Genomic DNA, 144,179 nt, shown 5'->3' with positions numbered 1-144,179 from the left:
CACAGGGAGAGTGTCCATGTTTGAGCCTTGCCCCATCTACAGACACATTAAAGCTGGATTCAGCTGACATGCCCTTAACTAAGTAGTATATCCAGTGTATTTAATACATTTAGCCTTTCCATTAATTTTGGTGTTTGCCAAACTCACTGAGCTAGGTTTGTGAAGAAAAGACGCAACACTTGCATCAAATTTCCAAATTTTCAAATGTTCAAATTTTAACTGACTGCATGGGTAGGGGGTAAAAGGCATGTTGCAGGGCTTTATCTCCCTCTGCTCGTCATGCCTCTGCATTGAGGGGAATCGTCTCCACTTGGTTTACGTTACCCCGCCTCCTGTTTGTACATTATCTCATCTGTTAGTTTTGCACATACCCGTATGTGCTGCTTGCATAGCTTACATTTTACATTGCACCCACACAGCTGGACTTTGTCACAAGGCCCATTCAGGTTAACCACTGCATTCAAAGCAATAACAGCACCATCCTTTCAGGAAATTTAACAGACCACCCAGAAGTCCTGAATGGCTTTGGTTTCATTTGGTATATTTCAGTCTCTGAAAATATTGCTTCAAATACAGTTGGCTGCATGGCAATCAAATCTGTTCCCAATTCAAGCAGTGTCCAGTACTGTTACAACATTGTTTCATCAGTGTTGGATCCAAACTGAATTTCTTATGAATGAAAAATACTTATTCACAAGCTTTCCAGAGACCAGCGCTCACCCATTCAGCAACATGACCTCTGAGCTTACCAAACCAAGGGTCTGTATCAGGGATGCCCTGCGACAGGACTACAGAGCTTTTTATAAGCATCTCTAGGGATTGTCTAATGGCTTTGATGGTTTGCTGTGGATTTCCTCTGTAATTCCCCTGTTTGTGGGACGCAGGTGTGGAACGTGAGATCAGGATTCTGCCTCTAATTTGAGTGTCGTCTGAGAAAGTGCTTCTGGAGAGCATTGTAAGAAGAAGTAACACGCTTGTCTCAGATGCATTCATATCTTGTCAGGCTGGACCTGGCGTCTAATTTCCACTGTTTGGCAAAAATCTGTCTTCCACACTTCATATCATTCAATGTAACCTTTACTATTATGCTGAGCTCTTGACTGGGGAATAATTCTGCTCATGGTTTACAAGAATGGATTTTTATTGCGCTTGCACTCATGGTATATTTTAAATTGTTTACAACTTGGTAAATATTTTAATTCAGCTTGCTGTTTTGTGGGGGCAGCGTAAACTCTGCAAGCATTAACATATGTGCATCATTGTGGAGTCATGCCTCCTTCGTTTCAGTAAGTGAGTGAAATGATCCCTTTATCCCTAGCAAACAAAGGCCCTACCAAACTTCCAGCCATCATTAGCAGCATGATTTCAGAGGCACTTGCATGATCAATTATGGTTAAGTAACCTGTATTGCACTTTGTAAGATAAGATTTTATATTTGTAGTAATCAATCAAATTCAGCCAGTTTCCTACTATTAGAGTTCAGCTGCAGTCTTTTTTCATTCCCAGTTTTTAACTTTATTAATGAGAGGCCTTGAATGTTCTATATACTTTTTATGTTCTTAATGTGACTACAAGCATGTTAGAGTTTTTAGATCAGTGCTACCTATAGAGGAACAATGACATTGTATTAAATACAGTGATTTTGACCTGACCAGATGAGTGAAAGTAATATACAGAGCAAAGTAAACCAGAGTCCTGCTGTATGGAAAATAAAGTATTCAAAAGATTAACCTTCAACAATGTCAGCCAAACACTATTTGGAGTCTCTTCCTCTGGAAAAATGTGTTGCTCTGTGGTAAATTCCACGGGCTGTTTTTGCAGTCTAAATATTTTCCATTGTTGAGTACACTGCTCAGCTGGAGATCTCAATGAGTTACAACCAAATGCATCTCAGAGTTTAGCAATACACACTCAAAGTGCACTCAATAGTTGACTGGCATTGCAAGGAAAAGCCTTTGATGGCTTTTCAGATTTTGGTTTGTCATCCCAAAGTTGCCCCGTCTTTGTCCCATAAATGACATCTGTGGTTCAACAACTGGACAAGCAATCATTCTCAAAATATTCTCTTAATTATCAAATTAGACAGAAAGTCAACACAGGATCTCCTGCAAATCACATATCACTGTATTTGTGAAAATTGGATTTGAAAATAAATACAGCAATACGTCCTCTAGGTTTCATGTCCCCTAATGAGAAATTCCCTCAAGGTGCTTTTTAAGGTTCCTCCCTCAGCAGTTCCCATAAGGTTTTGAATGTAAATCACTGTGATACATTGTATAGATTATGGGCTGATATTTACAGCAACTATAATGACTAATAGGAACTTTTCACACACTTCCTGGAAGCTATCATGAATGAAGAACCAGTGTGCACATAACATTTTGCACATTATGAATAATGGAATATCCAACATTCTGGGACATTCAGTAAAACATCTCCTTATGGAGCTTATGGAAGTTTCTGGAAGAATGACACAGCTTGATTGATCATTGTCCAGTGCCATATCTATAAATGGAACTTATGGTCATTCTCAGGAATCATTAAACCCAAGGAAAGGCTATCAGCTTAGAGTGTGCTTGGTTTGTCCAAACATTTTCTCTAGGTTTAATTGTGAGGCAGTATATCAAGAGATGAAATAACATTTATTTAATCAATGTAAGTAAAAAAAAAAGAATTGAACATTTGAGGAAACAGCACGATATGCTTGTTAATAATGGCATGCTCATGAACATTGCTCCATAATAATTTTCATTTGTTGTCAAACTCAGAATTTGACAATGACTGAAGGCCTCAATCATCATTATTGCTATGAGCAAAATCATTTCAACATTTTCATCAAGTTAAATCAGTCCACTTTTAAGAATTCCTTCCTGTTTTGTCAGTGCCTAATCTAGTGTGTGAGTCCCTTTTACTTTGCCCTTACTGTGTGATCATTCTTCCTCTGAGTGATAGTCAGTCTGTGAAGGGTGACTTTGACAGCAGCACCTTACTTTCAAATTAAGCATTCCAATTAGCGCTTTCAGTAAATCCTACTCCAAAAAGAGCCCACTGAACTGTACCATATGCAGTCATGAATATTCATGCTATTAAACAGGTGGGCCTCTCAGCTCTCCCCTTCATCACAAAGCACAGTCAACTCAACATTCCCTTTCAGCCTTTTCTCTGAAGACTCGCACGCTGACAAAGGCACACAAAGCAAAACTTCAGGGGAAAAAAACCATACTACATGAAATCAAAGCTTATTTCACTTCAGATGAACATAAAAGTAAACTTGCTGAACTCAGGAGGCTCTGCTGAGGTGAATACTTCTGTAATGTGTCCTTAGTTTTGTTCCCTTCTAAGTATCTCTTGCCTTTTACAACAATGGACTTGGTTGTACCGGTAGTTAAGCACCAATGCTTCAGTAAATGTCAAGCTGTATAAATGGGTGCTTAAACTCTCAACTATGAAAGTCACTCTGGAAAATGACTTCTGCTAAGCAAATAAAGAATGTGATAACAATGTAGTGAATTGCTGTGGCTAGAAGGATGCTGGCCACACAAATTCTGTTAAAAGTATATGACTGTTACCATGGTGAACCACCAATGTGCTTGCAGTGTCTTTCTTTTGTAGCTGTCAATACCAGCAGTAAACCAGAAAAACACACAAAAAAAAAAACAGGAAAATGTCACTCAACATCCCATACCTGCTGCCATACAAGTTAAGTTTCCTTGCAGCAGTGTTCTCTTCACAGTATATGACATGGTAATCTGCCCCTAATAGAATGCAGGACTGCTCCAAATCACGTGAGGTGTTAGTGCAGTGTCAGACTCAGTGTCTCCACCATCAGCAGCCCTCCACATGGATGGTCCCCCCCATTCTCTTATGTGGAGAGCATATCCAGGGGGTGTAACAGATAGGACAAAAGCACACACACCTAGTAAAAGCTTGAAGAGTACACTGCTTAGAAAGGTCTTCTTTCCACACAGTGCCCTATCCCAACTGCTGCGAAACACTCCAGGTATGGTGAGAGGGAATGTAATTGCAAGCACAGTGGATGCGCGAGGAAAAAGGGGAAACAGTGTGCAAAGTCTCAGGTTTCACACAGTAACCACTTTACCACGTACTCTTATGCAGAGACAAAATAGTTATTACACCTACTGCAAACCCGAAAGCACAAAATGCACCAACACCTGTCTTCTTAATGCATACACGAGTCCATATGCTTAGACATGCAGATAGATTTACCACATTGCACTTTGTGTACATTTTGTGTAACTGATTTAATCAAATGTGACACTTTTATTTCTTATAAATCATGTTTTGTCCATTTCAGTATCCACAGAAAGCCATAATCCTGTGTAAGAAAAAGTAAGCCTTGCTTATATTTGTTAGTCAGAATCAGTGGCGTTGTTAGGTCCGATCATTCAGGGCTATAGCCCCAAATATTTTAAGCCTAGCCCCGAATATTTTCGCTTTTGAAAAATGAGGTGTTTATAGCAAAACATCAGACAGTGTAACAGAGTGGAACTTGACTTGCAGCATCCAAAGGTGTGATGATATTTATTTATTATAAAGGTAGATATAACCTCCCCAACCTACCGATGCCGATCTCTCTTCAAAAAAAGACAAGCCCCAGGAAAACTTGACTTGACTTGATCTTTTCAAGAGCTAGAAACGCCCCTTGTCAGAATTCAGGAGAAAGTGCATTTTGGTTCAATCATGGCCCAATGGTCAAATGCTGTCTAATGAAACGGATTCCAGTGACAGACATCAGGGGCATCACTCTATGGGAGTCTCAGTTGGACCAAAAGCGATATCAACTACTTATGTAATCCCAGGCTATCCCCCTTTAGAGGGTTGTCCTTTCACTCTCAGAAGTACTGTATCAATGCTTACTGTATTACTGTCTCATTAAATCAGTGGAAGATTCAAGAATTTATGCTCAGCAGTAGGTATGGAAACCTAGGAGAGCAGTGAACACTCTGAAGGAAAATCCAGAATTACACAAACCATTTAACATATAAATCTCAGAGGCTGCTCTGTAAAGTAGCTTGTGGGGATTAGGATTTTGTTGAATGTTGTGTCATACATACTGCCTGGGCAGTTAGTGATGTCAGCTCTTCGCAGCTTTCTGACGAATGCTCACTCACCCCTTACACAGGCACACATCTGTGATTTCCCAACAATGCACCAGCTGCACTGAACCAATCTGACTCACAGCAACATTCATGGGAGGCCAAATAAAACCTCATATGGCAAGAAATGCATGCAGTTTGAATGTGTCGTAAATAAATTTGTTTTGATCGCACACTGGTTGGCCAGAAAAGTGCTGTCCCAGGAGATGCGTGTCGGTGAGTAGAGGTTGTATAACTAGCTCTGTGTGCTCAGGAGCTCCTTGCAGTCATCTGAGGGCATGAATCGAAGAATAAATGGTAGAATATGAGGGATGTTTATGGCTTTGGCCTGTCTTTCCATCTTGGCTTTGTTGCTGATCCCTCTCATATTGGCAACCTCAACCTATACAATTTACAGCCTTGTGCTGATCTTAGACAGGTATCATGCTTTTGTCATTTTATGCACAATTTAACCTCATTTGAATAATCCCAATGGATTTAAACAGGCATATGACTGGTTCTCCCACTATGCATGGACTAGCCATAGTAAAAAAGTGTTTACCTAGAAAAGACAGATCTCTCTCTGTAGGCTAGGGTTGGGTAAAGGAGCGGGTAGACAGAGCCTGAGGCTGCTGTCTGAAACCTGATTCCTCGGATCACAATTAATCATAATACATGTTTCATCAGGACATATATGCCTTGACACATAAACAGTTTCAGAAAGACACCATAAGGTCCATTCTAACAAGATGCAATGGGAGGATTTGCTGCAGAGCCCTGTCAAAAAGAAATGACACAGCAACTCGGAATGATTACCCCAGCAAATCAAGGGAGTGTTTGGACAGCACTATTGTTGATCATGGGGTTGCAAACTGCCAGGATTGGGAAGGAATCAAATGAAGAGTTTCCAACTGCCAGACTGGCTTTCTGATACTTTCAACACTTCTGTCAGTCTAAGCCAGAATAATTTAATAAAACATTTTTCCAAAGAAGGACTTTCTTTCACTGTAATGCCCTTCATCTGTATCTTTAAATAAGGAAATTAGGCCTACTAAATAAGTGTCTGAAATAAATAAGTGTCTAAATAAGTGTCTAAGTCTACTAAATAAGTGTCTACTACTTTATGGGTATCAAGCACCATTTGGCAATTGCTGAAAACTGATAACAAATGTGCACGCAAAAGAAAAAGACAGAACATATATTTCCTTATTCAAAGAGAAGGGTAAAATGCATTATGCTTGGATTGAATCTGGCCTTAAGGCACTGTGTTGTAGACAACACACTACATTAGACTCTAAGAGGGTGCTTCTGCCCGCTGCATGTACATTCCAGCTTCCATATGCAAAAGCCATATGTACAGGAAAAAATCAAGAGGTGGAAGGAAGGAGAGCACTGGCTCTTTATCCATTTTATATTACAGAAGAAACAATAGGCCTTCCATGTCAGAAATGTTTATGTTGAACCCCCCATCCCCACCCCTTGCTTGAAGTCAAATAAAAAAAAAAATCTGTTTCTAATTAGCATCCTTGTGCTCACAGCTGGAAGGTGTGACTAATTTTGACATCAGAGCCTTACAGCTGATTCGCTGCAAATGAGAGTAAGCTGACACGGCAACCCATCTGTTACTTGACAAAGTGACCCTCTGACAGACCCACACGTGGCGTGCACAACAAATGATTTACAGCTACAATGACAAGCTGATTCACCTGTCAGATCTCAGAGGAAGTGCTCAAAGCCTCCCCCTGATTTTAATACAAATGCTTTAAAGGGAACCTGGAACACATGGAAGATGGATCACACAACATATCCCAGAGGAATAGTCTTATTCAAGTGTTACAGGATTACTTTGGATGTAAAGATGCTTCCTGTCTTTTACATCTGTATTGATATCTGTGTAATCAAAGTGTACATGCTTTTTCATCATTGTTTTCAAAAAAGAACATATTAACACTACTATGTAAGGCACACAAGGGGCTATTTAATCATAAATATATTCTTGGGGGAAAAAAAATGTAGCTCCACGTACCATGCATGTGTAAATCTGATGTGTAAAGGCCTCTGACTTCGGTGTGCTTGGAATGTTTGACTTAATGCTTTCTATGTGTGCACTTTGAAATGACTCTTGACTGCTTCCAGGAAACTTTGTTAACTGTGTTTATGAAGTTCCACGTCTATAAGGTATTTGTATGGAAAAGTAGTGAATTTCAGAGAATAGTTCTAACTAGTTTTTCATAGGGTGCTGTTCACTCAATCATTATCAGGAAGGAGTTTTTCTAGTACAGTACTGTTAACAAAACAGGTGTTCCTGGTGGTATACTGGTTATATGTGTGTACAATATAAACACAACTGAAGCAGTACACAGGCAGCTTCCCTGCACAGTGTAAGCTCTGATTTCATCCATTTTTGGTAGTGTGTGTATAAGACAAGACTTTCTTGTTCCAGGGTCATATCCCTTGAGTGTTTCTAAATTTTCAGTGGTTGCATTCAATTAGTGTGAGATTGGAATAATCAGTCTGCTGCCTAATGAGATTCAATGTTTGACAGTTGGGTCAGATTTACTTTAATGAGAGAATCATCTTCCGAGCCAATCTGAGGGGTAACTGCCTTCTAATGTGCTCCGAGGCACCTCAATATTCCTCATGATCTCCTGACAGCAAGGTGAAATGGATGAGCTGCCCCAGACCACTTTTTTACTGCATAATATTGCGATTTTCTGAATGTTTCAATGAATAAATCCTCTTAATGAGGTGTCTATGGTAAAATAGCTGGTTAGTGCACAGTTCTCCCCAAAATCAACTGGAAACACAAGGAATTGCCGCTGTGAATAGAAGTGGGGATGAGTATCCCCCCCCACCTCTAGTTCCCCAATATATTCATTTCTCTAATTGAGTTAAAAAAAAAAAAAAAACATTAATTGTATTAATTGATTAATTGTCGTGTCACAACAACTGGAAAATTTAGAATAAAAGTTCAATTTGGATCACTGGATCATTAAAAAACACGCAAGCACAATCAACTTGAACCTAAGCCTTAAACATGCACCTGCTCCCCGGGAAAAGGAAAAAAAAATAGACATTAAATCGTTTTTTGGAGTAAAAGTAAGTAGGCCTACGTTAGATGATAGTGATAGGCGTTTATTTAGCGACCTGTTTCACGTTAGTCATCTTTGAATAATTTGGCAACAACGATAGCTAGCTAGTTTCTGTACTGTTGAAACTACTATACGTTAAATAAAGTTTGATTTCAGGATACGTTGAACTCATGTTAAACGATGACCGCAAGCACAGTAAACTCACACAGTAAACAGGTTTTTATTTTCGAAGATAACTCAGGGCTCTCGCTCGTTGACACAGCAGATTAACTGGGACGACCCAGATAGCTACAGCAGTCATTTAAAAAGCACTGGGCTATAACAAAAAAAAAACAAAACCTTGAGTTCACGAGGTAACCGCCTTTGCAAATCAAGGACGTAGGAAGTATTCTGGGCTACCCGCTGCCCGCTATTTTCGGTATCAAATTCTCTATAGCCTACTACTGAACAGTAGTCTGTATGAGTATGTTGCAAGTTTTAACAAATAACGTTAGCTTGTTACTTACTTCGCTGACAATTGATGAACACGATAACGTTAGCTAGCTATAAAGTTAGTATCAGCTAGCTAGCTAGTAATACCGGTGGGAGAATTATATGACCAACTTTGTGAAGAAAACTTCACCACAGTATTCAGTCGACATTTTAAATTTTAGAAATTGCAGACGAGTAAATGTTTTAATTAAGTTAAACCAAAAAATGTACACACAGTTTGTACTGTACTTCCATACTGTTATTCAAGGCCACAGATTTTCATCAACGTTGCACCTGTTTTCCCTGGCTATACATTGAGGGAAAACCTGTGTGCTGTGTGTAGTCCATATTTGGCAGTCTTCTGCTGTGATTGGACGGCATGCACCATTCATTATATCTATATATATAAGTGTGACATTTGGTTATGTGGATTAGTGTCATACACTTTCCATCTCCAGGAGGAAAATAACTCTTCTTATATATATAGGTCTAATGAGACACATCCCAATGTTGGGTGACACACCTTCGTGTTGGGCATACTCTGCCCCAGATGTGCATCTCCTATGTCCAGATGAGCTTAGTAGTAACAGAGGTGTGCAGCTCTTCTTGAAAGCACTTAAACGGTGTTTACACACGCATATCTTCTTATTTCAAGCCATCCTGATATTGTATTATTCTTCAGTCAAGATATATGCTCCTTTAAGGACTGGGATTACGTATACAGACATAAAATTCATAGCAAGTTGTGCCCCCCAATATCAAACTCTCTCCTACGCCTTTGCATAGGACTTTACAATACCCCAAGATGGCTCACTGTTGCTATATCCTTGTTATACTTGCATTTGGATTGCTCTGAAATAATGAAGCATAAACTGGTTACAGAATCTGTTCAAACGTCTACTCATACAGGATTAAATTACCTGTGGCTCCTGTGGCTTATTTGTTTTTAACTGAAATCAGTAAATTTTGTGATTGCTTTCAATTTCTGCCTATACCATCCTTGTAATTTTCACTAACATCTGAAAGTTTTTTTTCCCCAAAAGAACAACATGCGTTTTGTTCATTATCAACATCCTCATGGATTTTACTAAGTGCAATTGCATTATAAACCTGTCATTATAGAGGAAGATAACAGTTAGTGTGGTATAAAGTAGGTTTCCCACAATTTGTAAACATAATGATCGGGTTGTTCAATGCATTTCGTCTGTTTGTGAAGACATTCACAATGCATTGCAGCTTGTCATTTATGAGGTGCTGTTTCTTATTGTTGTGAATGTTAATGGCACTGCAATTACAGTCTAACTGTAATGTCAAATGGAGGCCTCCATCCACCAAGGTAAGCCACTAACACCCATGTAACATGATTACTTGAGAAGGGATTTACTTCTCCATTAGCAGGAATTAATATGCCCTTTCAGTCAGCCATAGCACTGTCAGAACAGCAAAATTGCTTAGTCTTTGACTTCCAAATCAAAATATTCAACAATATCAAGCCAAACAAGTAGTAATTAAGTACTAACAACTACTAATTAACTAACTAACTTAATTAACTGTTAGCGCACTCTCAACACTCTCAACTACAAGCAAAGGTAAGTAAAAGTGAACAAGAAAAACTAAATTAAAGTAAAGTAAATTAATACATTTCATGTACAATAAACAGGCAGTCTTTGAATCTCTATACATGGGAGTGTAATGCAATGCCATATGGAAAAAGATTTTTGTAGGAAAAAGGGGGAAGGAATTGGATGGTTCATTGATTGAGAGATAGGGTGTTTGAACATGGTTAATGTTCCTTGAAACCTGAAAGGGGAGGTGCTGAGAGGAGTAAAGGACCACCCAGATCACCAGGGCTACACAGCTGCTGGGTGTTAGACATTCACTGCTCTAGTTTGCAAGACAGATCAGCACTCCGCCTCAAAGTATGAATTCACAAAGACGGGGTGAGTGGTGAGTGGGGCTTTGTACCAGCCAGCTGGTTAGGCCACAGCTGAATTTCTGAAAAATATATACCAACCAGCATGGGTTGGTATACCCATGGGTCCACCCCAATGTCACAACAGAGATGACAGTGAGCATTAAACATTTTTAGAGGAGTAAAGTCCATCTATCTCACCTGCCTTTTCAAGAGCAAACAATTGCAGCTTAACAGCTCCCACTTTGCCTATTTACCCACTGGACATCAGCTTTTTTAAGATAAGCTCTCTGCAAAGCCACTTTCAAGCTCAATATGCATGAACTGGGAAAATGAACCCTTATCTTGCAGCAGGGTTATATGAGCAAATAAATCTCCACTGAAACAAATAGAAATGTACTGGCCTCATTAGCAGTGGAATGAGCACTTAAAGGCTATTCCCCCTATATGGCATATCTTTCCAATCAAGGGCTGGGGTCCAATGTCTCCACTGGGGCCTGTAAACTTAAAAAAGCCTAGAGTGAATTCAGACCTGTGAACATTAGAGCGCAAGAGTGTTTATAAATGCTTGCAGAACACCTTGTGTTTGTATTTTTGCACAGATAAACAACCCTAAAAGCCTAAACAACCATTTCAGCTTTATTTATTGAGAGTTTGTATCCCTCATGGCCCCTTTCTTGACCCTATTCATTGTGGGGTTGGGGAGATAACAACCTTTTGACCTTGGTTTGTTTTAAAATGGAACTCAGTGATTACAAAAAGCATTCTCCGTTAATCAATCCTGTATGACCACACGGTGACATACATGTACCATACATGTTATGATATTCTGCTCAAGCCTCCATGAGTCCTGATGTGAGTATATCTGTGTGAGTGTTCAGGATGTCTATCTGGATTTTACAGTGGAGATGATGCAGTCTATTTTAAACTTCCTCACACTTGCATTTGACAATGTTAGCACATAGCTTCAGGACATGTTTAAAACATGTGACAGAAGGCTATTAATAACATATACTCACTAAAGGCAAGTAATTCCTCATTTTATATGAGAATGCTACTCCTTCAATAGTATAATCCCGTGCAATAGATTACAGTGAAATCCAAGGTCAATGTTTTGCTGTTAATGTGTTCAAGGTAAAATAAAGGTTCAGATACCCATGATTATATGTTTACTGTAATGTAGCTCTTATTTTTAGTTATTTTGATGGTAGAATTAGATTAAGGCTCAGGAAAGCTTCTGCAAGTGATTATGGATTGCAGGTGAGGGGCAACACAAAATTAACAACCATGATTTTGTTACCATGGTGTGTTTCGACTTATCAAAATGAAATAAAAGTGCCTTCATGTAAAACTGTATTAGTTTTTTTATGGAAGCTTGTTATCTAAACCTGTCACACCAAGCAAAAACACAGCTAACAAATACTGTATTTTGGCATATTCAACAAAGGCCTTTTCTCTTGGTGTTTTCCCCTGTTATTATCAGGGACGGTGCACTCAGTCTAAAACAGTAACTTTTTAGCAACGTGCTAAGCCCAAAACAGTCGAGACTGTTGTCTGGCTGACAGTCTGATTGTAGCCTAAAAGTGACAGTTTGTGGGTGTAATATAACACATTCTTATCACAGTAGAGTAGGCTAGTTCTTCGCCTATGATCAGTCTCAGAAGTTGGATATGCACCTCTCATTTCAGGGGGGGGCAGCAACCTTGTCGGCAATTGTGAGGAATGTTGTAAAGGTGCAAGGCTTCTGCACCTGGGTTTTCTCTCAGACCAAACGCAGGGCACAGGATCTCTTTTCACATGAAGAATACAAAAGATGGGAATTACCCCTGGCCCTGAAACTCTATCTGAACTCAGAGGGAAAAGAATTTCTTTGTCTTCCACAGCCATGAAAATATTCCTGTTTTTTGGTACACGCTGTGAAAGGACATATCAATGTTTGTTGTATCACAGGTGCAGCATGTTATCTGAATGCACAGCTCTGCAATGTAAAAAGAAAAAGATTCTGTGGGAGTTTCTTTTCCTGACACTGTTTTTCTTTCCTCAAGGGAAAGAGAGAAAAGGCTCCTGTTGTCATTGCAAGGGCCACTTTGATCTAGACAGTGGGTACTGGCAGGCTAGGCACTGTATCTGATGACAGATGCAGTCTGTCCCTGTGCCAGGTGCACAGTTCTCTTCTCTAAAGCCATAGCTGTCTCTGCAGTCAGAGCTGGGAGACCATGCTGGATCTCTCTCCTTCCTAACAAACACCCCCTTCTCAATTTGAGCATGAAAGTAACTCCACACGGAAGAATTTACTCCAACCATGTCAGAATTGTTCACATTTTGACAATTGATGGCACCTGCGCATTGACGAATGATTTGTTTCACACAAATCAGCTGACAGATTGTTCAGCCTATATTAGGCTGAAATTTCCATATTATGTAATGTTGCATAAGAGCACAATGAATTGTTAATGTTATGCTTAGGAATTCTTATTCTGATGGGAAGCCCAGGTGTAGGACTAGAATTTGCTGCTGGCAGGAGATCTGGAAGATTCTCCTATCAAGGCAGAGTATCATTAAAATAACTAATATTCCTGCACTGAGAAGAGGAAAAAAAGACAGCTGATGGATTTTACATTGTTGATGCGCATGTGATCCCTGGAAGTAAACCAGAAAGCTAGAAGAAAACCAACAACAGAGGCTATCTCCTTGTGTGGCCATGAACCACAACATATAATAACTACATGAACAATACGTAAGGCATTATCAGCCTCCAATCTACAAATCCCACAAATCTCATGACAAAGACAATGGTTCCAGTAATTCCGTCTACCACAGACTTGGCAGTACCGTACTATAAATCCTTCCTGAAATCGTTTTCTTAAATGGAGAAAAATGGCTTTGCTTATTCTGGAGAATATGAAGTGACATAAAATATTATTGCACACTCAAGTCTAGATTGTTCTTTTACCTGCTTTATCAGGGTAGGGACAGCAGTTGTTCTGTGTTAGGAAACACTGTGCAACCATGGAAACTCATCCCAAACAATTAACACTTTTAACCAAATGAACAATAAGTGTTAATTTAAGGAAGAAAAGAAGCTAAGCACTTTTCATTGGACTCTGCAGTGACAGTCATGATTTAAGTGTTTAGCCATCGGGCAACTCTGAAGCAACATGCCAGAAGGCTGTTCGTGCCTTGATCAAAATGCCAATTTAAGTCAGGTAAAGGTATTTTGGGTGCAGCTTCCTGGAGTTTCCCCAAGCATCTTAATGTAACAGGGGATTTCAAACTATGCCTCCCCAGGTGTTACCTTTCCAGATCAATATTTGAAAGGAATTTAATATACCTGCCTCATGCAAAGGGGGCAGGTACTTCCCTTCTTTCCCTTCTTAGCACAAATTATTAATTTCTTAAAGCATGGCATCTGAAACACATGGGAATAAAGACACAATCTTGTCCTGGTTGCATTTTTAAAGTGCTCACAAGCAATTGCAAAGCCAACTTCCTCCAATCTGAATTTCTGAATTCTGGTTAACTCACTGCCTTTTAACAAAATGCAGACAGGTAAATTTTAATGGTGAAATCATTTTAGCAATTTTCTGTACCTATTGTAAAGGCCATTCTATACATTTTAGTACAGAGACAGAGCTTGCCAGAATACGAATGACAGGTTTCAGGGAGAGGGAAGCAGAGCAGCTAAGTATGAAACATTGAAATGTGCAGTATAGCTCTTTTTGAAATAATACATTACTATAACTCTACAATATGTTTATTGGCTGTCCAACTAACAGATGTTTTACTCTGCATTATCCTTATAAATGAGTTAACATATACAGGACAGGGACAGATTCACATTGTTTAAAAAAAAGAAAAATAATTGGTCTAAAAGAACGCAACATATTGTATTGGCCAACTTCCTCACAGGGAGCTGAATTACTATGGGGTGAATAAATTAAACTTGCACTGTGAAAACCTCTGACTCTCATGTCTTGCTCCCATATGCTTGGTGGCCCATGGATGTTTTGCAAAGGACCAGGGATCTCACCTAGCGAATCACCTTGAGCGGGGAAGGGGACCTGAAATCTAATTGCTTACCCAGCCGTTGTTGCCTTCCACCATCCACATCTACATCCACAATGCTGAAGACAAAGAGTGCCCACGTCCTACCTTTCCTTTAATCGTATGTTTTATCTTGGTCGTTTTTTTTGCAATTGACTCCACTTGGCTCCACTTTCTATAACTTGTAAAATGTCTTTTTAATCCTATATAAAGGGAGATAGGGCAAACAATATGTAATAGGAGTCTCTTGACTAAAGAATTTGTCTTATGGGGGAACTTGAACCACGTGTATATTTCACTGATTTCTCCTACACCTAAATCAGATCTTTTTCTACAAATACCTGCTTACATTTCCACCCACACCATTGTAAACCTCTTGTTTAAACCAGGTCATAAATCACTTCACAGACAGTTGTATATCTTCAGATATAATCAGGTCAAAGACTGCAAGATCAGGATATGCTTGTTGGCTCAGTGAGCAAACATGAAAACTGTAGACATACCTTCAGTTCCTGTCAACAAAATTTTTCATTTCTGAAAGTTTTTCCCCTTTGTGTATTGGCTGACACATGCAGGTCTCAGCTGTCAAAAGCCCACCATGACACCTGGCTTCCAGCCTTATAGGGAAACTTTTCAAATGATTGCTTGATGTTTTTTTTTTCATTGTTTTGCCTTATTTGCTGTGTAACACAGGTCTGAAAAGTGCTCTAGTGTTGATGTATTGCGGTTTCACTTCAACTGTTCCACCTATCTGCTCTGCTCTGCCATCGGAGTCGATGCACCAATTAAAGGGACCCCTGCTGAGGTGGTGGCTTTCACCGTACAGATAAGGTTCCACCCGCACACACATACTATGTTTCACTGATCTCACGTTTCATACCACTGCTGTCATCTGCAAACTGAATTTAAAAGCTCTGCATCTGCAACTTAATTCTAAAGTTGGAAAACATTTTACATTTCTTTCTTTTTTCTTGGTGAATTAAAGAGTCCTTCGGTGATTGGGTGCTGAAGCTGGTGCATTGAAGTTATGATGCAGTCATGACAGATTGATTGTGTTTGCAGGTGCCAACCAGAGGGCAGTGCAGGGTTTCAGTGAAAATTCACTTGCAGGCCTGAATATTAATTTGAGTGGACTGTTAATGTTCAAGAATCATGGCAGGGGAATGTGTTTCCTTTTCCAAAAGCAGCTGAGGGTACGCTTGCCACTGTGCTGCCTCCTCGCAGAACACTGTGCCACTAGCGCCGAGGAACATCTGTCTTCCTCAGTCTCCCATCATGAAAACACTCAAAGCTGCAACAAGCATTCTGTCACAGTGTCTTTTTGCCTGTCTGTCCAAACATCTCACCCCTCCATGCAAGATTTCCCCAAACACAGATGGTTAAAGTAAATCCAGACAGGAATCTGTATAAAGCTGTGAGTGCGCGCACATTAAGTCACCGTCCTGCAACGTTTCACTCTGTGCATGACTGAAGACTATGTTTATTTTGGACCTGGGTTTCACAGACTGATTTCCTTAGACCTGCTGTTCCTGCTCTCCTATGGCACACCCATGCAGAACATCTGCATTCATAATGCCTCCCAGATAATTATGCCTATCAACACATAATCCGCTCCACAGATTGCTGTTTTCTTTCCAAACAGTAAGTTTCCAGCCTTTATCTAAATATTCCTGAGCAGCCTCTGAAATGTGGCTGTGTATTTCTGAAACACATTGCTTATGTTGAGCAATACACATTCTGACATAAGATGGCTGACAGGACCACGGCAAACGGCAGCCTTGTTGCCACAGTTACTCGTTTCCCCTTGGTGAGAGTCACACAGAGAAACAGAAATAACAAGCCTAATCTGCGGTACTCTGCGACTCCAAACCCTCCACCCCCGGCCCTAGTGGGACATCCACACACATCCACAAATAAATAATGTTTCTGTTTTTCTTCTTTCTTCTTTGTGTGTCTACATGGAGTTTCGGGACGCAAGGTTTATCCCACATGCTGTTAAGTGAATAACTATGAGGCACAGAATTATGATGGAAAAAATCCACTGGTGGGCTGGGTCATTCCTAAAGCAATAGTTTTGTATAGTCCTTGTCAGTTACAAGTTACATGTCTGATAACTTTTGAGTATGCCCAGTGGTCACATCCTGTGCTCATATTTGACTTGACTCAAACCAATTTTCCATTCCTGTGTGTTTCATAGTTATTTCAATTTAAATGCATCAGTAAGCTGTCTGAAGGATACCTGTGTGTATCACAGGAGTGTGTGTAAATGGCTTTGGAATGAGCACCCCCCCCCCAGTGTGATCCCTCTACATAAATTGCTAGATTTGAACTCTTCTGTTGACTGAACAACCCTACATTCATAGGATTATGAGGGATACCCACCTGTGCATACAAAAGCAATTGTTTAGCAAGCAACTATTGCAGTATTGAGAAAATGGGCCTTTGTCTGCTGGCTGGGCTTCTCCCTGAAAAGCTAGGTAAGCAAATTGGAGTGATTAGCTCTCTGAGCCCAAGACCCAGCTCCCTGGCCTATGGAACTAATCTTTAGTAACATTCACACTGGGCTAGTTTTCCAGCTGTCCCCAGGCTATTGTACCTGATATCTCAATCTCCATAAGCGCCAACACCTGGATTACCTCACGGGTGCTCCTTTAAGCGATGGGGTTTAGACACTCTACTTTAACCAAGAGATGCAATGTCATAAATAATTAACTAAGGCCTATTATTTTCTGTTTCTCATCATTACCAACACTTGATTGTTACTTAGATGGCTTGTTATGACTGTAGCTGGTGTTGAACTCCTACATCAGAGGAACACACACCTGTGAAGTGTTGAGTGTAAGAAGGATTTTCACATATGCTGCAGTGCATATGTGGTTTTGCAACTTCAGAGACTATTTTTTAAAAAAACAAGAGCTTTACTGAAAACCATGGCAGGATTAAACACACCTAGAGATGACAATCAAAACCCTTACACATACACACACAGGTTTACAGGACATCACTCAAACAATTATAGCAGGATGATCTCAAGACTCCCCTAGAGATAACTCACTCTCAAAGCAGGAGGAGAAGATTACAGTCTCTTTATATAATAATGAATGGTGACTTTCTGTTGCCAAGAGGCCAGCGTACATGATGTAAATTTGCATTGCAGTTGCTTAGCAGATATTCTTAACGTAGAGACATACAGAAGAGTACAGTCTTTACATGTTATCCATTCATACAGCTGAATATTTACAGAGGCATTGTAGGTTGAATGCCTTGTCCAAGGGTAGAATAGAGTCCTACCAGGGAATCAAACCAACAGCCTCTGGGTTACAAGCCCTGTTTCATACCTCTATGCCACACAGCTTCCCAGCTTCAGACAAAACAAATTACTCTATTGTGTAATTTCTGGAAATAACTGCTGTGATATACCAGCATTGCATTTCAGGAAGACCTCAAATCCAGCGCATCTCCATCTACCTCTGTAGGACAGCCCCACCACCTGGCTATTGATGAGACTGCAACCCAGGAGGACACATTCCACTCCACCTTGTACAATTGTGTGCAGCTGTTGTGTGAGAGGTACATACATAAGCTATTCAAAATGAACACAGTTAGAGATAAACATGTGTTTGGAAAGAAGAAATAAAAATAGAATCTCTAATGGGTGAAATAGTTGTATTGGGTGAAAAGACCCCATGTAGAGCTGATACACCTGAAGACAAAGAAGTAAAGTGCTGAAAATATCTCATCAAAAAGAAAGAGTTTATGGTATTTGTGTAGTGAATTAAAATACATAATTAAAAATCAGCATACACATTTCTACGAACCTCAGTCAAAACCTACTACTTTATTTCTGCTTACTTGTACGCACAGCACACATATTTAATATTCAGACCTTTAGTTAGTGTGTGTTTAATGAATATGATAGTCTTTCCGAGCAAAAAAGACAGACAAAGTCACATACAAAGAGTTAATAAGCCAGCAAGCTGCAGTGATGGTACAAGATAAACACACCTGTCTTGTTCTGCCAGTAGGCCCTCATGACAGTACAAGACATTCATTTTCAATACCCCCATCCTTTGAAGTTGACATTATCTTTTGTGAAGCACATAATTCAATTCTCTCTAGTCTTTCCGCAAGCCATACAGATGGGCATTTATGGGCTGTATTAAACCTATCAGCCTATGAAACTACAGAGTGAGTATTTGTTTGGTTCAAGGCCAGCGCTGGTTAGCCTTTGAAAGTCATGAATTGGATCCAGCTCAGAGGGACAGTAGCCTTTTGTGGCTCCGTCAGCCTGGAATTTATGATGAACAAGCCTTATCCAATCATTTCATTGCACTTTCTTTTTATTGTTTCCCGTGACACATCCTTTAAACGCACCCACATTCACACACTCTTATCATGGATTTATCCTCCCGGGCTGTAAAGGACAGTATGTGAGATTATACATGTCTTTTCACTGTGAGAATGTAAAAAATATGAGGCTTCCTTTATATACCCTTGATGGATCTGGTAGAGTTTAAAGGAAGGGGAGTTTTCTGTGGAACCCACAATTTGACGTTATAGGGAAAAAATGAAGCAGTTGGAAAGAATTTCCACAAGAATGTTTTTATACATTATATAATTCTCCCTCTGATCTTAGTAACTGGTCATTATTAATGAGCTATGTCGATTAAAAACAGATAAATAAAGAAATGGCAGAAATCAGCATATTAGCTGCTAATTGCCCTCCCTTGTACAACCTTTTTTATTTTTCACTTGAGGAGCAGGTAGTAATTTCATAACAATGGTCATCAGTCTTACTGGAGTTGAGCGTGACTGGATCATTTGACTGTGGTCTGAGTATACTCAGACCTGACATGTTTCCAGAGGCCAGCCCTCCACAGCTGTCATTACAAATTCAACATGAGCACTGCACATCCTCCATTGGTTGTTTGGTTGGTTGTCTATTGGTCAGGAGTGACAATATCCATCAGGACCTCAGCGAGTAATTGAATGTTAGGAGTCCCATGTCAGAATTCACCTTTTCATTTATAGCCATTATTGCGTAGCTGTTACATACTGTATGTTGGACAGTATTTGCAATGTTTTGGACTAACTGATTCAGAGAAGTTGTCCATTAGCAAGCCCTATTCCAATCCAAAAAACTAACTAAATACTGCACTATAAACAATCAACTATTACAGTTTCCATGTGGAGGGCTTCCCTGCCCCAGATTGTATCTTCTAGTGCTTTTTTAGATCACCAAATATCTGTAGTTTAGTCTACTACTCAGGGATGAGTGGTTTGTAGCTTGTTACATTTTAAATGTAGTTTCCTCAACATTGCAAAAATGTAATGGAAGTGCTTTGCTTTTGTATAACATTTTTGTTATCTACTGTTCTGATCACTGCTGAAAGGATCCTAAAGTTATTCCCTGAAAAATTAAAGGTCCAATTAGTCTAAAAGGTCAAAATATGTACTCGATGGTAAATGACAATTGGTAAGAAAGTACTGACACCAACTCACTCAAACACTTAAAGTGTCATTATATAATGAAATGCAATGGGAATGTACTATTTACTGCAGCCCACAACAGCTGAATAAAGGTTTCATTGGTTTCTTATGTTGATCATCATGAAAACAGAGGAACCAACTTGTTTGACTTTAAAAGTCAAAGTCCTCCACCTTCAGCTCTTTCTTGATACCATTCTTGTGGTCAGTCACAAGGAAAACAGTATTATTTACTGACTGACAACAGCATCTTGATTTTTGGAGACACATAAGCACCCCCCCCCCCCCTTAAAAGGTTAAAGGTTGAACCCCATGCTTGAGGCTATTCAGGACATTGTTCTTGTGCTTTACAGTCAATTAATACTCCATAAATATTTGGACAGATCTGAACTCAGTGCAAACACGGCATGAGGTACTGAAAGGCAGATGAGAGGCATGAATGCATTCAGAGTGCAACAATCTGTCAAGGTACTCCCAATGTTTTTATTCGATCATCATTCACTGAAACACAGGCAAGTGGCCTAAAGGTATTCCACTTTTTCTACTCTTTAAGAATGTGGTGTAGGGACGGAAAACACAGCACTTCTCCAAGATTCTGAACTTGAACTGCACCCAGTAAACTCCAACAGTTTAAGTGGGTTGTATTTAAATGTAACCTACTATACAGCTCAAGTCATATAATATTAAATCAATTTCCATAATGGACTGGTAAGTTTCATACAATTTAAATATTTTGTAATATTTTTTAGATGTTTTAGAATGCAATTTGAAAACGTATCAATGCTGACAAAATCATACAAGAGATTGTTGAAACAGTTTGGCAAAATGATGACACTTCAATTATACCAGTACCCAAGAAGTCAACCATGTCTTGCCTCAATGACTACCGGCCTGTAGCACTCACACCCATCGTCATAACATGCTTTGAGAGGCTGGTACTGAGGCACATGAAGGCCCATCTCTCGGACCATCTGGACCCATTGCAGTTTGCCTACCGCTCCAACCGGACAATTGATGATGCCATCACTACAGCCCTCCACCTCACCCTCTCCCACCTGGACAGAAAGGACAATTATGCCTGAATGCTGTTCATAGACTTTAGTTCAGCATTCAACACAATCATTCTGCAGAGGCTGGTAGGGAAGCTGAGCCTACTGGGCATGAACACCTCTGTTACGCTGTTACTGGATCATGGACTTCCTGACTGACAGGCCTCAGTCTGTCAGTATAGGAAAGAACACCTCCAGGGTCATCAAGCTGAGCACCGGTGCCCCTCAGGGCTGTTTGCTGAGCCCACTGTTGTTCACCCTGCTGACACATGACTGTGCTGCCCAGCACAGCTCTAATCACATCATCAAGTTTGCAGATGACATGACAGCGGTGGGGCTCATCAGCAACAATGATGAGTCCACTTACAGAGCAGAGGTCAGTCGACTGGTGGACTGGTGTCGAGACAACAATCTATCTCTTAACGTTGCGAAAACTAAAGAGATGATTGTTGACTTCAAGAGGAGCCCTGTTGTTTACACTCCCATGCTGCCATGGAGATAGTCGACAGTGTCAAGTTCCTGGGAGTGTACATTGCGAAGGACCTCACCTGGACACTCAACACCACCACCATGACTAAAAAGGCCCAGCAACGTCAGGCTCCTCAACTCCTCGTTGCCCTCTCCTCCATTCCTGCACCTGCACAAGAACGGACCCACACCCCTGGAGCACAGCATGCCCCTGCCAAATCCCCTGGACTGAGAACCCCAAATTCAAAATGCGCACAGCCACTTTAAAAAGTGTAATCTGTTTACATATTTATATATATTTACTTGCACTCTTCTGCCTGCCATTTTACAATGCGATGTCATGTTATTTTTTCTATTTATTGTGTTGTTATTGTCTATTTATTGTGTTGTGTATTTATTCTGATTGATTCAATGTAGCACCATGGGTCCCAGGGAATTGTTATTTCAACCCTACTGTATACTGCATATGGATGGGCTGACAATAAAATCCCACTGACTCTGACTGACTCAAGTGACTCCAGCACAGAGATGCAGAGATGCTAAGTAACAGTTTTTTCTCATTTTACATAGAATAGAGACCTATAAACACCCATTGTGAGTAAAAAGAAAAGCAACCCTTGTTTGTCACTGCTAGTTTGCTGAGTCTGCCTAAACATTTATTGCAACAGTGCTGTTGGACAGATTTACAAGACAACTGTCACGTCTAACTTATCCAGTAGTTCCAGGCGACATGCTGAACGGGCATTTTTCCCTCCCTCACCACACACTCTTCCTTAATTGAAACAATTTATTAGAGACACATTATGCTGTATTGTCAAAGAGGCTACTGTGGGCATGAAGTGTGCAAGTCAACAAGAAATTTCATAAAGGGGAAGTAAGCTAGAGTACTGATTATATTGATTCTAATTGTTAAATACCCTCATTACATCAGCAGATGTTTATTACAAGATTAGGGACAAATAGGGAAACTAGTTATCAAATTTTTAACTACATCATTATAAACAGCAGCTCCTTGCATACAAGCTAATGAAAGCATTTTAGTATTTCTTATTATAAACCAAAGGCAGATGGAAGATGTTCTGTAAAGGACAGATTCCTGCAGGCTTCAGCAACTTGCACTGCTTTCTCTGGATGTAGACGGCTCTCTCTTGCTGACTAATAGATGCAATACAGTCAATAGTCTGGCTCTTACAGTGAGATCTTGGATCAGGCGTGCATGTCAGTGATGGTGACCCAACAGGAGCTGGGAAATCACACTGGTGTCAGGTGTGTTTTTAATGGAGGTTATTCATATTAAAAGCGATAGAGTGTTTAGGGGTAGAATTTGGACATGCCTCCCATATATATTATGGTGGTATATATATTATATATTATAACACAACCCAGGGTGGAGATGGGTGTGCTCCTTGGAGTTATGCAACCCAAGAGACAGCTACATAGTTTTAAAACACCAAAAATAATTAATAAAGGTGAAAAAGGATCAAAAGAAGATTATTACAGAAAATAGCTATACCACAACACAAAATAAAGTAAAAAAAAAAAAAAAAAGCAAATTACTATCCCTGTCAGACAACTTCAGCTTTAAGGAAGCTACAATTTTATCCCAGATCGTAATCTTACACCTGGCTGGTCACCAACTTCACAGGTTTTTGCTTCATAACAGAAAACGGTCCTCCTTCCTTCTTCTCCCTGAGTGCACACAGAGAGCACTTTATGCCAGAGCTGAATGCTTTTCCTTGACCCCAAATGAGAGTCATTTCCTTCCCCAGGAGCAGGTAACTGATACAAGTGGCCAGCAGATGGCACCATTTCAATCACACCTCACTAAGTCTGCCTTCATATTGTAATTCAAACTGTATTCAAATGTAAAGAGCTCCTTATGTACATGTTGGTGAAGGTGCTGATTGTGATTCTACAGGTGTATATTTTCAAAGTGTGGAGAGACGTAGTCTGATGCTATGCGTTGATGTAGCCAATTACCAAACCGTAAACCCTTCATTTCCCCCAAATTTGAATTTGATTCTAACTAATTATTCTGGAACTACCATCAAATGCTGATTCTTTTCACTGGTACCAACCTAGCTGGCTGACTAGAATGAACACAACAATTTTCAATGGCAGCAGATAATCACCAATCATGGCTGTGTATCAATGAAGTGCCTACAGTTTAATCTATGCCAGATTTAATTTAATGGACAAATGTGAGTAGGGAAGATTCCAGAGTGAAGTGTACCTTCATGTTATCATGATAATTTCTGTTCTTGCATATTCTACCGACATTCAATTTGTCTAAAGCCCATAAATGTGATTTGGCTTAATAGAGGTCAATGACTGACGCACAGTGAAACTGAGGTTCAGATGTACTCTATTCCAGTGTGCTTTGTCCTTTTGTCCCATGAATTTAAGCAATGTTCTTCAATGTTTCTAATCAGCTTTGACCCCTGACATGGGTTATTAGCCCACAGAAGTTCAATGGAGCTGTTTCGCAGAATGATCTTGTAACACCTCACTAGATGAGCATGTAGGGTTGGATTTGTGAGTAGTCCTTTTTCAGTAAAATATCACACAGTACCAGTATTGCTTAAATGAAGGAAATGATTCTTTTCTCAAAGTCATAGAAAATGTACATTTAGATAAGGTGAGACTGAATGTGGGCCTACGAGTAACTAGAGTAACTAAACTTTCACTCTTACACTTTTTGAATGGCATATGTGGTAAATTTTGTAATATTACTGGGAGAATAGCATTGACATGACATCTACTTACCTATTTGCAAATTCAGAGTAACTAGCATACCATTTCATTAACAAGTCATCATTTTATCACGGTGTTAGCTGTGGCTGTTCCTGCACACAGAGGCAGAGTCCCATTCAGGACTAAACCTAAAGCCCTCCAGACTAACATATGGTTCTCTCTGCTCCACGCAGTGTTTGTGTATTTACGGTAGAAAAGCACTTGGCAACTAATTTTCATACATGTCATGGAGGTCTAAAGAGAACTGTAAAATCTGGAGAAATGTATCTCCTACAGCAAAGAGGATGGTTAAGCTCTCTTCCTGTGTTTCCTGTGTCTTAAAGTTTGGAGCAAAACCCCTGCAACAAAAATAAACAGAGTCCTTTCTGAAAAATGCACACAGGCCCTTTCATGTGTAAAATGTTAAAGTATTCAAATATAGGCGTGTATTACAAAACTGCTGCAGGGACAATGCAATAAATCATTTTAATGCCCCAGCAGAGAAAGTTGATGACATATTTATGTCATGAGCCACAGGAACACCAAAGTGTACTCTGTGGTAATGAGGTCGGAGGAAATAACTAATAAAGGGACTGAGTGGAAAGCCAACAAGTTCATCTTAATGTCACTTTTGTCACATTCAGGTTTCCTGCCAAACAAAACAGTCCAAAAACTCTGAGAAGGACCAGGAGCTGAAGAAACTATGAGCAAATGGGAAACTTACATGAGAACACCAGATTTTGATTTTATTTTTTTTATTCTTTTCCCCAGCAAATATATTTATTCTGCATAGTGATTATATGAGGTGTTCCTGTGTATTGCACCCATCAATAGTACATAAGTTGTGTTATACTTACTTCATTGTTAGTGTTATAGGGTTAGGGTTAAGGTTAGAAATACATGGATTGTGTATTACAGTATGGATAGCTAACGTTGCACCAAGATAATATGTGCCATTCCAAATGAACTCTTAATCAGATTTTACTCTGCTCTTATCTAGCCTACACATTGAGTTTTACATCACTGAACGGTAGTGTTGTCCCCCGTCCAGGATCTTCCGGGACTATCCCAGGAAAAAAAAGAAATTTCATTCCACGACGCAAAATGTCCCGGAATCTGATGGTATACATTTTTACTGGGTATAAAACGTTAGAGAGATTGAATCGAATCTTTTCCACGGTCAAATATACATTTTTACATATCTTAAAATAGCATATTCTACGGAGATAAGATGCGCCAATGCTTATGTTCTAATTAAACGCTGGAGGTAGCTAGTCAGTCAGTGAGACAAACTGAATGTAGCAAGCTAATGGACGGCGAGTGTAAGATGAATGAAAAGGACGGCGCAGAAAACCCGACAAAAAGTTAAACGCTTTGTGTCTTACAACAAAAAGTGGGAGAAAATCGAGTTATTCAGCATGGCTGAAGCCCTCTCCCCAGTGGAGAGCCATGCGAACAGTGAGAAACGCAGGCGATTTGTGGGCGAAAGGAGAAAACACCTGGCGATCTTTACATTTACGACCAAACGAAGGAGTCCAGAGGAGGACAAAATCACTGTCGGTGGTGTTAAGGTCAGTTCTGAATTTTTTTCGGATTCGAACATTGCCTCCAAAATGGCCTGTGGGAGAACAAAAAGTGAAGCGATCGTGCAAAATGTACTGGCTCCTTTCAGTCAAGCAAATTTAGCTGAGAACTTCAAAGCAGCTGTATTTGTTGGCGTCTGTCCAAACTAGGGTTGCCAACTTCCTGAAACGGAAATAAGGAACGGGGGGACTGAGGAGCTCCAACTACTGTGAACCTATAACAAATATAACGGGTCTTACTGCATTACCCTTCAGTAGTAGACTTACTGTAGGCTACCTAAAGATGGCATTTAGTCCTATCCATACCATACATAATCACATCAAGGAAAATCTGTAATGGCCTCAACCATTTACCAGACATGTATCTATAGGCCCATGTATTAAGACAAGCAAACACACAAACCTGAATTTGATCAGTTTTGTATTTTTGAGCGATAGGCATACGTATGTAACATATTATCATTCAAGAATTTTACTTGGGCTGTGCAAAACAACAGTTTAACATATATTACTTAATCATTCTTTAGAATAAAACAGAACTGTATTTTAAGAAAAACAATATATATAAAAACTACATTTGATGGACTCTGATAAGCTTCTTGAATCCCTCATTTTCGACAATATGCAATTACATTTGTGATGTCTTTTCGTTTTTTTTTTTTTTTTTTTTTTTGTCGTAAGGCACGGTGCTGGAAAATGCTGATACGATTGCTGCTGGGTAGTTGCAGTGGGTACTGGCCTGGTGCTTGTCGAGGGTTGTCCACTAACAACACTCGTTTGGGACTGTAATTTCTTACTTTCTGCGTGTTCTAACGGGTGATATTGTTCCAAATGATGAAACAGGTTTGTGGTGTTGCCTGTCTTTGGTGGCACGTGCCTTCCGCACAGTTTGCAGTGCTCTGTTTTTTTTTTTGGATTGTAAATAGCCAAAATATCTCCGGACTAGTGAAGCTGAGTGACCTTTCTTGTTGATGATGTCTTCGTCCTTCGAACTGGTAATGGGCACTGCTTTTTCTTCGGTGTCGCTCATTTCGCTTATTCCGTTCCAACCACAAGCCTGTGAGCCACTTGTGTCTGTAAACAAAACCATGTGCTGGCCTGGATTTATTCCTCTCACCGTGCAACCTAACTTGCGCAATGCATACTTCTATTCCTGCGACATGATTGGCAGCTCGTGATTCATGCTTGCTATCTAAGAACGGAAAGTAATTATACCGAACTTTTGTTATATTTCTATCCAGGAAAATTATATCGCGATAATTATTGTCAGCGTTTTATCGCCCAGCCCTACTTTTGAATAAAACAGACTTGGTATTATGAAAGAATTTCAATCATTAGCACTATCAGGCGTATCGTAGCAACGCTGACATCACGGGGAAATGCGTGAAAGCTTAAATAGGGCTGATTTTGTTTGCTGTTTGTACACAAAGGTACACAACACCACCCCTTGCTTCTCGACTGTGCCATTGTCGATTCGCTAATAATAGGGAAGATGGCTAACCGGAAGTAGAGATACCCCCTGTTGGCTTAGACCGGAAGGTCGCCCTCTTTACGTGAAAAGGGGCCCAGAAGATTCTTTTGTTTGGGTAGTGGAACACAGAGTCATGTAGAGAGACGCGTCAACGGAAGTCGAAAATGCTTGATCGTCACGCACGTAGACTTCAGATAGTTCTTGGCGGGCAATTTGAATGCGTAAATACAGAGAGAACTGCGATTTTTGGTAGTTAGTAGTCAATAAATGCATTGATTTACAATATTTATATAGCACATCGACATGTGTATGTAGTTACATCAATATGTTTTTTTTTTCGGTACTATTTGAGGATTAGTATGAACAGCATATTTTAGGCTAACGTTACCTTGGTGAAAGAGCGTGTTGCTTTGAATTGTTTTATTATTATTATTATTATTATTAATAATAATAATAATAATAATAATAATATATTCTTAAACCTGTTTGGTACTCAAGAGCAATCATATCTTAATGTTTACTGATATATTTAGAGGGAGGGGAAGGGAAGGAATGTTTCAAAATTCAGATCAGATTAGTTTTATAACATTTGTTTAATTGATAGTGGTTTCTGTAATCCCATGGTAACTGAGGGCCTAAGTAATCTTAATGACCTAATGACTAATGTAATCTTTATGACTTTTAGATAGGACAGAAGGAAACCGACAGGTGACTATCAATGATTGTCATGAATTCATTAAATACATCTCTAATAAACTCAAACATGAATAACATGTCAAGCAGTTTGTCTGTGCCCTTTCCTCTGTGTTGTCCTTGCATATAGTCTCCACCATGGTTTGCTGTGCTGCATGGGGATGCTCCAATCGTTCGGGGAAAGGAGTAGGAATGTACAGTTTCCCCACTGACACGGAGAGGAGAAAAAATGGTGGGCTCAAGTCAACAGGAGCAATCTTACTATCACTAAAAATTACAACAACAAAAAATATGTGAGGTAATCATATTAATAGGCTGTTCAGGGTTATGTGTTGCTAACTTTATCCAGTATCCTAGCCTAATCTGTTATCTAACGTTCCCTAATCTACTAATTTAGTGGGGGATAATCCACTAACATGCTTTAATGTTAATTTGATTCAGATGTGATTATAATATACAATCTGATCTGAATCTTTAACGTCTTACCCTTTAAAAGTGCATCACAAATGGTTTATTCGGCTGCAACTCTGCTGCGCTGCTAGTATTTGCTGCTAACTTCCGAGAACTATTGAGAGGCTCCACGATACGCCGTTGCTGTAAAACAAAATGGTCCATTGGAGCGAACGGAGTTGACGCGACACATGGCTCTGGTGGAACATAACATGACAGACAGGCTGAGGGAGAGCAGCAGGGTTTCCTTCGATCTCATACAAATCGCCCTGTCTTAATAGTCTAACCCAGTGGTTCTCAACTCCGGTCCCGAGGACCCACTGCCCAGCATGTTTTAGATGCCTCCCTGCTCCAACACACCTGATTCAAATGATCAGCTTGTTATCAAGCAGCTGCAACAGTTAATACCCAGTTGATCATTTGAATCAGGTGTGGTGGAGCAGGGAGGCATCTAAAACATGCTGAGCAGTGGGTCCCCAGGACCGGAGTTGAGAACCACAGGACAGGTAATATGCTATTCATCTCCCATAGATTTACACTGAATTGATTCTCAAAAATACAGAACAAAGCGCATGCAGTGTCAGTTCAATATGGAACAATATGTCTTTTAGTTTCCAATTATGGGATGATTCCATATTTTACGGGACGGTTGGCAACCCTCCAGATTCATCAAATTCTGGAAATGTTAAACTCTTTCCCTACACCGTGCAATATTTCAAAGTGACCGAGTGCGCGGCCTATTGGATTTTCACGATAATTTAGACGAGACAAGTTGTACAATATATAAAGAACATGATGTTGAAGCTTGAAGATCTACAGCTAGTTTTCCTGCTCTGCTAAGAAGGCTGAAGTCTTGAAGGAATTATACAACTTCACCTCAACCCAGTACAGGGAAATACTGAGACATGTGCCCACCCGCTGGCTTTCTCTACTTCAGCCATCCAGCGGATTTTTGAATGTTAGCCTGCACTGAAGTCCTACTTCCTGTAAACAACAAGGGCTATTATGTTAAAAAAATGTATTCATTTGGTACATTCTGAAGGCATTGAAAGAAGTATCATATCAAAATTAAAGCACAAAGCATAAACCTTCTACTGTGATTATAAATAATGTCAGGAATAAAGAGTTGTTGTTACCCAATGTTTATACTTAGATTTATCAACCAACGTTTACGTTACTTACAGAGCAAACTAATTCTCTGATAGTATTAATTTAGGAATATTTAACCCTCTATGGTACCATGTTGCCTCCAGGCAACATAGACTACTTTACCTTGTTGAAAGAAAATGAGACATCCCTTACACTTCTCGGTCCACCTTAAGAGCTGGACACCCCAGTATTAACCAATGAAAATGCAAAAAATTGGTCACATGCTCCACAGGTGGCCATTTTGCTTCCTCTTTCAGCACATGCGCACGTCGCACGGCACCATATTTCCTCTCACAAAAAATGTTTTTTTCACCAATTTCTGTCCAGTTTCTCATCTACAAAAAATCTGACCATCCTTCATTGGTAAGTAAAGCTGTATTTTCAAGCATTTTACATTATATTTACAATTATAAAAATTACAAAAAACTGCATGTTGCCCTGAGGCAACATTGTACCGTAATTAAATCACGTAAGGCCAGACCAGGCATAATGGGTTAGGATGCAAGTACATTACATTTGTAAGGGATGGAGTTTGAATTATCTATATGTATTTTCCAGGAATAAGATTTTCTACTGCATATATAAGAATATGTAATTCACATACTATATATTTGCACATTTTAATGCAGGAGATGAATCCACAAGTTCTCTATGGCAAGTCAAAAAGATCTACAGCACAGGTGGCACTGCCAGTTGATGGCAGTGAGGATGAGGTGTCATATAGTGATGAGAAAGATGAGGTGATAGTGGCAATCCTGCAGAGAGAGGGTGAGAGTGAGGATGATGATGAGGATGAAAATGGAGGTACTGCAGTACTAGAAAATCAACAGGAATGGAGAGGGAGACTACCAAAGGCAACTGATGTGAAACATCCTGCTGAATACTTCAGAAGCCTTCTCACAAACAGCTGCATCAACAATATAGTGCAGCGGTCCAACCTCTGTGCCATTCAGTGTGATCCCAGCAAACCACTTCAGATCACCACTGATGAAATTGAGCAATTCACAGGCATTTGTTTTTACATGTCAATTTTTGGGCTTCCAGGAACCTGAATGTACTGGCAGTCAGCAACAAGGGTTGACTGTGTTGCAAACACCATGGCCTTGCATCGTTGGGAGGCCATCAAGCACAACCTTCACCTTTCTGACAACTCAAAACAAGCTCCTGTTGGAGACCCAGGTTATGACAAGCTGTATAAGGTGCGTCCACTTCTTACATCCCTCTTGGAGAAGTTTTAAACAATCCCAATGGATGAAAATCTATGCGCGGATGAACAAATTGTCCCATTCAAGGGAAAAAACCCAATGAAGCAATACAACCCCAAGAAGCCGAAACGCTGGGGTTACAAAATTGTTGTTCTTTCTGACAACAGTGGCATAGTCTACAAATTTGAGGTGTATACTGGGGAAATCTCCCCCTGTAATGGCCTACCTGACATAGGAGCAGGTGGCAACATAGTGCTGTCCCTCTCACGCATCATCCCAGACAACATCTCCCACAAGCTTTTCTTTGACAACTGGTTCTCCAGTGTTGACCTCCAGATGCTTCTGGAGAAAAGGAAAATCCACTGTGTGGGCATCGTGAGAATGAATCGTCTGTCCGGATGCAGTTTTTCTGAAGATGCAGACATGAAAAAGAGAGGGAGAGGAACCTTTGAAGAAAAGGAGACACTGCTTAATGGGGTTCCTCTCAGGGCAGTAAAGTGGTATGACAACAGGTCAGTCACTCTCCTTTCTACCTTTGCATCAGCAAATCCAACTACCACTGCAATGAGATAGGACAAGAAAAAGAAGACCACAGTCCAGGGGAAATGTCTAAGCATTGTCACCACATACAACAAAGGGATGGGAGGGGTTGATCTTCTTGGCTCACTCATTGCCTTCTACAGAACAAAGATAAGATCCAAAAAGTGGTACCACAGGATTGTGTTCCACATGTTGGATCTCACCGTTGTTGAGGCCTGGCTCCTTTACCAGAGAGACTGTAGAGACTGTGGTATCCCCAAAAAGGATGTGTGCAGCTTGGCAAAATTCAAAGCTGAGGTTGCAAGCTGTTTCTGCATGGAGAAAAAGGCCACCTTGAAGAGAAGGGGGAGACCATCATTGGACGAACCAGCTGAAAAGAGGCCTAAACCATCTGCAGAAGCACGACCAGCAGCGCCGGTGCGTTTTGATCAGACAGGTCACTGGCCTGTTTGGGTGGAACAAAAAGGGAGATGCAAATACCCAGCTTGTTCAGGAATTGTAAAAGTGCAGTGCTCAAAATGTGCTACCTACCTGTGTTTCTGTGTTGAGAGGAATTGCTTCCTCAAGTTTCACAAGCAGTGAGGTGCCAAACAGAGGAAGGAGATTGTGTTGTTTATGCGGGTGCTTGTGTGTTCATGCGGATGCTTTTGTGTGTGTATGGGCATGCTTGTGAATGTAAGGAGAAGGTAATGGTGCTATTTACTGTTTTAGTTGTAAACAGAAGTCATTATAATGATGTGATAATATTGATTGATTGATATGTGATGAATTGATAATATGATCGCTTTGAAATATTTTTGTTCCACAATGGTACAGTGTTGAATGAGAGCAATGGCTGAATACAATATCTGTCTTATTGTGAAATATGTCATCTGTTATGCTTAAAAAAAACAAATAAATCTGTTTGTGTTTAGTTGAAGAAATATATGTGAAATATGCTTCATTTCTTTGTATGAAAACATCAAATGTTTAATTTTGTCCATTATGGTACAATGTTGCTTTGAGGCAACAAACTTTAAAAAAATAAACAAAATTTAAAATAATGAAAATGTATACTGATTTTGTTAAAGTGTCCAATTTTAAGCAAGAAAAACATTTCAAATATTTTTTAGCCACTGATATCATAATGCGTACCATAGAGGGTTAAGCTGAAATGTTCTATAACCCAAAACGTTTTTGTTGTTGTTGTTTTGTTTTAATAAAACAAGTTAACTAAAATTGATGAAGGCCAGACACCACCTTTTTAATGGTCATGGATGGTGTTTTAAACGTCAGTTGTTCAGAATATTTAATAAAAAGTAAACGACTGATTTAAAAAATAAATAAATAACCGATTTGTGTATCTACATGGGTTGCTAAGAGCTGGAATTTGAACCGGAACACAAAATTTTTATAGGTAGCAACAGACGTTAGCTCGAACGTTTTTTTTTTCTTTGCTTTAAATTTTAGTCATTGCTGCTTATCTTGCGCAATATAACTACCTAGGCGTTTATTAAAACGATTAGAGAGAACATGGCTTCAAAATGAGAAAGTTGGCGATCGCGGTGTTTCTTTCATTCGTCTTTGGAATAATTCTTGCTGCACCTCTACAGGAGAGGTAAATTTGCCAGGTATCTTGGTTGCTAATGTTACATGAAGCGCCTTACTGTTGTACTAAAGCGCTGTTCGTTGGCATTATTGGATTGGTTAACTGTAAATAGCTAATGCTCTGACAAATATCAAAACTAGCTCATTATGGGATTGTTAAATTGCAATTGCCAAAATGGCATGTTGCAATCTTTGAGCACAATCGTTGACTAACTCGGTTTCAGTGTAGACTACGGACTGAGTTACATTACATCGCTTAAATTGAAACCATGATCATTTGAAGATGTGGAGAGAGCGGTCAACATTCAGGTATTCCTGGCTGTTTACATAACAGACTGTTTGTAGAGCAGCATAACTCGGGGCATTCTTTTTCTTAATTTCTTAACTAGAGATGTTAATGAGATGAAGTTACTGTTCGATCCAGGCCTTCGAAAGGAACATATCAGCATGATCGACGGTAGGCAATTTTTTTTTTTCACAAGCGTACACACTAACTTTTGATATACAGTGTAAGACTTTAATATACTTTTTTTGTGGAGTGTCCAGAAGTAGTCAGCACTGTTACAAAATATATTCTACTGGATACTGGAATATTGTTATCCACTCTGAGAAAACATTGTAGAGAAGTACTATCCTAAAGTAATTGAGAAAATCTGTACTGATCCATGTAGGCCTTCTAGATAATTTTATCATTTGTTTTGTTGTAAAAGTCTTAACTGAATACAGTCATAATTATTTAAGCTGAATAAGGCTATGGGATGAATATTTTCATATAGTTTAGGAGGAACTCATTGCTGCCCACATTATCAAATCATATAGTCACACCCATTGTACCTACACCCATGGTACAGTAAGAACCAGTGTATCATGGTCAGAACCAACCGTTCTTTTGGTGGTTTCTCTTTTTTACTTAAAAAATAAGAGTAGAAGAGTTAATTTGAAGAGTTATTTTAAATGAGCAATGTTTTCCAGACTACGGTGTGAGGCCTATCCCACCTAAGATTCCACCCTCCCTCCTACAAGGACAAGGCACCTACAAGCCTAACCTGGAAGAGGAGTACTATTAATCCTTCAATGAAATGAGACCTGCATTTTAGTTCAAATGTAAAAGTGAAGCTCTGCTGAAAATATGGTGTTAAGACTCTCCATTTGCACTCTAGAATATACATCGGTGCCATGCTATGTAAAAATAACGACAGGATGCACATATTGCTGCTTTCGAATATTTTAAATAAAATTCACACTTCAAAAACAAAACAAAAATAATTTCACATACTACAGTATGAATTGTAGTGTAATGCTGTAATAAATTTTAATTTTATTCTTTGCTATTTTGTGAGTTATGGGTGGGCTTTTTTATGTAACCTAATGAACACAAATTAAATGTCTCCCATTAGTCTTATTCAGTTTTGCTGGGAAATGGATCAAAGAAATCATGGTTTTCTAGGCTTAAGGACTGGAGATTTTCCATCATCTTATTCCTGTCTGAATAATGGCTATGTTACAGCATGTGCAAGATATAATGCTAAAGTTAGGGCTAATAAAATGACCATTTCTGTGGGGATGCAGCCATTTCAGTTTCTGTGCAGTTACAACTAAAATAATGTAAAACAAATTAAACAAATTCAGACTTCTTTCTGGATAGAGAGCATTCCAATGTTCACCCCAGACATCTGTCTGGGCACCTGGGCTCTTGAAGAATATTTATTAGGACTAATGGTCACAGTAAATAGCAAGTTGATTCAAGTCCTTTACCAGAATATAGAGCCAGGAAGACAATAGCCAATAGGAATATCATTTAGGTGATGCTACCACCTAGATATAAGACTCTTTTGCTATGGCCTTGTGTCTTTTAGCATAGTTACCAGTCTTAATGAAGATTGCATGCCCTATAGCTGAGATAGCAGCCATTTCAGTAGCACTACTGAACAAACTTCAGGGATCTTGAGTGGAGGAAATACATGAAGATGAATGGAGGCCAGCATGCCTGTGTTCCTCCTTGTGCATGTATGAGACTCAGCTGTCCCAAAACATCAGTGGACGTCAACGAACTTGTGCCCTGTTGCGCATATTGTTTAAATGCACTTTTCTTGCTTTGATTATTGCAAATTATGCTAATTTGTTTTGTAGATGCCCTTATACTGGGCAAATTAAAAGATAGTTTGAGTGTCGTCAGGCACGGCGACCTACGAGCCATTCACAATGAAAAGTTTAAAACCCACTGTACAGTGTAATGCTTTTTCCATTGTACAGAGGAAAATATCATCTTTAAAACAAATGCTTTCCAAAAATTCCCTCTGAAAACTTTGTTGACTATTACAGTCTGTGAAACAATATAGTGGATTACAGGTGTTTTAATGCTTTGTAACCCACAGTGAGTTTGAGCAACAAGTTCTGCAGCAAAGCAGTGTCTTTCCTCTCCTTGTAGTGAAGACACCTCTGAGTTCCACTGAACACTGGTTTTAGGCACACTTTGAGATAATTCATTCACCAACAGCATTTGTTTCAGTCCTCACAGCCTCTTAATAAACAAAATCTCTATATACACACAGTAAACAGAATGATAATGATAAAAAATAGGCACTACTTGTGAAGATCTGAAAGACACTGAAGTTTGAGTCACTTTGTGCTTTCCAGATAAAGTCCGCACCTCCGTTATGGACAGAGGGTTTCCCCAGAAATATTTTGTACTAGTCATTCTGTACCTCATCCATGCCTTTCTGTGTTGTTTAGGGCAATAGGCCACATGGGAGACCTCACAACGAGGATCGCAATGCCATTTGACTACACAATCAAAGGCGTCTTATAGCCAAGGCGAGACCTTGGGCAGAATGATATTGTCTGTGCTGCTAACAGTTTCTTTCTGTGAATATTGATTTGTTTAAGTGGAGTACAGGTGACAATGCAAGGCCGTCTGTTGTTGCCAGAAGTGCAGTTTGTGGATATGATTTTGCTCATTTATGGTCTACCTGATCATGCTCAAGTGTTGTGGGTTGTCAGTCAAAGGGCATAAACAAAGTGGCAAGAGCAGGAGATCTGTGTGCTTCCACTCTGCTTTGCTGAAATCCCAGCAAAAGGCTAGCATAGTGAAGGAGTTGCGGTATGCTATCACAACTCTTGTAGTGTGAAGTAAGAGGAGAATTTATCAGTGAAGGATATTTTCACATCACAGTGGGGCCCCGGTGCAGTTACTGTCCATAACAGAGGGTAGAATGACTGACCTCTAAGGTTTCATTTCAGGAACAACATGTATAAATTGAGGGGTGTCCTAGAAAAGATTGATAGCCTATATTTTCTACATTTTACATTCGTAAATACGTTCTTTTAGGCATAGCAATGAAGTTTCCTTTTTTTAGTTCTCTGTATTTTGACCGAATGGTATGTGCCAATCACCTTGAACTGTAAGTGAAAAAGTGATGACAGTCTCTTTTTGAGAATATTTCAGGGGCAATGTTGTGCTTACCCAGAAATCAGCTTTGTGCAGTTTATCAAGCATTTCAAGGACAGCTCTCAAATGATATTCATACACCCTCCTACTCCAACTCTCACTCTATAGACAGTTTCCAATTTGCAGTAGAATGCAGTGAGAACTGGAGTACATTTGGGCAAGAAAAATGAAGAAAAAAACCTTCAAAATTAAATGAACTGCCATATGTTTTGGTCTCTTTCCCTGTGCAAATACAGGTGTCAAAGAAATTTCCGGCTTACCTGATAAGCTCACGTTTATCATTTCACCACAAAACTGCTGATAAACAATGGCCCACTGCGGCATGAACCAGACATGTGTTTTGTGGCCTCTGCATTTCCCTGAAACATTTGTCATTACCTTTTGATTCCTGCAAAAATATATAAATATGTCCTAAACATGTCCTATGTCCACTCAGCAAAGAGAGCTGCAACTGTGAGCACAAAATGTTGCGCTTCGAGCCAAGAGCAAGATCATTCACAGACCTCTGTGACATGTAACTGCACAGCCAAATACCGCTGCATATTTTCACTTCTTTGAATTCTTTCAAGGAAATGGTCTGGCCAGAAAGCAAATGTCTTAGTCTTTTTTGTTCATTGTAATAATTTTCATCTTTTTTTCCATCATGCAATATGTTATGATACACAATAATGTACAGAGACGTTGGGCAAGGCAGGGCAGGTTATTCCAGGTAGATGTCTTCTGTTGGACATGTGTACTCTACATATTCCTTATAGAACAGCTGGAATGCTCTCCTGTTCACAGGGACAAAAGGAGATTAATCATTGTCATTACTGTCTAATAACTCCTTATGGTAAGGATGCTTGTTCTATATAGTTTAAGCATTTTTTCATTTATAATCATTCATTTATAACTTGAACTCACTCCATTAGAAGGCAGTAATACATAGTGAAACAGACATAGGTTCTATAAAAGTCTTTAATAGCAACACTGTAGCTACTGTGATAGTATGGACAGTGTAAAGGTGAGGGAGACATCGGCTCCTTGAAATCAGTACTCACCCTACAGACTCGGCCAAAGGCTTGGTGGAGTCCTCTGACACAAAGACATGGCAGGCAAACCTCTGATCAGCTGGATGTTTTGTAATGAATCCAAAGTACCTATAATAGACAAGACAGTTGGTGTTCATTCTGTAAACATGCCTTAAAAATGGGCACCATACAGAGCGCTAAAATGGACTCAGCCCCACCTTCACTCGATGTCTATAGAACGCCAACAATTCATTTCATGTACGCATGAACAATTAACCAGTTTCCACTGATGTTCCACTGATCAAGCCACAAGGTTTGGGAAATATTTGAGCAAACCTTATGGCCAGACAAACAGCAAACCTTAAGGCCATTATGGTTTTTAATGATAATTTCCTCTCATCTGACTGTAGGCTGAAATCTCAGATGAAATCAAAGCCACTGAGGGTTTGAAATTTACATTTTTTTATTACTGTTACTACTATAATTATTATTAATATTACTGTTTGTGTTTGACGTACTTGTTGTTCTTCGGATGATAACCGCAGAAGGAAATGTTCTTCAGCTGGAAGAAGTGACTGCATTTAGTACCCTGTGAAAATACACACATATGAATGGCTCTACTGCTATGATCCACGCTTCCAAATCCGTGAACCACTAGTGCAGACTTCATCAAGTTTACATTTATCAAACTTAGTAATGGTTGCCATTGGTTTTGTGTCAGTAGTGGGCATTTCCTGAAACCTGGAAACTTCTCCTTTTCATCCATGACAATGCAGGTGAAAATACTGCAGCACCTAGTTAGTCAGGCTCCTCATTATTGCCACAGAGCACACTGTCTGTCAGTCATGTGCATTCAAACAACAGTACAACCAGGCAGCAGATGTGAACAAACTATATTTCTGTGCCTGATATTGAAGTGATCACTGTTGAAGGCTTGTTCACAATACTTTCTGAAATATCTCCAGAAGTTTCTCTTTCTGATTGTTCCCTGCCTTCTGTTCATTTTTAAATATAAATATGCACTTGCGGATTCTGTTATGCTGTGTGTGTGTGACTGATTCTATGCATAAACAAGAAGTAATTAAATTGCTCTACAGAGGAGTAGCTATTTTATTGCTGCACTATGATAGTGTGATGCCCATTGGGTCCTGCATCAATCATTGGTCCAGTACTTTTGCTGATGTAGCCAGCAGGGCCGCCATTGGGGGTAGTTGGATAATGTGTGCTGTAATGGAATGGAATTGCTTTCTGTCCCCACTGAAGTCCTTTCTATCCACCAGAGATTTGGAGAGCACAGCTCAGAGCACAAAAGCCTGCCTGTGGTAAGGTGCACACTGACATCACAAGACAACAATAAACACTGGGATGGTAAAACCACAAGTAACTACTGGTGAGTCATCCAGCCATGACAGTTCTTGCTGTGTATCATCCTCAAGGGGGCGACATTCTCCTATATCAGTCAGAACTTTACGTAACATCTTGCTGGTTATAAATTCAATGCTGGCTAGTTATGTGCATCTACACAATACCTAAGATTACCTTATTACGCATGCTCACTTATGCTGTAGCTGTCATATTCTGTCCAGAGACTACTACAGGCATTAGGTATTGACCATTAATGTTCAGTGTTCTCCATAATATTTGAAAAAAGTAACAAACTCTCACATAAGAAGTCATACCAAATTATTATAAACTGAGAGGGGACCTACTCTGCTGAAAGCACTGTAGTCATCTTGGACAACAATTTTCACCCCCTTCATGTTGATCTCCAATATACAGGAAGAGGGAGGGTTGAACTGAACTGTCATTCTTCTGTTGGTTGCAATCTGGAGAGAATCACAAATATATTTGACAAATTAATAAATGTAACAGCATTTTGGCTGATATATTGTGTACTAAACAGAGAAAAAAGCCCTTATTCTAAATATGAACTTAAATCATTGTCTCATTCAACAGCTTTTTGCCTTATTGGGAAATAAACTGATAGCGGCATTTTGGAGTAAATATTTTTATGTATTATTGGCAGATATATATTCCAGTGCTTATGTTTAATAATACTAGTGGCGAGAATGAGTATCTGCCTTCTCTAAGGTAATACATACATATCAAAGAGAGTGATGTAAAGCAGCTTACAAATGACTTCCTCAGGATACTGGCATTATTTCATTGCTATAATGTCACTGCAGCACTAGGAGAAACTCATGTTAGGGCCTCTGTGCACCTCGTTAAGAGTGAGCCCCTCAGAAGGCTGGCCATACCTTTTGCATAGCTGCACAGAGAACGTCATTCCCTTTGTGATACGGCACTTGAACGGAGCCCAGATATTTCAAGCGAAATGTGTCCATCCAGTCACTGCTTTTCACTTAGGGGACAGCAGCATACAATGCAGAACAGTGGAGAGAGGAAAAAACACAAAGGGATTTCACTGCTGATATCTTACTTACTGTGTATTAGGACTAAACTGAATAAAACACTGATGGACAGAGCATGTAGTTTTTTCTGGTTTTCTGTATTACCCTGTTAGTATTTGTAACTGAATGCACTCTGAAGAGATTATGGCTTAATGATCTTATAATGAAAGTAAGACTTTCATCAAACAAAAACAATAACTATATTATACGAACACTTTGAGATGTTAAGAACTACAGAGAGCTGTGTCTGAAAATCCTCCAGAAGGTGATTTCGAAAGAAAAACAAAGAAATGCAGTGGGACAAGGCATACCTTTAAAGTGCTCAGGCTCCTTGGCGACCTCAATGGCGTAGTAGGCGGGGAAGATGCCATGGGCGCCGGTTCGCATGTTGTAGCCCTCGTACCAGAAATCCTCAGCCTGTACCTCCACGAGCAGGGGGTCATCTACGTCCAGCTCCAGCTCATCGCCGTGACGGGGGATGAACCTGGAGACAGGGAAGCGTGCTGTAAGGGCTGGGCACAGTCCTCTGAAGCACCAGCTCCAGTCAACATGAGCAAGGGACACTGACGGGAGAGGGCTGCTGAGCAGGATTCAGCTGATGCCTTTTAGTGAGAGTTTAAGGCCTGGACTTCAATCAAATCAAATGACTACTTAGAGTAAACTGCGTACAATGTTGACCCTAATGAATGAATATCAAACATGTCCAGGGGGCTGTAGGTTGTAACACACACTTAACCTCTGTTCACTACAGATTAATGGAGAAGTACGTCTATGTTTCTCCAACTGATCTGCATAACAAAAGAACAGAATTAGCACCTGCACTGAGGGAGCGTAATATTTTCAGACCGCTCAGCTTTGGGCAATTTAACAATTTTTAGAATAAAAACATAATGATCTCTGCCAGCAGAATCAGATCTAAATGTGCTTGGTTTAACAGAATTGTCGGCATGCACTCTGCCACAATGTTTTGGCCATGGAGCAGGGAGAAATAATCCCCAAACAAAGGCTTTAAAAATGAACTGGTAACTCCCACATCAGGTGGGTATAAAACCTCTCTACTTTTCTATCCTGTAAACACGCAAGAGTCAATGTTTGATTTTCATTTGCATAATACCAAAATAAACAGTGCTTCATAGTCTTATATTTTCAATGGACTTATTTGTTCATCTGTATTGTAAATGTGCTCAGTTAAAATCTGAACTACAACACACATAGCTTAAAGAACAAAATCAGACCATTCCTTTCCTTCACCTCCAGATGTGGTTCTAACAAGGGCTTGCAAAGGCTTTCCATGGTTAGTTTGTGGAATTTTCTGAGGTTAGGAATTTTAGCCAGTTTTTCAGTTAATTTTTAGGTTATAACCCACCTAGCAATATAATTCATACTTTTGAGGTTTATCAGTTTTAAAAACACTCAAGAATAAATCTTTTGCTCAGAATCTTAAAGTTAGAACTGGACCTTCCACTTACATGTTAGCTTTCCTCTCTCTTTATCTGCATTGTTTCCCTGTGTTAGCCTGACAAGAGATGGAATTTTACAGCAACTCTGAACAGCAGTGTTCCACAAAGGGCCATTGTGTCCATAAATATAGAATTACTAGATCGCTCCTGCCCATTAAATACAACACTTAAGATCTGAAGGCCATGCAGTAAGGGAGCGACACACTTCTTTGTCGTAATTCAATGCAATTCTTTGTTTATGTGAAAGGTACTGGAATTTGAGGGTGTCAGGTTGTGATGTGGGGATAAAGCATTGTCACTGATATTGAATCGTATGATGCATCCAGTTTTTCTTATGGTACCGGACTAATGTTGTGACAGCTGTGAGTCAGCCACATCTAGAGAGGCTGCTGGCTTCCTACCTGAACACAGCCCGGTGGCTCTGATCCCTTTCCTCCCCATTGATCACGCAGGAGAACAGGCCGAAGGACTCTGCACCTGGACGACAGTCAGGGGAGAAGCTGTGTATGTGTACAGTGCTCCATACCTTCACGCATGACTTGTTTTACTAATTATGATGCATTCCTGACAGAAGAACAATGACTTTTCAAGCCTGGCACAGAGGCCTTTCCAAAAGAAAAACCACTGTCTTTTTAAACAATACCAGCAAAAAGGGGGTTCCATTAAATTATGAAATCTTTAACTCTACCTTCTTAATGTGTTACATAATCCAAAAGAACCCTCCTCTCATTCCATCCACGTTAACTCTTAAGCACTTCCACACGGGAATATTTTACCCAGTGGACAGGCAATTATCTGTCTGAAATACACACCACAATTAGGAGAATCTATGAAGACTGCAATGTCTTTTGCAGTGTCTTCTGACTGCAGTGTCTTCTGTCAGTCTGAAATCTCTGGCATTTGCATTAGAATACCTCTCAATATTCATGCATTCGTTTTCTTTTTTTTTCTTCAAATTTTCCATTCTTTTTTTTGTATTGGAAGCCACATCCAATTCCATAAATTCACCAGGCACTGTAAATACTGAGTATAATAATGTAAGAAATGATATATAATTATTAATTATTACATTATAAATGATTCTGCTCTCCTGTATTGTGCAAAGATAGCACTAAATAGTCAACAAAACCCTGGAATGCACAAAATTGTCACTTCATAAATCTACTTCGGTACATTTGTAAAGGTTAACTGAATACACTGGAAAAGAGTACATTGACACTCCCCTATATCAATACATGGTATGAGTGCATAGTGCTGTGACTGTGTCATCACTAAATTAGCCTGCCTGTATTTTTGCTGTGCTCCCTGCATTGTTCTGACAGACTGCCGTGATGGATGTCTGGCCTCCCTGGCAAAGGCGGGCGCCAGGAATGTGACAGCTGCCGCCCGGCATGCTTGAGGCAGGCACCTGCTCAAACGAGCGCCCATCTGTGCTCTGAGACCCCGATCACAGCTACCATGGGGTAGGTACAACTGAGCAGTCCACTGAATACTCCAACTCAGACAGACCCCACCTGAAACACCAGTGGACATTATAGTCTTAGAAATGCCAGTGAAACACTTTTGAACAGTGCACCATTGAAATTCCTGTACCCAACCAAATCCTACTACCCAACAGCACTACAAATCCCACATAAAGCTCAAATGTACACTCTACTCTTCAGACAAAGAAACATTCACTGCATTTTATCCACTAGTATGCTTACAGTAATATAGTAAGACTGAACAGGCGGTAAACCAGGGGGCATTTTCATGTATCTGAATACCTGTGTCTGCAAAACCAAATAGCCACCTTGCAAACCAGACCTTTAGCCAGGGCAGCACAGACATTAGCACAGCACCCATGCTGACTGCAGATCTTCCTTTATCTCTCCTAGCTACCTCTCCAACATTTATAAACAGACTTACAAAACACAGACACACAGATGTTCAATGCAACCCGCCTAATTGTACTGTTAAACAATTCACATGAGCAAAGCACCTATCAAAACAGCAAAAATAATTTACATGCACAATTTACGTGCACAAACAAGTTCAGGGAGAGCATTTGCATATGCAAATGTGCAGCGTGTTGCCATATAGTGCGCAGGTCACAACACACCACAGCATTTAACAGTGAGGAAACAATTCAAGAAGAGAAGCCATAGGAGACAACAGGCTAGGGTGTTCCAGACCAGCTGCCTCATTCAGGACAAAGCCCCCACACCCCCTGCACTTGATCATGGCCAGAGGGGGACACTGACTCTTGGCATCAGGAGCAAATCCCCTGCTATCGTCTCACCCAGCACTCCTAACATGGCATAGTTTCACACACATTTATCTCCAGAAGATTCCCTGCTGTGGCTTAAATTCAGGATACTAATAATGAAAGCATAGAGTCTGTCCATGTATTTCAAATGGTGAAGATGACAATCTCAAAAACTTAGATGTAGCCATATGGATAGTAGTCTATATCCTCCTAATGATATTCTTACATTTACCTTAAAAAAGAAACACCTCACGACTCTTGGTTGTCACCTCAATTAACATGTGAGAAATGTTAATAATGAATCCTCTGAGGAAATGCTTTATAAATTGCGTTTAATGATTTAAGCCAGTATTTCCCAGGGAAATATCATCCATCATTATATTTAAAACAAATTAATCAATCATTTTCTTACCATATGTCACTAATAAACTTGTTGTCCTGTACATAAATATCCCTTGCATTTTAGCTTGAGTAACCTTCAATTCAATATATACTATTTTGTTTACTATTTTAAAAGTTTATCTTTCACATTCTTATCATTAAGATTTCACTGTAAGGACAGTCGTCAAAAATTAAAATCTAACCCTGTTAACTCTTGACTTCCCTAAGTTAAATTACCACCTCCTACTGCCGGAGATGATGTGATACCCAGAGGTCCAATGACCTGTGACCCCGTTTACACAGAGATGTAACATGTTTAGTCCTTTGTCTTAAGCCTGCCCATCCTCTGATTACTAATCACCAGAAAAGCAGCCAAAGCTGTGGAATTTTACAATGGAATGTTTTCATTTCCCTCACTTATATCTGATATATCCCTGATCATTACTCCTTGAGGGTAATAATACAGAATATACAGAAATGAAATATATTGTAACATACTGATATGTTGTTCAGCCCAAGAATACACTGCAAATGCATTTAAAATATATCAATGTAAAGCAGACAGATACTGCAATATACCAAAATGGTAATAATTTACATATTTTAAATGTATTAACTGGGCACAGTATATAGTCTAAAACATAATCTCAATATATTATTTTTTGGTATGGTCCATTGAAACTTTAAAAGAAAAATGTGCTCCGTATCTCCACTTGAACCAGCATGTATCGTGTATCCTGGAGTGACAGCTATGTTCTGTGACACAACTTTGGAACATGAATGAATGAGCAAAAAAAAAAAAACGAACACACAGTTTAAACCTTTTCGCTTGCACATTTTCTACAGAAAGAGTGTAAGTGTGATGACAGATGTCCGAGGTGCTGGACTTACTGGAGGACCGCGAGCGGCCGTTCATGAAGACGTTGAGGAACTTGCGTGAGAGGGGCATGCCACCCTCAGGGGTGGAGTCTTGTGACAGGCAGGCTGCACCCCGCCTCAGTCCACTGCCCTCCTCCTCCTCCTCTTCATACTCCTCACCAATGGCTGACTCGTAGGGGGAGGAGACACAGTTATCGTAGACGGTGGCCGAGTCGCTGTCGTCGCTGTAGCCCTGGTAGCACTGGCGCAGGCTGACCAGCTCCAGCTGTGCGTGCTCATCCACCACCAACGTGTACTTCACCGAGTCGTAGGAGAGCCCGCTGGCCTCCGAGCTGATGGAAGTCCGCGGGACCCCCGTTGACCCCGTCTCCACCGCCACTGCTACCGCTGCTGCCGCCCCGCACCCCACACCCCTCATAGTCAGGTCCATCGTGGCTGCTGGGGGGGACGAGGGGACGTACACCTCGTCCTCCTCGCTGATGGAGGGGTTGGTCCGGTCAGGGAGGGGCTGGTAGGGTGGGGGGCCCTCTGCGTCTGAGCTGATAGACATGCGGTTGTTCTCTCCAGGCTGCGAGAGGAAGGGCCTCTCCTGCTCCAGGGGGTCTGAGTTCCTCTGCACGGGGGTCAGGTAGATCTCCTCGGTGGGCTCCAGGCGCACGTCCGTGTGGTAGCGGATGCGATCCTGATGCCCCTCCCCCGAGGCAGCGCCCTGGCCCGCCGGGGCGGGGGAGTGCGTCTGGGGCACAGCTGGGGGCGTGTCCTGGGGCTTGGGGCGCACTGCCCCACCACTCGCCTTGGAGGAGGCCCTCCGGCACAGAGTGTCCGTGGAGGTGCCTTTGTCTTTGGTCTGGGTGCTGCTGCCGTGCTGGACTTTGTCCTCGTCACTTAGGCAGATGTGGTCATGTGAGGGCGTCAGCTCCCCTGTCACACACGGACACACCCGCACATGTACATGCGCACACACACACACAGATAGGAAGGATTATGAAAAAACCCAGATTACTGTACATATGATGTGTTCATTGGAGCAGTGACTGATTTGGTAAATGTGACTGATTTGTTGTTACTTTTTTATCTGCCAGAGCAGAGAGATCATTTTTTATTCCTGGGGAAGATAAACCCATAAAATATAAACAACATGCCCTTTAAGGCTTGCTGAACTGTTTGTGGACAGCCCAAACACACAGCAAGATGAATTTGGAGTTAAAAAAGGAAAAGTACGCTGCATATAATCTCAACAACAACCAAAGAAAATGTCATTCAGCAAATTTAAAATGCTTGAAATAGTTTGTCTAGTGGCTGTAATTTCCTACATTCCATACAGACTGCAAAAAATACCCTTGGAACAGGATTTTGGAGGGGAATCTAAAGTAACTGCAATACATACATACAATACATAATTATACATAAATACATACTACCTGCCAATATAACAAGTAAAAATAAAAATGTTCATTTAAAATGTGCAGCCTCCTTTATTTCTATTATTACACACACGCCTAAACAAACCATTTTATTACTATGAATTCATTCAGTGCAATTCTCAGTATACCCATGCCAAACATTTCAAAAATCTCAGTGCTCATAATATAGATCATAACGTAAAATTTACATACAGGTTAACATCAATTTCTGATGTAAAACACCAATTGCATTCTTGTGAGTAACAATTTGCTCGCTTTGCCTCCTGTTTTGCCCACCCAGACATTTTGCATATCAACAGGGCATTGAAACTATGTGCTAACTCACGTCACCCTAAGCTTCAGTTGGCACACTGCTATGGCCTATCAGTGCCACAACTGACACTACAGAGCTACAGCATAGCTAATACTTACACTTGTAGCTTCATTTTCAAACACTAACAGGAAGAAAGTCAAAGGTGTATTTCCATGCCAAATTCACCACAGAGTATAGGGAGAAACTGTGCTGCAGAGAGGGGTGGGCTCTGTAATGTACACCCAGTGAATGCAAATATCCCCCATTCTGTGAATGTGTGTGAAAAGCTGGGTCCCTTTAAACTCAACAAATGGCTAGAGCACACAGTGTCTCCCTGGTGACGTGTTAAACAAAAGACGTGGTGCGCAGGGCGGGCACCAGGAAAGTGTCCCACACTCACCTGTTTTAAGGGGGGAGGAAGAATGCGAGACTTTCTCCTGCCAGCTGTACTTCTTACCAAATGAGTTGTTGTTTAGTGTGTCCTGTGATTTCATTACAGGGGAGAGAGAGAGGCAGAGTGAGTGAGAGAGAGAGCGAAAGAGAGAGAGAGAGCGAGCAAGCGAGAGAGGGAGAGAAAGACACATACAACAAAGCTTTTATTCTGTTGAATGACCAGGGCCCTTTGTCTGCTCTGCACCGCAAGCGTTTAAAGGGAACAGGAGTCTTTTTCCCTGCCAAAGTCCATCCCATGTACCATTTTGTACACAGGCGCGCGTGCACACACACACACACACACACAGACTTGCATACTCACACATACACACAAACACACATACACACTAACACACACTAGCCCTCTAAAGAGTTGGACTGCTTAACAGCACTGGGAGCTGTTCAATATAGAAGGCAACAGCTTCCCTGTCCCTTTTTCAATACCCCTCCCCCATGTCCTCCCCAAGCCTATGCTTCAGAGCGCTTCCTGTCTACTGCCTCTCCCCTACAGGGACACTGACACTCTCTACATGGGACTCAATTTTTGACATTAAAGATTCTACGACTTCTTGGTGAATGTAGTTCCAATTGGAATCAAACCCATTGCTTAAAACAATACAGAGTACCCACAATGGTTTGTGTGTGAATATTCCGCAACACTTCACCATTAGCCTCCCATTGAAACAACTTTCCAGTACAGTGGCCAGCTATTCTGCTCTGCCGTGTGATCAGAGGAGCTGTCAGAAAGCATTACACAGATCAATACGGTGACACGGCTTCCAGGAGGAATCTTGCTTCCACTCTCTCGCAGCGGGGGTGGCTGCAGCTCCCAGCACCCGGTGACGCCATTTCTCTGTCCAAATATCACGCCCAACGCTGATTGCTGACTCACTTCCATGATGCAGCTGGCGGAGATGGTGGCCTGTCGCCATGGCAACAGCATCATCGATGATGTTGGGGGACCGATGTGTGGGAGGGAGAGGGTGGTCTCGTGACAGAAAATTACAAAGACGGGGTTTTTTTATGTTTGAATGTGTGTGTGTGTGTGTGTGTGTGTGTATGTGAGTCAGAGAGAGAGAGAGAAAGGGGAAGAAAGAGCATATGTGTGTGCGTCATGAGCTTCAATTGCTCTCTTTAGAACTGTGACTATCTGACCAGACCAGTACCCAGTTTATTCAGGGCTAATGAGTGCTCACATGAGATCTATTTTACCCTACAGTAGAAATATCCAGATAGCTTGAAATATTAAAAGTTCAGTGACAAATCCAACCATACATGAAAATTAATTTCAGAGAAAATAAAGACTGATACAATGTTATTATTTATATGAGAGCACCTCTGTGGAGGCCATTTTAAATAACAGCTCCATCAAAACTAAGATGAAAACTGCATTTTCACACAATGGATTATATAAACTCAATGCAAATCAACAGAATAAAATACCTTTGACATATATTAAATGGCAACCGTTATAAGGTATGAAAAAATGCAGGAGAGTTTCCCTCACAATCTGTAAATACTGTAATTTGTATATATATAGCTTTCCAAGCTTACTTCCTTAAATTAGTCAAGTGAAAGCCATCCAATGAGAGCCACTACCCAAACACAGATATTAATAAGCATTATATCTGTTGCATGCTGGATAAGTGGCCTTAGCTTTGACAGCTTGTCATTTTTATGGAACTGAATTTCAGATGTGGCGTTTAAAGTGATCCACCCTGATGAAAGGGATGATAGGCCACCTACTACGCCATGTATCATAACCACAGCTCTACTCCACCTTTAAAGCTACATGAGATTGGGTTTCCACTTCTGTGTGATTTGCAACAGAGTTCTGCTCATGTCTCAATCAGTGATGGGCACACATGTTGCATTTCGGGCCTGAGCAGTGTTAAGACTGTATGGAAGTGAGATTCATGGACTGCTTTAATCTGAGACGAGCTGGGAGCTGACGGACACGGCCCTAGCCCAGCGTCGCGTAACTTGAGCAGACCTGACAGCATTGAGATTAGGGATTAGGCCGGAGATCCCACACAAGACCCATCGCGAAGGTCGTTTATCTTTCCCCCACCGGACGACAAAGGGTGTGCTGGCCTAGATATCATTGTTTAACCCCTGATTGTTTGATACGCTAATTCCTCTGGTGTTGCTGTATGGCCAAACATGGTGTTAGAAGGGGGAAGCCTTCCATTAAATTGGGCATGGGGTAGTTCTGAAATTTTGTCTACAGACCTCAGGCATGTTGACTATGACAGAAAGATCTATGGCAGAGGTCGCAGAAAAGCCAATTTAAAGGTACACTGGCCAGATAGAGACCTAAAGTGCAGTAAAGTACTTTCACAAGAACTGCCAGAGATGATAATCTTATAAAAAGATCTAAAGAGATCCTGAGACATCAGTAATACTCTTAGACAGTTTTGTTGTTGTTAATGTACCAAAACAAATTTCATCCCATATTCCTTAGTGAGACCACTAACTGTATATAACAATAAAGCATCCACGTGCTACTTTCACCTTTGTGACTGAAAAAAGGCACACTTGCTGACTGTCACCAGTGCAAATTCTAATCTTGTATGATCAACAAGAGACACTGAACAATTATAACTGGTAACATGTAACATTCCACTAGGAGACAGGAAATAATGTAATGAAGGATATGTGAAACTCCCTTTCAACAATGAAATGTCCAAACCACATAACACCACCTGCTGATCACTCAAAGTAACTGCACAATTGTCCACACAATGAGCTAGATTGTAGTGTCCCTTTCCATGAACACTAATCAATGTGCCACAAATGGCGTTCCATCTCAAATCACACCCCTCTTACGGACACAAAAGTAATCATTTATTTGTTGCTGTGGAAGAAGAAGACCCATCTGGCTTCCTTGTGCGGGTTGAGCAGGAACTCTTTCCGCCGGACTGTGCAGGAAGGAAGCTTTATGGAGGGCCTATTTTTACAATCCCTTTCTGCTGCCTTCACATGACAGCTCAGCTGCCTGCGTCTCGCGGCTCCCATGCATGGACATCTCAAAGCAGCCCGCATTACAGGGCGCGCATCTCAGCGCCTCATCAAAGGGGGAGTCAATAACCCTTTTTACACTGACGGTGTTGCCAAATATAGCCTGGCACGCACTGTGTATTGGTGCTGACAGGCACCTTGTAGGAGACAGCAGGGGAGGTGTGGGGCGTTGGACGACACAGGAGGGGAGCACTTTCCTCCCGCCTGCTCCTGTGGTCCTGACGTCCACGTCCGCCTCTGCCACGCTCTCCTCCCGAAAACAGGTTCGCCCCTCCTCCCATGTGCTGCTACCAGTCAACAGTGATCATACGCTACCGGTAATCTCTAGCTGAATTAATTAGCAACAAGGCCACTCAAGAGGCTCTGTGAGATTCGTGCCGTCGCAGCGGCGCTATTTTCAGACAGGCACCATCACAGGATGGCAGAGAGAATAAATGTCACTTACTCACTCCCACAGACTGAGAGAAAGATGTATATTAAAGCCCCTTCAAAAAAGGAAAACCACAAACAAAACCAGTTGCACACTGTCATACACACACTGATATTGTCTTACATGGCAGACCAACACAGAAACAGGATGAAGTCAAATTGGTCATGGTTACTGTGTACTTCATAGGTTTACAAGTACAGGGGAGTTTAGTTATGTGTGTTACAATGCACACCTACTGAGCTGTATAGACCACTCATAGTCCACATATGAGTGAGGATCCATCTTGTAGTGTTTGGAGTCTCGCACACAAAAAAAGACAAGCAGTCATCAGAGAAAGGGTTAACAGGACTCACCTGAGTCCGAGGCACCTGTGGGAAGAGGTTAAGGGTGGTGGGTCTCTTGGGCCGGTACGTATCCATGGTGACGGGAGCAGGTTCCTTCACTGAGGGCTCGGTAGCAGGCAGAGCGGCTTCCTCGTCCTGAATCTCATCCACAGCATCGATCAGGTCCAAGTGAAGCATCTCCGCCTGCAGCTTGCTGGCTGCGCTCCCGTCCGCCTTTCCTGCCACACTATTGGCTCCCCTCGTCACATGGCCCTGGAGAGACAGGCAGCAGTGCTTCAGTGAGGAGAGAGCTGGCTGCAGCTTACGGTGGTTGGACGGAGCCAGCCACTTACAGCGCCGCATGACATCAGTCTGTAACCCCTTCACTGCTGACTGCCTCTGCTGTTTACTGCACTGCTGAGAACAGAGGTAGCTCTGACAACATGGAAGCAGGCATGCACAACATTTTTTATAATAATGAGTATGATATATCGATGGCTTCAACACATTTAAACTGGCTTTTCCTATGTCTATGTTTTAGTAAAGGTTGTACCTTTTTCATAGATTCAATGATTCTGAGGACAGATCATGTTTACTTTCTAATTGACTGCTTTTTTATATTGGCCAGGGGATGGAAAATTAAGGAAGTGTATCTAAAAATAACATAGTTCCAGCTTTATAATAAAGCTTTAAATAAAGGTTTAACATAGTTATTTAAAAGTGTTAATTCACCAGCTGCAGAATATACATAGTAAAAAAGACAATGCATAAAATGATAGCATTTATAAATAAATAAAAAGCATTTATTTCACTTTGGCTGCTTCACTAAAATATGCTAATTCTGTACTGAAAAATAAATGTCAAGTCAGCATTCAGATTGTGATTCTGACATACCACACTCTGAAAATCTCCCCAATCCCACAAAAACATATCCTCAGAGACACACGTATGGTTTAATTGACGGCAGTGATATTCCCAGCGAAACTCTCTGCCTGGTTCATTTAGTAGTGGCCTTCAGTCCTCCCTCTGACTCATGTGTGTGCAACGCCCCTTTAGCAAATGCTGAAAAACAGCCGCAGCATAGTCCATCGAGTGTGAACCTCGTCTTCGCTAGACACAGCCGAGAAGAGCCGCCCATAATCAAATGCGACATGCGTCAGCTTCGTTCGGCCCGGGGCTGCACATGTGAGCGTCAGTGTACATGTTAAGCCCTTAAGTGACTTTGGCCTGTGCTGGATGCGCCCACCACTGCTCCTGCTCTTTAAATCTCCCCAACACACACACACGGCCCGATCAAGGCACCGTCACTCAAACGGCGCACCTCAGAGGAACCTCACTGCAAAAAAAACACAGAGCCAAGATCTCAATAAACCGCTAATCACTGATTAGAGCATGGAAATCTAAGCAAGAAGCTGGCAGCGTACAGGGATTTGCAATATTTACCCAGTTTAGGAAAGCATCAACAAAAATAGCTTTGCATCAGCTACCCTGACATGAAGTGCCCAAACTCAGCAATGATTATTATTTTTTTTTTAACTGTGCACAGATTTTCCAAAGAGAGGGCAACAAAAAAGATAAAATCATCTATCTCTATGACAACTTGTTACTATAATTACTGTCATTATGGCCCAGATGAGAAGCTGCAAGGCATGGAGACAGCTGGTAGAGATCTCGGCTATGAGGCAGTGACATGCAGATCTCAGCCAAGAGGTAAAGAGAGGTTTCTGGGATGAGAGCAGATTAAGTGTGCTAATGCATGGTGAGTGAATATGATAAACACTAATCCTATTCCATGGTATGATAACACAAGAATGTCGCATTTGTGTGTAAATGATTCCCCAAAACGAAACCACAGAAAGTCTGAAAATACTACCATTCCCTCAGGTCACCAGGGATTCATAGCACAGCCACAAAACTAGTCCTCTTCATGCAAAAATTTTGTATGATTTCAATTTTCCATGACACATAGTGAATAGTGAATTATTCTCCATGCTTTGTTTTGATTAAAGCATCATCTGACAATGTGTTTCCTCTGTACAGACACACACACACACTGCCACTACAGCCACAGGATGTCTGTGAGCGAGATAGCTGAGAATGATGCAAATATCAGTCAGTGAGCTAGCAGAGTATGCTGCTTATATAAAATATTCATTAATGAAGGGGGCTATCTTAGCTGAAAGGCAATGTGTTGTTATTCATCTCTACCGCCCTCTTTTCTGCAATGAAATCAAAAGAATAGAAAATAGTCACAGAGGAAATTCCTTAAACATGCCATGCCACCCCCACCCTCACAGGGAATAAGAAAATGATTGATAATCTTGCCCTTATGGAGTGAACTGTAGCCCCTGCTCAGCTTTATGGGCGTCATAACGCCAGGTCCCTTTAAGAGCTTTCACACTGTTGCTAGGCAACCAGCTGGAGACAGGGTAGGGAGACACTGCTGGAGGATTTCGATGCTTGTGCTGGCTGTTTTGAGGCCTCTTAAATGCCCCTGGGGTGACATCCATCCGGCAGGTTCCCAGATCCTCCAGCTGGAATGACTTAGCAGCAGCCCATGTAATTAGGAGGAAAAGACTGCATAATATCGATCCACAAATTGATCATACCATGTAAGTGGCCAGATAATGACTGCTGAGAATTAACTGCAATCATTATGAATACTAGACAAATATATAACTATTTCACAACAGAAATTCAGCACAATACATTTTTTTAAAACTATGCACTTTGAATTAGCTGCTTGTCACAGAAAAGTCATCAGGAACAAGCATCAGGAACCTCACACAGAATAATGGCACCGATCAAGCAAAGTAGCACAGACATGTACATGATACAGAACATAGAAATCACCTCAATGACATACAACCTTTAGCAAACAGCTTTTCCAGGATATGTAATACATTTTTCTTTTACATAGTTTTATTTATTGTAATGATATATTACACATAAATTCATCTTTTACATGTTGTAACGTTTAATATTTATAACATGCAAATATTACACCAAACAAGTATATTTCAAAACATGGATAAATAAAAAACATTCTTTTAAATACCAAGCTACAAATGATAAGCTAATATTTGTAAATACATGATTCACATATTTTGAAAGAAATGTTAATACAACCTTACATTTAAAGCCATACACCTACCATGCAGAATAAAAATTAAGCATCTGTGTACTCTCATGTGTATGTACATAACCACTGATGAATCCAAAATAACATGTATAATATCTATGTTATGTTTGCAGGCTTTCTGGCAGCAGTAATTGTGTCACATAAATCTCCTGGAGTACTGTGGGCTGCTGAACTGTTTCAATTGCTAATACAAGCCTCAGCCTAATTCAACGCCATACCATCACGGTCCATTATAATGGCATGGTTTCTCTCTTTTTCACCCAAAACCCATTAACACTATCAAACCTCCACTTGACATAGAGCATACAGACAGGTCCTACCTTCTCCATCTCTGGGGGGTACATCCCATTAAGCAATTTCATTCATCAGTGGCACTCTGGGCCAGGACATTCTGTGATGGGGGAGAGCATCCCTACTCGTGCCATATGTCCCTGTTCTTACACTCAGGATAAGGAGGGAAGGGGGAGATCTGTCTTTGAACAGGGATGACCTCATCGGTGAGCTCAGCACCCTACGGGCCATTGAAGGAACCTGACCTCATCATTTATTGACCGGAGCAGGAGAGAGCATCACAGGCTGCAGACTGGGAGTGGTGTCTGCCCTCCAGGGTGGGATCTGTAAGGGGGGAAGGGGTGGGGGGCAAAGAATCTACTCTCAGGCTGAGGTTGGGGGGGAGTCTGCTCTCAGGATGAGTTTGGGTGGGGTGAGGGGGGGGTACCTAGAATTCTGATACCACTATGCTATACCAGCCAAGAGAACCTATGCATTTTTTGAGTTAATTTAATATGCATCATAATGACAGGGGAGCGGCAGCAATATACAGGCTATATAATACAGGCTTTGGGTAATTAATGACTGTTGCTACAAGGTAGAAGGAGTCACACAAGCAATGTGGACTGTCCTGCGAATATCTAGAGGAAAGAATTAAGATCTGAAGAGGGCCAAGGCTGAAACATTGATGCGTTTGTTAATTTGAGACTGGGAGGTGAACAGACATTGTGATAATGTACGCCTGTGTAGAGGAGAAGCACACTATCTAGGGCAGCAGTGTCACAATCAGTCCAGCTACACCCCAAACCAAGACAATATAATGGAACTTGTAATTTGTGATAGGCTCCACATTATCCTTGACCACATGGCCTGTTCTGCTGCAAGTGTTCAAGCCTATTATCTCCTACAGGCAGACCTCCTTATTTATAATGAGACCATATTCAAAACATGAACTGAGGAGAGCTATTTCCATGGCAACTGCATTCTTCCTCCATCAAAGGTTATTACTGAGCCTACTTGCACGCAGCATACACTGATATTCATACAGTAGGATCTCCCACAGGGACTCTGCATTCCATCCTCACTCAGTACGGTCAGAATATTATACCGGAACAGCTGGCACTTCCAGTCAAAGTTAGTCAGAAACTACATTAGTCATTATGGAAAGACAAAAGGCATACATGCTTAGAACAGATGAATCTGTTATCAGATGCCTCGGTTCATAAAGATGGCCTGATGTGTATATTGACATGGATGTATGGATGTATTGTACCAGATCAAGCTAAAAAATACATTTGCATAGATCTAGGTGTGTTGCTGGCCATATAACCCACTTTTTCCACTTGATCCAGAATGAGATGGAGTGGTCACTTCCAATTAGTTAAATGCCCAAAAAGCATGTAAAGAATCTGATGAACTGGAAGCAGCAGGCTAATAGGGAAGAGAAAATAAGAGGCAGCCCAACTGGTTAGCAACATAGTTAGCAACAGCATGTGTGTGGCCAGTTTCAGTCTTTATCAACATTTCTGACCAATGGGATCAAGAGGAAGAATAGATTTCTTACTTAATATAGTATTACCTTGGAATAAAAGCAGCTGTGGACACCACTTTTGCTTCATGTATTAGTAGCCATTTGACTGTGGCTGTTCTGTTCTAATCATCAAAGATATTGTTTCATATGAGAGGTGACAATCCTCTGCTATAAGCCACTGAATAATTTTATTTTCATGATTGAAAGTGAGCTCCTACTGCCCCCGCTCCAACACTGTGACAGCAGGTGGTGCACATTCAAAGGACAAACCTGGATGGAAACAGCAGCAATGTCCATAATGCAATCATTTTTCAACAATGGCAGATATTCCATTTTTTCACATATTCGTAGCTTTGTAATCTCCGATGGTGATAGTATACAAGCTGATACAACTGGTGAGGAAAGTTCTCCTTTGCCAGTGATAAGAGTATTGTGATGTGTTTCGAGAATTCTTCAGCAGGCAGAAGAGTTGACCTACTTCAGCAGTCTTGAAAGATACTGGCAGAGTATCGATACAGTATCGTTGCATGGAGTTTGCCAGTGTGAACATGGTAATACACCAGTCTGGCAGTCAGATGTGCAGATTGGCTGCATATGCATCTCCTCATGTTTCTCAAAGAGGGGATGGAGATTCTGGCCATGCCCTAGTCATGCAACGTGAGCCACCAAAGAAGGCACCATGCTCAAATTATAGCTGGCTCTTACCCACAGATAAAAGCACATTCTCAAACAGTTCTACAAAATGAAAATCTTAAAAGGAGTAATCACATAGACATATCCATTCTCCAGAAATGTTGCATTTGCTCACACTTTAATTTATTTCTTATCTTTTTAACTCCAAGGGTGATACTGTATAAAAAAAATGTAGGAACTCACCCCTTGCATTCCTATACTGCAAAGAAACATCTCCCAAAACTATATTCTCTCAGTGTGATTGTTTGACCTTGCCTTAACCTTTCCATTACCAGTGGCCATTGCATTTTGAGTGAGCAGTCATCATGTTGAAACTCGTGACTGAGCCTCCTCAGTGGAACAAAGCTTCCCTTGGCTTCTCTCTGACTGAACGGGCTGACTGACACACCGTGACTGCAAATGTGAGGCGTTCAAGCATGACGGGTTTCACTGCAGTAGTTTCCCCTGCCGGGGTTGAATGATATCCACATTTCAGGGTGAGATCTGTGTGAGATGGAGCTCATAACTTCATAGTCACCTCCCACCCAGAGCAGTGCTGGTGGTGTGGTCTACTGTACACCCTCTGGCAAAATAATACCACCCAGCGCAGATATACATAACTGGAGATTCACCTCATTCTACTGCCGTGGAGCTGAGGCTCGCTGCTTCCCTTTCTGAATTTGATTCTTCTTAACTGAGCTTGATATGATGATACTGGTGAATTCTTCATTCTCCGCATATTTTTAAATCAGTGGTACAGCCACGATTACTAGGGATGCACCAATTGTGTCATTCTGGGCCGATACGATACTGATGTTTAAAATAATGATTTGCCCGATAGCCAACGCCGATCCCAATGTTTTTTTCTTTTTTGTATGTTATGGGTGGTATTCGCCTTATTCACATGGTGGCCATTTTGCTCCTACGTCACACTCAGGGTGTGAGCAGGGTAAGTATTCATTCAGTTAGCATCTATAGCAAAGTGAACCAAAAGTCTTACGTGTGTCTGTATCTACTTTTGAAGAAATAAAACAAAACGGCAGCTGGTTTTAAGGTTATATCCACTAAGTTTAAAAGAAAGACCTGGTGCACTTAGCTAGCTAGCTAGCTAAAGCACTCACTACAGACTACCTAGCTAGCTATATAAATTAACTATATTGTTAAATTATCTATATTTGGTAGCTAGCTAGCTAACAGTACTAATGTTGTCAGAACAGGTTGCTTGCAATGTCTGTGGTAAAATTAACTATTTGGTCAGAAGAGATGTGATGAGGCTTTATTAGCTTGATAGCTAGCTAGCTCTTAGTAATATGACAGCTGAGCAAAGTGCATGAAAGCCAAATTAGCTAGTAAGCTATCTAGCTTTCTACATTGTTTTTATTGTAGCTAGCTAGCTATGTGTTTGTTTGCAAGGTGACAGGCCTATTTGTATTTGTCAGCGGAATGTGATAGTAACTAGGTAGTTACATTTATTGTTTTGTTTGTATCATAGCTAGCAAGCTAGCTAGATTTATCTTTGTAAGGTGGTGTTTTCAGCTGAATGTGCAAGTAGCTAACTAGCTGACTAATTTGGGTTTCACCCACTTTGCTAACTATCAAACCAATACAGCTTCATTATGTCTCTTATGAACAAATACTTCATTTTAACATTTGTACTGCAAGCCAAGGTATTGACTTATAATCTTCAGTACTGTTTGCTAGCTAGCAACTTAACGTTAGTTAGCTAACTACCTAGCGTTAAGTGCGCCAGGTCATTCATTCATTCGTGGATATAACTTTAAATCTAGAAACTATATCTCTTTTGAATTCTTTTAGGGTTCTTTGCTGACCCATATGGCCATTTTTGTTTTATTTCTTCAAAAGGTAGATACAGACAGACGTCAAACTTCAAAAGGTAGATACAGACACACGTCAAACTTTTGGCCCACTTTGCCATAGATGCTGACTGAAGAGTTACCCTGCTCAGCTACCCCGAGTGTGACGTAACAGCAAAATGGCCACCACGTGAATAAGCTTAATTATAGTACCACCTATTGGATCTTCTTCGAATCTGCAGCTGGGTAGGCTACTGTTGTCAGACTGAGTCAGACCGCAAATAACCAACACAACATTTAGCCAGTGCAAAATTGATGCGACATAACAGATAAACATTGGCCACTGCCATCGGTGAATGTTGCATCAATGATATCAATGTTGTATCAATCTTATTTGCCGATAGGCCGATGGCAGTCAACAAGGCAAATATTGGCCGATACCGATGTAGGCCAATAAATCGGTGCATCCCTAACACTCAATACATTTATCTTCAGTTTGTTAACAACAATCCCTCAGTACATTCAATTTCAATTTGGTAGCATCAACAACAAAAATAAAACTACAGTTCAAATGATCATAACATCATATTTCTAAATATAAAATTATGTCAACATGTATTCTTGGCCCCACCTTCCCAGATGGCCCCACCCAGGATGAAATGTCAGCAGGCCAAATATAAAGTTGCAAGGTAATGTGCAAAATCCAGCAGGCAGACGCTCTTAAGTAAGTCAAAATGAACTTCCGTACTGTACTGGCCAAAAATACCTGGCTTCAGATGATAGGATGTTAATATAACCTAACAGAAATAAAATTCCTATGATAAAAGAAATGAGATTCCATATATCATTACCTTAGCATAAATTTCACCACCAGAACTATCTTCACCCCACTTAAATTCCATTATGTCAAGAAATCAAGGCAAAATCAGATTAGGGGCTCTAGCATGGATTCCTCTGAGATAGACACTACATTCATCAGATTAGGCATGCAGATTTGAAAACAGTATCAATGTCCTGATAAATTATTTAAAGAGATTCTACTCATTATCTGTAACAGTTATATTTGATCATCACCAGCCTCTAAAAATTTCTGAAAATGTCTGTGGCTGAGGGAATACAGTCTAAATAAAAGAGAGTCATTGCCATGCACAACTTTTAACTCCTCCCTAATTTCTAATGATCGGGGAGTAAAAAATAAACTTCTTGTTTACCATCAATGTACACATGATGAGCTGAATGATTCATGACCAACAAAGCAGCTTCAACCATTATCGTATGAAAATAAGTTTATGCTGGTTCACATGGTTTCACACTGATAATGACATATTCATGTAAAAATGCAAAAACATTAATTTTACAAGTAATACACATTGTTTCTTGTTTTTATAAGAAATGCATAAACCTAACTGTCCTAAACCTAATTGATACACAGTATATTCTTGGCGTGAAACAAGTAAGAAGCTCCCAAAAACCTCTGTAATCTCGGAGATGTTGCTGTGGTATCAAATTAATGCATAGCTATGGAGTGCCTCATATTTTCATGTTTAGGCTGTTGATACAATGAGCACATGTAGAACTGGCACTCACTGTGATGTCAATGCTGTTGCAGTTGAGGCTCATGCCACACTCATCTGTGATCTCTGTGATCTCAGACAGGTCTTCATCCTCAAACTCATCCAGACTGATGTCGTGGGTCAGCCTGCAGGGAGAAGGCACACAGTGTCACACTACTGTAAGGCTGTATTTTCCAAAACACCCTGACTACTCTTTACACGTAGAAAGATCCTATCACATCATGCTTCTGTGAGGCGGTACACTTCAAAACACCACATCTCTCTTTACATCCAGAAAGATCCTAATAGAAAGAGGGAGACTTCACCAGTCTTACATAACTAGGAGTTACACTCTATTCCTGTATAATGTCAGTCAGATGTCAGAAGTCAGATGTTCTGTAACAGTTAGGATACAGTAGGTCATTATCAGTGCTGTCCACAGAACCAGGGCTTCTGAATCAGACCACTCGTACAAAGAATTTTCACTGGAACTCAGACCTTCAAACACTGGGATAAACATACACTTAAACCAAAAGGCACTGAAATGCAACACAATATATTTAAATACATCTGTTCTTTATTTATCATGAAAGATGTGTATGTTTGCAAGACGATTGTCCATAAGCAACAGCAAACAATCAATGGTGTCATGTGTCCTGTGGTGGAATCCAGTCATGCTTATACCATGCTTAATGTGCAAGTATGTCACAAGGATGTTGATTTGATTTAAGGGAATGATGTTCCACATAATGCTGTGCTACTGGCTCTAACTAACATTTATTATCAATTTATCTACATTCATTTAAATGCATTTAAATATCTAGCTAGCCAGCTATGTACACATAATACTTAAAAAGCAAATTCTGTTAGCAGGCTATTATCAATCACATTTGTTGTATTTGTACTTCACCTGTGGAGGGCAGATACCAAATATGAACTCAAAAGCCACCCCCCCCCCAAAAAAAAAAAAACACTCCACTTTAACTTGTATTGTCCTTACACGTTCTGAAGTAGACTTGTATGAACGCACAATCATTATAAACACCAATATACATCTTTGACTGAACTGAGAAAAGTGCCCATTGTACTGTCAGTGAGCGATAGCAAGAAGAAGGCTGCGCTTGTTCTGGATGTTCTGGAGTTATAAGAGGAGATACCAGGGCTCCAGAGGAGCAGCCAGAAGGAGTGAGGTTTAACCACATCTGACAGGCTGAGGACACTGTGGGAGCTGGGCTCCCTTGGTCAGATTTTTGAGCTGAGCCCCAAGACAAAGTCACTGATTTTTTTCTAGCATGGTGCTTGGCTATGTTTTTCCACTTTGTGTCTATTATGATTTGTAGATGAATAAAGCAAAACCCTCCTGATCGTTCTTGTCTTAAATTTAACCACTACTTTATGAATGCATGTGTTATTCTGCCGTTTCCAACAGTAGAAATCCACAAGGAAGACTTTTTGTTAAGAGTAATATAACAAGGTAATCTGAATTTCTTGTATGGTTACGTAAACAAGGTATCACTTATAATGTAGGAAATGCACAGATAGCTAAACAGCTAGCCATCTAAACAGTTAGATAGTCAGATACATACATACTGTAGCTAGCTACCTAATATGCAAAAACATTGGTTGATGAGAGGGTTAGCTACTTGGTTGCTTAGCTATCAAAAGTATGAGGTAGAGACAGGTATTCCTGGAGTTTTTTCATCATAACAAAGCCTACATTCAAACATTAACCAAACATTCAAACATTCCCCAAAAAGCAACATTACATTAAATTACATTATTGGCATTTAGCAGACACTCTTGTCCAGAGCAACTTACATATGTTAAAATTTTTACATGTTATCCACTTTTACAGATGGATATTTACTGAGGTAATAGTGTTGATTCGCTAGAAAATATGCATCTGTGTTGTGAGTCTAGAACAGAAATTTCAATTAAAATCTAATTTTTGGTTATTTCTATGAATAAGCATTCAAATGTCATTAATCAAACCCACCATGAGAAGAATGTTTTAGAATGTTCCTCATACAGCTATGCCACACTTGATAATATTTAGACTACAGGAACAAATCAGTTCCTCTGCTTCCTGTAAATGGCTCCAATGAGGCCATTTAAAGTAATCAATCAAACCTTGAGGAACTAGTAACAAGTTCAAGGACAATGGGAAATTGCCCATGTGATCAGAATAGGGTGACCCAACCAATGACATGACTGGTAGAGTTCTGAGAAACTCAAACCCTAGAGGTTATTTTCATGCACTTCAAAGGAAAGTATTAACCAAAATTAAGTGTGGGAGGTACATGGTTGCAGAATGACAGTTGTTTAAACATCATTTTGACATTATTATGCCAGAGGGAGCTCAATGCACACTACCACTGCTGTAAGCATCCACTGCTGGAGGGACAATTTCCCCAGACAGGGTAGTAAACACATACAACACACAGTAAGCTCTTAATGCCTTATGGGAAAAACAGTAGCATACACTTTATATGACCTCTAATAAGTGTGCACTGACTCAGCAACTCAGACATAAAAGGCCATCACAAGTCATTTAAAAAAAATGCGTTGCAAGTTTATAAATCAGTTTCAAGAAAACAAATCAAAGCATTATAAAATCAATACAATTCTGGTGGGCAAGACACAGCTCAGGTCCATCTGCAGTTTTAAAAGGAAAAATTGAAGTATTGCATTTCATGCTGCGCCCTTCAGCAGGAACGCCAGAAAACTGATCTTATCCAAAGGAAACTGCAAACAATGAATCCTCATAAACAAACAAACAGATCGTCATCCACTGTTTGGATGCAGCTCAGGAACAGTGTTACCATAGGACAGGTCCTACATACAAGCACACATTCAAACACAGATGTACCATTTTGTAATAAAATGTCCATGCTCTGCAGTATTTGTAATTTCATTGTGAAAATAAATTAGCACAACAATAACACAACTGTAAATTTATGGAATTATCTGATATTTGATATACAGTTGTGAGTACAGAATACATCATTCTGACAGGTATAAAATAAGTTTGCCCCAACCCACTTATTGTAAGGACTGTATGTCCTTATTTATAAACACAAATCTGAGCAGGTTAGCCGATTAAGGATTGAATTTCTAAATGTTATGACTGGATATCTATATGATACCAGTTCATATTAGCCAGTTCTGCACCAGCCAGTTACAGATTTAAAGCAGAAAATTTGATGTTTCCATGTAAATTCGGACGTATTGCAAACTATACTGAAAACCTAGAACCTGGATCACCTTCTTTAGTCAATGATGCCTTTTAAGACCTTTTAATCACTGTACAGAGAAATACGAAGCCTGGCTGAAAAAAATAACCGCTTTTCCCAAGGACAGCTTTCAGATCATTTCAAGACACAAGAAGAATGCAGAAAAACCTGTCAGCATACCAACATCAATGTGCAGCTTATTAAGTGAAAAGTTTACTTTGTCAGCAAGACATATCCCATTGAAGTGATCTGTCAACTACATCTGTAGTTGAGACTGAAGTATTCAGTCATCGAATGAAGCAAGAGATAAAGGCTTACAGCATGCAGTGTGGATTCAGCCATGCATGTAAGTACATGGAACATCATATTACATGTATAACCTCTCAGTGTTTGAATGGTGCTCTCCTTTAATGTACTTGCGCCATGCACTGCATAAAGTACTATCAAATACCCTTCTGACTGATTAAGTCATTAATGCTCACTGAATTGCGTTGTACAAAACTGCATTTAATTATTCACAAACCAAAAAGATGATCTTTCGAGATGAGCATTTTCTGTTTACATTTTTTGCATTAAAGAACATTGCCAAAGACTGTTCAAATGACTTATCCAATGCAGCACTTACAGTCAGTGACAGTGCACTCAGCAACACCCCAATTCAACTTTCAACACTCTATCTGACTGCGCACATTTTGACTCATTCTCAAGCCCCAGGTCATTTCGATCCAACTCCCCCTCAGTTTATTTTTAAAGCTGAACTGGTCGGTTCTTCTCTGAACCTTTCTTCCTCTCTCCTGCTCACATTCAGCTCCCTCATGCTCAAGGACGTCCCTAACTGACACTGCGTTAGAGAGGCAGAGAGAGAGAGACTGCAAGCTGTCAGCAGAATGGCATGCATGCAAGGTCACACTGCTCCATGGGAGACAGCAGCCTGGGAGCTGGCGGATTCCTAACACACACCCCCCTACCATTTCTCCCACTGGTCCTCCATCCAGTTCTCCTCTTCCTCCTTGGGCTCCATGGCTAGAATGAGCAGCATCCACGAGGATGAGGGCGGCAGCAGGCAGGATCGATTTAAAAGGCAATCAGCGTGCTGCCCCTTATCCGGACTGCCATCCGGTCTTCCTGAGCCTCTGCATCTAGGAAGCAGGGGTGGCCGGCGCGAGAGGATGCCTGCTGCTGTTATGTAACGCGTCTCTCCTCTCCTTTGCTGAAAATGTCTTCCTTATTCCCATTGTCCTGGGTCCATTGAGATTACTATGAGGTGCAGGGGAAAAGTGCTGCTCTACGTGCAAAAATGAGTGAAAGCTCAGCCGGTGCCTTGGAAGAGGGCGCTCCTTCTCTAAAAAGCTCACCTCTTCAATTATTAATGGTCCAGATCGATCCAGCTCAGGTTGCCCCCTCTGTCTGTCAGCGCTCCCCTGCAGGAATGCTGGGATGGCTGCTGTGATCAACGGCATGGGCGCTGCTGAAAAGCCTCGTGGAGGTGGCTTGGCAGGTCACAGCACTGACAGAGCGCCGCGGCCTTAACTCCTTCAGTGCCACAGCGTCGCACACACCGTTGACCTACACATGCCCCAGGACTGTCAGAGGCTGCAGACAATTTACAGTGCACAGACCCAAACTGACCGCTTCATGTGACAGGCAGTATAGAACAGAGAGGGGTATTTTTCAGGATGTGATTCTGCTTAACACTACAGGTAAAGCTATTGAAAAGGACCCCTGCATTGCAGGGGGGAAAAATCTGAGCTCAGAGAAGGGCTATACAATTAAAGCAATGCCAAATGACTCTGAGGAGACACAGCTATAGATGTGGTAAATCAAAAATGAACTGACATCAGCAAAATGTAACATTTTAGTGGGGGAGTGTGCTGTAGCCAGGAGAGGTATTGAGATTAGGCCCAATGCACAATATCACACATTAATCAAAAAGGATTTTTAATTGTTACTCACTCAGTTTTGTGCAAACCACTAGCAATTTAATCTCATGGTTTCCTCAGTTGGCACACAAACACACACACATAGAGAAACCTTGAGTTGTAACCTCACCCTGCTTTCTGTTGAGAAATCCTTAAGAGTGTTGAACTGAAATGGTATGGAGGTCTTTCAGCAAGGCCAGAAGGTACAGGTTAGTAGCATGGGACCATAAAGTTTCCCATCTAGCAAAATCTGAAGTGTCACAGCAATATCACAGCCATCAGCGGTGATTTCTGCTAGGGAGTGATGGTTTTGAAATAGTTTATGAAGAAAGAGCATTCTCTACAGACAAACCTAATAATGAAATAATGATAAAATTACAGTTAGCAGCACTCAAGCTGGTAATGATGATTAACACACAGCTGATGATGATGATAATGATGATTATGATGATGATAAAAACAATAACAATAATGAAAATACCATAGCAACAAAGCAACTTGTGACACTAAAAGTGCCATATTATATGCAGCATAATTGAGTGTTTTTATCTTATTTAATTTTTTGCAGCATCTACAGATCAAAAGCACACACATTATGTGACACCCTTGGCATGCATAAGCAAAGTGAGGCAGGACACCCCCTAGTGTTAGGAAACAGTAATACATTGGCATGACCCTCCCAGCCCTCCACCACACTCAATGCTCAGGCCAGGGTGGCGCTTACTGCAAAGTTCACTAGCCAAGCCCCATTAATATCGTTATTCACTGCATATCCAGATGGCTCTCTTAACACTGCTGGAAAGCAGTGGCAGGGGGGTGGCATTTTGAAATACCTCATTGTGGCAGCTTTGAAAACATTCCCACTTTGGACTGGATCAGGTCTGGAATGGAGATCATTTATACTCAGACTGGATGGCGTCTTCGCCAGAGATCAGTTGCCAAAAGCATGCTGAACAACATATGCTTTCTGTTCCAATTACTTGGAGACCTTACTCAGAACAATGCATAGTGTATACATTTTAATCAATGCTACTCAGTTCAGTTCAATAGTATATATATCAGAATCAGAATCAGACTTTATTGACCAATGTGTATGTTTATGTTGTGTATGTGTATGTTTTACACATACAATGAATTTGACTCTGGTTCCAGTGTCTCATGTAGTGCTTTCATAACATGTCAAGGTGACAACAACGAATACCAACAACAGCAGTGCAGGACACATACATGGAATAAGAATGGAATGAGATGAAGTATATAAAAATAAATGCTGCACAATAAGTTAACAGCTACTGCATAATAAGTTAAAGTGTACATGTCAGTACTCCTGCCCCCTAGCTGTTGTGTTTTTGTTCTCCCCATCTGTCATTGTGTCCATGTGCTTTTGTTTTTCCTTGTGTTCCAGCCCTGCTCCGCTCTCCGCCCTGTCTCCGTCCACCTGATCATCTCCACCTGCCTGCCTGCACACCTGCTTCCCATTACCTCATCAGCCCAGCCCTATATCAACCCTGCTTGTTTCTGTCTTGTTTGCCAGATTGTTGCAGTGTTTATTGCCTGTTTCGGTCCTGCCGTGGTTTTTTTTTGCCTGTAAGTCTTGCTGTTGTTGATCCTGCCTGTACCTCGACCTTGATTCTGCTTGCTGTCTTGCTCTGTTTGCCTGATTTTCTGCCTGCCTGGTTACCGACCCTGCCTGTTCCCATTTTGACCTTGCTTTGCCCACGGACTGCCTGCCTGTTACGAACACTGCCTATTCCGGTTTTGCTACTTCGCCTGACGTCTTTATTAAAGCTCTTGGAACCTGAAGCTCGTGTCTGTGCTTGAGTCCTTGCCTGAGCCCTGACAGTACATGAGTGTACAGGAGTGACACACTGCTTACCTTTTTCAACACAACAGTAATTACTTACAGACAATATCTGAAAAGTACATGAGTTAAATGCATGTATGCATGAATTCATTTATTACTGTAAGCAGTGCTTCATTGGTGACCTGAATGTTGCAGCATCACTGGGACACTGACCCCACTTTTTCCTGTTGTAGGACTCAAGACCATGGCCATTTAACCCGATGGCTAATTTGCACTGAGATTGTTTATTCAGACATAGAGCAAACAGAGCATCTAACATGCTGCCAAAGTAAATTTGCACATAGCGAAGCCGAAAAAATCATCTCATCCTATTAACACTCCACTTTCATACAAACAGCACAAGGAAAGCTGCTGAACATCAAAGAACAGAAACAACATAATCTATATGCATAGAAAGTAAGATGATGCGCTGACTCAGTTTTACCCTTTCCATCTATATGAACCATTTCATTGTGAATTTTTTATTCTTCTAAATCTTCTCAGTGCAAACCAACACCAAGGCTGTGATAGTCAACAAGCAATATAAGACAAGGGCAGCAGTGTGGTGTAGTGGTAAAGAGCAGGGCTAATATCCCAAAGGTTGCTTCCAGCTGGCACACTGATGTTATAACCTTAGGCAAGATACTTACCCACAATTCCCTCTGTAAACATGTTCAGCTCTATAAATGCATAAAATTGTAACCTATGGACATTTCGATGGATAAGAGAGTCTGCTAAATTGCAACAATTGTACTGTAAAGTAATGAAACTCAAGCACAGTCCTGTAGTAATGGTCTGCACAAAATACAAAGCTGATGCTAACTGCGTGGTGTTGCTGGAGTGGAAGCAGCCCCTGTCTAGCAGGCCTTACTGCAGCATGCTGCCTCTGGTCTGGATGATGTAAGATGGGCCTCCCTGATGACATCAATCAACCTGGCCGTGTGCACATTAGAGTGCTCCATTCCATCACAGGGTGGCTGCTAGCACTGCACATCAAAACCAAGGAGCAAGTATCCAGTGAAAATGCAATTGTGCTCAGGTTAATGCAATTACAACCACACTGCGTATTTCCAAGGGAATGGGGTTTTATTAAGAGAGTGGAGGTAGGGAGTGGAGGGAGGCAGAGAGATTGAAACTGCTATACAAATATAACAATGCTCTGGGGCTGAAATTCAGCAGCTTGTGTGGAAGAATCAAGGCAGCAGAATCCTCTGGGATTTCATTCAGAGGATCAGGTGTAGCAGAATTGTCTGTTTTGTTTGTGCGTTTTGTTTTAAAACATATCTTCTTTCTTCGTCCTGCTGTTGAACTGCACAACACACACACATCTATCACTGCATCTCTATGGAAACCATGCTGATGACATTACTGATATCACTTAGAATGAAACAAGCATACCAGTTATATATCAGTTATAATTTTTTTTTTTTTGATCAATCTGAAAAAAGTGGCAAACGATGGCACCAATGCAAGCACAGTGGAGTGGCGAGTATAGTAATTTGCCTGAACTGCATCATGAAAGATGTAAGTAAAGATTACAGATCTGAGTAAATGGGTAAAATAAAAACATAGTGTCTGGAAGTTTGCTGAGCAAATAAATTACATCCCAGAAAATGTAGGTTTACTCTCAACTGCAAATCACTGTACATGGCGGCACAGGATAATGGGTATTACATTACCGCACATACTTCTGCTGTAATTTAACACGCACCAGGGAATATGCAGGGGATTTGGTGGGTGAATCTCAGTCACAGCCACCAAATTCGGTTAGTCTTGCTCTATGTGATGGCTCTCTTAGCATTATGCATAGCAGAATGGAAATTAAGATACAGAATATCTTTCATAGGAAAAAGAATTCTTTTAGCCAAAAAGTGTAATATAATATTGGCTCCCTGTCATACAGAATTACCTCACACTACCAAAAATAATCCATGCTCTGTGTTTCATCTCCACTGATTACACAAGTGCTTACGCATGTTTGTAGCATAACTTACTTGCAGGAAAACCCATAATTTCAATATCTTATCTGTGGATACAGAGTGTCACTGCCTTACACCGGAAGACCATGGAGCAGCTGAGATTAAATGTCAGTGGCAGCCTTGACACTGAATAATCAGAGCCTCCCATGATTTCTGCGAGTCCTCTTCTCATCACCACACCCCTGGCTGGGTTAGGCCAATAGAGAGTCACATACCTCAGACAGATGACACTGTAGCAATAAATATTGGATGACACCAGGGTGAAAAGAGATGCTCTGTGCTTCCATTAACAGTCCCAGCAGAGGTCTCCATCAAACCAACCACAGACCAATCCAAGCTCTAATCCACTTCCCTGTATCAGAGAGACCTGAGACAACATTGTCTGCAGCCCAAACACAATACGAATCCTAGGACTGAGGATGGGACAGTATTAGATTATGTGCAAAATTTGATTATGGGAGAACTGATCAATTACTATAATCAGGATAAAGAAAAGCTTTTCTCTCTCAAATCACTACTCACGTAGGACATCATAATAGCTCTGCATAAAATAACTGGGGTTTCATTCATTTAATTCCTCTTCCTTCCCAAAGGCACAAGAGATAACGAAATGCAGATCTCTCAGCAGGGAAGCTCTGCAAATTTACATAAAAAGTACAGTAGCTGGAGTTTCACACAGCACTTCGGGGAAAGATGGGGGTGAGGGTTGAGTCTGCAAATATTCCCACAGAGCATTCACATAACATCAAGATTTATTAAGTAATTATTGGAAATGCATTTCCCTGTAGATTATCAGCAATGAAGCTATGAATGGTTTGCAGGATGGACTTCGCCCAGCCCCTCAGCACACTGAAAGTGTCACAGTTTCATACAGGCAGTAGAGAGGGCAGTGATGTCAGGTCCCCTCTGAGCTTCATAATCCAAGCTATGACCTTTTAAGGATCGTGGCGTGGAATCCGGCCCAGCTCCTTTAAAAGTACAGAGCCTTATACCCTGTAGGTGGAGAGTTCCTGACAGACCAAATCAGGTTCGATAAGGACCTTTTAAACCATGGGATGGTCATCCCACTGCACTCTGCACTGTCCAATCTCTGACATCTGCTCCCATAATACCCTCCACCTCTCCTTATTCAGGCCATCTCTCCTCTTTGCAGAGGGTAAAATCATGAGCGATACAAATTGCGCTCTTTTTATGCTATCTGCCACGCCAATGGTCTTTTCACATCACTTAGAGCCACTTAAGCAGCGGGGCTGACAGGAAGCAGACAGGCACATTAGCCACACAGCCCCTGTAAAAAAATGACTGTCCCTTTCCTAAGATAATGAGAAATCTGTAACCACAGCAACAGGACATGTGACGTCTCTCTTCTGAGTGAGGTCTATGGTGACAACAGATTCCCAGCCCAAATTGTTACCGATTCATTACAAAGATCCCTTCATCACGTTTGTCACATGATTTTCCTGCTGTCAAGGAAACAACACAAACGGTCATACAAACTGACATGAAAGGTCATGTCAAAGGTCATGAGGAACACAACAGCTCCTTTGGGGGGCATCATGAATGCTTTAACTCTAGCTAGTGCTGTACTGCTCCCAGGAAATGGTGTGTGGACATGTACGTTCATGATAACACTGGAGAGAGTCATAACGAAGGACCTGACACAGTTTCCTTTCAAGCAAAGTGAGGTTGGCCAACATCAGCCTTTATGGCTTGGTGCACATTCAGTCCCTAAATTTAATCCATTTTATTAGATGCCCATATCGCTACAAGTGCCTCTTGCCCTTATTTTGGGATCTGCTCATTTTATATTTTAAGGGGAGACATGAAAAGAGCTCTCACACATTCCTTCTTATTTACTCATATTTTACCTTATGTTATCCCGACATAAGACAGGTACCAAAGTCAGTTCAATGGGAGGTAAAGTACAGAGCCTTATGACCTGCAGCCAATCTTTTCCCATGTCACAGCTGCCTGACGCGGACCTGCAGGCCATGCTTGTGCGTGGCTGGTCAAGTGAAACAACAAGCACACCAAGCGCTTAAGCACCCCCTGTAAACACAGCAGGGAGGCCTGTCAGCTGTCTGGTATTCACACAGGTATCAATACTACCTCCAATCAAAGGAGTGGGAAGAGCCAGCCCGCTCACACAGGAATCAGGAAGGAGACAGAAGGAGAGAAACACGCTCACTGATGGCTGGTGGAGAGCTGCTGGTTCAGCCCACCAGCCTCTGCAATGGAGAAAATTACTCTCAGCGGCCGAGCCATAAGCAATCATTTTTACTGTGCTGGGAAACAGTCCATTTGTCCTCAAATATTAAATTACATGAGATAAAAGCATCTCAGCCTCCATACTCATATCTCTGTGTAGCTCCTGAATAGATAAAACTCAATACTGCCTATGTGCTCATTTGAAAATACAGAGAGGTATGGCTTAGGTCTGTCTTGCAAAGTGGTGTTGCTTTGACACTAATGACTGACTGGAAACCTAATTGGAAAGGACAGCCGAGAGTAGAGAATGAGGTCTGCTGCAGGATGTATCATGAAATATTATCTTGAGAACTGCTACTGTTTATAAGAGCATGAGTTCCCTGCAAAGGGCTCAGTTTAAATAGCTCAATAACAAAAATGATGAAAGCACGTTCTGTAACAATGGTTGGAAATGTCATTAAGAGGTTTATGTAAATCTTCATCTTTTATAGAGATAACCTAAATCAAGTGGGGCTTAAAGGGTGAAATGTAGGACATCTAATCAAATCAAGCTTACTGTAGTTCACAGGTTTCTCATTTGTACTCTGGGTACAGCCCAGCTACAAGACAAATCCCTGTGGAGGGCAATAATAAAGCTAGTGAGTAGTATCTACATCTGCTGGTAAAGTACGCTTTGGCAGCTTGCACTAGTAGAGTTATCCACATATACAGGGGAGTAATGCAGTTTGTAAAGTATCTGACAAAGACAAATCGTTGCATGCTCTGCCTGTTTAATCTGTAGGATTATTAAGAATCACAAGGGCCTGAGTGCCCCTCAAGTCATTTGTTGGATTATGCTTGATTCTTATATATTATGGCTGCATCTTTAGTCTTGTGATGGGCATCTGGACCACTGCAGTCGAGATTAAATTCATCTTCACTGAATATTTTTTCCCTCCAATGTTTATATTTAGGTACCACATATGACTGAGTGTGAAGGACCAAATGATGCTGCAAGTTTACTATTTGCAGGTATTCAACTGCTTCTCCCCACGCAGGCTAAGAGTCCTTGTGTTTGAGATATGAGAGTACCATTGCTGAGAATAAGAACAATCAATTAACCACAAAGCTTTAAATCCTCAGTCTTATGAGGTTGCTTTGAAACACCAGCCCCTCCTCTACCAACAAGAGGGAGGGAGGGAGAGAAAGGGGTCAAAGAGAGAGAAAGAGATGGTACTGTGCAGTTCACTGAAAATGCAGATCAACCATTGTAATACATAAAATATTTTCCTATATTCACAACCATTTAGACTGCAGTGTGTTACAAAATGCCATGGAGATTTCTTTCTCAAACAAACACTTTAAGGCATACTATCAAACCATCTAAAAAATGGGTGCTGGCTGTTCAAAGCATTTCTTCAAAGGAAAAGCAAGTTTCAACGAATCTATTTGATGAGGGTTTATTGGTGACTACCTGCCATACTCGATTCCTCAGAGGAGGAAAAAGGAGAGTTCTCTCTTCTATTCTGTACACTTCTTTATCAGTTTAGCCAGCAGTCTCTAAGCTTCTATAAGATCACACTGAGTAAGAAATACAGCAATCCCCAGAGATTAATCTGTGCCCTCCATACAACGTTTGCAACAAAGGGGAAAATCTGCTTTGGTGGAGACACAGCAGTGTTCCACCAACCAAGCAAATAGCATTGTGCTCCCTTAATTTGGGGATTTGCAGTTGGACACAGATGTGATTTGGGTTCCTAAAGAAGTCTGCAAAGGCTTAAACATACTGCTGATTTCAACACAACCACATTTGCTTACCAAACCTCACTGTTCTTGCCTCTTCCTGACCCCCTGGTTGTTCAATATGAGATTCCAGGAAAACACTAGAGCTAAAATTTGTTATAAGCATTTAGCATAATTGATAAACATTTAGCATAAGCATTCATTCTGCTGGGAGTTTACCTCATGTATACTGAGGTGCTCCACGTTCGAGGATTTCACTTGCTGACACACCTGCGCGCGCACACACACACACACACACACACACACACACACACACACACACACTCACACATGCACACTCACAGAAATGATCTGGAACATACAACACACAAATAGGCAGGTTGTCTGTTAGAGGGCCTCGGCAAAAAGGATCTGTGGTGCCAGCGCAGATCCCATTAGTATTCCTCGTCTTGGATGTTCATTTATCAGCAGGATGACAACCCTTGATTAAGAAAACTCATACAGCTCTGGCTTTCAGCACATGCCTTCATTAGAAGTTCTGTTTGCGTTTGTGGAGAGCAAAGGTCCGCTATGCGTTTTACTGATGCTGACCGCACAAAGGGGTGTGAATAAAAGAGACGCCACAGACGTCTCTCTAAGGGACCATGCCAGCTCAGGAGGTGCTGGGAGTTTCTGCAGATTATTCCGGAAAGGCTTAAGAGCAGAAAACATAAAAAGAAGGGAAATGGTCCTGAGGGGATGATATTTGGAATCAACAAGCAGGAAGCAAGGCATCCATCTGTCATGTGCTGGATTCTGACCAGGTCATGTTGGGCCTCCTTCTAATAAACCCAATAATAATTACAAGATTGCAAATAGAATGTACAGCACTACCTCCTGCAAACTGATTGCTGCCATCCTCTCCAGGACAACATTTTAGGAAACTGTTGTGTGGGACAGAAGAATATTAAGAAGCCTTAAAACACATACTCAAACTCTGAAGTACATACACATTCTCTGTGATTGTGTGAAAAAATCAATCCAGCTCTAACAATATTAAAAGAACTATGGAAGTATAAAAGAAAAGTGAATGCTGATGTAATTTTACTACTGATTATTACAATATTTATATTTATACCATTCATGCTTCCATCTTTAAAAAATGTGCCCAGGCCATCTTGGTTGCACAATAGTAATAGCATTACTTTTGATATCATTACAGCTGAATTAGATTTTATTTAGCCCACAGTCAGAGAGGATGCCCAGTTTATGCAGCGTTCACCAAAATCCACCACTGTTATCCATATGGGGGGGGGGGGGGTTAAATTGCTGGGTGTATCTTCATCCACCAACTGAAACACTGCAGGACCTGGGCCAGTTCTGCTTGAACAGCAGGATGTGTGCGCAAAAAACGTGAATTTTTACAATGCACTGCATTTCCGAGCACCCATGGGACACTTTGAGAAGAGGTGCTGCAATTCTGCCCCTCACCTGGCAGGCCAACTGCAATCCTTCTAACAGAGCATTATTCATTTCACACCTTTCCCTGTCCCGTATCTGCACAGTAGATACCCTGCTCAAGAGCAGACACATGCATAACACTCTGAATGCTGTAGTCTGTATATGTTTAACACATTTACACCTTTGGTTGTACTCATAGGTAAGTGAAATAGTTGAATTGTCTTAGCCAGAGAAGACAACAAATGGCAACATCAGCATCAGGCTACAGTATAATCTTTAATTCTAAATCAGTGGACTTTTTTAGAAGTGCTTACTTGTGGAAAGGTGATGATGTGAGTGTTTAAATTCATATGTGATTACTTTGCTGCATTCTGATAGTTTGCAATAATTGCAGTTTGCAAGAATCAGAAGCGGTGCACTGCAGTCCCTATGCTTTGCCTGTCTCAAACCACTCAAGTAGTAAGACTTTTGCAGTCATTTTTTCAAAATTTACCAATTGGTTTATCATACATATAACACATAAACAGGGTAGTAAATTATCTGGATTTTTAGCTCTCTCTCTCTCTCTCTCTCTATATATATATATATATATATATATATATAGAGAGAGAGAGAGAGAGAGAGAGAATAAATCTCCAGCTTTGTTCTATATATCAGAGTATAAAAATCATATGGAACTGTGGAACTGAAAAATTTTTGCTCTTAAAATGGTAATACTTAAAGCTATGTTTTGGTTATCTGTTGGGGAATTGTTGTATAGGAATACTGTCAGTGGAAACTGTCGAATCTTGTCTTCCATTTTAGATAAGCTTATCTCATGCATCTATACTTTACTAACAACATACAAGAGAGCCATACATATACAAAAAAGCATTTTGTTCTAGCAATTGTAAAATGTCGATTTGATCTAAAGTTGCTAATTTTCTATTTCAAATGAAAACGCAGTTCCCCAGTAAGTACTTTCTAAATAAAATTCTGGCACCTCCCCAGAACCAAAATGACCACATTCTGTAACCATTTTATTGTGCACTTCACAAAGAATGAGATGTAAGCTATTCATGAGCTTCACCTTAGGGGACACAGACTACGCCCTTCAATTTACATGTGACAAAAGAAGCGCAACAAACAAAACTGTTCGCCAAGAGTATGCCATCATTACAGTGTACTCATTACTTTCAATAGAAGAGCGACAACCTGTCTTCAACGCAGCAACATCAACAAGCCCCAACGTTGCTCTGTATCTGCAGTGCCAATCTGACAACTGCAGCCTTCTACAGATCCAATCCCTTAACCGGCGCATCCGGTTAACATAAACATCATGCGCAGTCCTTTTCCACTCGATATTCCCTTACCTGAAATTGGGAGGAGAGACTATTTGCAAGCCTAGAAACGGGGACGCGGGTGATTTTTCAGGGGGTTTTCTCTTCTCTCTATCCGCCATTCCGTGCCCCTATTCCTCCATACGTGAGCTCCAACGATAGTAGTAACTCGTACACTGATGCTGAGATACGAAACCCGGAGTAAGGGAGGGGGAAGACGGCGGAGGTGAGGAGCGCGCGTCTCATTTCCTCAGAGCAGACTGTCTGCAGTCATATAATCAAGAAGCCTGATGTCTCCCAACTGGGGAAAACAACATATATTCCGCTTGACATCCTTACTATGTGACGACGCTTTGCTGGAGAAATGCTGTAGCATTTCTAACGAGGTGCTAATAATTTAAATAACCTGATCACAATCGTTGTTTTCACGGTTTGCTGGTTTGATACTTCTTAAATATTGACATTATATGTATGCAGTCTAAGTATAATGACATTAAAGGCCCCGCAATTCAATGGCCATATATGTACGTATGTATGTATGTATGTTAAATTGTATGTGTTAGCTTATCATTGGTCAATGTAATGAATGGACAGCGCTTTTCAGTTTAACCCGAAACGTTGTCCAACGGGTGAGTTACTGCCCTTTCAATTGATTTTGTGGCCCAACTGTTAACTGCATTGATTGACCTATTTCCTCCTCCCAGTGCCTGGTAACCATGGAAACAGCTTATTCACATATTTTGTTGACCCCTCATCTGCGGATACCTGGAAGTTACATTGAGTAACTATTGTCCCAGTTCTGTTTAGAACCAAAGGTGGTGGCGGAAGGCAGTCATAATAATGTACTGTAGCACAGTATGGGGTGCCAAGGAACACTGTCAAATCAGAAGTCAGTGAGTGATTGAGCTTGCTGTGAACCTATGCATTTAGGTATTGATTCTCCTTTTTTTGGAGTGTGCTGTACATAAGGTACCCACTGGAGACTAAACACCCTATAATATTTGTAAATTTCTGCAGATTTTGATTTGGTGGGAGCTTGATTTGGATTTGATTTTGTTGCTGGCCCAGGTGACATTGCAGAGAAAGAGCAGGGAAATATTGTCACATTCCATTTACAGATTTCCTATAGACAGACAACAGTTTAGACTTGCATAGTGTTATAATCTACCTCACACACATACATATCTAGCAGTCATAAGGCCAGGTGCGGGTGCTGGGCTGGTGATAGTTCATAAAATTAGCTATCATATACCACACATCAAGATGGATTTTATGGAATTCAATAGATTGATACTATGTTTCAATTCCTGTGATTATAGGGCTCACTGGATCTGTCATTTTCATTGAAATTTTATGTGGTAATGTGCTAAAGATGAATTAGCAATCTGTCGCTTAGCTAATTATAATCCAGTTTAATACCATTATTTAATGAAGATGTCTACTCATCCCATTCAAAGCATTTGTGCATGCTTTTTTAAATTAATATTCAAAGAACCTCATTAACGGGAATTAAAAATATATTAAAAATCATTTCCAAAATGTTGCATGCTGTTGCCATTGCAATTTTGGAAGGAGTCAGAAACTCTAAGCTCAAAACAGCAGGGGTGTGTAGTCTTCAATAATGTTATAATTACTTAAGCCAATATTCCTCATCTTCAGGATAAGCAACAAGACTTTGGCTGTGCTGCTCTGACACTACATGACTCACAGTGTACCAATGTGTAACGTTTACATACTTATACAAAAATACTATGTGGACTATAGTGTGGCCTCACAATGAATATACAATTATCAGTTATTTGTCATTATTGCCATCCTAGATTTTGTAGAGAGCAGGAATTGCCTAGTTGTAATGACCTCCTGATTGAAGGTCATGGCATTTCCATACCCCCATTTTACAAGGCATAATGGCCCCAATCCAGGGAACAAATCAAGGTCAAAGAAGCAGTCTTTTTCTGTTTTAGAGCAAGCACAATCTCACAGACATCACCATACTTCAATGATGGCTTGAAAATTCTAATGATAACCTGTAATTTATTTGTATTTATCTGTGAGTTTTTAAGTGAGAAAATCCTTACTGTCCTTAAGGGACGAGGAATAGGGGATATTGCAAAGGCAAATTCAATTGTGTATCATGATTCGAAATGATAATTCATGAACCAGAGTGAAGTGTTTGTTGAACTGTGAGATTTCTTCAGACTATGTTTCACTGGTACTCTTAGAATACACACATGTACAGGAGGTGGACAAAACAATGGAAACACCAAACAATATATGAATATTTATTCATGAATGCACCTGGTTGCCTAAAATGGCTTGCCTGGAATTCCCCATTCAGAGTAATAATAAGACCCATGACTCACACAAGATGGCTGCCCATACCATAAAAGATCCAACACCACACTCAACAGTTAGGAAAAGACAATGTGAGCTGAAGAATTACTTTGGTTTTCTCTAAATGTAAACATGTGCAGATATAGGAAAAACAGTAAAAGATTTTATGCTCATTATACCAGGTTAAGCATTGTTGTGCACTGACCTTGGTAACAAGCAGGTTCCAAATGGCAGCTCTACCATATCAGTGTAGTGAAGCTCACGATGTTGAAACTTGTTGACTGAGTAATAGATTCAGTTCTGTGGTGATTCCCAAGGCCATGGAAACATTAATGTTTTTTTTTTTTTTTATCTATCCTGGTAAGTGTCTCTCTTTCTCTGTTGGTGAGCTTGAACTTGAAACCACTTTCCTAATAAAGTATTTCCTTGTTTGCAATATGCCATGATGTTCAACACTGTTCACCTTGACACATTAAATAATTTTGCCATTTCTGTGACTGAGGCGCCTTCAATTCAGGTACTAACTATCTGACGTCTTTCAAAATCTGTTAGATCTCTCATGCTGCTTTACAAATTCACATACTAAAGTGTTGGTTTAAAATGTCTTTTATACCAGAAATGTATTGGTAATTAATTAGCAATGATATTAGAATGAAATGCATACTGTAGACTGCTTTTAACTGCCATTTAGACAAAAACAAGTCCTTTCCATTTGATGTTTCATGGATATGTATTTTACCACTACTGCTTTGTCCTCCCCACAGCACTGCAGGTAAGGTAAGGCAGCACTCGAGTCGTAAAAGGGTCATAGGCTGGTGTGCGGGGTGGGTCACTGCTGTCAAGGTACTTGTTCCAACCATTTGGATCCCCCTGGATAAGGGTATGTATGAATGTGATCTTTTTTTTGGAATATGTCTTAAAAATGATGAACATGATGAAAAATTGATGAGCATGATCAAATATTCCTAATTCACCATGTTGCCATGTGGCCCTCACTAGTGAGGTCAGAGGCCCCAGTGGAGAAGGCAGCCGGGCGAACTGCATTATCTGTGGAACATAAGCACATGGTGCATTTACGTGTGATTGGATCTCACCTACATATTTAAGCCCCAGTTTTTCCTAATGATTAGTTTTGCTTCAGTGAACCTCATGAGGGCAGGAGGTCACCCCCCCCACACACACACACAATCTCTACAATCAGCTGTAACGAAGATATGCTTTGTTTCAGTTTTCACAGACTGACGTGGATGAAATGGCTCCAGGGGGACGTGTGACTGGTCTATGAGTCCAGCTGAGAACAACATCAGTCTCACCCCACCAAAGCTGATTCCATTTCTGCCTATGAGCACCCACACTGTAAATTAAGCACGTATTAAGTTATTCACAACAAATTTTGTTAAAGCGTGAAACTACTGCTAATGTAATTTAGTAGAGTAGCAACATTTGTTATCAATGAGCTACAATAACACTTTGGTGGAATGAATGATATTGTAGCCATCTAGTGGCACAGATCAAATATAACAACCATTGCAACATGGGAACAGCTCATTGGTAATTAATTTGTAGTGACATTATTTTTCTGTAAATTTCAGACTTCACCCCAAACTCACACCCTTTCAAGCACACAAGTCATGTGATGGTTACTTACAGAAGCTGCATTTAATAAGGGAAAATGTATTTACACTTTACAAATTATGTAAAAACAAACACAACATAAGTTTTATATTACATCCATTTCACAAAAGTTTATAAAATGAATAATAATGAAGAAAAGAAACGCTATCGTAAAAGCCACATGCCCATAACTGACAGAGCCATCTCATATAACTTCTACCAGGAAACATTTATGGGTTTTACAATTTAATGTTTAGATTGATGGAACACATACTTTCAAGCACACAGAGGTGCACAAATTGAGACACGCACTGAGATTCTGGGTACAAAATACTTTTGTAAAATGTCATCACATTGCAACAATGTTACCAAAACATTGCAAGAAAGTTGTGCAATATACATTTCCCTGTGGTATGAATGGAAGCCACTGTTTTTGAGTACTTTACTTTAATAATGACACATTACAGACAGAATGTGTCCCACAGTGTCTTCCAAAGGTTTAATGTAGGAACAACATGTGCGAACATATGCCTGTGTATGTGTGTATGTAACAAACACATGCACACGCATTGAAGCTTAACACATATGACTGTATAATGCAATTTACCCACCCTTCTTATTCAGTCTACACACCAAAGCTACTCTTATATAAACTTTAAAGTAACAATTATAAGAAAGGTACAACTGAAACATTTTGAAATGCAATCCAAATGTAAATGGTTTTGTTATTGATTACCAATTTATTTACTGGATATGTGTTTGTTATGCTTATGATAGATAGAAGAGCAGAGTAATATAGCTAGGATTGCTTGCTAATAATGTATCCGTGCAGAAATGAAAGCCTGTTACTAGTATTATTCGTACGGTTAGTGTGCATTACGTGTGAGCTTGACGTGCTCCAATCAAGAATTACAGACTGAGGGCCTTTTTGCACTGTATTTGTCTCAAATACTGTAGCACGGTTCAGTTAGCTTGAAAGGAATGTATCAATTTGCACGATGTTCACGCTTGCAGAGATGTAAACGTACCAAGCATGTTAGGAACTCTGTCAATGGTTTGCTTTCGGGCTTTTCTCCCATGTTTTCGCTGGGCCTGGTCCACTAGTGTTCAAAAAGGTAAATGTTCTCAGTGCATTTTAAGACTGAAGGTTTGATGTCAAGTGAAGCCTTCTTGTCAATGAGTTCACTTGCTGTAGCTACTGCATCTGCACAACCTAACATCACCATAAAAGCCAACTCATCTACAGGCTGGTGGTTTAACAGCATTATGCTCTGACACAGTACTTCTGGCATATTTATTCAAAACTGATTTTGTAGACATGAATGTCTTATTCAAACCCAAGCTGAATATCATGTATGGACATGTAAAAGGTGAGGTTCTGGTTTTATGGCTGTCAAGAACCAGGACCTCACCTTCACAAAAAACATTTACCATATGTTGTGTACCAAGCTTTACTGTCAGACAAAGACCACCTTGACAGGACACCTTGGGGTGCTTCCTTTGAGTTTATCACAATTCACATCCCAAAAGGACAGAATCACAAGTGTTAAACAAACTATACTATGTTCATTCATTCAGAACAAAGCTGCAGTGTGAATACCTCCTAACACACAAGCAGCAATAACGTACCTTCCATTCAGCTCAACTGACTGTTGATGCCCCGTAATCAGTAACTGAATGATGCAATGACAGATTTCAATGGAAATGAAAAATCTTTTTCTCTGAGATTAAAAAAAAAATTACTTCAAAAAAATCTACTCTGGGAGGAAATACTGTAACGCCCATTTCATATTCTTTATACCGTATTTATATTCAGGAACCCCCCCCTTTAAGTCTTGAACAAGTTGTCAGTTGACTTTTTTTTAGTGTCCACCTGGACACTGTAAAGCCAAAGAGCTTTGTTGCAAACATGTGTAGATGAGTTCTGGGAAATTATAATGTTAATAACAATTCACATAATGTCCTACTCAAACAGCCCTTCCTGTTGTGCTTTTTTTGGAAGCAAGCTTCCAACCTGTCCTTCTCTTGTGTTCTCACTAGGTACTATTTGCAAAGAGGACCCTTTAAGCAGAAGTGGGAGAACATCTGTTCTGGGAAGAGCAGGTCCTAAGCCTAATTTTTTTAAGTCATCACTTGGAAACATATATCAACTGATTTCATATCAACTAAAGCTTCGTCTCTCGTGTACCAGAATTGACATTTCACCTATCGGGGTAAAGGCGGGTTTCTGCTTCAAATGTGGATGCGGACATATATGTGTTTATTGTGTTTTCGTAGCAACTGCGTGTTTCAACACTTCAGGACAGCAACAAAAAGAGTGTAGCCAGGGAACACCTCAGGCCACTTCAGCAAATCAATCATTGAACGTGGCCATCTTGCGGTCGACAGTGTAGGCCCTCACATCATTATGAAGTCTGGGAGATGTGCAACAGGCAGCGCAATCCTCTATGCAACTGGCCGTTATGGATGCCGTTACGTCATTTTGTTCACGTGATAACTATGGCTGTGCTCACAGCGAGAAGCATCAATCAGCCCTGAGGACAGCTTTCAGCTTTAACATCACCGCATCCCTCCTTCTAGATCTCCTGACTCTGGAAAATATCTGTATTTTCAGGATAGCCTCATGCAGTCCACACAAGTGTGAAATGGGGGAAGTGCTCGCATACCCAGAAAGAATTTAGCCATCACATCTTTTGTTGTTGTGTAGCTCAGCCTGGTTATGTTTCCTTCACTTCAGTCCTGATCATGTTCTTCAAAAGATGATGATGTAGGACACATCTGTGTAGTGCTATTCATGCTGCAGTAATTTGTGATCTGGTTGACAATTACACGTTTATCACCTATCACCAGTCATGTGTATATGACCAGTCTCATATACACCCTTGTATTGATGCTGATCTACAAACAGAAAAGTTCACAATTTACTTGAATCTCTAACAAAAATAGACTCTTTTGTACAAAATGCCAAAAAATAAATTAAACTATTCAACACATCTTAAGAACACTTAAATTAAAGCAAATGTACACACGTTCATGGCTTGGAATGTGCAGTTGCTGGTCATAGGTAGTGACAACTGAAAAGCTAGTGATAGTGTGTAACAGCGTTTCCCAAACCTCTCCTGGAAGACCCCCTGCCCTGCATGTTTTAGATTTCTCCCTTTCTCCAACACAGCTGATTCAAACGAGTTTATCAAAAATTTTTGAAATTTGAATCAGCTGTGTTGGGAGAGATCTAAAACATGTAGGACAAGGGGTCCCCCAGGAGAGGTTTGGGAAACGCTAGTCTATAATTATTTGAAAAATGTCTGGTTTTCTGGATAGGGAGGTTGTGAAAAAATAATGACATTTTGCTCATGAATATTACACATCATGACAAATTTACACCAAAGGTCGCATTTGATGCATGAATATTCTAAATAAGTGATCATAGCTAGATATGATGTGAACTCCCAACCTATAGTTGTATTGCTAGCTCTTGTGTAAAAAACATGTAGCTAACAATAGCTAAGTTTCTCTGCAGCAAATTTGATCTGCAAAAATAGGGCAAACATACATCCATCTTCAATTTAATACCATAAACTTCACCAGCATAGCTAGCTTGGCTATGTGAAATGTACGAGTTGCAAAAGCCAATGTCAAATTTACTCACATTCTGCTGACTTGACAGACAAAATTAGTGCCAGTTAAATTGAGTGTCATCCAATGATCTGCCACTTCAGTGTAAAGTGGCCATGATGGCTGGCTATGAGTTTGTTTTTTGTTTTATAGTATCTAAGGCTACTGGGTGTGTAAAACCAGTACATATAGGGAATGAATATAAATAACCAATTGAATGGATGTGACCACACTTCCCCCCCTCCACGATGAGGACGTATTGCCTTACGTAAGTTGTAACTGTGTAATGTTGTATCTGACTATAGATGATCTAGACCATTCACATTCAAAAAGCTTGTAGCACTTAATTTCTCAGAGACGATGTGATTACTGTGATCAGTGCTATACCTCACAGCTTATTTGTTTGATGCTCCCTGCACCTCGATAGCTTAGTGGAAACCTACTGAGACCTGTGATCAAAACAGGCTCAATGTCTTCTAAAATGAGAAAGCAAAATGAAGTAAGAAATGAGTTTTAGGCTTGTCATCTTCATAAATGCTTGGGTGAAAAAAAAATAAATAAAATCAAACAATTAGAGAATAAATTCCAGCCCAGGAAAAGCTTTCAGAAACACTACAAATAGTGTGATCTCATATGCCTGTGGTTGCCAAAACTGTCTGCAATGCTTTTATGCTGCTAATCTTTATATTTGTTTTGCTTTGTTTTCAGACAGAGGAGCTTGCTTTAGACTGAAGAGGTGTACTTATACATAGTGTATAAGGTTCCCATCCTAACATGCGCAGGGACGGAGGAAGCACGGCAAACAGCAGGGTCGTCACACGTCAGGAGCAGCAGTTATGGTCTGAAAGACAGCACGCACATCAGAGGATTAACAACACACTACAAGCACTGAGTATTTTGACTCATTAATATTTATGCACACAGACCAGTCAGTGATCATTCCATAAAACTGCTTTGCTTCACATCAGCTGGCTGACACTTATATGTACATTCACATGTACACAGTATTCTGAACTATGGTCCTTCCTGGATATGGTCATATCAAATTTAGTTACAACATTACAATTTTTTTTTTTTTTTGGCCAAACTTTCAGTTTTCTTAGTCCTTATGTGTAGCTGTTCAAACACTTCACAGAAATGATCATGACTGCACATGTGATTTAATTTGGGGAACATTTTTTATTCTATTCTTTTGATCACATTACCTTGCATGCTAATTCCAGAATATGTTTTGATTCTTTTGTTTTTTATTTTGTTTTTGATTATGGCCAATTCAGCAGTGTTCAGGCACTGTGAAATATGACCACTGCTAATGTTCCAGTATATATGGTAAAGTCAAAGTGTTCCGGATAATCCTTGTAAAGTGTGAACATTCCCTTCCCATTCCCATTATTACCTTATCATTATTACTAAGGCTCACATGGCTCATGCCTAGCTGAATACTTCACAATCTGGGCTCACACTCGGCTATGATGCGTGCATGCAAACATAGTCAGTGTGTCTTTTTCAAAGGTAACTGAGATTGTTTAAAGAGAAAATAACTAATGTGTTCAGTTGGAGGACCTCAGCACTTACAAACCTACCTTGTACAGGTCATGGATTTAGTTTCTTCTTGGTGCACCCAATTACATACTGCATATGCCCAATATAACGTGGGAGTTTTGTCCCAAATTAAGACATGCAACTTGTCCTAAACCTAAATAATGGACTTGATTAAATAACAGAAAGCAATATGTGGGTATGTAGCACAGTGTGGTGCTATGGGCCATAGTGTGTGTTCAGCATCTGTGGTGTGTGGCCAGGATAGCACACGAGTGCACCCAAATGCAGTGACCATGTAGAAAGAAATGGATCAAACCCTGGCTGGGACCCAACGGATTGAGAAGGAGTCATGCTGTTACATTTTAACATGTCAATAGTAAAAGGAGCTGAAACAGCAAATGACTCTCGTGCTAATAAAAATATAGTGTAACCGAAAATAATGTGCATGGGCAAAGAGGGCCAGGCAGCTCCATTTGGGAAAACTTTGCTGGAGATATTAGAAGTCAATAAGGCACTGCAAAGACTGTGGGGATTAGAGGGATCACATTTCCTCTTAAATGACAATTTGTTGACAACAACTATTTACAACATGAAATGGTATAGAAACCGTGGATATTTAAAGTCATTCCTGGTATGGCAGAAAAACAGTTTTGTGCAGATTCAGTGGTGGCTTGCAGCTCCAGTGGTGTCACTGGACCTTCAACACACTGATTGCTCAAAGCCAGTTACTCTCTGCCTGAAATGGACACAACTTGCTCTCTCCCCATCAGAAAGATTGTAGTGGCTTATATTGAACAAGGAATTACAATGAGCTGCATCAGCACATGCTTTGCTCTTCTGGAACACATGAATGACTTTAAATACCCTCCTCCGAGATCATCTAAATCATATATTTTGACTGGAGTCCCCACCTCCCTTTAGTTATGACCTTATACAATTTTTATGTCCATTTAGACAAGCTCACACTTATTACATCTGCATTGTTGGTGGTTAGATCTTTGATTGCATTTGCATAAATACAGTTAGCCCATACCCCATTCCTGTACATAAATAATTGGGCAATATAAGGCAGTCGTGAATTTAAAAGTCCAGTTGTGCTGGATGATTTCATACAGAAATCCTGTAAAGGATGAAATAAGTCGCCTCACATTACGCAGGTTTGGATGTTAAGTGGGAGATATTAAGCGGGCTCTTCTGTACCTGTTACTGTTTGTCTCCTGGTTTCTCCTCTGCCATGCTGGCACGCGGAACTTTGGGCTGTGTGCATTTGTCATCCCTCTGCAGCTCAGACGGCCTCGCTCTCTTCTTCATGGTGGGCTGCTCGCTCTGTCGGGTGGTGCTCAAAACTGGAATCACAAAAGCTCCGTCAACCAATGCTAAATTGGACCTGTGAACCAATGTCCAATTTAGCATTCAAGCTCCCGCACTTTCTCAGAACTGGAATGACTGAAGCTGTGGCAGAGGCCTGTTAGCTGTGATGCTATTTCCCATTTAGCATTCCAGCTCCTACACTTCAAAGGTATGCATTGACTGTGTCCATTTACTGTTGTTAAAGCATGTACGTAAATAACAATCATGCCAAATAGGTCTATATGTTGATGCAAGTTAACTGGAACAACCCTGTTGCAGCAGGAGAATGGAAACTGAAACCCAAAACCTCAAACCACTAACCACGTTCACTGAACAATCTCTCCAGATATTACCAAAGTGAGCCATTTTAAATTCCATTCCAATTCAGTAAATTAAAATTAAATGTCAGTGCCATTCCTATACATTCCAGTGAAAAGTGGTGCATGCATATGTATTCACCCCCTTTGCTATGAAGCCCCTAACAATTACCTTCAGAGGTCACATAATTAGTTAAAGTCCACCTGTGTGCAATATAAGTGTCACTGTCATCTGCTGTCTACTACATAACTACAGTAGTCACAGTCATCTGCTGACTACTACATAGCTACAGTAACATTTATGTAAATTGGCTGACTAGATGCTGGTTAAGTGCTGGTAAATACACATGATGAGAGATAGTGACCTAACAATCACATTGCTAATAGCACTGTCTTCTGTTCTGACTGACAGAGCCTCTCTCTATACTCAAACATCTAAACAACTTCTCAAACATTTCAGTTAATACTGTATTGGTCAGAGAAAAATATATATTTTATGACTGGACGCACTCTAAATTTTTCTGAATGCCCCAATATTCTTTCAGCACATTTTTTCTTAGAGATTCCCAGCAGAGGGTGCTACAGTTATGTGTGATGTGATTTATATATGGCCATGCAGGAGAGGAACTGGCAATCATAGCTTTTAACAAGTTGTCACACATTGCCAGCCATCTCTATCCCTTCAATTCTACAGAGTGAAGCTGGTGGGAATCAATATCTATATATACATGTTACAGACCATTTAATTCCTCACTTAAAGCCATTTCAAGTCAGTTTTGATTCTATCCACAAGCATGTTAACAACATCTCCAGACAGACTCCTTCCCCTACAGACTCCACACACTACAGAATATGATGTCAGTCTTACCACTGGTACTACTTTGGGGATTGGAGTTGTCTGTAATAGGTGGCTCCACCTCCTCTTGAATACTTGGAACAGAGGCCAGCAGGCCTGAAAGAGAGGAGGGTGATGTGTTAACAGTGCCTGGGTCCCTGACAGCACTGCAGGGGTAAAGTACACAACAGCAGGTTTTTGTTATTATTTTTATACTTCAATTACATTTTAAGGAAACATTCAGGGTGTACTAAATTCAGTGGCTGCAACAAACCAGAGCACAAGTGCTTGGGGTTACCTTTCATATCCTTTCTCATTTTTCTATTGCTGTATTGTGACCTGCACCAGCATAAAGAAGCCTGAACAATACAGTGGGTGTGCAGTGAACACAGGTGCTTTTGGTTATGTCTACTGAAACCACACACTGATATGAATAATAAAGACAGAAGTATCATATTTAACTGCTTATATTTGATATAAAAGAAACAAATCTAGTAAGAGGAAGGCTTGGGCTATACATGCATGCAAAAACATCACACATTTTCAGACACTTCACTTTGTTTTAACATCAATTCAAATGATGTAAAGTTTGTTAAACTACTAGTTTCATGATGTACACATAAATTCAGTTCAGCAACAATGCAATATTATTAAATTTCTAACAGGTTAACAGCTGATATGGCCATATAGTCAAATCAATATTGGACACTATGTACTATGTACAACACTGTACAAAACCAGTGTTGACGTCTTATTCATCTCTAACATGCCAAAACACTGTGTAACGGATCCCAGGTAGCATCGAAATGTATCTCCCTGCTATTCATATATTGCAAAAGACACCACTCATAACAGAGTGTATGTGGAGGGGAGCAAATTACCATCTCGGGAATAAACCTCCTGGTCTGTGCTGGGCTTGGGTGAGATCAGCAGGTAGGACATGTTTTTTGTTAGGGTCCATGTAAGATGGCCCGCCAATAAAGTGTGACACACCCAACACAGCATGGCCTGCTGATCTAAAGATGCCATTTGTGACATTTTCAATGTTCAATGTTCTCTGATGTGGGACAAAATGACTCCAGCGGAAGTTTGACAGCAATAGAGACTAGACATAAAATCAGATTAGCATTGTAGAGCTCTGATTAATAAAGCTAGGTGGTCTGGACTGTCATAGCACAATTTAATGGGATTCTCGCAAATTAAAGGGGCCAGAACACTGACTTATTACAAAGACAGGAGCTGAAACTGAACTGAATTCAAACTCATCACAACTGAGTTCATAACAGCAGCATGAAGGTGTCAGGGCTATGAGGACTAAACCCATCCTGAATATCATGTTGTCTTTATAGCTTTTGATCTAATACAGCTCACAGCTTGAGAACTGTGCCACTCTCCTTCAAACCTTCTATAATGGTATGGTGCTTTAATCTTTGGCATGTCAGGCATGTCAGCGGTGAATCTTGGACAGCAGTTCAAGATTCGCCGCTGACATGCCATGCAAGTACTATAATAATTCTGCAGCTGAAAGCCCCCCACTGAAGTTTAGTAGAACTATGATGTTTTTGACACTACAGTGCACAAACTGCATGATTGCTGTAACTGGAGGAGGAGGAGGAGACCAATGTGCTGTGGCAGGCCGGAGGATTTTAGGTGAGGTGTGTAAGTCTGGAGTGCACACACAGTCACCAGGCTTATTTCAATGGCTTGATGCATTCTCATGCCCCTGTACACTCATTGGGACAGAACTCCACTGGAAGACTCCACTCCACCCCACCCCCATGCCAAAACACCCACTGAACCATCAGACCTCACAAGCCCGCTGGAACCGAGGACAGCAACATCACTATATCTTAAAGTGCACTTAAGACCAATAGAACCAGTATTGACCACAAATAGCAGACTAACAGTTGGATTTCAGACAGCCCATATGGGAGGCTTAGAGTGCCACTCACTGAGGCCCTTGTAGTGCGAGAGCTGCTGGTAGATCTGCTTCATCCTCTCGATGTTGAGACGGCTGCCCTCAGCATGGTTGATCATGGGCTTGGGGTAGTCCACGCCCACCACGCAGTTGGCTGCCTTCTGCACTGGCTCCGGTGCATTCCACGGCTCGTAAATGTAGCGGTTTGGATAGTCCTTCAGCTTTGGTAAGTACCTCCTGCACAGAGATCGCCATGAGAGTCAGTAAACTTCAGTCTTGGAAGGGGGTCGCTTCAGACACGGAACATAAGTTTTGTTTCCTTACAATGTGCACTTGCTTATGAGGTTCACATTTTTTCTGGATGACTCAATTTTTATAAACAGATATTAATTTGTGAATAAAACAGACACATGTTTTGATTAACGTTTTGCCATACTTTAACTAAGATTTATTTGATATTCTTAATAAATACTTCAAACATGGAACAAAATGTATCTGAATTAGGGCTGCCCGCTAATAGTCGACCAAACGTAAATTGATGAGAAGAGTCTTAGTCGACCAAGTTTTCATTAGTCGGTTAGTCGCAGAAAAAAAAAAAACCTCTCAAGCTCCATTCGGGAGCTGCACCTTGTCGTTAAAAAGTTATTAGACTATGTTGGTCAGGAAATCATCCAAAGTATGGCATCATTTCAAGCGTGTAAAGAACAACCCCAAGAAGGTGACATGCAAACTCTGCATTCAAAGATTCGCCAATTATTCGTCGACCTCAAACACGATTTATCATCTGAAACATATAGGGGAGAGCCCGGACGAAAGCAACACGGCGATTTTCTCCGAGCCCATACAAGTCTGATATGCCTGATGGCATCAGCTTGTACAGTGTGCAACGCTTACCAGAACCTTGAAAAATCGCGTGGATACGTCATACTTTTGCGGAGTTATACCCAAGAATCTGTTTTCGAACAGTAATTTTTTTTGACTATTGTTTCATGCGTCATAATCATGATCATTTGACCGATTGATTAGTACTTTAACACATCCTGAAGTTTGCCATGTTAGAGTTTTTTCAGTTTAGAAGCAAGTCAGGATTAACTGTCAGGATCATTGTGACATGATTGTAACAGTTGTTTCTTTTGTCCTTCTACAGTAACAACAAAATTTCTTATATTATTATACCGAAGTCGTTCCACATTTGTACAAAATAGCACCTGGTATTGATAGAACACACACGTGAGTTGTTGATCACAACGAAAATTAGTTTCTGTAACGTTAGGTTTTAAAATGACGTTTATCTGAAAAGTGTTACTTTCATCCCGGCTCTCCCCTAAGTAGCCTAACGTTATTATCCCTTTTGCACTTAATTTATTTTCATGCTATATAGCGCATTTGTTACGTTACATGGTTCGTTATGTTTTCATTGGCGTTATTAAGCTTCTCATAGTTTTCAGTTAGCATTTGCTATAGTATTTAATGATAAATCGCTGTTTCCTCAAAGCTAAAATTAGCTAGAATTTTTCCAATCTAGTGTTCTAATCGCACCAGTTTTAGCATACGCGCTTAACGGCTAATCACACCGGTGTGACCGTCCGCGCGAAACAGTTATTCCATTATGCTAAATAATTAATGGCCTAAATAATATTAACAAATTGCAAAGTTAAGGCTATATACAGCTAAATACATATATTGTCCTCTGCGCTATTAGGCTTATCCAAGTGTTCGTGGTGACTGAGGAAGATATATTACCTCGCTGACAGCATGTTTAACTTCATGTTCTGTTTTTTATTTATCATTTGTTTTATAAGTTATTGTGTTGGTGTTACAAGTTCATTAAGTTGCGTTATGTTATAATGTGTTGAAATAAATCAACAAAATGTTCAGTCTCCTTGCTGGTTGTTCCAACACATTCAGAATCATTACCACTTTTGCTGTTAGCATTGTCGTTAACAGGCAGCTCGCTTCATGTGTGCGCTTGTAAAATTTGTATTTTAAAAACTCATTATTACAATTTTGTATTTCATTGTAATGTAGCACAGTGTTAACAATGTTACTTATAACATTCTTGCTCGGCCCTGGAACTTTAACGTGTGACGACTAGTCGGCTAATGGCTTGAACTAACGACTACTAGTCGACTAGGAAAATCTTTGGTCGTGGGCAGCCCTAATTTGAATAAATAATTACTTCTTTTACAGTCATTATTAATTAACACAAAAATGACCTAATCACTTTGGAGTTTCACTATGATAACTGCTATCACTGTGTAAACTACAACACAGCAGTGCCTTGCTCAGTGCGTGGCAGTGTCACAGTGTCCCACCTGATGTAATCCCCACTGGGGTCGGTCCTGCGGCCAAAGCCCACAGGGCAGTAGCAGTGAAAGAACTGCTGGAAGAAGGCGCTGCAGGAGAGCCACATCCAGCTGCCCGCGTTCACGCTGTAGTCTGCGTCCAGCAGCAGCTCCTCAAACACCTGGGGAGACAGGGGATGCGCAAGTGCACCAGGGTGGTCAGTACAAATGCCTGCAAGCAACACTGCCATTACACTCCAATGATTACATGATGGGATAAAGGAAAAAATCTCTGACAGCTTGTGACCTTATATTATTGCTATTATTACTATTACAGAAACAGCAACAAATTAATGACAATAATAATAATAATGATAACAACAACAATAATAACAATTATAATAATCATCATCATGATAATAGTAACAAGGCACCCCATCACAAATGAAGCCGTTATCAATTAAACAGTTCCTGTGCCATTGTCTTTGTGGCCTAATGAAATATACAAAATTCATCAGATGTATCAGGTTCATTGCTTATTTATCTTATGTAGCTGCGTGGAAGCTGAGACACCTGCACCCCAGAGACATGATCTCTTGTAGACTGTCAGCTCGAAATGAAGCTGGAAGAACCACTTAAGGTAAACAATGCCTGATCTGTGTGATTCTGGCCACTAGAAAATGCTATCGATTTACATATCACTTCAAATATATAATTACTCTTACCAGTAATGACTAATTACTGAAAGAAATGCATGCAAATTTGCAAGAACCTGTTCAACATCCTGGATCCAGGCTCATGACATCATAAAAAACAACACTCACCAGGATCATTTTAATGTAGAGTAGCAGAGTAGCAGAAAATACCACTACAAAGCACCTGTTCCCTAAGCTCCAGACTAGCTTTTCCACTGTTAGCACTGCTGCTACCAACTTTCTCAGCTGGTCGCACCAGCACATGATTTGGTCACACCTTTTGTTTTTTTTTGGTACAGTGTGGTATTAAACAATGACCTTGCATGCTGGTGAATAGTTGTCTTAATTCACATACCCTAGTTTTGCATTGATGTAAAGATTGACAGTAGGGGTTCAACGGATCACAAAACTCACGGTTTGGATCATATCACGGTTTTTGAATCACGGCCATTTTTTGGATCAGCATTTGGTTTTAAAAATGGTGCTTGTATCTTTTTACTGCAACTCTGCATCGGGATTTAGGGAATTATTACTTTAAAAAGTAACGGCGGCAGTAAAACTATTTCACAGTTATACTTCGCAAACTTTGCAATTAATCCGCGGTTCACATGCGTGCCGAACCGTGGGTGGGGATCCGTATGGATCACGGATCAACAAACAGTCCATTACATCACTAATTGACAGTGACTCAGTGCGTGTGTACAGGCAGGGAAAGTGCAGGTAGGGAGAGACTGGCTGAGCTAGTGAAGAAGAAAAAGTACTACTTTCAACCACAATGGCTAACGCAGTACCTGTGCCGGAGGGGCATCAAAACAGCCTAATAATCATCATGCACTCGCATGAATGCGACCTCATGAAATTTTAACTTGCACACTCTCAGAAAATGGTCGCAATCTGGAGCCCTGTGATAAAAAAAAACAAAAAAAACAAATGGGGGCATATTTGCAAGTCGCACTGGTGCGTCTAGTTATAAAATTTAGTTGGACTGTCTCTAAAAATGGTCGGAAAATGTGACTAAATGGTCACAGTCTGGAGCCCTGTGTTCCCTCATACAATGCAACCTGAGGCCCTTTCTTTAAAGAAATCACAAGGATAAAGATTTTGTAGCAAAGGGCGAGAGCAGTCACCCCACCCGGCCTCAAACCCAGATCTACAGGGTACCAAACTGCAGCTTTGACCGCGACGCCAAAGATATGGTATGGCAGTCAGAAGGCATACTCAACTGTAGTGACAGCACATGGTCACACATTTTTTTTCATCTTAAATACTATTACACAGTACACAGTAAATGACTTCAATGAAATAACAACTATGAATAGCACCATCATCGGCACAACAGGATGACTTCATGACTTCATATGACAGGACAGTCATTCAGTGTTCAAACATCAGAAGGTGTTTCACAATGCTCTATCATCCAAGTAGCCTACCAGACACATACCACAAGTGCATCGCTAACCCCAGTTCTCCTTTAATCGGTGAAGACACACAGGCTCCGGTGGTCCTCAGAGGGGCATTTCTGGGTCACTGCCAGGTCAGTGGGCTCATGTTTGCAGGTCATATCTGAATCCAGAGCTCCCTGTACTAGGCAAGGGACAGCCTGGGAGCACACACTCCTACAAATCTCTCTGAATTATTTGTCAGTAATAAAAAGCTTCCTCCAAATAACAGGGAGCCCATCCAGCAGACCTATATAGCAATGCCTTTACAGTCTACCCTTAGTCGGGGTGATATGGCTCATGCTTGCATCAGTAGTATCCCCGGCACAAAATAACTGCTTTATGCTTCTTGAAGGACAGATTTTAATACTGTGTTTAGTTTATACGTGTAACAATCAGAAATGGTATCCATCTTTTACAATACCTTAGCCAGTGGGTAATTGTAGGTCCAGTTTTTACTGACATTGGCTATCTATCACATAGTGATGAAAGGAACACACAGCCTATGTCCTTCACTTATAACAGTCACAGTTACAGACTGCACTGGTATTATGTAATTATGCAGCTGCTGTGGTTAGCACCACAGTGCTAAAATCCAGGAACAGCTCAATTAGACAAGTGACTTCTACTAGCCAGGTTTTAACACTGCAGCTGTACTGCAACTACCTGATTTACCACCTAAAGTGACATTCTTCAGGGTCTCAGCTGGAGCTAGTTTGTCTATGAATGGCAAAACTTTCCTGCTGGACTGGAGGTGGGCCAAGCCATTTCTCAACGCCCAGGTTCCAGCAGGTGTTAAGTTCCAATTAGCAATTGATGAATTAGCAACTGATGAATTTTGACGATGAACTAGGGCTGGGCGATACAGCCATCGCGATATATCGAATAGCTATTTTAAGCACATAACAGCTATCCCCGGCATGTGGCGTTAGGTTTTTTCCCGTATTTTTTCCCGTTAGTCATACCTGATGCGGGAGCACACCTCCAAAGTTCAGTGAAATGCTTCCAGGGCAGAAAAATATCACTTGTATCTATATGTTGGTTAACTTACCTATTAGCTTTGAAAAACACATAGCATGTGTTTTCACTAGGGTTGTCAAAATAACGCATTGATTTCGATTAATTAATTATAGAAAAATTAACATGTCAAAAACATTAATGCAGATTAATCACAATCTATGATGCCCCTTGACCCCATACGCCACTGTGCGTTTATGCACGTATCATACCCAACTGCAGGCAAGCTAGGTTCTTTTATATCATACACAGAAATGTATCCACATTTGCGCTGTCGGTCAATGCCAATTAAGTTCGCATTGGTGTAATAAACGATTGTATCGGAACATCTGTAAAGTGGAGTGATACATGTATAGTTAAAAGTGCCAGTGCTGTTATACTAAATATCAGCACTCATGGAATACCTCTTGTCCAATCAAATTACTTGATCGGAACTAACTGTTGTATAAAGCACAATTTGAACATAAAATGCTTCTCAGGGCAAATATTGACATATGCAATTAATTTAGATTAAGTAATCACAAAACGTCTTTGTAGCCATGTGTTTCCATCTACCACATGGAAGCAGCATAGTGCTGTTGCTGTGATATCAACATTGAATAGATACCAGTAGCATTTTTTTCCCCAGAAGCATTTCACATGGCCTCGGAAAACTGGAGGTGTGCACCCGACTAATGGGAAAAAATATGGGGAAAAAAGCTAACACCACATACCGGGGATAGCTGTTATTGCGCTAAAAATAGATATTCGATATATCACGACGGCTATATCGCCCATCCCTACGATGAACTTTCAGAATCAACTCCCAAAGACCACCTTAGGCTTGAACTTGAAAACACTGCATCATCTCACAAAGCCAGTTCCCCCAAAGCAAACCAAGCAGAGTGTGGAACCCTGAAACCCACCAGTAAAGAGCCTAAATGAAGCCAAATTCACAGCGCATCTCTGGCATGCTTTACATTCCTTTAGACATTCCCTTTAGTAGCTGAGCAGGTTCCAGCAGACAAACCACATGCATCAATTCAACATTTAACACCTCAAAAGCATCTGCTCCAGCCTTTGAGGAGTGCCACCTGCCAAATCCATGAACTGGTTTTCTCAGTGAATACCACGCCTGGATACTCAGCAGGAATGGACGCTGGCACCGATCAAGCCACAACAAAGCCAACCGGCTTTCTGCTTTTCTCAGTAAAGATCAGGCAGTCTATGCTGAGGAGAACCAGCCAAAGCGATGAAAGGCCCCCAGACCTTGCAGCACACCCCCTGCCCCCTCACGCCAGCACCGTACCCGCATGCCACTCTCCCAGCTGAGCCACAGGTCGCCACGTGTCAGGAAGCAGGCCACGGCGTGTCGCGCCAGATGGTGGATCCACCCCTCCTGCCGCAGCTGGGTCATGATGGCGTCGATCCAGGGGAAGCCGGTCTTGGCCTCGGCCCACTTGGCCAGCGCCTCGGGGTTGCGGTCCCAGGGGATCTGCACGCAGATGGGGTTGCCCTCCATGCGGTCAAAGTTTGGGTTGTTGGTGGCAGCCGTGTAGAAGAACTCCCTCCACAGCAGCTGGCCGAAGAGGGACAGCGGGGGGCTGCTGTGCTTCCGAACCTGGGAGGGGGTTCGATCACACACGTCACCTGACCCTCCCTCATTTAGATCGCCTCTAATTACTGATAATGAAGTCCATGACATAATCATACGCAGCTTTACATTACGCAATTATTAATTTATTATTATAAATTTATTCTATGCTTATTTTTGTACTTTTGCTTTAGGACAACACAGCAGTTTAGCATCTGGACCAAGGGGCAATAAGCAATGTCTCATCACACAACTTTCTGATCATGAACCCAGCGTCCTAACACACATGCAGACTGTGATCGATTCTGTGCCTGTGTGTGTGTGTGTGTGTGTGTGTGTGTGAGTGTGTGCATGCACACAAATACTTTGTTCTTCACTCATTTAACCCTGAGAGAACAGGGCTTGTTGCCTGATGGAATTCTAATAATTTGCCTCAATTTCAAATACAGAAATGGGACAGAAAAAAACTGAACTTCTTCAGACTGGATTAATCATGCACTTATGAGAGTGTGTGGCTGACTGCATCATCATCAAGTTCACACTGTGAGCCACTGAGCATGACAGAGGTGATGGACACAACAAAAAACAAATGCTCCTGATACCAGATCCATACACAATCCAAGAACACAGAGCCGAAATATGAAATATGCTTTAACAACACACCCACATATCAAATACATGCCTGCTACTATTACAAAGGAAAAACAACAAATGGACACTAAACCAATGAAACAAATCTACATGAAATAGGAGGCCTTACCTTCATGTACAGCTCTCGCAGGTTGTAGTAAAACAATCGACATGATAAGCAGCCAAACCGTAAGTAGGGACTCAGACCAGTGGGGCTGGCCATCAGGGAACAGATATTAATCCGAAGCCTTTCAAAATTCGCCACCCATGCCTGAACACATGCAAAGGACAAACGTATCACAATACCGGAAATCATCTCAGCTTAGATTCTGAGAGCAGCATAATCACTAATCACACCTTTCTGTATATGGAATCTCTCAAGCCTTATAAACTGCTTATGGTGGCAGCTGATTGATATTGTGTGTTCTAACAGTACTGTTTAAGATGTTCTGGAAGGGAAATGCATTAGGGGCCTCATAGGCTAAGGAAGGAGCCTTTACTGGTTGATTTGTGCGGAGGGCTGGCAGAGAGCTGCACACCTTTCGGTCCAGGTGCTTGTTCAGACGTTCCAGAGCCTCCGTCTCGCCTCCCTTCCACACGGCTGGGCTCAGTCCATGCGTCTCAAACCCTGGAAAACAGGAAGCAGCGAACTACGTCAGAGTCGTGCCGTTACGCTTGGCCAGGACGCTGTGTGAGGTCAGCGGGGCGGAACGCTGTGAGGGGGAGACCGGCTCTGAGGGGGTAAGCGACTACATACCGCCTTGAGAATAGGGGAGACTCGTCAGTGAGCTAAACGCAGCAGCTGCCTTAAAGAGTGAGGAAGAACATTCCCCACACAGGACTAACATTATCATTAATGCACAGCATGTCAGGGTGCAGCCTGAAACGGGACAAAAATGGGCAAAAATACACACAGGTACATGCAGGTATGCAACAAACATCAGTAACATCAGAAAGAACTGACATTGTTAAAATCTGCTGTCCATTATATGTGCCGCATCAATGTGCAGCTATGAGATTTCAGTAAGGTATACTGTATGGAAATAAAAGGAAAATAAATTCTTCTAAGCTATGACCATATGAGAGGAGTTTGGGGATTCAGAAAGACAAATGAGCTGACAAACTGAGGCTGGACCCTCACCCAGCTCTTCGAGGGAGGGCACGCCGTAGCGCTCGTTGTGGTTGTCCGAGATGTCAGCGCGACAGCTGTCCATCTGCTGCTTGGTGACGGTTGCCAGGGGCCTCTTGGGCAGACCCAGGCGGCTGATAATGGCCTGGAATCTCTTGAAGGTGAGTGGGGGGCTGCTGTTGTTCAGTTCTATTATTCTGTACGGGACAGCCAAACAAACAGCATGAACAGCCTGAGAAACAAAACAAAACAAAAACCTTCCAAGAACACTTTCATGAAATAGAATAATTTCACACAAAAATATTTCCATATAACTACTACACATTTGCATTCACTTGGTATACAGATGTTTTATCTTTAACTATTTTTATAAAATATATTTGTACATTAAATATTAATATTTTAAATATACATATGTTGTTGTTCAAATATTATCAAAAATCAACAAAATAAGGACAGATGAGGGAAATCCAAGGAATCATTAATCAAGAGGGATAACCCATGTAAAATGATTCCATATCAAAACAACCTTTGATGAGTTAGCTCTAGTATTTCATTCACACCGACCGCCGAACTATGACCCACTGCTGCAGCTTATACAACGGCGTCTATATCGGCATGCATGGTTATCTCCTCCTATTGGATCATTTCCTGCCAGATATGCCAGTGTCAGGACGCCTCCATGTGCCTGCTGCAGCATGGCTGCGTGGCTCTGGAAGCACATGTCTGCAAGGGTGACTTAACTGCGTAGCTGTTCCGCCTCCCACTGGCTGCACATGTTCTGTAGTGTGACAGTTGGCCTGAGCAGGCTGCCACTAGGTGGCAGCATTTCCAATACGGCGCGGTTGCTGGGGAGATGAGGAAGTCATGTGCGGCAGCAGGCTTCAGGAGCCTGCATAACCAGGAGCTTTCCCCTGTGAGTCTGACGCACACTCACGGCTAGGCATTTTCACAGTTTCTAACAAGTTTATGTAACTGTAAAACCACTGCATGCTGTTTTTATTTTCCTTCCTTTGAGATATTAAAAGCCAAAGCAATGTCTAAACCACTGTAGCAGACATTTCAACATCCCTACTGCAAGCTTCTTCATTTAACTTTGCTCAGTGCTGTGGCTGCTCTGGTTCAGCTCCTTGTTCTTGCCTGAACTCAAAGCACCATTTTGCATGGTTATGAACAGGATTAGTTTGCACAGGAATGCAGCTCCCGATTAATTTGGAGTTTAATCCCCTCACTGACACAGGGAATGCGTAAAGCTGTCAGCCGGGGCGACAGCACCACCTCCGGCACAGCGTCTTGCCTATCCGCAAGGGAATTGTCTGACTGACTTTCAGTCATGTTTGCATAGCACATGCTCTTCTCCAGGGAGACTTGCATAGCTTCCAATTTTACCATGCTATCCATTCATACAAGCTGGTTATGTACCTTGCTCAATTCTAACAGCAGGTCCTCACCTAGGAATGGAACCAGCAACCTTTGGGCCCTATGTGCCCTGCTCCTAACCCGCTACACCACACTCGTCCAGTGAATCCAAGCAGCTTTGTGTCCCAGCACCTTAATGCCATGCATACAACCACTCTGTCTTTTGACTGTGCCAAGGACAGATTTAGCTATTCATACTGATGCGCGTCACTTCAAGTGTTCACTTCTAATGTGCCCATTGATGACTGCATTTGAAGGAGAATTCATATTCAGTCTGGATGGCTCAAGATGGTCCAAGGGTCCAGTATGTTCAGCGGATTTTTAACTGTGAAATTGTTTCTTTAATTTGATTAAAAAATGAATGGTGTCTTAACTGACACCAGAGGCTTGAAGGCATCACTTGTAAATTATTTTATTATATTTACTTAACATACAACATTACACAAGTAGTCTTCAACAGCTCACAATATATTTAGTATGCCTTTATACAGCCACATAGTCACTGAGGTGATTCAGGATGAGATCCTTGCACTGCTAGTATGAATGTTATGGTTAATGCCTTCAAATGTGCCTTTACTTCAGCACAAGTTAAACAGAGGCATTTAAACAGATAACCTGGGACGAGAACGGCAGAGGAATGGGTGTGTCTAACCTGTCCAGGTTGTAGAGCGTGTGTGAGTTCTTCACCCGCACCTCCACTCCGAATTCCTGTGCCATCTTAATGATGGCTGCATCCCGCTCCTTCCCGTACGGCTCAGAGTCATACTCAAAGGTCAGACGGGTGACATTCCACTCCTGCAAACAAAAAATGGGGAGAGACTTTCCGAAGAGGCACTCAAACAAAGGTCAAAACCAACCCACATGTCAGAGCTAAACACTATCAGAGGGCCAAAGGTCAGAGCTAAAGAGATCAGGCTGTTAACCCCCCATTTGACCACAGAGCACAATCAGCAAGGGTAGGATCTCCAAAGCTTCAAACCTACCCTCTGCCTTTTACAAGCTGGCATAAGAGTGGCAAATCTGTTCAAGAACGTGGAAAGAAAGAGGAGCACACCTGACAAACCAGTGACAGTTTTCTGACTGGAACAAAGCTTCCATTAAGCCCCCTTTTCTCTGTGCATCAGTTAGGCTACAGCCTCTCCACCACATCACCTTTCAACTACCCTCTTAGCAAACTTTGTCACAACAAGGTAAATGTTAAATGCAGGACATAATCTATTTTTGAACCTCTGAAGAGGGCCCCTTTATGTAACCTTTATTACAACCTGTCTAATGCATGCCCGAGTTTAGCCCAGTTTGTTCTATTTGGCTGTTCAGAAGATCAGTGAGTTGCACTATCAGAAAAAGACATTGTGAATATCTTTCATTTCCAGTTGCAATTAAACCCCATCTGTGCTACTCTCCCCTTTCATAATGACAATGCAGTCAGCAGTCTCACCTTATTTAAGTGCATGTAAAAAGCATGTGTTTTTATCTGGATCCTCTCAAACCCAACTATTGTACCATGTAGCAGCTCTTGCACAAATGGATGTGCGTAACAGCCCACAGTGGTCATGTGGCCACCTGAATAGGCAGGTGCACAAACCCAGCTGGTTATAATCATACACACCAGCGATTACCAGTGAACCACAGTTAGGGGCGGCCAAAAATGGACCATTACATTAAATATCCCGAACCCCTTTTCCAAATTAACTATGCAGGGATCACCCATTGTTTTTACTTGATTACATTTAATGGGTTAGCTCTGCCTGTGTGTCCATTGTATAAAATGATTTTAGACATAATAAATAAACAATCAATTTAAGTTAAAAGAAAAAACATACGCGATATCACACTAATTAATATAACTTCGTCTCTTGGTTGTGATCACCTAATGGAAGACCCTAATTGCTAAAATTGTTCTCAAGTATTAAAACATTTAATTACTAGTATTTGCCAGGATTTTTCATAATGAAACATGGGTTCAGGACCTGTGTCAGGTTAAAGGGAAGTTCTCTCCCATTTTGTTGCTCACCAGCCTCCAATTGTGCACTCATAGGGCAGATACTTAACTAATAAGGTGGATCCACAGACACTGCAGTTCACAGTTTTCATTTATGGAAGAACTGCTGGTATAGGCGGGAGTCTTATGGTAGCACATCCTGCCATCTACTGAGTGCTCAAGCCTCATGATGCAAGGGTGGTTATGACTGATTTCAAGACTCCAGGTCAGGGCTCACACCTTGGACAGCTCATTGGCTTTGTGACTGTCTTCATTACTGTGAAATCACAGATGGGGTGGTCATTCTTTGGTCATTCTTTAACCTAACATCAACAATAAAGCAACAGGACCTCTAATCAATGCACTGACCCTGCTCTACACCAGAGCTGCTGCTTCTGCTGTAACCACATGTTACATGCACTGTTCTGCTTATCTTATATTCTCAGCTGCCACAAAATGATCAAATCTATTTACTCAACTACATTCTAATATTTCTAAAGCAAAATATTTATGAAGTAGATTAGCTACTGACATTCACTGGTGGCCATTAAGGGACAAAGGAAAGACATTACACTTAAGTTTCTTTATTCCTTTTTTTAAATCATGTCACCAGCAAATAGCTTATATCTCATTACATGAAAGAGCATGGTGCTCAGTTTGGACATCTCTGTCTTAGATCAAGCAAGTCAATCACAGCTCTTAGCTTCAACTAAAATCACTCTCTTTAGCTTCATTTTGCAGGGCTTTACAGTTCTGCATTTCAGGTTCCACCAGCTGTATGTTACAGCTTCTCTGCACTGTGTTCTCTGATATATCGGCTGCACAGAGCACTGAAACAAACTTTGTTAATATATTACCATCAAATGCAAATAAATGGTTTTGGTTGATAGACACAACTATTAAGTTAGAGTGCAATTTAAAAACGTACCCTGACAGTGCTGTCATAATACTTTGAGCAGCTTTCTCATGGCAAGGCAAATGCTGGCAGTGCTCAGGCCAAAGTTTGGATTCAAACCGCTCATTTTTCTTCAATTTGGTACTTCCATTTCATATACATTACTTACACTTTATAGACAATTTAATTATTAACCTGCGATGTGGAGGAAGCCATCCCCAACTACAGCTTGAGTTCCAACCCTTTGAATTATATAGGCTAAACATTGTCTTCTTTGCATCTTGGTTTAACTACTTGCTTTTCATAAGAGAGTTCCTCAATAGCTCAATGGCTGCACAACTGTATTGAATTTAAATATCGTGGCAAAACACATTTTACTCAGCAACTGTTTCAGCATACACACATGTCCTCTGCAGGCTACACATAAAGTATGGTGTTTCAACAGGTACATTATCACAACTGTATCTTTTAAACAGAGTTAACTGAATCCACTAGAACATATGGTCTCTTTCCTTCCCTACTACTAGCTCCCCATGTGTTTTCGATGGATATATCAACCTTGCCGTTATTTCCATATCATTCTGACATGCCAACTACCTGGCAGCACTTTAGGCAGTGTAATAAATTGTATATGACGCACTGCCTCAACAAAATGTGCATGACTTGTATCTTATTACATGGCGAGGGTCACTTTTAAGGGCCAAATCTACTTGTACTGAAACTTTGTACTGAATCGTTACTGGCAAGAGCGAATTCTAACAGTTGGTCATGCCCGTATATTCAGAATTAAATGTATGTGGTCAATGACAACAAAGTAAACCGTTGTAATACCTTAACTAGCCTGTTAGTTTTACGGAGTTTAACGGATACTAACCTTAAACAGTCGTGGAAACACATCTGCCGGTTGACCGCGCACAACAAAAAGCCTGGAATTCAATTTTCTGAGACTTGCGTCAAGGTCCTCCAGGGATTCCAGCAGAAATCTAGGGTGTAAAGGGTTAATTTAGGACTGACTTTAGTATTTGGTCATTTTATTTCATGAATGCATATAATCTCGCGTCATTTCACGTTAATTCCTGGGGTAACAGTTGACAACAAAGTATAAGTGGGCAACCAATCACTCCATAGGAATCTAGAAAGATCCAGACACGAACACAGGGAAAACTGTCAACTATCAACTGGATTTCACCTGTTCTCTACAACCCGTGGTGGCGATTACTCATAAACAAACTAATTACCTGTTTCAATAATTTGAGAATTATAATCATCGTAATCTCCGCGAAAATGTGTATTTGAATTACACAATCTTGCCCAAAAAATCACGTGCTGGCATACTCTTAACGTAAAACTATAAGTGATGCACAAATAAATTGAAAGCGGTTACATAAATACATACAGTCAAAGTGGGCGTGTACGCACTTCACGTTAGCTAGCGTAGCTGAGTTAGCGAGACTTCATTATATCATGAATTAATGCCACGAGTAACACATATAGTGAACAGCCGTCACTGGAACGTAAAACTGTCAGGCGTGTCTGGAAGGTACAGTGGGCAACATAATTAAAAACAATACCCAAGCTATATAAAAGCTACAAACTTGACTAGCCGCTAGCGTTACAGATACGGGCCCTGCACGTTGCATTAGGAAATATGGCTAATATGTCGCTACATTCAAAACGTGTTTAGCAAGCCCATAGTTCATAATGAGAAAATCAGCTGGCCCCAGAAAAAATATTTTACCAATGCATAATGTCTGTGAAAATACTAAGGTCATCATCTAGCTAACTACCTGATGTAAGCACGGTACAGCAGATTAGCAGTCACGTTGACTTTACTGTACTGCGCAGCTACTTATCTAGCTACCGTCTCTCGTAGTCACCTAGCAGTCTTCAATGTAGACAGTAACCCGATCGCCAGCTAGCTAGCTTGAGAGGTAAGCTATCTTGAAATGAAAGCATTAGGCCTGCATCACCCACCTCCATTTGTTGACTCCAACATTGGCTGACCCAGCGAACCACGGATCCAAAATATAAACACATCTCACAGTATCCGCACCATTCAAAGCTTCCTGTAAAGATGGATTATCGTGAAGCCTCAAACCCTTCCGAAACCAATGAACTGAATTCACGACCATGATTTTAATTAGGTCCTTCGGAATAGTCCAGATCAGGTATTTATCAGAAATTAAGGCGAATGTTTTCCATGTTCTGCTCAAGAAATCTCAAAGCACATCCGTCACATTCCGCCTCTTCGGAGTTTGGAGCTCAGTCATGGACACCCTGCATAATCGTTTCCCTCCTCTTCCGGATCCTATTGGCTGGAGTGTGACACGTGTAAAGAGTATTAAAATAAGCGACGTGCCCAACTCCGCATCGATTGGCTGCCCAGCACGTGTAAACCACGCCCCTTCACGTTTCCGTGGTGTGTTGTTCTAATCAGTCAACTTCACAATGTAGCAACGTCGCGTAGGACATTTCCCACCAAATTCACGTGCGGTTGCTTCGCTTCGGCGGCATTGTTTTATAATGACTTCAGACCAGGAAACTGCATTTGTCAACGAATTAATTTTAGTATGTTTAGACCACTTGATGCCCCATGGAGGTTAACTTCAGTTCAGTGGTCAAAAATATTGGCGCCAGCTCTTATGCCTTACAGATATTATTTGGCACAGGTTCCAGGTCTGAAATAAGAACATATATTTATACAGTTCTCAAAAGTTTTATTCCTACATACCTTTCGAGGGTGTTGTGATTTGTCATTTGTTAGGAAAAAAAAAAACTAACACGTTGGCAGTGTTTTTATGTGGTCTGTTCCTCCCTTGATTTTACATTGCTTCATTGTTTTATATAAGCAAGTAACAAGATATATCTTACCATACTGATACGTTCGCACGTAGTGCTCCACTCCCCTCGTGACTTGTGTGCTGAAATATTTGAATATTGGGCACTTGTGTGTGAAATTCAAGGTTGATTTCCGCGCTTTTCAATATTATACCATCTCTTGGAATGGGATGCAAAGAGTGACATGATAAGTAGGTTTACTGTATGCACCGCGTAAAATAAAATAAACAACATCAAAGATGCTAAATCAAGACCCCTTTGGTATAATGAAAAGCATCAGGGTGTGTTCTGAAAGTACAGACGGCAAAGAAGGCCTTCTTCGTTCATTCAGATCTAAGTATCTGATATGTTTATGTAGTTATGAAAATAACCACTTGCATTCAAAGGGAAACTCTGCATTTAATGAAATAATATAGTTATACAATAGTTTACATTTAAGTGTAAGAAGTAAGGTCGTCGTAACGTGGAATAATGGGTAACGGCACCATCTAGTGGTGTCTTCATGTTTAGGAAGTTGTTATTGCCATCCTCTGATGACTCAGCTTGACCCGCACTCCTCCCGCTCCAAAAAACAAATGATTGAAAGCCAAGCCATTTAAGGACAACCTTTATTTAGGACTTATTCCGGAAAATTCACAAAGACTATCGATTTCTTCTGCACGTTTACTTGCCTAAGTGTACAACACCCACATTTTAAACATCTTGCGAGATGCAATGACTTTGAAAACAACGACAGTACTAATAACTGATCAACTGCCTATTGAATCATAGTGAAGTTACTTTTCTGTTTGCTGCATGACATAATTTAACAGCTACAATAGTTAGCCTACTCTTCCTCGATATAGGCTACATTTATGTGGCTGGAATTAAATATTATGAAATACAAGAAAATGTGAAAGCCTTGATCATAAATAGATTAACTTTCTGAACCAAAATGACCAAAACTACAACTATATTCTCCCTCTTGTAACCAGAAACCCTTAGTTTGCAAACATGTAACAGTCTACGTCTACGAGAATTAGACATAATACTGCCCACGTTTTTAAGGATTACATTTTTGCAAAACATACATATTGTTTTGGCAGCTCTATGATAGCGCTGACGCTATTTCGGGGTGTGCATGCCGGTACACTGGCGAGGTTGACGCCGATCCGCGGCACGTGTAGCTGGTTTGCTTGTTTGTTTTTTCCTTGCTGCGTTTTTAACAAACTGGCTCGTTGGCAGGGTTTGCAGGTTGAATGTATCAAGTGGTTCGTCTAAACTGGAACGCAAATACGCATGGAATTCGAAATGATACACATTTCAATCAGAGACTTCGACCTAACTGTCCACCTGTAATGCTTCTTGCACCTTTATCGGCTATGACCCACGAACCGTGCCAGCCTACTATTTGCCACCGTCTGTACAGTTCCCAGCCTGACTTCGGACTCCTGCTGTTGCAACCGCCTCTTGTGTACTCGGTTGTCGTCTTAATTTCTGTGTGCATCGGAGCGAGAATGTGCGTTTGATTCGTTAATTTGCCGATATCTGGCGCGGAGTCCTGCGTTGAACGTTTGCTGCACCACGAAGGTCTACAGTGCTATACGGTCGATATTTAATTCAGTGCGTCTCTTAATATGATGTCATATACAATCGTACAGCTGAAAATATTTAAATTCAGAAATGGGTTTTGTCCCACCACAGAGCAGTTCTCTGAGTTCGATTTCAATAAACTTCCAAAATGTAAGTTTATTGACCCGTCATAACCATCTGTCTTTGGTGCTGCTCCTCTAGCATCTACATATATAGACTCAGAAGATCTTACACACCTAGCCAAGACATTAAATACATCCCTGCCCAATGCTCTGGATGAAGCTGGTCACATTAGAACCACAGTGGATATAAAAAGTCTACACACCCTTATGAAATTACAGGTTTTTGTATATAAAGACAGAAATAGCAATGTAAATGTTAGACTTTTTCCATCTGTAACATGATCTTCCAACAAACAAAAATCCAGAGAAAAAAACAAATAGTTAATTATAAGGAACATTTTAAATAATAATAAAAAAAAAACCTACAACACCCTGATTTCATCAGTCTGTACACCCTTTCATAATGGGGGCTCTAGCTGTGTACAAACCAATAACCAATCACATTCAAAATCATGTCTGTAGGTAAATAGCATACACTTGCCATCAATGAAAGTGATTCTGATGATTAAACCCAGATTAAAGTCAGCTGTTGTTGTAGGATTTGCTTAAATGTTTGGGGTTGCCTCCTACTGGGAGATCCATGGGCTGCAAAGAGTTGCCAAAGACACTGTGAGAGCTAATTGTTGGAAAAGTACCAATCAGGAGAGGAATATAAAAGAATATCGAAGGTACTGGATGTACCATGGAGCATTGTCAAAACCATCATCAGTAAGTGGAGAAAATGTGGCACCACAGAAACATTGCAAAGATCAAGGACGACCCTCCAAAGTTGATGAGGAGAAAACCTATCAAGGAGGCTACCAAGAGGCCAACAGCAACACTGAAGGAGCTACAGGAATTTCTGGCAGGTACCGGTTACTCCTTGCATGTGACCACCATCTCTTGTATTCTGCACATGTCTGGGCTATGGTGTAGGGTGGCAAGATGGAAGCCCTTTCTTACAAAAAAGAACATCCAAGCCCTTCTAAATTATACCAAAAGATTCATTCAGTCAGCCCAAACCATGTGGGGAAAATGTGCTATGATCTGTCGAGACAAAGGTTGAACTTTTTGGCCTAAATTGTAAAAGATGATATGTTTGGCACAAAGCCAATAAAGCTCATCATCCAAGGAACACCATACCAACCTTGAAGCATGGTGGTGGTAGCATCATGCTTTGGAGCTGCTTCTCTTCAGCTGGGTCAAGGGCTCTTGTCAAGATAGATGGGATAATGAATAGCTCCAAATATCAAGATTTTTTGGCTCAAAACCTGCTAGCCCCTGTTAGAAAGCTGAAGATGAAGAGGAATTTCACATTCCAACATGACAATGACCCAAAGCACACATCCAAGTCAACCAAGGCATGGCTTCAGAAAAGGAAAATCAAAGTCTTAGAATGGCCCAGACCTCAATCCCATCAAAAACCTGTGGAATGACTTAGAGAGCTGTACACAGGAGATTTCCCCCCGGCAATTTGAAGGAACTTTTTTGCAAAGGAAAAGTGGATAAAATTCCAAAGTCTAGATGTGCAAAGTTAGAGACTTATTCACAAAGACTTGCTGCTGTAATAAATGCAAGTGCTTCCACAAAGTATTTGTTGGGGCGGGGCATGCAGACTTATTCAATTAGGGTGTGTGGGGTTGTGTGTTTTTTTTTTTTTTGTTGTTTTGTTTTTTTCCCCAAATGTTTCTAACTCTCTCTGAATTTGTTTGGAAGATCATATTAAAGATGGAAAGAGTCTGACATTTTGTTTATTTGTCTTTTACATTGAAAAAATATTCAGTTTTATAAGAGTGTGTAGACTTTATATCCACTGTAGAGAAGTGTCCTTCCCTCACAGTTCACCATGGTGCAATGGCCACTTCTGTTCTCTAAACCCCTGTAGGGAAACTGAATGTAGATTTATAGCTTAAGAGTACACTGACAGGTTTCCTGAATGACCTGAAATTCTTATTCTGTACCGTTGACCACCATCTACAACCTAACAAAGTCTGGGGACACTTGCTAGCCGATGGAGTAAAGTAGGTCCAGAGGGTGTACCCCTTTTGACTTTAGCTGATGTGCTTGCCAGTGAAGTATCAACTCATCTCAAAGATGAAATGTACATCCTGGCACTTATATGCGATCCCCATGCCTTTAATTAAGCTTATTGCTAGGCACAATATTCTTAATTGTATCACTTCTGTCAGGAATTGTGCCACTGGCATTAAAGTAAGCATTTACTTTTCCATACATAACTTCAAACCTGTCTCCTATCTCCCCTTTTCAGCCAAGGTACTTAAACATGTTGTTGGAAAGGACACTGAAACTCATGTCAATGCTAATAGTCTCTGTGAGCCCATGAATTTCACTGAGACTACCCTAAATTTATCTTTAAAATACATACTGCTGAATGCTGATGCTGGCCATGCCTCTATCCTGACCTTGCTTGAGCTCAGTGCAGCATTTGATGCGATTGACCACAACATCTTACTCAAAACACATGTTAGTGGCATTTCAGCACAGGCTGGTTCAGACATCTTGTAGATAGGACCCAATTTGTAAAGGGGTGAATTTTCACTAGATTACACACAAATTTATCTGCATATTTCCCTTGGCCGCCAAGGCTGTCAGTGACTGCTAACCACATGTTTCCAACATATTCATCAGTTGATACTGGAAATCTTTCTCCAGGTTAACACAGCAAAAACTGAGGTCCACATAGGGGGTTCATAGCATAGCACCAGAGAGCTAGAGGAATTTGAGTTGACCATAGATGGTAGTGTTGTGCAACTTGCACAGGCAGAAGAATCTTGGAAATGTCTTTGATTCCAACCTCACAACAGAAAAGCATGTCAATAACATCACAAAAAAATTTTTTTCAGCTATGAAATATTGCCAAAATCCACCCAAATTGGTCACAAGCGGATGCAGAGAAACTTATAAATACTTTTCTTAAGATTTGATTACTGCAATGCAGACAAAAAAGCATCAACACATCACACCTCTTCTGGCAGATTTGCACTGGCTTATATTAAATTTGATCTTATATGAAGTTTTAACACATAAATGAATTCACTACCCCTGCTTTACAATGTAATAGGGTACTGTGTCTTGTACTGTATAGTATTAATAGGGTGCATTTGTTGCTGCTTGTTTTGCTTATAGTGCCTTTATACTGCCATATTTTTTGCACAATAAAAGTAAAATGTATTCATCTTATTAGTAGTATTATCATTTTTTCTCACTTGCGTTTTCATCCTCTATCCACACAATGCTGATGAATACAACTTTACAACCCACAACCTGCCCAAAAATAGTGTTGATTTGTCACTGTCTGCTTACCAAGCACAATGTACCTGCTGGTGCATCAGAAGAGAAACCTCATCCCCAGTCTTGAACCACATAAAAGAAAAAAAATTAATACTGACATCTAGAAATTTTTAAAAGTGTGTGACCAGGGATTGTGTGCTTTTAATCAACACCACAGGTGTGTGTGTGTGTGTATGTGTTTTAGGTGAGGAGTTGTTAAACACAGTAACAGTTCTCTTTCCTCAACCCAAAACTCAGTTAAATTCTTGCTGGTGCCTTTTCTTATTCAAGACAGCTTAAGTTTCTAAACTGGAGCATCCTTCACTATAACATCTTTTAAATAAATTTCTAACCTTTTCCTCAGACATTGTATATATATTTGCATAAGGCAAGTTAGGAATAACTTGCCTACATATGGAAATTGTTCAACCAGTTGTTACTGGCAAGGGCAAAGATGTGGATGATATATGTTAAACACATGTATTGGGCAATGCTTGCGCATGTACCACAGCTGGTATTATTGGCAGTGAAATCAGCAACATTGTGTTATAAAACCGGGTGAGTATTTAATTAAAAAATACAAATATTCTTATGTATATATTTATCCATTTCTGCTACTGAAAACTGGTTCATGGGCCCATGATTCACAAGAGATTGCTTTACAATTCTAGCAATTTGTAGAGGTTGTACTGATCTTTTTCATTTGTGGATGTCATGTAAACACACAACTGACTGTAATAGCTACCTAAATAGCTATACTCAAGATAGTAACACATTGCCCTGATTGGGGAATCATGCTTGGAAAATTACCCTACAGTCTACAAATAATTTATGTGGTCAAAAAGAAATATTACCTTATGCATGGTAAATAACTCTATAATTGTTCCAAATGCATAACTTCATAAATACCACTTGATTTATTGATTTATAAAATTTTATACATTTTATACATTTATACATCAAGCACATTTAAGTATTAAAATATCCTTCCTAACCCACATACAAGTATCATCCTCTGATAACTGAAAGAAAATGACAAAGAGTGACACTTTGATTATTAAAAAAAAAAACTATGATAAATAAATGACAGAACACACCAGAATAAGCCTATTCAAAGATCAGGAAGAAAACTTTTCATACTTCACATGAATGCGGTTAAATGTCTATGACAATCAGGCTCAACTTCACATTAACATGTTCTTCATTCACAATTAAGGTACAATTTAACTTGTTTTGGTACATGTAAGCAAAGGAAAGGAAAGTTACAATAATTTGTAATTCCAACTTTTCCTGCAGTTCTCTCAGTTGTTAAAAACTGTCCTCGATCAGAAAACACATTTTGTCTGCTTTTGTTATAATTGAAACTATTCTTTAATTATATAAAGTCATTTATAAAGTTGTCATTCGTTTGCTATTACTGACACACTTTTCCTGCAACTGCAATGTTTCCCATAGATAGATCCATGATAAAATGGACAAAAGAGTGAAACCATTAAGCATAAAAAAATCAAGAATATGGGCTTATTTTGTCCAACACAAATGCTTTTACTTTGAACAGCTCAGAAGCTTCAAGTATAGAGTCATGATCAATAAGACTGGAGCAAGTTGAACGCAACTGACGTAACATGGGCATGATACCACAAAATAACATGCCCAGTCTCAATGAGTTTCAAAAATGTATGAAAAAGTAAAAGAAAATCATAGTAATTCAAATTCAAAAGAAGTGTTATTTTATAATTTTGCATGTAAATATTTTTAAAAATACATATATGTATACATATATGTTGTTCATAATACTGTGTCACATAAAGAATCCACCATCATGTCCACATCTCTCCATGCACCTCCTGCACTGACAAAAAGTCTGAATTCTGATTCTGATTTAGGATGAGCTGCTATGGGCAGAAAATACCTAGACTGCCTTCAGCATGCATTTTAAAATCCAGTAGCACAAACCATTAAGGGTAAAATTTCTGGCTGACTGTCCCGCAAAATAAACGTTTGTGACCTAAAGAATGCAAACAAAATTTCTGATAACTTCTTGAGTACAATTAATACAAAGCTAAACAACACTAATTATGCATGCCTACTGTGACTATTTCTCAAACTACAAGTCTCAAAGTGTAGCAGGAGGACCTGTGCATCCCCCTAATGCTGTCTGAGTAACTCTTGGGCATCCACATGAGCTGACCTCACCACCCTGAAACAAATTCCACCGATGTGAGTTCCTGGTCATACTTGGCAGATGGCATGGCTGGTATCAAACCTGTGCCATATGGCTCAACCTGCACTTGACACAAGCATTTTACCCATCTGAGCCAGTGGGGAGTCCACAAACTGATCAATTTATCCCTCAAGTCACTGACTGGGGTCATTTGTGACTCTGGGCAAATATTTTTGTTAATTTCTTGGCAGTTGTTGGCATTTTTTCTGGTTTCTGCATTATTGTGGGATTAAAGTTAATTAAATTTGCTTTGATCATACACGACCCCAGTCAGAAGAGCCCATTTTCACATATGTAGTGTGGAAGAAGAAGGTGAGTGTGAATGCTGATGATTCACAAAGAACATAAATGATGACCTTTGCTCTATCGCTTGAAGCTGCATGTAGCCTGTTCCTGACCTGAGAACTATTTTGTATAACTGAATGTACTACTGATATTAGCAAGGTGCCTCCCAGCTGGAAACACAGCTGACTGCATATGCTAGCATTATCTAGGACTCTCTGCCCTGTAGCAAGGACTCCTACAAACCAGACCCAGTTTTGAGCAGCTCTATAGAACCAAAACAGGAAGATTAGAAAGAAGTCACATTGTGTATGTGTGTCTTAAATCACATAGTAAATCAGACATCGGGGTTTCCTTCAGGAGCATACAAGAGAATGTATCTAACAATATATCAGAGTGGACTGCATCACCTGTCTAGCGTGCATGTGTTGACTCTCCCAGCAGGCACGAGAATAAAACTTTGCTCCTCTGAATCAGAACAACTGCTCTGCCTGAATTACTTCTTCAACAAATAGTGTTGATAAACAGAACCTCGAAGAGTCCACATTTCTACAGGGACACATTACCAAGTGTTACAGAGTTACGGGACCTGTAACACTGATTTTTAGTAGCCTGACAGCCTGCAGCTCCCCCGACAGTCACAGAGCTCCCTGTATACCCTGCTGAATTTCAAAACTGTCACCTGTCAGGTGCCTAGTTATTGCTGAGTACATTATAAACATTTAGAAGGTAAAGTGAGTCTTCAAAGTTTTAAAGAAATGCTCTTTCTAAACAATTTGACAATATTTTCTTATGCGTTCTAGATTTGAATAATTGATTGTGAATGGAGCAGGTGGTATTACTTATCTGAGGTACAAACAAATGTTTACTTAATTAAAATGAGTGCATTTGTCTGACAAGCAGTGCTCATGTCCTGTCAAAAACCAGTATGCCCTGAGCACAGCATGGTTGAAACGTTGTGCTTTGCCTTCTTGTAGATTACAGAAGCAGCATACGTGTATACACGTCATTAGTCTACAAAAAATGTATTAATTGTGTGAGAGTTAGAAACATTTTTATAGCATATCACTGCAATGATTTATTTGGGTGAACGACCTACTTGATTTGAAACGTCTGTTCTGAGGTTAACCAAATGTTACCTTTCACAGATGTATTTCATACTGCGTAGGATCTACAGACAGCCTGTCAAACCAGGCACAGTATATAAATAAGCTCAAGCAAACTTAAAATGAAATAGTTGCTATAACCCTCCTCAATGTACATATTATATGTAAATAGTATATAAAAAAAACAAAATTTCCCTAAAATGCTACATGCCCTTGCAAATTCTATTTTTTAAACAATTTACACCAACCCAACAACTTTACCACCTTTTATTCATCTGTAATAAACACAGTATTATCAAACAAAGTCATATTTAATGATCCTTAAATTACAAAAAACTAGGAATATGTTTTGGCAGACAGGACAAAATTGCACCATGTAGAGGTGAACAGTACAATGTGCCAAAATACTCCGTAAGAGAGTAAAGTTAATAGTTCTACGTGTTCATCAGGTTGAATGAGGAAGGCCACCTCTAAACCTACATTGCTTGAGAAAAGACTCATGAGTCTTTACATTCTTTCATCATACTTCATACACATCCATAAGTCATACCTCAGGGTCCCCTTTCTATACACCTGCATCATTTTTATCAGTTTTACTTCTGGGCTGTGGCTCCTCCTGAGTCTTCTTCATTTCCAGCCCTTTGACCCATGTGTAGGCAAAGGAGCCACCCAAAACCATGGCATTACTTGTCCACCACAGGAAGCTCTTTACACTGGCGTAATACAGTACTGCCAGGACAGTCTGAGCACAAGCCTTGGCGGTGCCAGACACATTGTGCGTCAGAGGACTGGTGAATTTGATCTGAAGCCCTGTGACATAGCCAATGGCAAACCCAAACACGCCACCAAGGGTCATCATACCCCAGAAATTCCAGTCACCCAGTTTGCTGGAATTGTACAGCTTGGTCACCTCCCCAAAGATGGCTATTAGCGGGATGAAGAGGAGACAGGCGTTGATGTTGTTGTAGTAGGAGAGCTTCCATATGCTGCCGTCCACCACTGGCAGCACCTTCTTGGTGTAGATAGCATTCAGGGACACGCACATACTGGCCAACACCCCATACACGATTCCTGACCAGGAAAGGGACCCTTCCGCTCCCTCCTGGTCCACACCCAGCCAGAAGCCACCTGCCCGAAAACAAGATGGAGACATGAGCGTATTTAACATCCCTGGGTTTACTCCACAGAGATAATGGTTCTGATCCATAAAAGTTTGGTCCACAGTTACTGAACAGTTAAGCCATGCAATATCCACTCCAAATGCCCACCGTAAAGAACAGTAGGACTATGGTCTTTTCCCACTTACCTTTCTCCCCAGCAGAGAAAAAAACTACTGACTAACTTATATCACCTCTTTCTAAGGATATATGTGGATCAAAGAGGTCACTAGATTTACTTGATGAAACCATGACATGCAGTTATATAAAAAATATTGTATGCATAACTATAACCATAACTTCCACTTGCCACTGTTATGACATTAGCACATTTTGCAAAGAGTGATGTGAACAACAGAGGTTAGGTGTTGTCACAGCACTGCTGTGGACTATATTTAACAACTGTCAACTTCACTACCCCTCAGTTTATGTTAACAAACATTTGTTGTACAGTCAGCTAGCCAGCAACACATTTTACAGAAACGCACATTGCCTCTCATGTTCACAGATATTGTTCAATTAATGTTTAATGTTGAATGATGAACATTAAAAGCAGATTAAGAGGTTTCTGACTTGCAGTGCAACTCTAGAAATTAGCTGGCTGGCATAACTACTGTTATCACACCCAACAGGACACAGTTTACACCCACCATAGACCGTTAGCACAAACAAAATCTACTATTACTGCTAGCTGCCAATCTTTTCATCATAGCAGGCAAGTGAAACAAAATTCAAATGTTTCTATACCAAGCTGACTCTGCTTGCAGTATTCAAAGACAAATTCTTTGTCAAAGTCAGCATTAAACTACAGACAACAACTAGTGATGTCAAATGACTTTTTTTTAAAGAAATTTAAGCCTACTGGAACAGTGGCAACTGTGTTAAGAGGAGGATGCAAGCATATCTTGCCACTACGAGCAGAAAGCTGTGGTCCAGGAGACAACCATAAATCTGAATGTAACATTTGGAAATCTCCAAAACTAAAACGCTTCCTAAGACTACAAAGTATCAGAAAGTACACTGCCTGCATGCAGATGGCATTCATGACTGAGGTTGGAAGGAAAAAGCCTTTCTGAAGGCAAACTTCAAAAAAGTTGACCTGAATTTACCAGCCGTTATTGGAGATTTAAAAAAGAGATTTTTGGACATGGTCATGAAATTACGTTTTGTGACTCTGTTGAGAAATGCACCAATGCCACTGTGAAATACGGCGGGGAATCTCTGATATTTCTGGTTTCGTTTCGCATACAGGGGTACTAGGCGCTTTGTTAAGGTAGGCGTAGTAATGAATTCGTAGGTACAAGGACATTTTAGCCAAAAACGTGATTCTCCCAGCCAATAAGCTCAAACCAGGGCAAATCTTATTGATATAAATCTACAAAGATTTAGTCAATTTAGGAGAGAATCCTTGTTCTCGATCGACCATTTCCTTCTCCAGAGTCCAGACCACGATCCAATCGCAAGTTTGCGGTTCGAACTAAGAAAGCAGTTCAGAAACTAAAACCTCATGAAACCTTACAGTAGGGGTGTCCAAAGCTCTCCTGGAGGGCCACTTGTCCTGCATGTTTTAGATCTCTCCCTGCTCCAGCACAACTGATTCAAATGATCAGTTTGTTATTCAGCAGCTTCAAGAGTTCATAACGAGTTGATCATTTGAATCAGCTGTGTTGGAGCAGGGAGAGATCTAAAACATGTAGGACAAGTGGCCCTCCAGGAGAGCTTTGGACACCCCTGCCTTACAGGAAGCCTCTTGTTAGTGTAATCCATACCTTACAAAATGCAATAACAAAATACTATTTACAGGAGTGTGAATAGCTACAAATGCATTTACTTTGCAGTGCAATTAAGATTAATGTGAAACACGTTCAATTTATAAGTAGCCTATAAAATATTTTTTATGTGCACGTTCACCGACATCGTATTTTCTGTTCCCACTTAAACGGCGTTTTGAATAAATAACCTATAAAGGACATGAACGTTGTACACACGCATTCATCAATGTCGGTGGCTAGTACGTAATAGGAATACCATAAATTACAACTGATTCTAGTCTTACCTGAAAAGTACATGCAATCAAATGTTCATAATACGAAGTGAACGGGAAAACTCACCCAAAATGACTCCACAGCATAAGAGCGCATAAAAAGACGTGGTTTGCTTGAGTATCACATAGGACAACAGCACATTAAAAACCGTGCTGAGCGATCGCCCGACAGTGTAGAATGCAACTCCAAGATTTTTGAGGCACAGGTTATTGAAGGTGATCATCCCGATGAAAACGACAGACAAAGGCAAGACCTCTCTCGAGATCTTGGGGTCGAACTTGACGGAAGGGAAGTCCACGGCACCTGGACACAGTTTTGACAAAGAGTACATGCACCAGCAAAGCCCCACTGTCACAAGACACTGGAAGAACGTAACAAACAAAGGAGCGTCCAGTTGTCGGCTATCCAACAAAGAGTTATTTAGGAAAACCATGGTAATTGAAACGAACCAATAAAGTGCCACCACAAATGCTATTTTGATGGCTTTCAGTAAAAATGTTTCCGTCTTTCCATCCGGATCCACGGAATCGGAGCCGACTAGAGCCATTCTGAGAATTTTCGATCGTTTCAACTGTATCCTGTTCATTTTGTTTAAAGGGGGGGAAAAGAAAAAAGAAATGAATTAGTCAAGTTCCTGTGTGATGGGTTGCTAATACCACTCAGAAACCTAACTACGTTGCTGGAATATCATCGAACTGAGTACAAACAGGCGCTCCGTTTACACGTCTACATCAGAGACCCTCCTTCTTAAAGCGAACGTCTCTTTTATAAAACGACTACATTCAACAGGAAATAAGTAATGAGGAAAAAAATATTAAAATTTGGCGTGAATGCGTCGTAAAATGTAATGTAATGTAAACATTTCCTCTTTCATATGAATAGTAAACACATTTAATGACAACACTAATAAAACAATATATTCCTTATCAAATAAGAGATTCCATTCCATTACACGCCCCATTACTCGATTGAATTTTAAAATACAATGTAAACAGTGAAATTTACGGAACTGACATTACATCCCACCAATATAACTAATTAGCTGGGCCATACTGTACTATGCATGTTTCTGTTTAATGTGATGTTTATATGAAAGGCTGGTTATCTCAATTTAATCGCAGTCTTTGTATCTGCTGTTGACTTAGTAGGCTATGTTTCCCTTCTTACCTTGCTGGTGAGGCTCTTTTGGTGTTTGAAGTTAACGTGTAACAATTTTGCACAGGGAAGAAGGAAGTAATTTCACCTGTAGGTGTACTGTACTCCTCCTTCTTCCCCATGGTAATAGCCAGCCAATCACAGGTGTGTGATATTCACATTGATGCCCAACATTTGCGATACTAGCTTCACCTTTCTTCTCTCTCTTTTCAGGACGAAGGAGTCAATGTGTTAATAATAAAGTGGACTTAACACAGACACACAAAGCTCAAACTCTGATTCTCATGTATCCCTCAATTATTCTGTTCCCCAGATATTTATATTTACATTCATTTGTACCATACGTATGGTAAGGTGTACCATGCGCATGACGTCAACACGTAAGACATTTTTTGATAGCTCGCCGACCCAGAGGAAGGAATAGTATGTAAATAGTATGTAATAGCGAGTACGAGTTACACAGTAGCAAAGTAGGTCGAATGGCGTGGTAGATCTCCAGGCGCTACAAGATTTAGTTTCGGTATTTACTTAACCATTGTCCGTGTGTGAAACTGAATAACCTGCTCTTCCAGATGTCACTGGTTGCTGTTTGGTGAGTCAGCAGATACCCTCCACCATGTTGCTTACCTATATACATATGTATGTAGTATGGAGTATGGAGATTTGTAAATAAACCCATGGAAACATTCCCTTTGATATTAAAATCATTGGTCCACAAAGCAGAATTTTAGCCTTACTCTGTGCTCGTTTCCAGATCCCTACAGCTGTATATTGACTAAAGGTGCAAGCATCGTCAAAGAAATTTAGACTAGATTTAGACTGAATTTAGACTACTTTTAAAACCAGTGCATGTAAACGCATCTTTTTAACTGAGGAAACTTTGATGTTTATCGACATTAATGTGTTGAGGAACAATTTAAAATCTAAGCTTATCTCCACTAGGTGGTAGTCTTGCTCAACGTAATTATATCATGCTATGCTTCTCTCTGCTCACCAGCTGTTGCGGCGGTGATGAGACCTCAATCAATGACAGAGGATTTAACATACTGTAGCGGCGAGTTCATATTATGTTAAGCAGTTCCTGGTTTGGGGAATTATGGGTAAATACTGTTTTGGTGTTCTTTAGTGTATTTTTCTCCCAAAGTGTAAAATGTTACAGCCTGGTTGTGAGTGTGTGTTAGAGGGGGCTTTGAACTTAGTAATTTAGTGTCTAAATGTCAAGAGTGTGTTCAGTCACCATCATAGAGAAGCCTAGTGCCTCGTATTACCTAGTAACAGTCATCGTAGTAAGGCTAAGTATTTAAGGTTTCTTAGTCCTTTATTGCAAATAAAGCTGGTTGTAAGACTCTAGTTAAATCAAGATGTTTTACTGGTTTTGCCTCAAGTGTGTTCAGTGCCACAATACCAACAAGAATTTTTGCTGATAGTTAAAGCCAAAATGAAATATTTCATTTCTGCTTAATCATGGTGTCTTTGTAAATCAAATATGATGTGAACACAACCAGTAGTACTTTCACCATCAGGTTTATTTGAGTGGGGGAAAGCAAACATGAAAATGACAGCATTTTGGCTAGAAGATACAAATTGTGCCTCTTAAAGTGACCCAGAGGTTGGAGTCCCATGATCAGCTCTTTTTTCCGGGATTTAAATTATGCCTACAGTTTATACCCAGTTGAATAGTCACTACAGCTTACAGGTCGCATAGTGATTTGAACAAGATATAAGAATGCAGCAGCTTTTATGATGCCTTCTGGGATTGGAACCCCATTCTTCAGGTTGCTCAGTTTTACCATTCTGAAGCTACAGCTGATGAGATATCAATGTGACGAAACAGCAGCTGCTTCCAGGTCGTTTCCTGGGGGCTTACTGTTACATCTATTCTGAGCTGTAAAGTATCAGTTTCTCGATGATGAAATTGTACGAGATTGCAGTTCTAAGCAGGAAATGCTTCAGTCAGATTGCATTTTATTACCTCTATCACTGCATGTTTTTCTTTGCATGTTGCACATGCATCCCACTATTTCAAAGCACTGCAAGATATGTGCCCCTTTTTCAGGATGTATACATTTAATATGTCTATACTTAATGTGTGATACCAGTAGGTTCTTTAATAAAAGATGCATCTTACAGAATTCTCATGCTTTGAAACTATCAAAGTGAGCATACAGTACATATGCAAGCAAATGCCATAACATTAAAGTTTAAATTGCCATAAATGTGAAGTCTACCCTCCATTGTAAATTGATTTTGAAAGAATGAAGGTGATGTTAATCAATGCTAATCAACAACCTTGATTTGTAAAACATTTCACGTGTGTGTGTGTGTGTGTGTGTGTGTGTATACATGCAAGATAAAGTGAGTGGTTCCAGTGAGATGCTCTTAAAATATGCTTAATGGCTAGAGACAGCATTAAGGTGTTGTTTGTTGTTTTTGCTGTTGAAGAGAAAATTTGGCTGTGACTCATCACACATTGAGCTTAACGGAGAAAATGTAAGCACAAGGCAAAGAGGGCCATCTGTGTGGTGACAAGGATGTTGTGCCTACTTTTAGAGTTTCATGGAACAGGAAGCCAAAGAGAGAATTCTTCTTATTAGATGGGATTGTAAAAGGCAAAAATGGTCAAAATGCTCCTCTCAAAACAGAGTTCCCTACAGAAAGATAAAATGATGGACAGTTAGGTATAAAAGTGGGTAAACAATGGCACTGGTTCTGTTCCATTCACAAGCATGATTTCCCCTTGTTAAACATGATATGAGAGGAACCTTTTGAGAGCTCTCCAGCATACATCATCTGGCTGTGTTTGTACCCCTTTGCCAGTCACAGAAAGCAGTTAACATGTTTCCTTTTTTATATGGGCCTTTGGTGTAGCAACTGAAATAGCAGGGGTGTGGATTGTGAAGCTGGACAACCATTAAATCTGTGGGGCTCACAATTGTGTTCAGTGCCTTCATTAAAGTGGAGCAGTGTCCGTTAGAGCACAGCCAGCAGTATGACTCATCTGGATGTGTTGCAGTTGCTTGGCTCCTTCCTTTTTTAGTTTCCTCTCTGCCCAGAGGAAGTGATTATGTGCTCTTGCTGCTGAACAGTACAAATAAGCCAGTGCCTGTTCATGTGACTAATGAATTCCCTTTCCTTAATTATCTAATAAGTAAGAAAATGAGAAAAATCTGCTGGTTACCACTGAGCATTGTGTGGGAATAATTACACAGATTTTGATTAGACATATTATATAACAGCGAAAACAGGGCTTTCCATACGCAGCTGCATCAACATGTCAGGCGTAATCTGTGGGACATCATTTCTTATGAACAGGAGTAGATCTGGGGTATTTTAGATCTGTTTTGGAGCCTACTTTTGCATCTGAAAATATGTTTGCTACTTTGGACAGAGTTGGACAGATTGCTTGATTTTGAAAACATATTGATAGAACACTGTAATTACTATTTTCAGTACCATTACATTGGAAAGAACCCGCCTGTTTCTCATGATACAGAAACAGGCTCAATTTTGATTTTTAAGGTTTATTGTTGTTGTTTGTAAATCAGATAAGAGGTAGCTGGAGTGTGTGTGTGTGTGTGTGTGTGTGTGTGTGTGTGTGTGTGCGCGTGGGGGGGGGGGGGGGGGGGGGGGGGGGGTGCTGTTTTTGACCATATTAGATAATTAACAACCATAACAGTTGAAATAAAGGTAATTTCTAACCTAATTCCTTTTCCTTTTTATTTGGTGTCAGTTCAGCTGTTTTGAAAAATGATTAAGGAAAACTGAAGTTGAAAAATGATCTCTGACCTTTACCATTAGGTAGCCTAGTCTCTGTGCTCTAATTAAAAGTAATTTGAAATGTGCAATGATAATGGTACCAAATTTAATTGCTATTAAGTAACAAAAAGAATTAGCCAGGTTGTTAATCACCAGATTCAGGACCATTATCGGTTCAAAGGTGTGTGTGTGAGTACACATACACAAGATTAGAGTATGACACCTGCCAATTCCAGCATGTAAGCGATGGCATAACTCATTACCTATACAACATTGAGATTTAGGTCCTTTTCAGGATTACCCTACAGAAAAGACACTAGGACTGACTCATTACAGTTTGCCCTTTTGTGCCACCTAATTGTTCAAACCAATAATATCTGGTACCAAAACACACACACACACACACACAGAAGAATTAATATAGGACAAGTTTTTCTGTCACCCAAATTGTTTAGTGAAACTTTTGCAATTTAGTGTCTGTAAGCTATAGACCTATCTCTGTAACCTCTGAAACATGTTTTAAAGCGTTGCTCAACGTCCCGTATTTTATGGCGGCAATGTCTCATTTAGCCACAAGGGGGCATTATAACTCTGTGTCAATTTTAGCTAAATGCCTCAGTAACCTGAAGAGAAATAACAAAATAAATAGTTAATAAAATGTCACCTCTAAATATAATTGTGTAAATATGGGCTTTGTTTCCTTTAAGACAAGATGATTATTTAATCTCAATAATCTGAATGTATTAATTAATTTTAATTGATTTATTAATTTATTAACACAACATAACCCAAAACTTACCAAAGCTGTTTGGACCCTGAGGCATTTGCCATTAATATGTAATAATGGTTTCATGGGGATTTTTTTGGGTAACATTTCACTTTGTAAATGAGTGAGGAAACGTGAGCCTGTTCTTTATGTATTACCTTGAGGACCAAAGGGTTGCATTTTTAATAGAAAACCTTAAATAATGCAAGTATGGATTTGAGAAAGGGCTGGATACCACAAATTGAATTTTACCTCACATGTAATGCCTCACGTGAATTCATTATGCTCACCGCAAACCCTGTTGATCAATCTTATCCATTGTGTGTGACAAGTGTAGTTTGTTTGAAGTATGAGTTTTATGGTCACTGAACATGTGGAGTAAGAATTAAGACAAGTAACACTTGTTTAATTTGGTACTCATTACAAACATAGTGCAGTGCAGTTAAAATGAATAAAGGCCAATTAACAATACATTAACTATTGTAGCATCACCCTGAAATCAGCTTTTCTTCGGGTGCCATGTGTATTGATAAAGGTGAATATAATTCCATTTAAATCATCTGTAGTCTTCAAGAGCTGTCTCACAATCTGAGTGTAAGATTTGAACCGAAATGTCTGCACCAGGCCATGTACAGTGTATTTCAGGATTCTGATTTGTCATGAATATTCTCATGAAATTCTAGGTGGCACCAGCTTTAAATTCAATCACTGACAAGGGGAAACACTGACATCTGAAAATCTGAAACTGGCTGTACTAAACCCCAGGATTAACGGTGTATAAATGTGATGTCACTGGATTTTCAAAAATCCTTTCTTTATTACATCCAGCCATTTGGAATAAACTGAGCAGCAAACATTTGCAGCAACTCTTGTGAGGCCTGAATTTCACTTTGGAAAAAGCCTGGTATGATGAGGAGTACATGCACCATTCTCTCCTGACCCAGGTATATTAGTTATAAAACTGTCATGCCAGCAAATACATTCCAGAAATCTACTCACACACTAACCATCAAAAACAGATTATTGTTTTTTTTTTTTGGTAAAAAAGGCCCTGTAGACACATCTAACACAAGGCAATTTGAGAGATATTGATCGCATCAGTAATTCCCTTTGTTCCTGTTACTGACCCCTCACCTTTCTTCATCAAAATCCAATTTCTGCCTCTGAAGATAATTCACTTGGTGTTGAGTGACAGGGGAGGTGGCAGGCTTTAATTTGGCATTATCGGCTCTCCATAGTCCCGAGTGGTTGGGGATGAACCTGCGGCCTTGTGCCGACGCTGTTGTCCCGCGGTGGGTGGCGTCCGGGGCTCGTCCCTGAGATGCGCTGTCAGCGTGTCATCTCATCTGATATGAACGGACGCAGCAGTGCTTCCCCCCTCACGTTTCCACACAGCTTCCTAGGCGTGCGTGAGGCATCTTAAGATGCAGCTTTGTGTCTACATCTCCAATGCACTTCCAGACTGCTAAACCCTTTTACCATTTGTATTATGACACCCTAAAGCTGATATATCAAAACAGGTCAAGCATGAAGACTATAAGACTACATCACTATTTGCAATTTATGTAATGAGAGATGTGAAAGAGATAGAAATGTGCTGTTAAGGTTTGTACAGGTTTGTACAGGATAGCAAAACAGTGGCTGAAATTCACTGGAGGTACATCAATGTTTAGCAACTCATTTTTCCTCAGACTTGTCAGCTTTCTTTTAATCCCTGATTCTAGCCACTTTGGCTTTCATTTCCAGTCTGGAGTTTAAGCACGTATTGCCCTTTTTTCTTAAACAACAGTCGTATTTCTGTCATGATATGAAACTATTGATGTGGGACTATCAGTGTGAGACATGCTGTAGGATGATTCCTGTGGGATGGGATGTGAGAGTATTTTTGTGGGACAGGATGCGGGGAATTTGTATATCCAAGCCTTTTATTTGCATGTTTGTCTCTGTACACAGAACAGAGACAAGAACCTTCAGTCAGGGGTGTGGGGAGCATTCCAAATGGAGAACACAGGTAAGGACATGAAGGGAGCAACACACCACACAAGGTACCAAAAGTCTTTACTGGTGCAACACAAAAAGTTACAAGAGCCAAAAACACAATTAGTGCAACACACTTAGAATTTCTCACAATCCCCTGTGACCCATTGTAACTGACAGCAAGCCTGGGGCTGTTGTCATTAGTGGGTGTTACAATGTTTTTCTTAAATTCAGTTACAGCCAAACTAGTGATAATGCATAATACATCCACCCAATCACCTCACAATGTCAAAGAGAGGCACCGCAGTAGTTAGATCGAATTCCCCCATTCCGCATACCTTTAAGGAAATGTATTTCAGCCAGTGTGTGTTCACATTAATCAATGATTGGTACTGATAAGTGGTTGATTTACTTATAGAGGTTTTCTTTAGTTTCACTTGAAGAGTTTTGATTTGTTTTGATTTGTAAGCAACCGATTCAGTGACCGTAACATGCAGTATGCCTTGCATTAATTTAACTGCCTGAGCAACCTTGTGTGTATTCCTCAAAGTTAAAAGTTGCCTCCCACGCCATCTTGAGCAGAGACTTTGCTGGGGAACAGGTGTTAGTGTTCCATGCTACATTAGCTTTAATTCATTGCTTGCCAAGGTGGATTGTCTTTGAAAGTTAACACATGGGTGATTTATTGGGATTGTTTTCCAGTCGAGGCTGTCTGGCACTATACTCGCACATTGTTTCCCATGCTCCTTTGCTCTTAAATCCAGGCTTATTGACCTACAGTCTGCTCCAAACCAGTGAATCGGATTTTGTGCACAGATTGGGGATGAGGAAGAGAGAAAAGTCATTGATGCTGTCATTAAACTACACTTTGTGCTGTTCCTGAAAATACATATACTACAGGCTTCCAAGATATGCAAGTGTCCAGCTACTATAAAAATACATTTTTAATACTCAAAATAGTATGACTTTTTAAATCTTGTCTGATTGGAACTCCAGAACGTAATCCTTGGTTAAATTAACTATATCCATTAAAATAACTTACTTTTTGCAGAAGACCTAAAATTAATTTCATGCACTAATTTGATATAGACATCTAAGGGTTGGGGTAAATCACAGTGGAATTTTGACATAAAAAAAAGCTTCTGTGCAAAACTTAATAAATATTCCCCAAGATATGAACCCAGTGGAATGTATTTTATTTTGAGTTACCAAGCAAAAACCAGTCAGTGGCCATTATAAATGTATAAGGTGATTTATTACTTCTTTCAGTGGAAATAAATAGGGTTTTACATACCCATAGAAATACCCTGGGTACCCTTAATATACAAAGTGCTGCCATTAAAACACATAACAGATCTCCTCAGCCTGGGCCTACAGGGCCACAGGCAAACAGCTTCCCCTGCTCCAGCTAAATCAGTAAAGATAGCAAAACTGCGAAGTGCAAGTAAATTGAGAAATCAAGGCAGTAAAGTGTAATTGATCGAATCGGGTGTTTAAAGTGCACAGGCAGAACTAAAACCTCAAATATAGTGGCTTTAATACAGCGCCAGCCGAAGCCTTTATGTGGTCCTAAGTAGAATTTGATTTGGGGGGGCCCCCCACCGCCTCGGCGCCGCCAATATTATTGACGATTGTCAATGCTTGATCATTCGCATGGACTGACTGTGTTTGCATGATGGGCTGTAACCAAGGCAAAATTTTAACTGAGGTCCAGAAGCATAAGTAAAGCAGGTTTATTTTACAGCTGTACATTTGTACTTTTTAAAATTTTTTCCCCAGAATTTGTAATTCTAATAGGCTACTGTGTACCAAAAATGAAGGCTAAACAAACATCCCTTCTTTCTTACCACCAACTCACATTTCAGGCATTTTGAATCATTCCTGTAAAATCAGTGGGCTAGTCCCTTCTTGTGAGCAGATGTTTCTGTTATGGAAATGAATGGGTTAAAAAAGACAGCGGCCCGAGGTGACCGACGTTAGCTAGCCAATCTTAGATAACTAACCTTGAGTACTGTAAATTAGTTGATATAGCAACATATAGTAACCCTGTTGGACCAGGGTTACTATATGTTGCTATATAGGGTTAGCTAGCAAGCCTAGCTAACAAGCTAGCTAACATTAAATTACATTAGTGTTGTGTTGTGTTGTTACAGTGAGAGACAATCTGAGGGCGCTAGAGGACACGGTAGTCTGATGTACAAGTATATTGCAATGTTGGAGAAGAAGAAAAAGAAAAGGAGGACGTGAAGCACATAGCACGTCTCTCCGGCTAGTACTTTATTTACTTTACAAGTGTAGGATACCACAATTAGCTGACGCTAGCTAATTAGCTAGCTCGATAACGTTTATCTGATACAAAATGATACAATATCATTCGGAAGCACTGCTGTCCCACAGGTAGTGAACGGACCGGTTCAACAGATAGGCTATGTGAACATGGTAAATATGTAACGTTAATATTTACCTAGAGTGACCATATTTTGGTTTTCAAAAAAGGGGACACTATTTATTAGACACTAAATGTTACTCACTGCTGGAAGGCTCTCGTTGTTCTTATTAGTGATGTGCAGTTCGTGAACGAACGAATCTTTGAGGTGAACTGAGTGTACTGAATCCCTAGTCTAAAAGATTCGTTCCTTCCTCTTTGCAAACATACGCGCTGATGAACTAGCATAGCAGCTATAACTCTCCCTCCAGTGGATATTAGACAGGCTGCTTCGTGGACAGACCGCAATAACAAAACTGTATCAGCAGTACGTTCATGACGACAACTAGCCAATGGCTGAAATGCAATTATTTTATATTTATATTTTTAGCAGTAGCATATGTTAGGTTCTGTTTATCACAACTGCAATTTTACGTAGGCTACGATTTATTTAATGTTGACATCACATTTCCTTTTACGTGAATAAAGTCCTTATTAATAAATACTGACAAATCAACATAGTAAGCTATAAAACAAAACAGAAATGTGATACATAAGCCTATGCATCACATAATGTTATGTCTACATTAACAACAAATAAAAATACGACACCATTGACAAGGTCTACAAGTATACTAAAATGTTTGGGCTCGGTTAGTTCAAAACTTGTAAAACGAAGTTTTTCGTTTCGGATATAAGCGTGGCTCTTTTTTACTCAGTGCTTTTTTTAGTTTTAGAAAATGACATGTACTTAGGCTATTATACGCGTTAAAATGTGGTGTTCTATTACCTTCCTAAAGACGAAGTAGGCTATACTTTGCGGCTACATGACTGAATAGCATGGTGCAGTTTCAGGTAATGAAAATTACGATTTAATTATTATTAATTTCATTGACATTTGGTTTCACACGTGCTAATTTGCCGCAGAGCAGGCTAATAATGGACATGATGTTTGGAACAATGTAGAGTAACTTTTAAAATGCAATAAAACTATTTACAGATTCGTGTATGCTGCCCGACCGGATATGGAAATGACGAATCTGTGAGTCAGAGATTCGAATCATTTTATTGAACGAAAGGAACCGCATCACTAAAAAGAATCGTTTTGAACACCACTAAGTTCTTATCCCTCCGACTATCAGATGTGACAGAAACACAGTCGCTTATCACTGAGAAATTAGTTCTAACTGGCTGAAATAAGTCTTATTTGGCGGATCGATACGGCCATAGGGCCTACAGAGATTTCGCTCATATTTGTTGACTGTTCTGCCCAGGCTATACTCTAACATTAGCCCAATAGATGCGTCGGCAGGGGGATTTTATAATAATGTCAAAACACTTTTGTTCACAAAATAAAATCATGTTCATTCACACACACATATAATGCAAAGATTTACATGTAAGTGATACTGATAGCTGGCTTCGTCAAACAACCCATCAATTTACTTACGTTAACGTTACTTCAAACGTCTATTGCATGCAATCGGCTGAATGATATGGGAAGCACAGCTAACGTTAATTACCTAACGTTAGCTATTTACATGTTCCAGCCAAATTTCAGAGTAAGTAAATTGCTGGGTTGTTAGACGAAGCCATCTATCAGTATCACTTACATATAAATCTTCAGGTATCGCCGCCATTGTTCCGTCCACTGTGTCTTCAACTCCGAACCTGTTGTCAGGACTCAGTTGTTTGAAATGTTTGAAATTTCTCAGCTGTTTGCCATTTCAGATGTGGGCTTCAGACTCTACCTGGACTGACACCCTTGCCATTTAACCTTGTAAATCTAAGATTCTTGGCTCGTACTTGTAGCAAGTTACGTTGTATTTGTAGCACGTTTTGCGTAGGTAGTATAGCAGCACTTTATTGTCCCAGTGACTGTATTTGATATGCAACCTCATGTCAGATTAGTTCTGTCTCGCTACACTGGCCTTGCGCTCAGTTTCAGCACTATCTGCATATGACTATGACTAGCCTATGACCTGTACACATCTTGCCCTTGTGTCTGTTGTTTGCCCACTATTTGCACTTTTGTACGTCGCTTTGGATAAAAGTGTCTGCTTAATAAAATAACAAGCATCTGGCCAAACAGTGTCTGCCTGTCGTTCAGTTCACGGAAGTTGCCAATCAAGGTTCAAGGAGGTCGTGTGGGTGTGCCAGTGCCTCCCTTGGATTCCGCCCCTAAATTGCGAAAACTCAGGTCGATTCGCGCAAGCGCGTATGCCCTCCAGCGCTCGCCAAGCAGAAATTCTCTCGCGCGTGGTGGCTGCTTTGTGCGCGAGAATGTTTTCTGCGCTTGCGAGCATGTTTCCTGCGCTCGCCAGAATATTTTCTGCGGTCGCGACTTTTGATATAAATATGACGCCATACCAGCGGGAATGGATTAAACCAGTAGTATTAGCTAGATAGCCCGTTAACATAATATTGCGTTTTTGTATGATTACCATTGACATAATATATCACAATAAATAAATAAGTAAATAAACGTTTCAAGCTCTCTTGTGGGACATTTCAAGCGCACTTGGGGGCTCTCTGGTGGCCACGGGGGCCCTAAACAGGCGCTTACGGTGCGTTTCCACCAAGAAGTACAGTACAGTTCGGTTCGTTACGTAACGGTTTGGTACGGTAAACCCTGGTACGGCTTGTGTCTCCACTGCCAACCGTACCCTACTTAATAGGCGAGGCGTATGCTGGATGGCGATTGCTGCGTCAGCTAGGTAAGTAGCGTGACATCATAAAAGCGCGCGAAGAAGCAACACAGTAGAGACGGTTGATGAACCTTTGTCTTTGTATTAGGGCAGTCAGCGTTAACGCGTTAACGCCTTTTCGCGATTAATCTGGAAACTTTAACGCGTTAATGTTTTAACGCAAATTATTCATATTATCAAGTTTGACCGCAACCTTCTTCCGTAATCGGTTCGCTCATGCGTCGGGCTGGCTCTGTTTAATGGACCAGGGCTGTACACCCCGTTATAGCCTCGGTCAAAACATCATCTAAGATACAGCCAGAATTGTATTTAATTTAATTCCTATATATAATATATATATATATTTTTTAGTTTATTTCTTTTAATTTTCTCATATGAGGACAAAGGGTCATTCCACAAGCAGTGCAAGCTCTTCCAATAAACTGATGGAAAGTTTTATTAATAAATTTACTCACACTTTGTTCAGATTGTGTAGTTTATAAAATGGAAGGCATCTGTGGAAGTACACTTTAACTACACCATTATCGTGAGTTTCATTGTGTAGTTTCATTGTGCTGGCCACTGAGATGTGGCATTCACTGTGCAACCTCGGGGATCGATTACAAGGTCTGCTGTGCCTGCTGTGAGTGAAGCCTTTTCTCTCTCCCCCATTAAAAGCTTAATTGTTCCAGCACATGTATTTAGATTGGAAAATTAACTGAGCTCAGTTTACAAGCTCCATGAGGCTCAGATTAAAAGCCTGTGGAATTTAAAAAAAGAGAAAAAAAAAATTACAATTAATGCAAAATTCTGTGGTTATAGTCACTGTGTGCAGTGTTTGGGGTTGAAAAAAATGTTACGGCAGATACATTGGTTGCCTTTATAAGCCATTTTTTATTCACCTAATCAACGAGGTTAGCAGCGAGATATGCTGGTGAATGAGGAAAAGAAATTTCAGAGCCTTAGGTGTTGAAATTAATTTTAATGTCCTGCACTGGTAATTTTAATTGGGTTCAAAACAATGGAAGAATGAAAATATGCCCCCCGCATATCCGCATAGCACCAGGTTTATATTAGGTGAATTTGCTGGGCTAGATAGGCAGTGGAGCTTGAACTCCAGCTCACGAACAGTCTGCTCAGTCATAACTCTCCCTCCTAAAGAGGGCCAGGACCGGGTGCGAGGATGAGTGTTACAAATCAACGGTGTGAAAATAGTAGAGGAGCAGATGGCGTGAGGCAGAGCTCCTGAGGAGTCTGGGTGTGGTGTGGAGGAGATGGTGGCCTGCGACACAGGGAGAAGCCTCTGCTGATTAATGCGGTTTGCTTTTCTGGGCCTCGTGGCGGACGAGTCATCAGAGTGTCCAGAGGAGTGCAGAAGAGGCTCTTTCTCGGCATCGTGCTCCATAGTACGAGCTTATTTATGAACACAATGCCTTCTTTTGTCCACTGTCTCTCCTCCCCCCCTCTCCCCATGGCTTGGCTTACCAAGGTATGCATGCCTGTGCAATACTGGAGCTGGGGTATGCTGTGGGAGGGGGTAATATGACGTGCCTCAAGATGATCCGGGTCATTGTATGGGCCAGACGTGTCTTTGGCTCTGCTTGGCTGTCTCCTCATTACCCTGCTCTGGCAGCTCAATCCACCATTCAGATAGGTACTGCATTATGACATTATTTATTTTTTTAGCAGGTGCCCATATCTCAAATGACTTGTATGGTGTTCCTCTGTACCTCTCTCTGCACCTTTAAACTGAGGCACTCCAGCGTTAAATTGACTTGCAGTCTGTTTGCTAATAATACTGCATGGAATTGAATTCATGACATATTTTTAGTCACACATTTAATTGCGGAACAGATTAACCCGCAGATGAACTCTGCGTCTATGCAAGTGTAGTCTCGAATTCCAGACTTCCTGAGGAATCACATCCGCACTGCCCCAGTTCTGGACAAACATGCGCTTCTTTGTAATTGGTAGCTTAATGTCCTGAAATGAGATAAATGCTAAACTGCTCCTCTGAGTATGAAAAACAGTGCACAACTGGCCATCTTTTTGCTGTTTTCCTAAAAGAGCTAACCAGTGCTTAGCCTGGTGCTACTTTGGGCTCAGACTCCATGATGAACAGCAGTAAGGGGAGTGCAGCTTCATCTATATTTCTCTCCAAGTCTCTAATTATCATGGCTTTGCATGGGTAACAAAACTGAGCATACAAGCAATCTGAAGAAAAAGCTTGGATATTGAAAATAAGGGGTGTATTTGGCAGGATTAAGACTCTAGGTTTTGAAGAGTAATGTGAGAGTGTTCCTTTCACATTCAGTAGTCTCCTAAAGCAGAAGACCACTGCTGTAGGCCCTCCTGAAAGCCTGATTACATTTTATATGTGTAATATATAAAACCATTATTGCTATGTTGCCAAGATTACTTTGATTGGTAGTGTCTTGTCACTGGAAATGTTAGCTTTACTGTAAAGGCACCAGAGGACAATGTAGAATATATTAGTGGCCCATTGATTCCCTGTGTTCAGACGCCCTTCTCATGACCGGCAAGGTGATGATATTTACGGAACAGCCTTGAGACAGCATCATTACATTACATTATTTATTTGCTTGGCAAATGCCCTCATCCAGGGCCACTTACATCTCTCACATTATCCATCTATATAGCGGAATATTTACTGAGGCAAATCAGGTTAAGTACTTTTCTCAAGGGTACAACAGTACATGCAAAACTCTAACCTGCAACACTGTGGTTCTTACAGGCCCGCTTCTTAAACGCCATGCAATTCCACAAAACATCTTTGATGTGCTGAGGGGTAACTCTATAGAGAAAAAGTAGGCTCTGGCCATTGTTTAGACAAAGGTCTGTTTAACATTTACAAACAGTACTTTCATTCTCCTCCTTTGCTAAATGATCTGAGGCAATGAAGATCATCTTTGCACCGTGAGATGCACTGTTGATTCACCAAGTCAAATGAAATCCAGGCGAGTGGAAGACGATAGTCCCTCAGGTCATTCTGCATCTTTGGTGATGGCTTATGCTAGCTGAGGAGTGTGGATATTTATTCCTTATTGCATATGACCTGCAATGTAACACAGGAACATATTGTAATGCTTATTATATCGAATGACAGTATAATGTAATACAAACGCTCTGACAGGGTATGTGGTTTGCTAACATAAGTAGTGTTTTTGTTTGCTTTAATCTTACTCCTTGGGGGAAAGTCAAGCTCCAGCCGTCTTGACTTCTCTCAGTAACAATGCAGACATGGTAAAAAAATTCCTCTGCACTTTGCAGTAGTAAAATATACCCAAACCTCTCTGTGAACTGCACAAGCCATGATACGACAGAAGACATAATAGGGGTCATAGAGTTCTGCAATAGGAAACTGCTGTACAGCCACATTTTTAGATCCTTGGCTAAAAAAAGAGTTCGACGGAGCCCAAAAAGGCCATTCCACCTTGAACACCTGTTGCAGTGAGGGACTGTCAGTGTTCACCAAACTTCAGGGCACAGATGGTATCAGCTAGCAAGGCTATTTTAGTACCGTGCATAATTATCACAATGTTAATGCCACAGAATATTCACAACACGATTAAAGTATGAAAACAGTTTTGACTGCTCAGTTTGAGTAAAGAACCATGATACACAATAAGGCACAGAGAACATGTTGGCCTGAAGATAAATCTGTGTTAATTATAAGGTGACCCCCATTCCAGAGAAGATCATTTTTTAAAATTAAAGATAACGGGACACAAAGGTGAAGACAAGTGTTTATTTACAACTGGTGCAAAGACCAAGTGAAGCTGATAAAATCCTGTGCAAATCCAATGGCAAGGCAACACTGTATATTATGGGGTTAAATGGATGAAGAAGTACACTGTGGAATAGCTGTGTTACAGGTGAGTGGAGTACTGATTTGGAGGTGCATCGGTGCTCCAAAATGGCTCCAATAAAAGTGCCAATCAATATGGATGTCCACAATAAGCAGCATCATCACAAATACAACTTCAGGAGTCGATGGGAAAAACGAAATGTTTTCTTGCTCAGCAGAGGTGCCAGCAATGCGGCAGAGCTCACGTTTGTAAGATAGTTTGTAAGGTTTGAATGTCATTGTCCTTGAAATTGGCATCCCCTCATTCTAGATCACAAATTTGACAAATTTCTCATCTCTCTCTTCAAGCAGACTGCGCTTTGGCACAGGTAATGATTTTGTCGAAGAGCAAGCATTCAAAAGCTCTTTTTTTGCCAGTGCAGTCATTTAACATTATTTTCTGTGACGCCACAAATTTTAGTTGCAGGACACTTGCTTGATGCCTCCGGTCCATTAACTACCATGGTCTTAAAACTGGCATCATAACTCCTTCTCAATCCCTTTGGATAGCTGCCCAGCCTTTGATCCACTTCTTTCAGCACAATCACCATTCTTTGGCTTATTCTTTTTCCAATATCCATGGCATCACCTTTTGGCACTCAGCATTAGTACCAATTTTGACTAGTCTGCAAATCTCACATGGCTTGTCATGACATGTTACATTTTTAAAATACTTGTTAGGGGAAAACACCACATTATAGTTAGGACAATACAGTGTATATACTTATATTCTCATTTTTTAATATGTATGCAGAAAATATAAAAAAATCATGTATTCACAAATGATGTTCTATAATGCAAGACAAAATGCCAGGCTTAGACACAGTCAATCAGTTTTCACCTGCTAAATATGACATCTTCAGTCATTCAAATATAGATCTGGGCTGGAAGTTTCTGCAAATAGTGAATCTGATATCATGGTGACTATGTTACATTTTACCAAAGCATGACTCAGATTTGTACAAAACTAGTAGATTCAGTGTTCAAAAAGAGTATTGATATCAGGGTTGGGGCCAATTCAAATTTAATTCATGAATTTACCCAGAGAATTTATCATGAATTGGAATTCCAAGAATCGTCAAGCACTCAATTTGGAATTTGAACTGGAATTTAGACTGAATTTAGACTGGAATTGAATAAGAATTGTTATGAAGTTCAACCTCTGGAAATGGAATTGAATTAAAATTTAGAAATAAGACTTGTGCATATTGCATATTTTGGAATTTGAATAGGCATTTTCAGTTCAATGGAATTAATGCACTCTGTATTTAAATTTGCATAACGCAAACTGCATAATGCTTTACATTATAACTAGGCTGTCTGAAGGGACATGACATGCACAGAATACACTAATTATAATTAAACAATATAACTTTTGGTTTTAGTTACCGACTCCGATCACAATTAACGTCTTCCAAAAGAAGAATAGAACAATTAATCACCAGTTGTGGGTAGGTTATGATACGTTTTGAAGTGAGCAGTGATTAATAATGAATAATACTTTAATAAATAAAATACAATCTACAAATGAAATGCTTAATTACTGACCACTCCAGGATGATGCAGGAGTGTGGTCACCAAAGACACCCCTGATGAAGTTCTTACAGGATTCTGATCTCTGATTCAGATGACTTTTTGGCAAAGTGGAGTCTCTGCAGTTGTCCAAGCTAGCTCTGCACTTGTTGGAAGACAATTTTACAGGCAAGGCTTTTACACCTTAGTGCTGCAACTTGTCTGATGTTACATTTCAAGAACTGATGTTTGTCAGACGTAATGATCTAGGATGTTTTGCAGTAAACCTAAGCTTTGCGACTTGTCTACCCTTGGAAAGTATTATTGTGCCTGTGTATAGTTTGCTGTGAAAGAAGGCAATGTAACAAAAAGAAATGACTTCTTTTCCTTTTCTTTTTCTTTTCCTGTCTTTTTCTCCAACATAACAGGGCAAATTATTTCAAACTAACTTTATTTTTCTCTCAAATATAACATATAAAAATCGTAAAACTGCATTGATCAAATAATTATAAATACATACATTCCTGTATGTCAGCAAATGCATAGAAGAAGAATGACTCTTAGAGTGGAAATACTGTATAGCTGTGCACAACACAGTTCTTTGATCATAATAGAAGGGAAATGATGCAACCATAGACAATGCAAAACCGCACAGCACAATAGAGGCAGATCATTCCTAATTACTAATATTACTTATCTAAGAGTTTCATTGAACAGGCAATTTCAACACAATGATGGAATTGTCTGTTAAATTATTGTTTTCTTAATAACAAATTATAAGTCTTTTGGTGGGCATTTTTGTAGAGGTGAGGTCACCCACACCTAACATGTTTATCCAATGTACTGATGCTGGTGCAACAAGAATAGATATGTAGAGAGAATCTGTCCAACATCCAACCCTCTCCTGTCTTAGAGCCTCATTCAATCAAATTTATAGTGCTTTTCATCTTACAGTGGGTGGTTCTGGGAGTGTACACAGCAGAGTGTCCCTAAGGAGTTGAGACCACAACGTTATGCATCACTGCATGACATTATTTAACACACTACCTCAGACTAGGGTTGTCACAACACTGGAATTATGAACTTTGACATATCAGTTCAGTTGCATGATATTCAATACCACAGCAGAAAAAATATCAAAACAAAAAATAAAAGAATTTTGCTTAATAAAGGTATAGAGTATTGACTGTAGATCAAACAGCACAAATAATGATTCAGTATGACATTCAATTTCATGTATTAAGAAAAGAAAAAGGGCAAGTTTAGGTTAAGATTTGAGTTGGAAAATCTCCTAAAAAAGTGAGTTATGTGTGTGGTGTCCTTGTGTGGTCATTTTTTGTTGGTACCTGGCTGCATATTAATTTGTAAAGATGATTAATGTAAAGATGCAGTTTTTATCACACAAGCACAAAGCACTCAGATACTTTTCCTATGTCAGTATTACTGAATGGATAATTACTGAAGCTCAGAATGATTTTTGAAATTTAATAAGTTGGTAGTATCGCAGTATCAATATTTTTGACAATCTAACCTAAACATGCAACATTTAGGTGCCATATCAGTCCTGGAGGAGGAGAGATGTGGGTAGCAGTGGGGAGGTGAGGAAAACTCAACATGCATAGAGCAATGACTCTCTGCTTGCCTGGAGTTGGATGTATGGTTTCCTTAAATTAGAGATGGTGAACAAAAATCCGAACCCTTAAAGACAAAGGAGCAGGGATGTATTTCCATTGTCACTGCTGAAGAAAGCATACCACAGTGCAGAGCAGATAGACTGCCACTGAGCAAAAAGGTGTCGTGGGGTTTTGTGAGGTTAAATCAGTATGCAAGCAAGGGCACAACACTAATACAGTGCATCTGTTCATGAGTTCTGTGTCCCTCTAACCATCCTGCCACCGGAAGATTACGGGTTTACATTCTCCTTCAGGTTATCTTTCAGTCTCAGAAATTGTCTCTGTTATTACAAATTACAGACAAAGCAAAACAAGTTCTGACTCCACAGGCTGCAATCACTGCCTAACAATCACTACAATCGCTGTCCTAACATTGATTTTGATTCTGGGCTGATACGTTTTTTTAATGCTTTTTCCCATTCACGCAACCGTGTTTTGCAATCACCAATCATGTATTAGGCTTGTCTCACTGTGACAACCTGCGCAATGGAGTGCTGAAGCGAGACAAATGCAATCCTCTCTTATGCTTGCATGTAGTCGATAGCCATTTTCCCCGCTACAAGTCACACAGTGCAGCACGGTGAAGTGGGCGCTTGTTGAAGGATACTCCACTGAAATCATCTGTGCAGCTTGCAGGTGCCTGAAGAATTGTAGGGTAAGACTGGGAAGATGGGGACACTTTGACGGGCAATCCACCCCTATCACCAATCGGAGACAACCAGTTTGTTTGGCATTTTTGGGCTATTGGTCACTGTTGGCACATGACACAACCCAGGTCACAGAGCTCAGCCTGTGCTCGAAAAAAGTACCTCGCCGACTGAGTCATTGTTTTTGGTTTCAGGTATACATCAGGTACATGTACATGACCTTGTTACATAATTAATGTCAATGCTGGGGCAGTCATTTGTGAAAGAAGCCTGACAGTGCCGGTGCTAACCAGCCACTGGTTTACCACATGCCACAAAGGTCTGTCAGACTGCAACCTTTCAAGGGCCAGCTCTGTCCATCATGCTTTTAGTGTTGTTATGACAACATAGTGCATGTACATGCTATATCCATCATGACAGCAAACTCACATAGAGCTGCATGTGCAGAAGGATGTGAGGGCAGCACATTTATTGTGTGAAACATCAATCGTGATGTTATTATTCTGTAACCTCATGCTCTTTTCGTTTCCTGCTCTCCTCAGGCCCCTCAGTTCTGGTTGGCTCAGTCACTTCTCTAACAGTTATGCTACACTATTAAGTCTGTAAATTGTTACCCTCAGCTTTCATAAATCGAGAGCCTGGGTATAGTCTTGTGCTTACTGTGTGCTGCACATGGTCATGTCTTCCCAAAAAAAATGCAGGCTTCACTTTGGGGGTGAAAGGAAAATCATTTTTGTGACTCTCCGATCCTGACAGCTGACGCATGTTACTTTTGATAGGCTGAGAAATGAGGATAAATAAGGAGGCCTCAGTTTTGTTTAGTGCTTTCATAATCCAATATTTATTTTGTTATTGACTCATCCGAGGAGGTAAATCAGAGCCGCTGGCCCTCTCCCATTTCCAAAGCCACTATTCCTCACAGTGAAATATCATTTTCCATTACTGCTGTTTTTCACACCATTAAAAAAGTCATTTGCCTCCGTTGGTCCCAGGTGTGATTGATCCTGGACGTTTGGCTCCAGGTCTGACTAGATTTATCGCCCCTGGATAATTAAATTAGAATTATCTATAGACGCTTAAAAAATGAATAAATTCAGACATGGGAAGAAGGCCATTTTGGCAGATTATATTACCAACCTGGACACATATTGAATTTGCTACAGTGCTAAAAAATTATAATAATGAAAAACTTAGAAGCTGGCAAAGACATTCCCTGAGGTTTTTCTAAAAAAACATTGTTCACATTTTTTCCTTCCAGTCCAGACATATACTTTATTTTAAATGCCTATATCTGAAAGCCAAAAAATGCCACTGTTTATCACAGATATTTTCTATGACTGTTCAAACCTTTTTCTGCATCTTTGACTAAACTACCAGCATTTTTGTTGACATAGAATATGCAAGGCCCAGCTATTCTATACATTCCCCCGCAACACCTCCTCCTGCTCCCCTGGGTATGGCTTGGCTTGTGAAACCGAATGGGCTGATTCGTGTCTCTGCATACGCCTGGAGATCCAAACCAATATATATATAAATATATATAATAGGTGTACTTTTCATAGTACATTTTAGATTTTATGTCTTTTGAGGATAGTACTCATCAAATATCAAATATCAGACTGCTTGATGGTTGCCACATCAAAGATGTAATGTCATAACTTTAATCAGGATGTTTCTTGACTAGCACATTTAGAGCAGGAACATGTAGGCTAATTGGTCAATAGCAGAAAATATACTTGCAGGTAAGTGAAAATTGTTTATATTGTTAAATAGCTATTTTTTAAATTTAGCTATCTAATGTTATGTATCGTGATGTGCATCACGATAATGGGGTTAGTGACAGATCCTCCTGAAGGTTTTGAAATAACTGCGTTTGGGCTGGGGAATTCTGCTACATTTGGATTTCCATCTTGGTGTTTAACATGCAAAGACACGAGTCCTCCCAGGATGCTGTGACTGATGAAGCTGCTGGTGTTTCTCGTAGCTGTGCAGTGTTGCTTCCTTGCTTCTCTTGTTCTGAGAGAACTTCGAGAGAGTTGATTCCAATTTGTCTCTGGGACTATTAGCTCTCAATTTCAATTACCACTTACGTAATGAATGTTGACATTGAATCTGCTTGCAATCTAAAAGCTCTGTTTTCCCAGAGAACTGAAACTTGTTCAGGCTAGTGCAACACATCCTCTTTAAATTCTCTGCGGGACACATCCATCAATACATGGTTATCTGGTGTGTGCCTCTATGCACATTTTTTTGTTTGCGTGTGTCCTGAAGCTGAACATAGGTCAGTTACAGAATTCACATGTATGGTGGGAGCTGAGGGATGCACTGTCTGGGCTACAGTAATGCTAAAGGTGTTCTGCAAAAATATTTGCTGCCTTACTGAGTGATTGAGGTATGTGATTGGGAGGACCGAAGTGCATGCAGAGCCTTGACACACTATGTGATGCTGTCTCGCAGGCATTATGAATGAAAGACAGAAGTTGTTATTTAGAGTATACCGTACAGTTATGTCTCCTTAAACTGTCAAGTCTGTCTTTGCCCTGTCATCCCTGTGGCTGGATACATAGCAGATGTTATCCACTTGAGAACACGAAAGTGTGCAGGGTTTGGGAGTGGTCTTGGCTGATACATACTGTATGCAGTCCAGCGTTTTCTCTTGTTCTCTGTCATGTATCATTGGTTTTAAGCTGCTCTGTCTTAACAATATTGCATTCGTAATCATGCATTTAGGGAAGCTGTTGAAAATAATATTTTAGTAATATATATCTTATACATTGTAGCATAGTCATAAGGAACAGGGCTCATAACTGAAAGGTTGCTCAAATCCCAGTACTTAACCCAGTATATTCACCTGTATAAAACTGAAACCTATGTAAGTCTCTCTAGATAAGAACGTCTGCTAAGTGACAATAGTGCATTTTTATATTTTATTCGCCAATGAAATTAAGTGCTTATGTTTACTTATTTATTTTGACAACATTTGAGGATAACAATAATCAATCTGAGATTTTTGTTCTATGTGGATCCCATTCACCACTCCATGTACCGTGTGTGAGAAATTTTATGCCAGTGTGAACACCAGGTATACCTCTATCTTTTGACTATGGTGCTAAATTCATTGAACATGTCATTGTCTTTCACCCCAATATACCATAGTCATAATTCTGCTATAGTGAAAAATGGCAGCTTCACAACCTCATCAAAATCTATTGGACTACAGCATGATGCAGCTGGCCATGCACTTTTCCCATTAAGCCAAGCTGTAAAAATTAGACGCAAGAGAAATGCTGAATTGTGATAGGATGGAAAAAAGCACAATTAGTTCACATATTTGTGGTTTGACTCCTGTCATATGTCTTGTTAGTATCCAGGCCTAATGCCCTTAGCATATCCAACTAAGGCAGCCATTGCCTGAGCTGAGCTCTGCCTCTTGGTCTGTATCTTTTCACACTGAGGTGCTTGTGACAGGGCTCAATTTTTCACACTTTCCCTTACTCCTTTCAATTCACTGCCACTGAACAGCAAATGGCACAATGGTGCATTAACCAACTCAGCAAACACAGAACAGCAATTATTTAACTGTGGCTTATATTTATCAGATGTTAATGTGTGTATATTTTATAAATGAAGTGTGTATACATACATACATACATACATACAAGTCACTAAAAATGCCGCCATTAATCAACAACACAAAATCCTGGTTTAGAGTGAGAGAAAGGCCGGAAGTGAGAAAGTGCAAGAGTGAAAAAAATCAAATTGAAGTATAAAAAGTATGAAAAGGCGACAAAGATTTTGGGTTTGTTTGTGTTGTCTTTCCTATTTTAGTTTGTTGCGTTCATTCAGAGAACTCTTAAGAGTGAACATGAGAAGACTTTATTTTATCTTTCGAATGTGTGTGCATTTTGACCCACCTTTCTTGTTATTTCTGATTTTAAAAAATATCAGCTGGAAATGGTCTGGAGATGTTTTTCATTAAAAACTAGACGGTGCTCCTGTTGTTGTTGTTTTTATTACTGTGACTCATTTTGTCTCAATCAATAAAATGCCCTTTTTCCTACAAAAGCAGCCAGAGAAAATAATGAGACCAAGCAAAGCGGTATCTTAAATCGAATATGGAGATGCGCTGAGACTAAGTTCTACAGGATGGGGCTGTGGCAGTATCCTGAGCTTTCCCAACTTTCAAATGGTTTGAAGTAACTGCTGTCTGGGGCAGCATTATTCTGTTCCTATAAAAGGAATGAGACAGCCTCTCAGCTGAAATAGATGAGAAACGCTGGCCTACTTCAACAATGTGGAGCTAATTTACAAGCCACTCTTTCAGTGGGATGTTCTCCAGTAAGCTTGTTTATTACTTAGCCATTCCACTGGGATACTGGGGACTGCAAGCTTGCATGGCGGTGTCAGCAAGAAATTGATAGATTGCTGTAGATATGTTTCACTACTCTACAACCTGCACTCTCTCAGCTTACTGTAGGGTAAACTATCTTGTCTATTGTCATTAGCTGTCTGTTGAAATCTTGCATGCAAGCATCTATTTATGCCTATTGTTGTGGAGGCCATTCAGTTAATTGTGTCCATTTATTGTATGAGAAACAGCAATTTTCTAATTCTAATTGAAAACCCATTCAGTCCCTGTACTGCTATTCAGAGTACAACTGTGGGTCAGTTTCATTTCAGCCCTATTTCATATCTGTAAAGATAATCACATGAAGTCCCTTTATTAAAATACAGAATGACTTTTACAAAATTGCACATGATTTCCAGGCGTTGTCAGTCCAAGGACAATTTAAAAACATTGCACAAAGCAAACATTTCAAATTTGCATAATTTGTGTAAACCAATTTCTGAAAATACATTTGCATGGAGATCTGCAAATAGGCAAAGTGTTTTTGAGTGGTGCTGTGTGCTTTCTTTTTTTATCAACTTCCCTGCTTTGTGGTTATTGAACATGCTATGTACAAATAAAAAAAAAAAACACACTGTAAATGTCTCCTGTAGTTTTTTTTGAACTCCTCCGTTTTGTCAGGACATCGAAAGGCTGTTAGCCATGGAGACAGGTGAGGCTTGAGTGGGCCTTCCCAGAGGTACACCTCCACACCTTCTTGGGAAGATTCTGGCTGGAAAGGGGAAGACCTACCAGGCAGCCCTCTGACATGTGAAAAGAAGGATTGCTTCCCTGTGAGATGAACTGTTAGGCCTGTCCTCTTCTAAGCGCTCAGAGGAAGGAAATGGATCTCTAGAGAAGCTGAGGATCGGCCGAGTGTGCTAATGGGGGCAGTGACTGTTCTCAAGGCTATGCTTAATGAACTGTTTTAACGTGTCACATCATCCCTCAATTAGGCTGTCTGATGTAGGTGCACCATTTGGCAGCAGAGGCTATAAATCAACAGCCAAAATGTGTGGGGGGTGATCTGAAAGAGGTGGTTGCTTACCATTGGCAGGTTAGAAGTGCAGATAGCATACAATGTTAACCTTAATGTGTTATTCAGTGAATCTTCTGTTTTGGCTAAGAGGAACATTGGAGGACACCCGCCAGTATCTTGTGCAGAAAATAAATGGTGCAACAGGATGTTCAATAATGCATGTGAAGCTCAACATGCTACAGGACAAGGAGCCCAACACAACAGGACTTGGATCCAAAGGAAGGGAACTGTGAAGGAAAGTTAATATTTGGCAGTAGCAGTGGTAGTCAGCAAAGCCTCTGAGCACAACAGCACACATATTCCATAGTTATATAAGGTCAATGGAGCTGCCAAGAGTCACTGCCCCTGAAGTGGGAGCAGCAATTTCCAGATTCACTTCATAAATGTTTTGCTATTGTGTACACTCACCCCCCCCCTTTTTTTTAGATTGCTCTTTGCTCTTCTTGAGATATTAGTCTTTGGTTTTAAATAGGTCACAGCTCATTCCCAAATTGGGTTGGTGAAATGCATGCTCTGGTAAATGCAGAATCACTCCTCGCATTGTGAAATCAGGTGGAACACATCATTTAAACATTGTCTTGGTTTGCAGGGGATATTATATTGGGGCCATTGTTTTAAAAATGTACAATCCCTAAACCAACCAACACATATATTTTTACAAACCTGGTAGAATTTTCCAGAGGGTGCCATTCTGTAACTGCCTCTCCCCTTAGAAGCATTGTGATTGGTTTACATCAGTCTTCCCTCTCATTTAAGATGTGACTGAAAAACGTCAGTTCCTTGGATAAAAAAGAATGCTTTGGCTGCAAGGGCTTAACGCGCTATAATTGTGGGGCAGGACTTACATTGTCGAAAGCCTAGTGAACTTCTGGCCTAGTCCTACCACTGTGTGTGTTTAAAGGAAGGTCTGATAAGCAGACTTTATGGAGCTTTAAAAAATTCAATTATTCTCACTTTTTTCTTGGTGCCTGTACAGGGTATGAGCACTGATAACCCTGCTGTAAAAGTATTTAAAAGTAGAGATAGCAAAATGCAGACATTTGCTGCTGGTTTGTCTTCTTCAGAGCTTCATGGCTGGATGGTAGTAAAGGGTTTTGGGGATGTAAAATTTTAGTGTGAATCTGCACTATTTACTTGCGTATTTCTAAGCACTGTTACCATGCCTCTAAGATTTATGTGCTTTTGAAGTTCTATCATTAGCTCTTGTGGTTACTTCTACCCCTGAGTTTTTAAATGTGTGGCCAGAGCTGGCAATTTCCATTTTGGTCTCGAAAAACAAGTTTCTCATGACACTTAAAGGAGAGACTTTCACTCTTATGAATGTATTCCATTCAATCCATATAGAAATAGAACATTCTTATGTCAACTCATTATGCAAATTGTTGTAAAACCAGTGGGGAAAACCCAAGTACTGTTGTACTTTTTTTTTATTGGATTGTCTAAGGCATTTAAAGAATGAGTTTTGTGAAGCTATACAGTAATTTGTAAACCTCCTTAAAAATGCTGTCTTACTTTTAAAACAAATTCATACAAGCCCACCGAGTACAATATTACCTTGATTCACTCATCAGCAAATTATCGCTGTGAAAATCATGTTTCAGTTGCCTAATGTAAACAATAGCCATTTATACAAACAGAATAATTTTGGC

The 144,179-nt window shown here is 40.4% G+C and overlaps 3 protein-coding genes across 4 annotated transcripts; all 3 read right to left on the bottom strand.

The window, feature by feature from the left end:
- Positions 1-35,430: 35,430 nt before the first annotated feature.
- Positions 35,431-75,718, bottom strand: LOC118787693 (C-Jun-amino-terminal kinase-interacting protein 1-like). Its single transcript, XM_036543303.1, has 12 exons — positions 75,468-75,718; positions 59,806-59,917; positions 50,820-51,062; positions 46,984-47,065; positions 44,880-45,788; positions 41,761-41,836; positions 40,211-40,383; positions 39,747-39,850; positions 39,198-39,314; positions 38,007-38,077; positions 37,519-37,617; positions 35,431-37,251 (listed from the first exon to the last, which is right to left on the bottom strand). The coding sequence occupies exons 1-12, from the start codon at positions 75,554-75,556 to the stop codon at positions 37,179-37,181; spliced, it is 2,148 nt and encodes a 715-aa protein (XP_036399196.1). The 5' UTR covers positions 75,557-75,718; the 3' UTR covers positions 35,431-37,178.
- A 7,348-nt stretch (positions 75,719-83,066) lies between these two features.
- cry2 (cryptochrome circadian regulator 2) lies at positions 83,067-104,251 on the bottom strand. Its single transcript, XM_036543304.1, has 12 exons — positions 103,997-104,251; positions 102,897-103,005; positions 99,799-99,941; positions 97,740-97,924; positions 97,138-97,226; positions 96,729-96,869; positions 95,684-95,995; positions 91,275-91,426; positions 88,994-89,196; positions 87,075-87,158; positions 85,740-85,885; positions 83,067-83,838 (listed from the first exon to the last, which is right to left on the bottom strand). Exons 1-11 carry the CDS (start codon positions 104,152-104,154, stop codon positions 85,743-85,745), a joined length of 1,719 nt encoding a protein of 572 aa, XP_036399197.1. The 5' UTR covers positions 104,155-104,251; the 3' UTR covers positions 83,067-83,838; positions 85,740-85,742.
- A 9,629-nt stretch (positions 104,252-113,880) lies between these two features.
- slc35c1 (solute carrier family 35 member C1) lies at positions 113,881-117,845 on the bottom strand. Of its 2 annotated transcripts, XM_036543306.1 has the most exons (3): positions 117,806-117,845; positions 116,705-117,216; positions 113,881-114,564 (listed from the first exon to the last, which is right to left on the bottom strand). In XM_036543306.1, the coding sequence occupies exons 2-3, from the start codon at positions 117,183-117,185 to the stop codon at positions 114,002-114,004; spliced, it is 1,044 nt and encodes a 347-aa protein (XP_036399199.1). In that variant the 5' UTR covers positions 117,186-117,216; positions 117,806-117,845; the 3' UTR covers positions 113,881-114,001. The 2 variants fall into 2 exon arrangements, with proteins under 2 accessions (XP_036399199.1, XP_036399198.1); XM_036543305.1 differs by lacking the exon at positions 117,806-117,845 and having other exon boundaries at positions 116,705-117,429.
- Positions 117,846-144,179: the final 26,334 nt, after the last annotated feature.

This window comes from Megalops cyprinoides, chromosome 13 (genome assembly GCF_013368585.1).
Source record: "Megalops cyprinoides isolate fMegCyp1 chromosome 13, fMegCyp1.pri, whole genome shotgun sequence".
NCBI classification, from domain to species: domain Eukaryota; kingdom Metazoa; phylum Chordata; class Actinopteri; order Elopiformes; family Megalopidae; genus Megalops; species Megalops cyprinoides.
The sequence above is the reverse complement of the archived record's forward strand: the minus strand, read 5'-3'. Positions and strand labels throughout refer to the sequence as shown.

Bases quoted from the DNA above. Each gene is read 5' to 3' on its own strand.
- LOC118787693 (XM_036543303.1), bottom strand. From the start codon at position 75,556: ATGGCGGATAGAGAGAAGAGAAAACCCCCTGAAAAATCACCCGCGTCC. The intron at 59,918-75,467 runs GTAAGGGAATAT...TTCTCCCTGCAG, and splicing joins GTCTCTCCTCCCAATTTCAG to GCTGACCCACGACATCAGTC. The intron at 47,066-50,819 runs GTGAGTCCTGTT...ATGAAATCACAG, and splicing joins CACAGGTGCCTCGGACTCAG to GACACACTAAACAACAACTC.
- cry2 (XM_036543304.1), bottom strand. From the start codon at position 104,154: ATGGTCGTGAATTCAGTTCATTGGTTTCGGAAGGGTTTGAGGCTTCAC. The intron at 99,942-102,896 runs GTTAGTATCCGT...TTTTGTTTGCAG, and splicing joins TGTTTCCACGACTGTTTAAG to GAGTGGAATGTCACCCGTCT. The intron at 87,159-88,993 runs GTGAGTGGCACT...CCTCTCTTTCAG, and splicing joins CTCGCACTACAAGGGCCTCA to GCCTGCTGGCCTCTGTTCCA.
- slc35c1 (XM_036543305.1), bottom strand. From the start codon at position 117,224: ATGAACAGGATACAGTTGAAACGATCGAAAATTCTCAGAATGGCTCTA. The intron at 114,565-116,704 runs GTGAGTTTTCCC...GTTTTCGGGCAG, and splicing joins ATGCTGTGGAGTCATTTTGG to GTGGCTTCTGGCTGGGTGTG.